The 106,148-nt window shown below is 36.8% G+C and overlaps 4 protein-coding genes across 7 annotated transcripts; 2 read left to right on the forward strand and 2 right to left on the reverse strand.

Moving 5' to 3' along the window:
* Positions 1–28,209: 28,209 nt before the first annotated feature.
* Positions 28,210–48,327, forward strand: LOC149787674 (pantetheinase-like). 2 transcript variants are annotated; one of them, XM_089973874.1, is made up of 3 exons: positions 28,210–28,376; positions 30,479–30,723; positions 47,028–48,327. In XM_089973874.1, the coding sequence occupies exons 2-3, from the start codon at positions 30,517–30,519 to the stop codon at positions 48,294–48,296; spliced, it is 1,476 nt and encodes a 491-aa protein (XP_089830000.1). In that variant the 5' UTR covers positions 28,210–28,376; positions 30,479–30,516; the 3' UTR covers positions 48,297–48,327. The 2 variants fall into 2 exon arrangements, with proteins under 2 accessions (XP_089830000.1, XP_089829999.1); XM_089973873.1 differs by lacking the exon at positions 47,028–48,327 and adding an exon at positions 31,326–34,290 and having other exon boundaries at positions 28,220–28,376.
* Positions 48,328–59,415: 11,088 nt separating this feature from the next.
* Positions 59,416–76,168, forward strand: LOC149787675 (pantetheinase-like). The gene is made up of 2 exons (XM_089975628.1): positions 59,416–59,620; positions 74,744–76,168. The coding sequence occupies exons 1-2, from the start codon at positions 59,426–59,428 to the stop codon at positions 76,010–76,012; spliced, it is 1,464 nt and encodes a 487-aa protein (XP_089831754.1). The 5' UTR covers positions 59,416–59,425; the 3' UTR covers positions 76,013–76,168.
* Positions 67,862–91,064, reverse strand: LOC149787676 (pantetheinase-like). 2 transcript variants are annotated; one of them, XM_089975627.1, is made up of 3 exons: positions 90,940–91,064; positions 87,613–87,875; positions 67,862–69,277 (listed from the first exon to the last, which is right to left on the reverse strand). In XM_089975627.1, the coding sequence occupies exons 2-3, from the start codon at positions 87,829–87,831 to the stop codon at positions 68,012–68,014; spliced, it is 1,485 nt and encodes a 494-aa protein (XP_089831753.1). In that variant the 5' UTR covers positions 87,832–87,875; positions 90,940–91,064; the 3' UTR covers positions 67,862–68,011. The 2 variants fall into 2 exon arrangements, with proteins under 2 accessions (XP_089831753.1, XP_089831751.1); XM_089975625.1 differs by lacking the exon at positions 67,862–69,277 and adding an exon at positions 85,077–86,922.
* Positions 91,065–96,742: 5,678 nt separating this feature from the next.
* On the reverse strand, positions 96,743–100,180 carry LOC149787677 (pantetheinase-like). 2 transcript variants are annotated; one of them, XM_089975630.1, is made up of 3 exons: positions 99,993–100,180; positions 98,842–99,106; positions 96,743–98,251 (listed from the first exon to the last, which is right to left on the reverse strand). In XM_089975630.1, exons 2-3 carry the CDS (start codon positions 99,082–99,084, stop codon positions 96,989–96,991), a joined length of 1,506 nt encoding a protein of 501 aa, XP_089831756.1. In that variant the 5' UTR covers positions 99,085–99,106; positions 99,993–100,180; the 3' UTR covers positions 96,743–96,988. The 2 variants fall into 2 exon arrangements, with proteins under 2 accessions (XP_089831756.1, XP_089831755.1); XM_089975629.1 differs by having other exon boundaries at positions 96,744–98,251; positions 99,924–100,173.
* Positions 100,181–106,148: the final 5,968 nt, after the last annotated feature.

Below are 106,148 nucleotides of genomic sequence, written 5' to 3' on the forward strand. Positions count from 1 at the left end.
TCGCGCAGACTGAAAAAATTGCTTGAAGAACTAAAAAAAACAAAAAAAACTTTTACGAGACCTTCCAACTGATATAGCTGCAGCTCAACCCGGTGAAGAAATACTTGAAGGCATTGAACAAATTCGTACTGAACTCTCGTCTAAACCAATAAAGGAAAATATTGGACTGATTGCAAAATTTAGGGGGGATTTTATTGAAGATATTAGAAATACTAAAAAAGAACAATTGCCTAAAAAAATATTAATTAGTATATTTAATAAACTTAATATCTTAAAATCCGGTTTTGAAGGAGTAACCGACGACAATCTTATTAAGTGGATATATCGCATATATAAAAACAAAAAACAGGCCAGAGATGGTGATTTAGAATACAGAGTTCTTGATGAAGAAATAAAGAGCCTTTATAAAAAGAAAATAGAACAACTAGAATCCCAGCCACCTCTGCAACAAATAGAACAACAACAGTCTCCTTCGCCGGAACTTAGAAAAGAGGAGTTTCTTTAAAAAAGCAAGATCCTTATCTAAGAAAAGCACAACAGAAGGAGCAACTGGCAGTGGTATGGGAATTCCCTGTCCTGATAATATCATCAATGACGTATCGCGGTTAGAAGTTCTCATCGGAGGAGCGCGGGCTGGAAATAACTCACCAGAAATAATTAATGAAGCAGCTGATATCTGTCAGCGATTATTTCGCGGCGGTATCATGGATGCTCACATCTACCGAGAACTTAATGATGAACTCACGGACAGCGATTAGAGAAATAACTAAGTAAATAAACTGATCGTACACAATTCTCATCGTAGACCAGTTATGGTCAGGGTTGTAAATTCACGAGTACCCGTATACAGGATGATTTATGGAAACGGACTTGGTGATGTTGTTCGGGGTTTATTCGCGAGGATGGCTCCTAAAGCAATACCGATCGCAAAATAATTATCAGTGAACGCTATTGATGTTATCAAAAATAAAGCTACTAGCGCTGTTCGTAGCGCTGCCGGTAAAGCATTCCTGGCAATCAAGGACAGACTAGCACGATTAATACGCAAGAAACCTCCACCGGTAAAATTACCAGCCACCGCAGACATGCCCGCAAATGTTAGTAAAGTAATAAATGAAGCCGCAAATCAAAAACTAGCAACGCTGATAAATCCTGAACAAATAAACACAAGTTTGGTGGCAGGAAGTGGTCTTCGTTTTAGACGATAACGTCTATAATAAAATGTTTAAACGGGAATCTGACCCAGCATTCGACATAGAAGAACTGGTCCTTAAAAATGAATCAGTGCGTGATTATCAGTATTATTCTTATGACGCACGAGAACCAAATAAACAAGGACGAATTGAATTGCAAGTTCAGGATACAAGTAGATATTTCCTGCTCGCTGAAGCATTTATTGAAGTAGAAGGAGAAATTATAAAAACAGATGACACAGAATACGGGGATGCGGTTAAAATTGGTTTTGTCAATAACGGAATTATGGCCTTGTTTGATAGTGCTATCTACATGATTGATGGAAAAAATATTGAATCAGTTCAGAAGGATGTCGATGTTGCTACAACAATAATTGGTCTAGCAAGATATTCTGATGATTATACAAGATCAGCTGGTCCATCAATGATGTTTGCCAAGGACGCTTCTAATTATCCTAACAGTGATCAGTTCATTATTAGACGACCAAAAAACCGTGCTGGCCCTGTTCCTGCTGATATCGAAGTGGAAGACATGATTATTAGTGCTGATACAGAATTTAATTTAGGTTTCGCTGCACGTAGACAAATGTTGAAAGGTAATCGTAGAAATTTTTCATGTGCCATTCCGCTGTCGCACATCTTTAGATTTTGCAGAGATGTCAGAAAGGTAATTTTTGGAGCAAAACATACAGTCGTGCTTGTTAGAAAAGCCAACGACAATGATGCTATATGGCGACCTCTAGGTGACGAGGGTAAGATAAACATAACAAAACTATCACTGTGGATGCCAGTAATGACTCCTGCAATTACTGAAGAACAGCGACTGCTTTCTTTTATGGATCAAGGTGGTAAAGTGTTGTTATCGTGGCTTGCAACAACCACATATAGTATTCAAAATGCCAATAACGGTTTATTCACATGGCATATAGCATCACAGCAGGGAGTTTCCGCGCCGCGACATATTTTTATTGCTCTTCAGGATGTTGCACGGGTGGATAATGAAACACGTTCGCATATGATATTTGATCAACTTGGTATCACTGACGTTTCTCTGAGAATAAACGGACATCAAGAACCGTCTGAGAACATACTGTTAAATTTTGGTAATAATCATGTTGCACGTGCATATCAACAATTGACGAAATATCTAGCGTTTGATCTAAATATCGATACTGGTTTGCAAATATCACAATTGGATTTTATATCTCATTATCCAGTCTATTACTTCTCGTTAGAGCATCTTGATTTAACCAGACAGTCTGTCGTTGATATACACTTTCGGGCTACCGTGAATAGAGACCTAGGAGCTATAGCTAATTACAGAGCAATCGCGGTCATTCTCAGCGATAAAGCAATGTTGCTTGAAGGTGCTGGCGGCCGAATGAGATTCGTTGATGCACCAGTGGAAAACTTGTAGACAATTAGATCAATCGCAGAGTTATAAGAAATGTCATACAGTCACGTTAATGTCACTCTGACTCCTGGTCAGGTGAAAAAATTACAATCGAAAAACGCGAGCGCATGTGGGACAACGATAACGCTAAAAAATGATCAAATCGCTAATGGCGGTCCAAACAAACTGTCATTAACTAAAACCCAACTAAAACATTTAAATAAAGCACAGCAGGCGAAAACTGGAACTCAACTTGATTTCTCTCCAGCCGCGGTCAAAGATATAGTTAAAACCGGTGGTATATTTCCTCTTCTCGCGGCAATACCAGCGTTGATAGCCGCTGCTGCCCCAGCTGTTGCTAAAGCCGCCGCGTTAGGATCTGTTGGAACCGCTGCTGGAATGGCAATAAAGAAAGCCACAGGGAAAGGATACAAAAAAGGGGAGATCCGCTCGCGGATCAGGGTTAAGACTTCCAGGAACTCCGGCGTCATGGTATCCAAAAAGGTTTTAAAAAATGCTAGCATTTTCACACCGATGTCAAATTTTGATTTGCTCGATGCTGTTAAACAATTAAATATAAAAAATTTCAGAGGCGTCTTTATGAGAGATCAGTTACCACAACAACCAAATAATCCAGAAACGGGAATTATTAATCTTGATAACAGTGATGGTCCAGGAACTCACTGGGTTGCTTACGCGATCGATCCACGTGGAATTATCTATTTTGATTCGTATGGGTTAGTATCGCCAGTTGAATTTCTAAAATATACAAAAAACATCCCCGCGTCCTTGACAGGGTCAAAAGTGTGGTACTCAACACTGCCAACACAAACACTGACCGATCCTCCGATATGTGGCCATGAAGTATTAAATGTTCTCGATGCGATATCAGCGTCAACCAAATCACCTCACAAAGTCGTGCACGAGTATACCAAGGGTCGATTTAAACAGTTTCCTATCAAATAATGGTTGATATTTACGGAAGATCTCTTCTCGACAGAAAAGTGAAGCGCACCTACGTGGATTTATCAAAATATGCGACCAAAGATGAAATTGATAATCTTTTAAGTCTGACCGGGATAGACCCAGATGAGGTTGTTATTTTTCAGGACCGGCACGGAAAACTAAAAACCAGCGATATCAAATGGCATGAAATAATTCGTAGGGTTATTGGAGCTACTCCGGGTAACATCCCTGTGTTCACTGATAGCGGACAAATCAGAGATTCGCTGATATCAATTGTGGCGCTGCGAGATGATACGCAAAAAGCTGCAGGGGAACGTGTAAAAAAGACCGGTGATACAATGACAGTCTCAGCGGTAACAAAATAACCATGTTAGCGGATCCAACATCGTCGGAAGATGCCGCAAATAAACAATATGTTGACACAGGCACTAGCGCCATTCACGGTAAACTAACCACGTTGCGGGCTGAGTATGATGCTCATGTAAACGCGTTTACAAGACTTCGAAGAAACTTTCAAAAAACCGATGATACCACGGATAAGTTCTTTGGAACTCCTCCCGTCATCGACATAAAACTTTCTGATATCAAGACCAACATTGACATGATCAAACAAACACAGCAAAACATCGTAGCGGGGATTCCTGAGATCGTTAACAAAACCAGTTTGATTAAAGTTCCAACTGGAGTTACTCTCGGGCATATCACCAACATAGTATACACGATATCATCGGGATTCGCAACATGGTCTCGACAAAATAATACTATCAAGCATACAGCAACAGCCACTGGAGTGTATAGACTGTCTGTGTTCAGTGCCGCTAAATTTGAAATCTTTACAACATATCCCTGGAGACATTCCACCGACAAGCATTCCGGGGTTGTGACTATCATATTAAATAGCGGAACCCAAGAAACATTTATACTGGAATCCGCCGACAAGAAATTAACCGCAACATCTTACTGGTGGTGTTTGGAATTTGTAGCTGAAACGCCTCAGTTGGTTACTGTGTAAAATAATAAAATGGCATCGGATGCGCAACAATACAGATATGATCAAGTACGCGAATGGCAGTCAGAGTTAAAAAAATACCATCAACAAATACACAGCAAAGGTAAAAAAATACAAACGGCGTGTAACCGTGTTAGACACAATAGTATATTCGGTATCCGCGATAGTTGCATCTACGGGAGTATTATTATCTATTATCAGCGCTGACACCAGTGACAGCTACAGCTGTGGTCGCAATTAAAGTTTCAACATCAACGACAATTGCAGGAGTTGCAATATTATCGCGAAAAAAATATCCTCGTGTGCGCTAACAAAATTGCACGAATATGAAAAGTTAAACAGCGCGGCCACAAGCACCTACTCGAAATTGTCGTCGTTGATATCATCCAGTCTTGACGATACAACAATATCAGATTCCGAATTCGCGCAAATGGCAAAGATGTACAACGATTATACTCAGAGTACAAAGTGCTTCGATTTGAAACGACAGCAGATAAATAACAACAATGTCAACGGAATTACTTCAGCAGACAGTCGCAAATACAAGCCCGGCGCGAACATCTTTGTTAACAGTAACCTCAACTAAACCAAAATTTAGTATTAATTTTCCAATTGCGATTCCAGTAAGCGAAATCGCGTTAGCACAATTACGAGTATATCACAGTTGGCCCAATATCAGATCAAAATCATTTGGTGGATTACCAGCAAATAATTCGTTTGTGTTTGCATACAAAAATAAACCCGAGGCACACCAGACTGGAACGTCATTGGGTTACCAACCGGGTCTTATCAAATCGAAGAAATCAATGAGGAATTACAACGTCGAATAAAAAATATTACAACAAAGGAATCCAAAATAGCAATAACTGTTCATAAGCCAACGCTGTCTTCCGCGATCGAAATAAACACCCCAGACTACACCGTGGATATCTATAATAGTTCGATCAGAACAGTGTTGGGATGGCTTGAAGTCGCTCCTCCGACGCCACCAATACCACCAACGCCTAAAAAGTCTGACTATGTCACTGACAAACAATCATATCATGAAATTACACCATCGTATAAAATCATCTGGATAATATAAAAAATGCAACGTTGGGTAGCAGAATTGCCTTCTTCAGCAAGGACCATATTCAGTGGTGGTTTATTTATGCACGAGGTCCCCGAGGAGATACTAGCTCCTATCCTATTATCCTAGACGGTATTATTGAAATTTTTAGAGAAATTAAGGAGTTACATAAAACACAACTAAAACGGCTACGGCAGAGCTTCCAAGAGCATCTTTTTGATATAACAAGTTCACGCAGCGAAATTATTACGTGGATTGAAATATTAAATCAGCTTGCCGCCGACATGGAATATTTTAACCAGGGAGTAATTCAGGCAACAATTGATTACACTAATGTCATAAAACGTTATAAACAACAACTTCTAGCCCATTATTCACTGACGGAAGCTATACTGCCAAATTTTAAACTTCCTGGGTATAATGTTCCCGAGTTGAAAAAATCCGTCACCGACTTCATCAATCAGTCCTTCGACGACATACTCTCACAATACAGAAAAACACTACCACCGGCAACTGTTCTCAGACACAACAATAACCCCGAAGGGCAAGGCCGGCATGTATCCCCGGGCATCGTAAACATAACTGAAGTAGTCGCGGTCAATCTTGTGTGTGATGTCATTGATGGCAGTTACAGCACGGACACGACGGTATCAAATCAAACCCAGCAAGGATTTATTCTTTATTCATTTACTCCGAAAGAACCACCTGGATTTCTGATTGTGCAAGAGCCGATCAATCCGGTCTATCTACGATGTCATAATCCGTGGCTGACCAGAATAAATTTCGCGCTGACAGACCAGCGTGGGAATCCTCTTGATTTACGGAATGAAACACTACATATTAGTCTCCTGGTGAAGTCATAGACTTCCAATCGTAAACGATTTTCAATCCTAAAAATCTTCGATTTTCGGGATTTCCAAGTCTAAGGACTTTCAATCACAGAAGACTTCCACAATTTCACAATTAATCAAGCAAGTATTATATAATGTATCATCGCGTGAAATGTTTCATACATGATAAAGAACTTCTTGATAAAGCTGTCAGCGGAGGAAAAGTTACCCCTGAAAAAATAATTGCTGATATATACGGTAATGACGATTTTATACTGACTGATGCACAACTACAAGTATTGATAAAAGATCATGTTGTGATTGCGCATTGCAGTATACATCAAATCCTCGAATATATATGCGTATTTAGATCTTAGATTAGATTTATATAAATCTATATATTTATATAAATCTCAAATATGTACCACCACATAAATGTTTTCGTGTATGACAAACAAGCACTCGAGCAAGCAGTTAGGGCTGCATTTGCACAAGAAGAAATTAACGTTAAATTCATTATTGATGAATGCGGAGACGAAGACTTCTTACTAACACAGCAACAGTTAGATAGACTCAGACGAGAGCATATTATTTCAATTGTATATGACAGAGATCAAATTCTCAATTATGTACACTCCTGCATTAAACCCCACCGACTAAGGAAACTACTATCACGCTGACAAAATCAAGGATAAAATCACCTTGATTTTATCCTTGATTTCATCAAGGAAGTAAAAAAATATATCACTTTTTTACTTTCAGTTTCATTTCCAAGTACTTGATTTCATCAAGGTGAGATATTTACTTCCTCGTCAGCGCTGACTTCGTCAGTCTTGATTTCGTCCTTGATTTCATCATCCTTAACTTCATCATCCTTGACTTTGTCAAGGGACATACAATTTTTTAACTTTCTTACCCGCGTATTTATTATCTTTTTCATTTCATACTCTTGAGCTAATTTCAACCTAATCTTTTCAATTGCACGAGACAATGAAACAAATTCATTTATTTGTGCTTCTTCTACTGTAGCCAGCGATTTATACAAATTATTTTGAATTCTTTTTATGAATCGATACTGAGCAGGAAGAATATAACGCCCTGTGCATTTAGCTTCATGTAGTGATTCAAAATCAGACATAATTGTTTCCGGATTTAGTGATATATTAAATCCGCGTTCTTCTAATTTTTTAATAGCAACAATCACATTATTGATATTTTCGTAATTCATATATATATATATATATATATATATATATATATATATATATATATATATATATATATATATATATATATATATATATAAGAAAAAAAATAGATACCACATGTCCTTGAGTCTCTAGCTTATCAAATGATAGGCTACCAAACTCAAGAGCAGAAACACAACCCCCATATGAGCCCCTAACCTGTCAAATAACAGTCTAGAGAGCCCAGAGTGTGTGTTTGCGAGCGACGAGACATTCCCCATGTGAATCCCTAGCTTACCAAATGATATGCTAGCGGGTTTATATAGGGACAACACAACATATAGTATTTACATAATATTTACATTTGTAAAGCTCCTAAATTGCCACCGCATTTTAGCAAGCTTACAGTAGGACAGCACAACATATAGTATTTACACTATTTACAGTAGTAACTAAGGACGGCACAACATATAGTATTGACACTATTTACAGTAGTAACTAAGGACGGCACACCATATAGTATTTACACTATTTACAGTAAGACGACTTATCCTAACGGAGTCATTTTCTACACTCAACAGCGGGTATACCATCCCCCCCAAAATCAGCCGCTGGATGACGCAAAAAGCATCCGCCATGAGCGGATATGACGAGATGGTATTGATTGCTGTTGAATTTCGAAGACTCCGTCTTCTAATAAGATCGTATCGTATATAAACCGACTGATACTTGGAAGCTCAAAAATAGCTCACTCGGGATTTCGTGCTTGTTTTCTTAAATATAATCGCAGAAAAAATACAGATGAATCATAAAACCGAACAAGTGTAATAAAATAAAGATTTTATCTGTGACAGTTTTTGACGAAGTCACCTTGACTTCGTCACTTTGACGAAGTAAAAGGGAGAGTAATTGGAGACCGTGTTACCTGTACACGGAGTACCATTTATCCGTCTGTAGTGTATATCGTTAACAAATTCTAAGCCGAATTTAAATTCTAAGCCGAATTTGAAAAATACCCGTGAACGCGAAAGTGTTATAGACTAGCTGTAAAAAAAAATAATAATTGTATACCGCTAAGTCGCGCTGGATAAATTTACCTGTAATGACATCTCAAGGAGTGTTGCACAATCACATTGACAAAGGGAGGGAACTAATTGCATGAGATATACTTAACGGAGTTATGTCCCATTAAAAATCCTCGGATTTTAGTGAAGTACATAATGAAAAACAATCCTTTGTCCACATGTTTTTGAGATGGCGGATTTGTATATTTTTTCTGCCACTTCTCGTACTGAAGCCCTACAAATATTAAAATACTTGCCAGCTGAGTTCATTGATTGAAATATTATTTCTTCATTCGTATCTTAGTTTATGCATACAACTTTTTTGGCGCTCTTATTACTACGGCCATTATTACCAGCACTACAATTCTGGCGTTGTGTGACAACTCTCAAATTGGATAAACTATTGTCGGTTGTCACACCGTTGATGTGATCAATTACAAGACCGTCTTCGATCTCCCCCAAGAAACACTCGAACACGAACCTGTGATTATAATAGCTTTTATTCCCAGTGCTGAATCCAAGATAACCAGAATTATTAACAACACCAACTTGTTTTTTAACCTGCAATGTCTGACTATTCCCTCGCGATTCGCTTCATACTTTTTAATGGTTGGATGTTGGATAAATTCTTGGCTCATTTATATAATAATGTATTTGTCTAAATCATAATTTGTCTGAAAACTTATTTAAGTAATCGCGCTCACATTTCAGCGCAACAGCGTTATTTTTTTTTATTGTAATATCGCTTGAGTTCATGGTATCGTTTTCCTCCGCCACTTGCACATAACTGTGTTTTATCCCCGACCCCAACACCACATCGCAGGCATGGTATTGGCCCTAAACTCCCCCCTTCGGACGCTTTGGGAATGTGTCCTGCAGAATTCACCTCTGCAGGATTTATTAAAAGGAATTACGGATCCAACTTGAAGCCACTTGCATTTATTCATGCTATATATAATATTTTCTTATTTAAATATTTGTCTTAAATATAATATGGAGGAATTTGAAAGATTATCTACCATTGGCACCGGGAGATTCGATCTTGACAGACTAATCCCTGACTCGCGAAGACGAGACCTGACTGATCTGTTTGATATTATCAGGAATGCCAAAAAAGAATTTCTCGACGACGGCGCATCTCACGTATGGTCGTCATTTAAAATTATATGCAACATTGACAGAGTCAATATTGATGAAGTCATTGATGCTACAATGAATGATGCACGAGCGAAAACGATTATTGATTACCTCCCCCTTGATGAACATCAAGGCAGTCGGAAATATTTTTTCAGAATAAAATTTATTGTGCAAGCAGATTCCGATTCGTGGATTGTCCGTGACAAACTCGACCCTGTCCTTGCTAGCGGAAAGACCATTCTGTTAAGTAAAGATTCCAAACCAGGAATGCTGACTGGGACTGATAAACCATATTACGCTCGATCATATCCTGTGACCGCGGTCAAATATGGAATCTATCCGATAAAAAAACCAAAAATTGATAAACTCGCCCCGATGAGGACGACTACGTCGTTGACGACTTCGTCAATGACTACGTCATTGGGGCTGAATTATGTAGCCGAGCGAGTAATGGAACATTTTAAAAATGCAATGCGGGGAAACGGTCTGACTGCGTTAAGACAGTCCAAGATAGCAGCGTGGGCCAAGCGGGTCAAACACACAGGAGCGTCAATAAACGATGTCGCCGAGCTAGAAAAAGCATTAAGATTTCCCATAACCGTAACAACGATAACAGGGGAAGTATTATACAAATCGAAATATAATCGATACGGAGCTCCAATAAATATCATTGATCATAACGCTCACGCTTGGACTAACGCAGTTACGATATTTCCGCGGGATCGTGTTGTGAAATATTATCAGGGGAATATATTTGATTTTATTAAACAGATAAGAAAAAACGACCCTGTGTCGATGTGGTTGTTTAAAAGTTCCGAAGATGGCGAGTATGATCAATTTGTAAAACCTAACGGCGACTTATACCTGACGGAATCTCTGCAACAACAAATGAAAAGACTCGCAGAGAAATATGTGAAAATCGAGGATTTTAAAAACACCGAGCAGTTATTAACTAATTGTTTTACAGTTCCGAGTGTTGTCGCCCACGCTGCAAGAGAAAGAAATTCGTGGAGACCAACCCGAAGTGAGTTTCTCTCGGATATACAATTAAGTTGTGTCGAGTATGGACATGGCGGACTGTGGAATACCTGGTATGACCACCGCGAGATGATTTCCGTGGATATGATTGCATGCTATCCGGGAAGCTTTCTCGGGATGGGCGAGTGTAACGAATATTTTAATCGATTTGGACATCCCACGAACTCGATGACACGAGTTGCTATAAACGGTCCTTTACCCGATTTTCCCCTGACAGGATTTGCTCGTGTGACTTCGTTTAAATTTGCCGAAAAGCTTCATCCGTGCTGTTATGTTTGGTTTGGTAGACACTTTAGTGAAAAGCGTTGGGCGCCAATAGTGTTATTGCGATATATGCTTGACAGCCGAATACTGGTCTCGTTGACGGTCAGTGAAGCGATCATATCATATCAACCGCAGACTTTAGTTTGGTTGCCAACACCGGAGGGTATCGGTGTAGATGATGTCATTGAAGAGTATGCACGAGAGAGTCCAAATACTCCCATGGATGTCATTATTAAAGAAGCACCTAAAGTTCTTAAGATTAAACTCAGCAATAGTGAAAAAACAGCAAAAGATTGCGGACGAAGAATAATCGGTAAATTTACTCAAGGTGGTGCATATGATCATAAACTACATCACTCAAGATTGATTATCGATGATGCTGAATTAAATTTTATAATTGCTGATGCCACTGCGAGAAATATATTTTTTTAATCGGGAGGACGCGCGCTTGTCCGACGGGGAGAAGTTGGGCACAATTGTAAGTTATATTAGCGGAGAATCGCCTCAATACACACATTTAAGATCTTCGATGCTGGCTTATGTTTCTATAAATTTGCTATCAGTGATAAATCGATTTCCTGACACTGCAGTTAGAGTTGCAACGGATTCATTTTATATCAGTAGCATATACTCAGAATCACTGACTCGTTTTACATGCAACGATGAATTATGGAGTTCGTGGAGAATAAAAGCGGAGATGTTACATGGATATTGTGAATCCGCTGATGTTACGATTAAGGATGATTATTGTAAATCAGAATTATCAGAAATGTCGAACGCACCATCTGTGTATGATCCAATCACTAGACACAAAACTATTTATTTGAACGGACCAGGCGGGTCCGGTAAGACAACTCGAGCGATTGAATTATTTCGTGGAAAATCTTCGGATATGATTGTGCTAACACCTACACACAGGCTCGCCAGGGAGATGAAACAACGAGGAGTTAATTCTTGCACTTGTCACAGCTTTTTCAAATACAGCGGTGGTGTATGGACTCAAGATCGAATGGGAACAAAATATATTCCTGGGAAAATAATTTGGGATGAGATATGCACAGTGTCGTTAGATATATTAAAATTGTTCCTGGATTGGCTGCTAACAGCGAATACTGCAGTGGCTATGTGCGGCGATCACGGTCAGCCACCACCTTTTGTTGGTCCATCTCCACATGATTGGTTTAAAGATTTTGTTGATTATTATGAAGAAGTGTCTGATGATCATAGAGCACTTGATGCAACGTTGAAGGAATTTAAAACATTAATCAGATTACAACCAAATAAAATTAAATGTGAAATCATGCGCGAGATGATTCCTGAAACTTCAATGAGCGACTTTTGGAAAACATGGAAACCAGACGATTTGATAGTGGCAAGTAGAAAGATAGAGACACACTTCAACAGCAGCTATTTCAATTACAACAAGAAAAGTTTCCAATGTTGCCAGTGCCGTTATGTTATAGACCAGCTGATACGCGGTTACAGAATATAGATGTTGATATTCCTGGGAATTTGACAGAGTCAAGGAAACAGAATTTAGTATTGAATGATATTGTGCTAGTTAACAGTGATGCTGTCAAAGACGCACTAAAAATGAATAAATCCCCGTGGACGCTAGGATGCGCAATGACAATTCATTCATCTCAAGGACTGACTATCAGTGATACAACTGTCTGGATCGTTGATGATCGAATCGAATGGTTAAACTTAGTTTACTTAGCTGTGTCCAGAATCAGAAGAATATCTCAACTACGAAGAATTGTCTTGGAAGAGTCAAACGCTGATAGCGATGAAAACAACAGCGACATAATAAAAAGAAAACTAGCCGGTTACAAACAGAGTGACAAAAAAAAAAATCGCGATTTCGACCTTGATGTTGAATTTATCATGACACTAAAACAACAGCAGAATAATCACTGTGCGAGCTGTAATTGTATAATGTTATAGCAGTATTCGAATAAAAATTCAAGACAATTTACCGTAGATAGAAAAGATAACAGTCGCGGTCATACACGTGATAATGTGATGTTGACCTGTCTTGAATGTAATTGACGTCAGGGTACTGGTGCTAGTTAAGTGATCGGGGTGGTAATTGTGTGTCCTCGGGAATTACTTGTAATTGCTCACGTGTGAATCCACGTTGAGGAGCAGTCGAATCCAGCCTGTAGATTGCTGGTCTACCAGTGGATCTTGTTATGTTAGATATCTTGTGTGTAGTAACACTCCAAATAGGATCAGTCGCTCTCGCTTTACCAACTTCAAGTTCACCTGGTTCATATAAATATCTCACAGTGACATCACCTAATATTGGCTGCGCTGAAGAATCACGTTGTACGGGTATATATTTTTTTGTGATCGCGATGGCAGGTTTCATGTTGGTTGTTCGAGTTATTTCATTATTTAGCGCAGCTATCACATTTGGTAATCTTGCAACCCATTCGCGCGATCTCATATCCTGAATGAATTCCTTCGCGTATTGATATTCAAATAACCGCTCAGCAAGTGTTCAATTAAATCGCTCAACAATTGCCTGATCACGATGAATTTCAGTATGCCCTCGTCTGATGGTAACGTTATGTTGCTTCATCAGCGACGATACTGCACCTTGAAATTCTTTGCCAGGATCAACTTGTAATAGATTTGGCCATCGCAGACCACCTCGTTGATAAATGCGTTCAAAGGCAGAAGCAACCTCAGATGCTGTTTTAGTCGCTAAAGGGCCGCATCTTTGTATCTACTTGTAACATCAACTACAGTTAACGCGTACTTGCATGTGTTTTGACGTCTTCAGATTTTAATAGTATCATGTGGCAGAAATAATATATCGGCTTGGTGAACTTCATTTGGTACACTAACATTAAAATGTGCAGAGTGAATTTGTTTAGGACGCGGTAGATAAATTTGCCATATTGCTTGTTTGGATAACCAATTTTTAGTAGTAACTCGGGTAACTTTTGCTGCTTCAGCGAGTTTACTAATTGCTGCGCTACCTCTCCAATATCCTTTTGGGGAATAATTAATCGACTCCATTATAATTAATTACCAGCACCTAGCGTTAATTTACCTTTCATTGCGGATTTTATTAACCAACTAGCTAACTTTTCTTTGAAAGATTTATCAGTGATGGCATTTAGCGCGTGAATTAATTTCACATCCGCGAGATGGCGCTGTTGCAAATCCTTACTTCGGTAAGCTACAATAGCGTTTATTGGATACTCACCTGGATTGGGCTGATCTAAGGCATCAAGTCTGATATCAAGTCGGGTTCCAGGACCACAGTAATTATATCCTGGAAGATGTTTTTCTCCTGGATATTTAGCCCACGGAGTTCGTGGTAATTTTCCTAACTTGGCTGCAATATCACCTCCTTTTTTTTTACTCGACGGAATAAATTTGAACTTTTTTGTGCCGCAACGTTCACACATGCCTGTAAGCGAATGTCGATTATTTTTTGTTGTAGTGGTTGTTATGTCCGCAGTTGGGGTACGTGTTCTACATTTCACACAATATAAATCCATATTATTTTATAATATATCTAATGGAGATCACTGACTTTTCTGCTACAAAACGACGAGAGCCAATCAAACATAACTCAGTGGTACCAAATTCAATTCGAATGATAATTATAGGCCCATCTGGGAGTGGTAAGACGCAGTTGTTACTTAATTTAATAATGAAGTGGATGAAGTGGGATAAGTTGTATTTGGTAGCTCCATCTGTGGACGATCAGCGATGCTACAGCGTATTAAAAGATTTTAATGAAAGTGTAAAGTCGCTAAACGACGGTGATGATGTTGTTGAATTTATTACTAGTATTGATGAACCACCAAGTATCGATGATATTGATGGGATAATTAACAATTTAGTCGTGTACGACGATGTGATGTTGGACAAACAATCAAACCCTGCCAGGATATTTTCACGCGGCAGACATAAAAACCTGGATGTGATTTATGTGACTCAACGATATACACAAATCCCGAAAGTGATCAGGGACAACTGTAACATTCTTGCGCTGTTCAACGGCGTTGACACACACACGTTTCGAAATATACATCAGACTTGGTGCAGCGGCAATATGGATATAAATAAGTTTAAACATTTCTTTAGTCGTGCTCAGGCAAAACCACATGGATTTGTAACGATAAATTTACATGATCCTCGAACACGGTATCGAGTTGGGTTAGATACAATTTTTAACTAGAGAGCAGCAGAGAAGGGCGACGACAACGGCGACAATGATGACTTCGTCATTGCGTTTACAGCATCAATGCGTTTTATAAAGGACTATTTCAACGTTTGGCAGTTGTAGGCGGCGGCCTCTCTAACTAGAGAGCAGCAGAGAGGGCTGAACAACACCGAGTGTTTTCGCAAGATAGACCCTTGTATTAGCAGAAATACTTGTATAGGTAGATATTTTCATGAGATAACCATTCAAGTCAGCAGAAAAAGCCTATTTTGTCATGTTTACTGACTTGAAGGGTTTATTTTGTGAAAAGAACCGCTCTATCTAAAATGTTCTCGATAGAAGGCTCTGTTAAGCGAAATAGCTTGTGGGATTCGCCCTCTCTGCTGCTAAAACATATTTGAAATGTTTGTTATTTTATAAACTATTCACTTGACTGATTGTCGAAACGTAGGTTGTCAAACGTAACAAACCTTTCGATGTTTCATAGGAAAGGCATTGTCGCATAAATTACAAAAAAAAAAAAAAAAAAAAAAATGTTGGATTTACTACGCACACCATAATGAATGACCGGTAATTGGGAGACAAATTCCAAATTTACTACATATCCAAACAGGCATACAGAGCCTGACAAAGTTTATTATTTTAAAATCTCTGTATATGATAAACTGTCGACATAAATGGTTATTTTTCACACAGGCACATGTCATAAAATGGCATAATAAAAATGTGTTAATTGAGTTAAGGTAGCACGGTCCTACTCACCTGCTTGTGATTGTAACAGGCGTTGACGCGTGTTAATGGAATACAGTAGCACTTCACTTCCATATGCCGTAAATATTATATCAACAGTAAATAATTTCCAGCATTGTAAGTTTTAAAACGTTTCTATCCCTGTACTGTGTGTTTGTGTGTGCGTGTGTGTGTGATTTGGATTTTTAACTCAGCTTTAACAATTTTTCAGTCATGTCGCTACGATGTCTGCAGTGTGGCAGTTTATAGTGATGCCTAGCACTGGGGCATCATGCCAAAGACATGTAGCATGATGTCCCACCTAGTCATATTATCCTGACACCAGGCCGACCAGTCCTAACACTAACCTCTTAATGCTGAGCGCCAAACGAGGCAGCTGTTCGTAACATTTATTTAAGTCTTTGGTATGACTCGACCGGGAATCGAACCCACGACCTTCCGCATCCGAGGCAGACGCTCTAACCAATAGGCCACCTGAGCGGTCTCCTTGTACTGAGTTAAAAAGATATTTAAAAAACATAATGATCATAGACAAAGCAAAAATCTTCTAATCCTGTTATATTTATTGATATAAATTTTGTATCAACACTATGTATTTTCGAATATTGTAAGTAGTTGCCATGTGTTTGCCCGTCGTGATCCTGTCACTTTTTTTCTCCCAACACTAACGTAATTAAATATTTTTTATAAATTGACACGAGGATGTTTCACTGTCAAACAAAAGGAGAAAGAGTAGAATTAATAAATAAGAAAATTCAACATCCATCTGGGAAGATATTTGTATAAACTTACTCTAACCGTAATTAAATATTTTTAGGATGTTACAATATTGTGCAAATAATGATACGAAGAATATGTTTGAGAAAATGCATGACTTAATAATTAACGTAATTCACAATAGTTATATATGTCTTTGCGCGTCTTTGCTGTGTTTAGTAGGATCGATACGTTTTGGGGACGAAGATTATTGAGCGCGACACTGCCCATAGCCAAAGAAACAACGCGATAATAATTGGAGCTGGTGACCGCGAAATTTTTTGCAAAGGGATATACCAAAACAAAATATTAAATCCTTGTTAATATTTGGAGAAAACAAAATATTATCTTGAGAAAAAGAAAAAAGAAAATATTTCATCTAAAAAGACGATCACGGTCTCTCGAGAGAAAAACAAATTTTGCTGGATAAAAAAAACAAAACAACAAAACATTGAAATTGCACCAAGTAACCGACAAGATATCATTCGTAATAATGGTACGTGTACACTTCCCTTGAGACCTATCTGAAGTGTTTATATAATCAATGATACAGAATTGCAATTGCCGGTCGACACATTTAAGGCTTTGTTGGTGTTTTTGTTGTATCTTAAACTTATTATATGGTTATAAAAATCGATTATTATTAATTAAATTTTAAAATATCCAATGCCCCCCTCCTCTTTCTCTCTTTCTCTCTGGACAAAAATATCAAGATAAGGGCGAACATCAATGAAAAGACCAGAATATAGGATTTTCGATTGTTAAATACCATAATGTCTCTGGACCTATGAAGGATGATGGTAAATGATAAGTCAAACAGACCAAAGCAAGAGAGAGAGAGAGAGAGAGAGAGAGAGAGAGAATTTTATGGTCGGTAGTAATGTTAATTAAGACAGAATAATGACTTAGATCAATTTAAAATATATTATAACATTTAATTACCTATTGGAGGTTCGTCATTTCGCTTAGATTCTATTCCACGCTAATATCCATGGGCCTGCACGTTAATGCATTGATAAGCGTTCATTATTCAAGAATGTATGTCTTTGTAGTGACCTACTTTCTTCATAAAAAAACATCTTTCATGTATAAATCATAAGTGTGACTTATATTGATTTAATCAATGTGAATAAAAATAGAAACTCACAAATGTAACCAATCAACTGATCAATATGCAGAGGTGATTGTGTATAGGCACAAAAGGACATTATTTTGTAGTGGACACACTCGGCTGGGATGTGAGTTCATTGACTCGGTCAATACACAGTTGCCCGTAGTCAGTCTAAACTACATTCAAAAGGCAAATGTTTGCATTTGTATGTGATATAAATAAAATATATGCATAGTATATACGCTGTATCCACAGTGTACCATTCGTTGTGCAAGCCTCGTTTCCTTTTAATGAAAAATTTATACATTTCGTGGTATATCGTTGATACAGCGTACATACTATACATATATTCTGCCAATACACCGTTATTCTGGTCATAAATATGTGTCTTTAAATCGTTTATAAATAATCAAAATAAAATATATGATAAAACACAACCTTGCCGTACCTCGGCTGGGCAGTTAAATATTTCTATCAAAGCTATTTGGCGTTTTCACGCAATCGATAACACTTATATATATATATATATATATATATATATATATATATATATATATATATATATATATATATATATATATATATATATATATATATATATATATATATATATATATATCAGTTTTGGTATGATAAGCATTGTACTACTATTGTCGTTTACTAATTAATGATAAGCGAGTTTCTGTCATGTCAATACGGACAAAGGCTTTTTGATAATCAACATAATAATAATAGCAATAATAACCGTATTTGGACTGTTCATCGAACTTTCATATTTGTAAACTCCGCTGTCGGCTGTACGAATGTACACACGACACTCATAACGGTATTGCCCAGAAATAGTTTTTAAATTATCAGATGTCAACCCATCACACTTTGCATGCACCAAACACTTGCACTTCTCACAAATAAAGGAACCAACATCTCACTTAAGTCCCCATACAGCAAAAGGCCAGTTCGTTTTTTGTCTTTTTCGAGCAGAAGCACTAGGCAGTTTAGAATTTAAACTTAAATAAGATGTTTGTTAAGTATAAACAATAAATATTATTTAGAGAGATGTAAAATATATCTGATGAAGCTAACACGGAGTAACTTTTTATATTGATATACCTATATGTACGTGTCCCCTAGTATTAATAGGCATCATTTGGCATGTTGCATGCTTTTAATTGGTTACTTATTCAAAGATATACAGGTGTAACATTTTGGGGGTTTACTTTTTCAAGTTAGGAATAATAACATTACTTTCTGTGATGACTTTGCATGATTTTGTCTGCCATTTTATGACATTGTGTACCTGTGTGAAAAATAGTAATTTCTGTCGACAATTTATGATATATATATTAAAAACATTTTGGTGACGATTTTGTCAGGATTTGTGTGCCTTTTTATACTTTGTCAAACATCGACACACTTGTTGAGCTTGCCAACATCTGTTTGATAACTCAATAGACGTACTTTAACATACGGCATTTTATTTCCATAGTTTATCCAAGTAACTCATAAAAATACAAAACATTTAAGATATGATTTTGTCTGACTATGTTATTATGCAAATTAATTAATCTCGCAATTCGCGGTCTATTAATGGGGTACATGTATAACCCTAGTCTTTCGGTTTGTTTGACTTATTCATCAATCTGATATTGCAACATAAACACACTTTCTAAATATGACTTTTCTGGCTTTGTGTACCTTTGTTATATTGTGTTGAATATAGACAAAAGTAGAGATAAAAATTGATAACTCGTTATTGCAAATATTGGAAAACTGCATTTTCTGTCCATAATCAGTCAACATAACAACTTGTAAAAAAAACCACAGACATTTCCAATATGATTGTGTCAAGACTTTATCAATACTTTAATCGTTGTTCGAATTTGAACTCTGTCGCCCAGTTTTCGATAATTATTTGGGCATAATTATTTTGAAAACTAGTCCTACGGTTTGGTTAATTTATTCATCAATATAATTAACAATATAAATACACTTTTTTAATTTGACTTTTCATGGCGTTCTGAGGCTTTGTGTGGCTTTGTGAGGCTTTGTGTGGCTTTCTCAGGTTTAGCAGTATTTAGTAGGACTGCCGCAAATACAAGCAACGACTGACAAAAGACACGCCAAGACAGCAAAGACGGCACAATGGCGTTTTTTACTGTCAATACTGGAAGCTATTGAATGTTGATATAAAAAAATAAAACTTAAACACATGAAAATTATAAATGTTTGTAGGGTCTATGCGTTGATCGCTCTTTTTTCTCTTTTTTTGAATGCCCGTATTCTCTTAGTCCGCTAAATCAGACCCCCATCTATGATGATAGTAATGGACGAAACGAGTCATTATCGGTGTGGGGCTGATTTTTCGGCCAAATTTGCACTCTGCGTTAAAATTAATGTTGAAAAATATTCAACAATGTCTTTTTCATGAAAATGGAATCTTCTTATCATTACTTTTAACATATTTTTTCTTATTTAATAACGACGCTTAGCGTTCCTCCTGAAGACATTTTTTATGCACATGTTAGAAGTGGGGAAAAAAGCGCACAAAGCTGCATAAAGACGTTTTAAAACTTTACCTAACTGGAAAAACTTATGTTACTGGTACACGTTTTATCTAAAGAAATATATATATATATATATATATATATATATATATATATATATATATATATATATATATATATATATATATATATATATATATATATATATATATATATGTATATGTATATATATATATATATATATATATATATATATATATATATATATATATATATATATATATATATATATATATATATGATCTATGTGCTGATATTTACTGATCTTTATAATATTTTCTATCAAGAATTTTTTTTTCATTATGTCATATGGAAAGGGAATTTCCGTCACATTTAAGCGTTATTTCTACTCTCTCTCTCTCTCTCATTTTTATTGATCATGAAAACTCCTCAGGTAAATTTCTAAATTATTTAATTATTTTAAGTATTGAGAGAAGGAATACAATATGCAATGAAAGCACAGTTACACGCAAGTACAGAATTAAAACAACACAACGTCACGCAAAAGACAGGATAACGAGACACACAAATAGTGTAAAGAAGGTATAGTTGATTAAAATATTTGTGAAATATTGGGATGTTGGTAATATTTATTATAAATAATTCTTAATGACCGACTGGAAGGATTATGTCCATTCCAGTGGTGTTGACCTTATCAGCAGCACAACTGGTACAAGAGCACTCACAGCATGGGAACCAATCAACGACAGACTTATCAGAAAAGCATTCGACTCCCAGTACTGCAAACTCACCATCTTGCAGTGCATTGCCACAAGAAATAAGGCAGAGGAGGAAGACAAGGAAGACTGATATGAACGGCTACAACTAGCAGTTTCAAAGTTCCACAACATGACATGGTCTTGATAATGGGAAATATGAATACCAAGGTAGGAACAGACAATACAAACAACGAGGAGGTTATTGGGCAACATGGCAGCGGAATCACCAAAAGCAATGGTGTATTTCTGCCTCAACAACAACTGTGTAATAGGCGACACTGTCTTTCCGCACAAAGGCATCCAAAAACTAACTTGGACGTCCCCCATGGGCATACTGTCAACCAGTAAAAAGTGGCGCAGATCTCTCCAAGATGTTAAGGTCCATGGCAATCATTACCTTTTGATAACCAAGGTAAATCTGAAATTACGGATAACACGTACCGCACAGTAACAGCAAAAAGTGTTTGACAACAGCAAGCTATGCTTACAAGAGATAAAACGAGATTTTACCATTGAGCTTAGAAATAGTTTTATAATGCATTAGCCAGTGAAGATGGGGAACATCATATTACAGTTGAAAGTACATGGACTAACATAAAAGATACATACTCTGAAGCAGCAAAGAAAACCATTGATTATCGAAAGTAAAAGGAAAAGAGATTCTAAAATCAGAGGCTTGGAAGAAAATAGATGAAAGAAGAAAGGCCAAAGACAAACTGCTGAGCGCTATATCACCAAGGTTGATAGAAGGAGCACATAATGATTTTGAATTGAAGGATAAAGAGTGAAAAGAAAACGCCTGGAAGGATAAAATAACCTTGTTGAGGAATTGGCAAATGAGGTAAAACAAAGAGCAGCAAAGGGTGAACTGAAGATGGTATATGAGATTACAAAACAGCAAGGATCGAACCACTCCATACCAGTTTAAGATAAAGAGGGAAGAGTGATAGCAACGCAAAGGTAGCAGGCTGTGAGAGGGTCTAGCACTTCGAAGAAGTACTAAACCAGTCGGAGCTCGATAAGCCAACATACACACCACCATCAGATGACATTAATGGTATCGATATCAGTCCACCTACTCAAGTAGAGGTCTAAGCAGCCATCAAGCTGAGTTAAATAAAAGCTGATATAAACACAGCTGCAAATTTGCTGACTGACCTCTTTAGAAAGATATGGGAAAATTATGTAATCCCACAGGACTGGTGAAAAGGCGTCATTGTCAAGCTACAAAAAGGTGACCTCAGCAATGCGAACACTGGCGAGGGATAACACTCCTTTCCATCCCCAGCAAAGTCTTCTGCATAGTTCTTCTCCAAAGGATTGACACCGCCATGGATGACCAACTCAAAAAGGAACAAGCAGGGTTCCGCAAAGGAAGAAGATGCATATATTAGATATTTGCTCTAATTTCATTGAACAGTGTCAAGAATGGAATGTCCCCTTTTACGTAAGCTTCATTGAATTCAAGAAGGCATTTGACCGTGTTCACTGCGAGAGTCTGAGATGGACACCAGTTGGTAAGCATAAACGTGGACGGCCATGATAACTTGGCGAAGGACAGTGATGACCGAATTGAAAAGGGATGGGACTTTCGTTGGGCGAGGCACAATCCATTGCTACCGACCTAAATAGCGGAAAGTAGTTGCAGCCTAATGTCCCAGACGGGATGATAAGGACTAACTAACTTAATGACCAACTGGCCACGTAGGTAAAAACGGCCAGGGTTGAGTAATGATCATGTGCAGTTTGTTCAAAACATTGTCTATTATGTTTTGTACAATGGGATGCTGGCAAGAAACAAGTGCACGCTTCATGCACTCTTCTGACTGGCAATAACTTAGGTCTAGTTCGGGTAATTTTAATTATTCCTTACACGTACAGTAAGTGCACTTTGGGATGCTGATGAAGGCAGTTCTCAGGCTGCAGGAGATAAGTCATATATATGTCGTTTATAATAATAATAATAATGTGTGTGTGATTTGGATTTTTAACGTAGCTTTAACAATTTTTCAGTCATACCGCTACGATATCTGCAGTGTGGCAGTTTATAGTGATGTCTAGCACTGGCGCATCATGCCACAGACAGGTAGCATGATGTCCCACCCAATCACATTATCCTGACACCAGGCCGACCAGTCCTAACACTAACACTTAATGCTGAGCGCCAAGCGAGGCAGCTGTTAGTACCAATTTTATAAGTCTTTGGTATGACTCGGCCGGGGATCGAACTCACGACCTTCCGCATCCGAGGCGGACGCTCTAAATAATAATAATAATAATAATAATAATAATAACTGTTAGGTGGGATCAGCAAATAAACATAGGTAGTAATACAAATCAAAATATAATAACTCACATAACATTGACACAGTTTTAATACACACTTAAAATACAGAATCCCCGTAGTTTTTAAAAAGCTGATAATCAACTGGTAAATTAAAATTGTAAATGAATTTGCTAATAAAAACAACGCTTTGTTGGCCGTAATGACTACATTTTTGTAGGATTGGTTAAAGTGCCCTTTTTCGAAAGAGCAAACCCATATATAATCATCTACCGTGTCTATTTTCTTATTATCAAACATGAAATTATGTCTTTTTTGTACCCTTACCAAAAACTATATTTTTGTCTTTGCAATATTGACAGTCAGTTTCAATGTTTTACAATAATCAGAAAACGATTAACCATATTTTCCGTGTCATTTTCAAAGACAATATATATTCCAAAATAATCGTAACAATTATCGAATATTTGTGTCGCGCGACTCCGCAGAAAATAATTTATAAATTAAAGTAAATTTTCTCGTGATATACTATAGTTTGTTTTCATATTTATAAATGATATTGCAGGTATATCGTTTGCAAGCGACGCCAAATATGGCACGTTAAGACAATTGCAACGATATTACACTTGCTGCAATGTTGCGTGTGTGGTTTGGATTTTTAAGGTAGCATTAACGTTCATTCATATCGCTACGATGTTTGCAGTGTGGCAGTTTAAAGTGATGTCTAGCACTGGGGCATCATGACCCAGACATGTCCCATTCAGACACATAATCCTGACACCAGGCCGACCAGTCGTAACACTAAACTCTTAATGCTGAGCGCCAAGCGAGGCAACTGATAGTACCATGTTTTATAATTTTTGGGTGTGACTTGGCCTGGGTCCCATCATTGGGTGGGCCCCCGAGTGGCCGAGTGGTCTAAAGCGCTCTCCGTTACGGATCACTGCCATCTCACCTTTGTCTGCGTGGGTTCGAGTCTCGGATTCAGCCAAGACACGTCCGTTAGAACTTCAGCTAGGCGGCTGGGTAATGTTCGAGGAATTTCCACACAAAGAAAAATACTTATATTTTGGGGATATCCTCCATCTTCAATACTGTTATTAGAAATTCTGTTGAACATGACCAAGCAGTGACAACAAGGGGTCAACAACTCTATTACGAATAATATACAGAAGCATGGAATATTTTGTTGCCTCCCTTTACCTTTAACATCAAATCACTACGGTATTACAGGAATACGACACATATGTAACCATCAGTTTAATATGTACAAAGCCATCCCTTTACTGATTTCAAAGAATAAACAATAAACTATGCATGGCATTTGTATTCAATACCCGCAGCATATGGATCAATATTGCTGTGAAATAGGGCGTGGTTCTCGTGCCCTGTGGTCAATGTCCGCAGCAAATGGATCAAAATCATTATGAAACGGGGCGAGTTAGCGTGTCCTGTATCACTGGACAACAAATTTTTTACAAAAGTCATGTTACTGAAATAAAATTAGTCAATTCTTATCAATTTTTATGTGCTGAACACGAATATGACAGTCAAATTGCAAAATTGGCTCTAGTTTTTTTGTAATCTGCAAGAAATTAATGTTTACATAACGAAATGCATTCCAATAGTAAAAGGTCAACTGTAATAGCCTACCTATAAAAAATCAAGTCATTGACTACATCTTAGATTTCTTCGCCTGTCTCTTGTACAGCTGTTCGGGAGCATCTCTGAGGAGTGTCCAGCAGTAGTCAGCCAGCATTGTAGTGGACCATTTTCCCTGGTATCTTTGTTCCATTGTTGCGATATCTTGATGAAAACGTTCGCCGTGTTCATCACTAACAATACCACAGTTGCTAGGAAAGAAATCCAAATGGGAATGAAGGAAGTGAATCTTTAGAGACATATTGCAGCCAAGTTTCTTATACTTCATCAACATGTCTTCTACTAGTTCCTTATAGTTTTCTGCCCTAACATTTCCGAGGAAGTTTGTAGAAACTAGGCGAAAAGCATTCCATGCTTGTTTCGCGTCACCTTCCAGCAAGTTGTTGAACCGGTCATCTTTGAAAAGCTCTCGAATCTGAGGACCCACAAAAACTCCCTCTTTAATCTTTGCTTCGCTGAGTCGAGGGAATTTTTCATGCAGGTATCGGAATGCTGGCAAAGTCCGGTCAATGGCTTTCACGAAGTTCTTCATCAAACCTAGTTTGATGTGAAGGGGTGGTAGCAAGATTTTCTGAGCCTCAACCAGAGCTGGGTGTTGGATATTCTTCTCTCCAATGGCTACATTCTGCCTGTGAGTCCATTCCTTCCTCATGTAGTGCATTTCCCTTGCTCGGCTATCCCACTCGCATAAGAAACACATGTATTTTGTATATCCTTGCTGCAGTCCCATTAAAAGGGCAACTACCTTCAAATCACCACAGAGGTGCCAGCTGTACTTGTTATACTCAATGGAATTCAGTAGCTGCCTTAAGCTATCGTATGTCTCTTTCATGTGGACAGCATACGCTACTGGAATAGATGGAAGAATGTTTCCATTGTGCAAAAGCACAGCCTTGAGACTCAGTTTCGAAGAGTCCACAAATAGTCTCCATTCTTGTGGGTCATGAGTGATTTTTAAAGCATTCATGAGGCCCTCAATATCGGAACAGAATATCAGATTACTTTCCTTTCTGAAGAAAGGCTCCAATTGCTGGTGGCGCTTTCGATATGCAGTAATTGTGACATCTTCTTCTAGAAGATTCCATTGTTGGAGTCTTGATCCTAGCAATTCTGCCTTGTTCTTTGATAAGTCCAAATCACGAATCAGGTCATTTAGTTCTTCCTGTGTTATTCTGTGTGGGGTTGATGATGCACCACAGTGAAAATCTGGATCACTGCATGCTGATGGACCAGGAGAAGAACAGGTCGACTCACCTTTGTCTTCGTCAGATGAATCAAGAGAATATTCTGCTGGAGGTTCTGGAATAGGAAGTCCCTCACCATGTGGAACTGGTCTCAATGCAGACGGAGTGTTTGGGTAGACTATTCTCGACTTCTTTCGCTTCGTTATTCCGCCGGAAAGAGGAGGAACCAAGCAGAAGTAACAGTCATTTAGGTGGTTGCTTGGCTCTCTCCACACCATTGGGACTGCAAACGGCATTGATGACCTTTTGCAATTCAACCACTGTGAAAGCTGTGTTGTACATGTAGCACAGCATATATGCGGAGCCCAAGGCTTGTCTTGGTCACCAACCTTGCATCCGAAGTAAAGATGATATGCCTTCTTCACTTGAGAATTGATAATTTTCTTCTGGTTGGCAAATGTCACTTCCCCACAAATATAGCAAAAATTGTCCGCGGTATTAACACACTTTCGAGGCATTACTGTTCTTTATTGTACGTAAATGGATAAAATAATAAGTTTTATGTAACAGAAGCTTGAACTGTCTCGCACAACGTCTAAAATATTTTAAATGCTGAACCTATCTGATTGGGCTTTATATAGTACACTGCTTACGTCAGCTTCAGCAGCCGCCTGGCATTAGTATAATAGGCCTACACATGTATAGTACACTGCTGACGTCAACTTACTTCAGCAGCCGCATGGCATTAGTATTGCATTGCATCAGAAAATGATGCAATCAACTGTGGATGATGTGAGCATGATGGTATTATGCAATGTTACATCATTATTCCGGATGTTGCTGCAGTCCTACTGGAGAAATTTACACAGTGAAACATAGAAAATGAGGTATATGAATATCTTCAAAACGAGAGCCAATACAAATTTTTCACGGTTATATTCGTGTTCGGCACACCAAAATACTACTGATTAGGGCCTTTTCAAGTCAGTAATGATTTCACTGTTGACCAGTGTATTCAATGCCCGCAGCATATGGTTGTTGTTGTTGTTTTTGTAGGGCTTAACGCCAATTTGCAGCACAAGATAGGCTAGACATGGCGGCCAGTATAAATGGTGGAGGAAGAACCCTGGAAAATCCCGGGAAGAACTACCGACCCACGAGAAGCTACTAACATGCTTTCGCACGTACCCACATTAGCCAAGCCTGAAACTCGAACCCATGCAGACAGCGGTGAGAGCAGTGATCGGGAACGGTGAGCGCTTTAGACCACTCGGTCACTGCCCTCCTCCCCCCCCCCCCGCAGAATATGGAACAATATCATTGTGAAATGGGGCATGTCACCGTGCCCTGTATTCAATGCCCGCAGAGTACAGATCAATATCATTGTGAAATGGGTCGTGCTACCCGTGGTCTGTACTCAGTGCCCTGTATTCAGTGCCAGCAGCGTATGAATCAATATCAGTGTTTAGGGCGCGTTACTGTGCTCGGTATTCAATAAACGCATCAACCTGAGGGTTCATTCAAACTTATATAATTGATTTTTTGGGGTCTGTCATATTCATTGAGTACTTGTACAACAATCATCTATGTTTAACGACATTCTTCGGCTAAATAAATTTAAACTTTAAATCTTTCTTATATAACAAACTTATTTTGCTTTCGAAATTATATATATCTGAGTTTACATTCAAGTTGAAGAGTTTTGTTTTTATTCTGTACCATGGATCTATCCAGTGCAGATCTCATATCATCGTGAGAACGAAAACCTTATTTAGATAACCCTGACCTGAAGATAGCGTTATGTGCATATCTGACCTATCTGTGAAACCAGTACACCCACTGATACCAGATTGTCAATAGATCTACGTTCTCGGTTTGTATCAGAATTTAAGAGCTTACTTGCTGCCTGTGCTTTGTCCTCTGTGCTACCTTCCAGTTTTGTCAGTGAATGGCATCAGCTAAGTGATATCTCTTCTAGCCTTGTGGTTATTGTGTGACATCGATACGGTAGGAATATATATATATATATATATATATATATATATATATATATATATATATATATATATATATATATATATATGCTCATTTAATAAATATGTTTACATGTATTATTACGATAGTGTGTAAAAAACCAAATAGCAAAGGGAAAAGATTATTCCTCCACCCCTAAACTATATGCCAGTGAATGCTGAGCGGAACAGAGACCGTGCCATCTCTCAACAACTATCAGTCTGCATATTTTATGTGTGACTTGAATGACTGCTGCTTTTCAAACGTATTTAATCAGTTTTCATTCGGTTTTTATCAGAATTTAAGAGTTTATATATATATATATATATATATATATATATATATATATATATATATATATATATATGTGTGTGTGTGTGTGTGTGTGTGTGTGTGTGTATGTGTGTGTGTTATTACTATAGTATCTTTTAATATAAACCCCAAAAGTTTTCCATAGAGCAATGGGGAAAGATATTTCTCCATCTCTATACTATATGTCCGTGAATGGAGAGTGGAACAGAGACCGTGTCATCTCTAAGCCACTATCAGTCAACATATTTGGTGTCTACGACCTGGATGTCTGCTGCTTTTGGAACGTACATAATCAGTTGTCGTCTATCAAAGGTGGCTGTTTTTCCGGGTACTTGGGATTCCTCCACATCAGTGACCACATAAGGGCACTTTTGCATAAGTTGTTCTAATTTATTCTTCAATCGACATAAAATGAGTATCTGCGTAAGTAATACAAACCAATAGAAAGAAAAGAAAAATGTGCCGTGCTAATACTTAATATGTTCATAATATACGTTGCACATTTTGATCACGGCAGAGGTTTCTACACTAACCCTAAGTGTCATCCAGGTGAAATAATGCTTCAGAAAGAAAAGAAAAAACAAGTTATTGTAATGCTGATATTTTGGTACGTTACATACTTTTCACAAAATATTGCTTACGTTAAAAAATTTGAGGCAAATAATTACTTTGAATAGAACATGTTTTTCAAAATGGCTGCCTTCGATATGAAGCAAAGTTTCACAGTTGGAGCATCAAGTGTTCGTTTCGGCTAATTTTCTAGTTTTCAAACGCTGATCAATTGCTGCGATTTGCTCAGATATAAAGCAACTGCCAAAAATACCGAATGTTTTCTTCATGCTCGTGACGTTGATTGGCAAGATGGAATAAAGGCCATACTCTACTCTTTGATAAAATATAACCGGGAATGATGAGTATGGTATGTTGTATCATTTCTTGGAAACACAAATTACTTTCTATAGGCTTTAATGGAGACGAAAATCTATTTATTTATGTATTTATTTATTTATTTATTTATTAGTCTGAGAGAAAATATTGAATAAAATTCGTAAATTTTTGATGTCCACTTGTAAACCATATGATGCAATATTCCAGAGAGCCACGATAGAGTTAACAGAATTCAAAGAGTGAGACTGTACTGTTCTCGACCGCTTTTTACTGGTCCTTAATGGTATTTCCTAAAGATGACACTTTCCCTCTCTGTTTATTTGTGAGTGATAAAAGTTAGCAACTTCATTAGTCATTAGTCTAAGACGACGAGCAGTGACTTTGCCAAAGGGAAACGGAAAACTCAAGTTTCCGTGATTTTTGACATTATTGTAAAAATACCATAACTCATTCACGTGATTTTGACGACTAAGTCAAGGTCAAGATTTGAAAAGTTTGTGGTATTTGCACTTTTATTCGAAGTGTGGTCTTTTCAAATAATAAAACACTAGGTCCCAAGACATTTGAAGAGACCATTTCTCGTCACACACACACACACACACCTATCTATCTAATATATATATATATATATATATATATATATATATATATATATATATATATATATATATATATATATATATATCAACAGGCTGTTCAGCAAAGCACGTAAGAATAAAGCCGATGGTTTTTGACATTATTGCAAAAATTCGCTCACGTGTTTTTGATGTCTGGCTAAGTCAAGCTCAAGAATTATTATGTTTGTGATATTCGCACGTTATTCGATGTGCTATCTTTTATATATATATATATATATATATATATATATATATATATATATATATATATATCAACAGGCCGTTCAGCAAAGCACGTAAGAATAAAGCCGATCAACATGAAGCTTGCAGTCTTTTGTTTTCTCCTTCTCGGAGCCTCAAAGACGTTTGTTCACTCACTCGACTCATTTCGGGCGGCTGTCTATGAACATAACGTAACCTTTCCTGCTGACAGAACAAAGATATTGCCACGGGATGAAGCTCTCCAAGTGATGAAGAAAAATCTCGTCGTGTATGCCCAACAAGCGGAACAGGCTTCTGATAGGGTAACATTATCTTATGTTTTAAATTTTACATTTTGAAATTATAATCACACATATCAATAAGAAGATATACCAAAAATTGAAGGGATTTAAAACCAATCTAAACATTTCAAAATGAGGATTGCATCTGTGGCACGTAAATGACTTTGTAATATGCTAGAAGAGACAACTGGGTCCAACATTTTTTGCTGAAGACCAAGAGTATCATGACCGATCGAAATTTGTCTCTCTTTGGCTAGATATAAAAAATCACCATATGTCTAATTATTTTTAAAATACTTTACATCCTGAAGGAAATCTTCCAAAATGGTAATGGCATTTTCGGCCAGTTTCTTCAATACCATTCTTTTTCGTTAAAAGCAAATCTCAGATATACAGAATCGCGCTGTACTTTAGAAAATTCGTTTCGAAATTTTGTTACTGACGGCGTCATTGTACATTCTATATAAAACACAATCATGCACGCTATTCTAAGTGTATTAATTACATCTTTCCTTCGTCTGACGTGCAAACTGATATCCTAGCCTGGTACCCTAACTTTTATTCCACTGTTACATCATCCCATATATGATTGTAATTATTATTCAAGTCGATCTCTCTACCAGGAAGCCCGGATCATTGTGTTCCCGGAGTACGGGCTGTACGGACTGGGTTGGACAAGGCAAACAATTGCCCCTTATCTTGAATATATTCCTGACCCAAAGAGTCAAACGTGGAACCCTTGTGACAAGCCTGCACCATATAACTCGACGGAAGTGCAGCATATGCTTAGTTGTATGGCGAAAGATAACTCCTTATACATTGTTGCCAATATGGGTGCCCGCCAGCCTTGTACAATTTCGGACCCCAAATGTCCTGTTGATCACCAGTATCAATACAGCGCTAATGTCGTGTACGGACCAAATGGTGACTTTTTGGCGAGGTATTTCAAATTCAACTTATTTTCCGACGAAAAGCAGTTCGACAGACCAGAGCAAGTAGACTTGACTACATTTGATACTCCTTTTGGTCGATTTGGAACGTTCTCTTCCCTCGATATAATGTACCATGACCCTGCCATAACTCTCATTGAGAAGATGAATATCACTAATATTGCCTACCCAACAGCATGGGTTGATGAGCTACCGCTTCTGTCGGCCATCGAGTTTCACTCCGCATTTGCAGAAGGAATGCAGATCAACCTTCTTGCCGCCAACCTCCATTTACCTTGTGCTGCTTACCATGGAAGTGGACTGTACTGGCCCACAGGTACCTCCATCGATGCGGTATATTACTACAACGATTCCTTAGCGAGCAATGGTTCTTTGGTTGTGGGGACATTTCAACAGTTTATCTTTGCTGCGTCAAATGATACACGTACTAAAGCTTTGGATGCTTTTTCTGTTAAGAGTGAAGAAATTGGTAGCAAAACAGTTAGTGTGAAAATCAACGGTGACCTGTTCACGGCCATTCTATCACGAGATTCCTATGGCAAATTGCATGTTTGTCAAGGTAGCCTCTGCTGTGATGCACTTTTTGAAGGGGAATTCTCGTCAGAGCTTTATGCGTTCGGTGCCTTTGATGGCATACATACAGAAGGAGATCGGTATTATCTTCAGGCCTGCGTCTTCATCAAATGTGCCAACAACACCCCAGAGAGCTGTGGCTCTCCCACAAAAGTGTCTAGTAGTTACATGTCCAAAATGTCGTTCTCTGGAAACTTTACCACTAAATATGTGTTCCCTGAAGTGCTGATCACAGAAAACGGAGTTCTAGGGTTGGTGACAAGATATTGGTTATACCAAAATTCTGTGATAATTGACGTCGGGCTTTATGGATCGCCACTATCGATTTCCATATTTGGTAGAGATTATTCGCATGACAATTTGAATTAAGGATATTCTCATAATATTATATAGAAAAGTTTACCATATGGTTGGCAAAACTTAATCCAGAAATTATTTTACTTTTCTGATGATTGTTTGACTTGTGCATAATCTGTCTCTCTGTCTCTGTCTATCTGTCTCTCTCGTTAATCCTTGCCCTCTCTCTGTCATTTTCATTCTACTTGTTCTATCTCGCTTCTCTGTCATGGTCATTTTCATTATACTCTTTCTACTTCTCTTTCGATTATGTTAAGTTTTCTCTGTGCTCACTCCTCGTACACGATGCGTAAGGAAACGGCAATTCTTCAATGAAACCCCTTTCTGGGACAAGGAGTGGAGATTAAATTTTGAGAAACCTACCATTATAAAACACGTACACACACTCATTTACTTCATCGAAAGAACCGTTTTGATTTTGTTGAATATATCTTTAATTACATAATTCAATTGCACGAAATGACAAACACACCAACAAGCTTCCACTTCCTTATCTTAGAATTCAGCAACTCAGTACGAATTATTATAGTAATCCACTGTTTACAAGGCTCCATCTTCCTCACAGATGTTATATTATGGAAACTTTAATCTATGCAAATTCTAGCATTGTCACTGCACAAAGGATCACACCATTCTAAGTCACGATTTGTTTCCTTGATACTGTCAGTTGTGGCAGTTATCGTTGCGAGTTAGAAAGACACTGGTGCCATGAATACATAGATATATCACGAGAATGATCTATACTGTCAGAAAAAGTGACGAAATGGGGGTATTAATAGAATCTATATTAAGATTTGGACCGAGACAAGGAAATACCAGTCAAAGGGTATATTATTTGTCTCCCCACGAGGCTATGCCGAGTGGGGGAGACAAATAACATGATTTTTTTTGGACTTGGTGCAAGCACCGACATAGGCTATTTTTCTCACTCACTTTTTTCTAAAAAAATCAAGGTAGTTTGCAAATTCAAAACACTGTATTAATCCGGTACTATTATTGCTTCTCACTCTATATAAACGTCATCAGGTTTTGTACTCTTTTATGAAAATCTTAATAATTATTAAAGGTAAGTAAAATCTAGCTATATATGCCACTCTTAGAAAAGGAAAACAATCAATAAAAAAGTTATAATTGTTACGTTTTTGAAGTAGTGCGCAATGAGCGCCTCCATCCACGTGTTTTTTTCTTCTTCTTCTTCAAATACATGTACTGCTTATAAAGACCAGTATGTTAATGAAGGCAATGGGGGTGACCTGTCGACCCTAAGTACACACGTTCTACGCAAGTGAAAATAGAAACACAAAATCATTTGTTATTATTACTGTATTATCACATATAATAAATGGATGTCATATGAAACTGACAATAAATAATTAACGTGTTTTATACGGTTAAGTTTTAACTTTCGTCAGTTCTAATTTAGAAAACATTTTATGGTATGTTAAGGTACGATACTGTGCAGTACAATACGCCTACAGGGTACAGTTTTAACGAAGATTGTAGTGACATCAGTAAATTTCTAATTCATGTCTTTCTTTGAAATTCATATTTTTTGCCCTGGAAATATGAGAAGTGTTGCTATCACTGGTGCATTTATTTGCTACATGGAAATCTTTTTGTGGAATATCGTGTAGACTGATGAATGAGCCTCTCGGGTTGGAAAGTAAAGGAGTTTACATTTGCAATCGCATTATTATTGAAATGGGGAGTATTGTGGGTGTTCGCCTAAGTTAGAAGAAAAACCAGTTTGATATAACACATTTCTGGTTTGTGTGTGTTTGTGAAAATGTTTTTGTTTTTTTTTTTTTTTTTTTTTAATAGATAAAAATATTGTTATCAAAGTTGGAGAGACTTTAAGTTGCTTTATGAGTGATTTCTTTTTTTATTATATATCTGTTGTTGTTGTTGTTTGATTTTATAACATATCCGTCAGTCACAGCAGAAGATATCAAAGGCATCTTTCAAAAGGTCGTTCCTAGCGCATAGACACCATGACAACAGGCGTGAGAAAACCAGAACGAGATATAAAAAAGTAAAGTTAGCAAAACAGACGGATTTCTCTTTCGCATGGGTGAGAAAGTTTCTTCAGAGAAGTACACATTCAAATTGCTGTCGAGTGACGTAGAGAATCAGCGTCACTGCCTGCGGAGAACGTTTGACCCAATTGTTAGATTTCTTTTGCGCTTTCATTCCATTCATTTTTTCACTGAATTTTGGCTAGAATAGACTTAAAATCTATATTTTCTGTTACCTTTGCAAATACTTTTAAAAGTGGGTAAATAACGATCCCGCCTTTATTCATGAAAACGGATGATTTCAACTTGTAGCGGCAGTGGCGTTTCGACAAAAGCGACAGCACCACAAGGAGAGCAGTTTCGCACATTTTGGGATCTTTTGAATAATATTTCCTACAGTGTTTTAACGTTGGGATAACACTCACGTATTTGAAGTTTAAAGGGCATTTGTTTTGTCGCTAATATAAATTTTACTGGTTATGCGTGAACTCAGTTTGCGATAATATATATATATATATATATATATATATATATATATATATATATATATATATATATATATATATATATATATATATATATATATATATTTATATATTGCTGCTCTTAGTACATGACTGTATCTATATTGTGGATAATGTTTTTGTTTATGGCTGTAAATTGCAATGATCATCGATAATCAAGATATTAGATAGGTAAGTTTTGAACACGTGTATAAATTCTGTCTTAAGATATCAAGAGTGTAAGATTGCAGAGGATCTATAAATAGGTGTTTCCGGTCAATGACAATATATTAACAATAGGCCTGTTTACAAGTTTGGCGTTATTTCCCATTGGATAGGTTATTCATGTGGGTGCTTAGAAGAATTACACGTTTTTTCATTGGATGGGTCGGTAAGGCGGGTTCTCTAACGACGTGGGCTATTGCAAAATGTCGCGCAGTAAGTAGGAGAAAATTGTGATTTAAGAAGGTATACGTATATATAAGGATCAATCAATTAATTCCTATTTCAGATTCCAATTCTGGATTCCTATTTCATATGTTCATTTGTTAATATCAGTCTGCCGAGGTGTTTATATATAATTTGAGAGGAGACATTTGTTTTTATTATTTATTGGAAGTACACAGTGCTCATTGAACTAAAATATTATTCTGGAACTGTTGCGAATTCAGGAAAAGTATTTCTCGACAATGCCATTGTGATATATCAGCACTGTTGGCTGATCAGTAGACTAGAGAATCTGGAAATCATTCAGAATATTCGATTCCATACGACCTGTGATAGAACTTTTGGAATTTTATTTGGAGTTAGTTCACCATATTGTAAATTCTTCTTAACTTTTCATTTTATCATTCTCATAATTAAATTATTCGGTTACTTGGTTTACGTTCCTTTAATCGTAAGAGTAGGATGATACGGAATCAGAAAAAGCAATTTCGTATTCTTAATTCTAGAAAATAACGGTACATTCTGAAGTTTTATCCAGTAAAAAATGATACGTATATAGGAACTAGAGGATATCTAGGATTTTTGAGTAGATATAAGGAAATATTTCCTGAATTAAGTACAAATACCGTATCGTCACGATCCTTTTTTATATATATATGCCGTGCCGATTTGATTAACGATTGAATTACTTCATCGGTAAGAGTTCTGAAATTTTACAATAGTTTTAAGAAAGCGACATTTTACAAACTTAGCTCATAATATAATGCTTCAAATTGTGTATTTTGTCAAAAGTAATAACTTTTTCATGCCAAAATAAATTTTAAAACAAAAAAGCTAACACAATTTTGGGGCAGATTAATACAATAAATACTATTTCGGAGTGGGCTATTGTAGAAGCATCATAGAGCGGTTGTATCCAACAGATTTCAGAGCGTAACATCTTTATAATTTTAATGATTGTAAGTTTATTGGTAAGGATGCTGTTTCTTTATATATTGTTTATTTCTGTATTCAACATAAATGATGAGGCCGATTAACTGACGCTTCCTTATATTTCGATTGTCACTTTTGTCAATTCCCGATTTCTCCACCGTTTTAAACCATGATCGTGATCGTCACGAGACTTACTACGTAAGCAATTTTATTGCCATGTTTATTAAATACCATTTCCTACTAACACACACACACACACACACACACACACACACATATATATATATATATATATATATATATATATATATATATATATATATATATATATTATATATATATATATATCTTGTGCTGAAAATGGCGTTATTAAACCCTACAACAACTACAACAACAACTACAATATGACAAGTGTACGATACTCTTTTGTCCAACAGTATAACAGGTATTTGATAGTTTAATCTTTGGGTATCACAGAATATCGAATAGAAAGTCATGTAAATTTAATCACTCACATTTGCATGAATCATTTGACAAGTACTTATATAAAAAGGTAATACTGCAAGGCCTCTTTTGGATGGTTGGAGTCTGTTTTCGGCATGTCTTACAGAAAGACACACATTATCATGGCTTTATGGTTATACATTACACCGGCAGACGTCCACTCATTTTTTTTTTTTTTTTTTGGGGGGGGGGGTAAATTTGGCTTTTCGGGTAGGCAATTGAATATGACGTTACCTTCTGCAGACTGGTGTCAGAAACGTGAACTTATATAATCAATATAAAAATAAAAGGGCAGCTGTTCATGATCTTTACATCATCTAATTCTGCTACTGACCTGATTTCACTAATTTTCCCTACAAATTAATTAATATAATTAATTTAACGTATTGACAAGAGTTTCGTCCGTTCGCTGTTAACTACCGATACTCCCTTTGCCAGTATGTAAATAAGAAACGCTGTTGCACCACAATTGCAAATGTACAACAGGAGTATATACTACGCACCGTCGATATTGAAAGTTACTGGGCACGTATCTTCGTTACCCCATATTGTCTCGTTATCTTATTTGTCACGCTCCGAATTGTCTGCATGTTGTTATCGAAGTATTTATTGTATTCCTTGTACATGTTTCTGTTTGTTCTCAATTTCCTCTGTTTTCACATTTTGTATACCGTTGACATTGCATTAAATTTTTTTTAAACAAAAAACAAAAAAGCAAACAAACAAAACGAAATAAAACAAATAAAAAGAAAAAAACAACAACAAACAATCGCATGGAATTCAAACTTCAAGAAACAAAATCTTCTACATCTTCCACAATCTTTTTGTCATTCAGTACGAGATGATTGAGATCAATTAATATTTTTGGGTGAGTTTTTCACAACGTAATTGCAAAGACATTTTAAAATTCAAGACGAAGTCAGGATGCTTTGTTATGCTGGTATTTCAGGATTTTTCTTTCTTGATGTTTAGATGGAATCAAGTTTTAAAAATCGATTCAAGTGCACAGTTCTTAAACAAAATCAAATATATATATATATATATATATATATATATATATATATATATATATATATATATATATATATATATATATATATATATATATATAATAACAATAATAATAATATTAATGAGGACTTTGTATAGCGCCTAATCTTTAGAAGCTCTAAGCGCTTTACAACTTTAAAACAACATCTATAAGATAAGAAACATAATAATATTATTACAAAAACAAACAACATGAAATTAGAAAAACATTAAAAAATAAAATTAAAAAAAACATTAAAATAAACATGCTGAGAATATTTCAGGTAGGAAACATTATTAGGTCTTTATGTTTATTCTTATCGATTGGCTATTTGGCTGGAACAGCAGAGGAATTATTTGAATAGCTGAGGATTATTAGAATAATAAATGCTGGGATTAGTATCGAGACATGGAAAAGCATATTACTACAGCTTGTAGAAGATGTGCTGAGATTAGCACATATGCAAGGAAAATCCCGTCATATCTCTATTTATTAGTACCTGCACAAGGAAAACACATTATATCTCTTTTTATTCACAAAGGTACACAAGGAAAAACACATTATATCTCTTTTTATCACAAAGGTACACAAGGAAAAACACATCATATCTCTTTTTATTCACAAAGGTACACAAGGAAAATCACATTATATCTCTTTTTATCACAAAGGTACACAAGGAAAAACACATTGTATCTCTTTTTATCACAAAGGTACACAAGGAAAACACATTATATCTCTTTTTATCACAAAGTTACACAAGGAAAAACACATTATATCTCATTTTGTCACAAAGGTACACAAGGACAAGCACATTATATCTTTTGTAGAAGATGTGTTAGGATTAGTACCGAGACAAGGAAAGATAATGTATTCTGGCAAGCAATTAAAACTCGTGGAACACTTGGTTCATCATCGTCTCCAATACAACTCTTTTGCTAAACAGAGCGTTAGCTTAAGCTAAAACGGAAAGGAAAGGAAAGAACACACACCACTGTTGTTTCTTTTACAAACTATTTTTATAACTCGATGATTTATAAATTAACCTTTCACTATGGAAATTATGAATGCTATAACATTAATCATTATCATTCGTTTGGGACAGCAATGAAAATGATAATCCAACGACACAGCTTTTAGAAACGATATCAAATATTTAAAGATAGTTCGCTGCCAGATGCTATAGAAACCAAAGGGTCGTGGGTCAATTTTTATGGAAAACACCGAAATCGTTAAAACTCTTTCACAACCATCTGTCATGCAAAGACGGAGACCAATATATTTCCACAGTATTAAGAAATGTGATTTAGGCGAAGGTACACGGAATCATATCATTATCGCATATTACATGGAATAGATATGGTCTCATGACATGGACTAAAATATGGACAAAGCAAGGTCAGACTATAAACTAAACACTACTTCTCGACCTGGCATATCGAGACCTTGTTCTCATTTACAATTATACCAGACCACAATTCCTGCTGAACAGAAATTCGTATTAATTTGAAGTTTTCACCAGAAGACTTATTATTATGTCTAGTATGTATTAGGTTGTTGTTGTTGTATGGTTTAACGCCATTTTTCAGCACATGATAGGCTATACATGGCGGCCAGTATTAATGGTGGAGGAAGAACCCGGAAAAACCCGAAAAGAACCACCGACCCACGAGAAGCTACCGGCAAGCTTTCTCACACATCCACATTAGCCGAATCCGAGACTCGAACTCAGTATGTATTAGGTAAAATTGGTGTCAGTCGGACTGACAATATGGTCAACATGGTGGCCATATTTAAATTCTTTTTACCGATACTTCTGAACAGGTAAACCGCGGTAGCTCAGCTGTTAGATTATCTAACTCGTAATATAAGGGTCGCGGGTATGATACCTGCCCAGGTCTGCTTGGGTCGGCAGCATCGGTATGTCTTTTAGAAAGGCTCTTTCCGTACATATCATGGGCAATATACCACATATAATGTGAAATGTGCGGTTAAACCAACCAAAACAAAATCTTTTAGTCAGAAAGCCATACAAACGTTGGATTTTAGCAAAGAACTGCTGATGATGACCAGTTGGTCATTATGCCGATCTGACCTCCAGTATGGTCTCCATATTGGCCAGTTTGAAATCTTGTTATCGCAACTCTACCTAGATAACAGTCATCTTCAAAATATGTCTATCGCTACTCCTCCTGAATGAACGGTAATATTGACGTGGTGTTTTCGCCAACAAATCTTTTAATGATGTTTAATTTGTTCTACATGAAAATGATGCCAATTTTACACCGACCCACAACGACGAATATGAAAGTCTTTTTTATCATCAGTGAATCTCAGGCAGGTTCAACACACCAAGGTTAAAAGGAAGAAACGGTCTTATCTCGGATTCTTGGACATTTATTTTCGGCCAATGGAACATCAGTTTCTTCGAAGAGCTCTTGTTACAATGATTGTTCACTGGTATCTAAAGAGACTATTGCAATATATTTCTCTAGTCTCACTTTTGATGGCAAAATTTAATAAAAAATATCAAAATCAATTATGTTTCTCTGCTTTCAAATATAGAAAATGCATCTTTACGTTCCACCTTTTCTCTCTTTATTCCTCCTTTTCATCTTATTCTCTCTCTTCATCTTTATGATTCGACTCTCGGCAGACTCTATCATGTACTGTGTGCAAGTGAATCAGCAAATTATCATTAAATATAACGCATATTTTGTACATGTGAATACAGGATAATGTATAACATTTTAGCACTGTTAAATTTCTTAAAATCATATACAAGTCACACTAAAATGTCGGTCTGCTAAATTTGGAGGATGAGAATGTAAAATCATTTCGCACATAAAACATTATCTGATTTGTTTTGGGACTTAACTCATCTATTTCGTTTACAGAAGGGCGGTGGAAATAACTGTTTACATAGGAGTTGTCGGTATATCTTGTACAAGTCACACTAAAATGTCAGTCTGCTAAATTTGGAGGATGAGAATGTAAAATCATTGTCGCACATAAAACATTATCTGATTTGTTTTGGGACTTAAATCATCTATTTCGTTTACAGAAGGGCGGTGGAAATAACTGTTCACATAGGAGTTGTCGGTATATCTTGTACATCTACGTAATCTGAGACATGAATAGGAATAGTAACGGAATCCTCTGCCAACTTAACACCATGTACTCACTTTCACGGATTCCCAGTTGGCATTTGACGTATTGCTTACCTTTGTCTGCTGTAGTATCGCTTATATTAATGTTGCAGCACATATATGAAATGAACTGATTAAGTAATTACTAAATAAAGTCTATTTCCATTAAACCTTTTAGTTTCACATTTCATTCTGACACACAGTACATTTTTTCCTTTTCTCCCTCGATTGTTTAAAAAACAACGCAGTTTATATTATTTCAGAGTATCGCGGTTTATGTTCGGCTGTTTAGGCGCTTTCGAAGCATTTTTATGCCCTATTCTCCTTCTCCTCCTCCCTATTGTATGCACTTAAATTATTGTTATGCTACATTCACAATAAACAATTGTTTTAGAATATTTACACAGAGTACCGGTGAGTAAATAGTTTTAATAAAGCTTGAATGTAAATATTATTGCTAATTATGACAAAGACCAAACAATCAAGAATAATATATTATGTCTCATTTAACAATACTAATTCTTTAAAATGAAGCTTCGATATAACTCCCACATAATATCCATTTTTTTTATCTGCAAAAATAAATCTGTGTTCTTGTGCACACAAGCATACTAAAGAAGAATCTTAAGAACTAATGTTTCAGACGCTTCCATATTAAGTAGACGAACCTGTAGATTTTCTGTTTAATGTTTGTTAATCAAAGCTGTATTTGTAACAGACAAGTTAGGAAATCCTTGTTTCATGGTGTGAAAGATCTGCATATTAAAGCAAACTGGATTTGGGAAGCGTATGACACGTGCTTGATGTATATGGAGCTATGAGCTTTGAGCATCCTGTTACGTTCTAGCTGTCGCGCGAAGAATCACGACTGTAAAGCGATGTTGATAACGGTCCTTCACCCATCCCACTTCTATCAAAGTCTCACCATTACATCCCCAGCCCTGTGTCGCTAGCCCTGGGATTCCATGTTGACGAGTAAGGACTTCTGGAGACGCATACGTTGACGTGCAATTTCCCTTCAGTACCATTTATGACATGTAACTCGAAGACTTCTTTGTCGGAGACCCACAACTTTCTTTGGAGGCTTTGGCACATTCGATTAATACACAAGCTTGCAAATAGAATGTTTCCTCTCTTGTGTGCATGCCGTCAAAAGCACCGAAAACATAAAGTTGTCTGGTTGAAAATCCTCCTTCATATTCCAAAATACAACATAAATCAAGCTGACAAACATTAAGAAGGCCGTAAGAACTTTGCAGGACAATAGCTGTATAACGGTCACCATTTATTATGGATTCAATGGTCTCTCTCCGATATAGTCTATTAGCAACGTACGAGGATCTACTCTGTTGTTTCATGATGCTATGAGACTGCAGACAAGATGGAGTCAGAGTATCCACATCCAAATATCTTTTGCTAGATAGAGAGTACTTTTAATAATAGGCAGTGCCTAGAGCGGTCTCCCATGTACAGTATAACCCACTACCATGATATCCGACGTTAGGTAGATGAAGGTTGGCCACCAGAAAATTAGTATGTATACCCATTGCAAAAGCGGAGTGAAACTCGATGGTCGAGAGAAGAGGCAACTCATCAACCCAGGCCGTTGGGAAGGCAATGTTTGTAATGTTCATTTTCTTTATAAAAAGAGATCGCAGGATCATGATACATTATATCCAAGGAGGAAAGTGTTCCAAAGCAACCAAATGATGAATGTGCTGCTTTATATGATTTAACCACAAAGGTGAAGGAAAACATCGCTCATACAAAATAGAAACATCAGAAAGAATACAACTGTAATAGAATCTCCCCCGACCTAAAAGTAAACCATTACCCTGATTTTTTAAAATAGGTTTACACAAGGGTAAGGGAGTGTTTATAGATACTTTTATCAGTAAAGCAGCGTTCGTGCCGAATAACTTCCAATGGTAGTGAGCATGGCACGCAAATGACATCGCTTTTGATGGTAAAGGAGTGGCAAATACGTACTGTGTCGCTGACGTCGCAGAGTATGACATCGCTCTGATCGCAAGTCATATAATCGTACTCAAGTTCATTATTGAACTTGAAGTCTTAGTGTGCAAGTGACTCGCTGTGTTGAATCATTAGTCATATTCATAGTCGGCGTTTGTACTAGCAATTATTTGTTTGTCAAGAAGGTTTCCTCTTTCCAAACTTCAGCTGAGCGTGTCCGTACGATAAAGTGTTGTGGTCGTCCACATCTTTGGTGCACATTTGTTGCACATTTATACTGGTCCTATTTGCCACACTTATTTGTTTGTGCATATTGTTATGTTTGTGTATGTCTTTATTGTACCCCCACAAAAATTAAACTTAAAACACTTACCCCTCCTCTTGTGATGGTATGTGTGAGAGTGTATATTAGTGTGTCTATAAGCCTCTTACCCTTGTATGATTGTATAGTAGTGTTTATGTAAGTATATGCTGTGTGTTTAAACACTCCTAACCGTTTCGTTGGATAGTATAGGTGTATGTTGGATTGTAATAAAACAATGGGAACTGGAGAGTAGGTGTGTGTGTGTGTGTGTGTGTTTGACTAGGAATACAAAATATGTTGCTGAAATGTAGATGCATGTTTGGATTGTAATCAAAAAGTGGGTGTTGCAAAGTATTTATGGTGTGTTGGCTTGGAACAAAACGCGGGTGATGGATAGTAGTGGGTTTGTTTGAAGATACAGTATTTAACATTACCATTCCCGTTTGTCCCTGTACACGTTTTGACCACATTATCCCTTTTGATCCCATTCTCACTTTTGACCCCATAAATACTTTTGTCCCTATAAACACCATACTACCAACTCCACGTTAAATCTATGGATGATTTTAACAACCATCTAACAATCAAGTGATATTTCCATACAAACTTTTAGGCGATTTTACATAGGATTTCCACTTGTAGTGTCATCTAATGTAAACTTACGGTGTAAGACCTCCAAGTGCAACATATTATTATTCATAACGGTGCAGGATAAAAAACAACAGCAAACGGAATAAAGCTTCATCTTGAACGTAGTTGTTAGTTAGTTTTGTACAGGTGCATTGTGACTCGCCTGATAATAAATAAGGAAAAGAAAAAGGAACTACTAGACTAATTTTAACAATTACCACTTAAAATACATGCTAAATCAGCCATGGCATTAATTTGATAATAACAGAGGAAACCTTGTCAAGAAACAAGGAGGAAAAAAATTACTCGCTGTCTGCTAGATATAATAAATAATTTTAGAGGTTATTTATGAACCTTGCTTAGACCTGACCAAGTTGGCTGCCTATGTGTGACTCTAGGAAAGGACGTATACGCTAATTGCAAAGTAATGCTTATTCCTTATTTAAGATACGGTGGCTCAGCGGTTAGAGTACCGGAATCTCAGTCAATGGTTTGTTGTTTGGCGAGAGTGTCGGAGTTAAGTCTTGTCCAGATCAGTATAATAAGACAAACAGATTTGAAAAGATAAACAATCTCTAACATCATGCAGAGCCATAACCTTTTCCTTTAATAAGTATTGAAGAACTGCGGTAAAAATCGGACACAATTTTTCCTATTTGATGTTGTCGATAGCGATAAGATCACCATCATGCTCCCGATCATCATGATGATCATCAACATACAAAAATTTGCACGTAACAAGTATCATGCATGGATTTTCGCTTTCAATATTTCATTGATTTTCCTGAGAAATTTCCTAAAATTACTCATTGAAAGTGTCATCCAGTCACAATCAATTGATGTCGTCAGGAATTGATTATATAAAAGGTTTTCTCTTTACAGTTAAATAATCAGTTCTTCCTTTGTTTAGTAGAAAGGAATTTCGCAAAATATGGTCGTAATTTTATCGATATCCCGCAACAGTTTTGTCCGCATTCGTGTCTGCATAAATTATTCAACGCCATTGGATGCATTTAGATTCGTTACAAATGTTGAACAGTAAAGGTACGAATTCCGTTGTCAATGCGAGCACATTGTATCTTAAACAGAAGCAAGGCGCCATCCAGCGCCATATGCTTATTGCATCATAAGTAAAAGCTGAACTCAGAGATGCCAAAGGTTTAATCTGGTTTTCTTTAAGCAGCTTTATTCCTCCAAATGAAATGAAACATAACCTATTCGATTAAGACTAGCAATTGTACGCAGGTACGAAAAGTTCTTTCCTGAAAAACAAATGTAAATAGGGTGTCAGCTCCTTTTACCACTGAAACGTTCAGTATGTGTTAACTGTTTCGAAAGGGGTGGGTGATTTTTAACAAAGTCATTTAGGCACAAAGAATGGTAGAATCAGAATCGAAGCGTACATAAAATATTGCTTGAATCAAATTGTTGTAAGACAATGCACATTGGAAAGTATAAAAAGAGTAGGGTGTCCGTATCAAATATTCCGTTACAATTGATGATAAAACAAGACAAACACCGACAGGAAACGAACCATAAATGAGACAAACATTCGGAGGATGGAAGTACTCAGCGGATGACTTAATTCTTTAAAGACAACATCACGGACCTTTTTGTGCATAATTTAGCATAGATAACACAATTTCAAATAAAAATTAAGTATGTCCTATACCTACACGGCACAGTTGATATCGTATACAAACACGATTATACTGTTTCATTGAAATCAGTGATATCAATCGGTATATCGATATACAGTATTATGAAGATACATGTTGGGTAGATTCAAAATTTGTTCTCAGATTATATTAAAGATCTGAGATAATTTTTTGGACATTCTTTTTACTGTTAAAGGTGTCGATATTCTCTTTTACAGCCAGTAAATCAATGTTTACATTCATCGATGACATAATGCCGATGTCTGGCATCGTAGAATGACACTGAATGTGTTACGTTTCACTTTTGAGGCTGAAGGAAAAAGACAACTGACATGAACAAAACGGACAATTTTCTAAATCATCCCTCATAGTGTTATTTAAATTTGGTTTATTTTGGATGGTATACAAAGTTATACATTGTAACAAGGTTGTCGCGTACTTGTCCTTTTTTTGCCTTGGATGCAATACTCGATCTCTACATGTCATCTTTAAATATATGATGTGAAGCGTTTGGCCATGATTGATGGATCCAAGATACTTCGACCATGTTCTTTTGACGATAAGCATTTCTATATTTTTAGTTATAAGCAGTCGAGTGAAGGGGATATACCAAATACAGAAATGCTGTGATCAAGAAAAGCAGATGTGTATTCGTTATCCCTTTTCTCCTGTGAGGCTTGGTCTATATTCCAAGACTTTAGTTCCTCTAGAATCTTTCTGAAGTGCTGTGTATGAGTATCCGACCTTCTTTCATGCAAATAAAATTAGCTTTCCAGCTTTTAAGCTCATTTAATGTTACGTGATGACGAGCATCAAGTTATGATGAAGAACATACACGTGTTTGCCAGTCAAGTTGAGCGAGCTTTTAAGATAGCTTTGAAATGTACGTCTTTGTCTTTTTTAGTAAGAAAGGAAGGTGCCAGACAAACCGTTGTGACTAAAATATATTTTGTTAGGAACCTAATACAATCTTGAAACTCTTTCGTCAAAGTTTTGATTTATATTGAATTGGTTTTCGTTATCAGTTTCTTTAGCGTCAAAAATAACAAGATTGTTTGAAATGAAAGGACTAAATTTGTGTGAAAAATAAAATCTTTTCTAGTTGGGCTCCTCTGTGCTGTTCATTAACATTTCTCGCATATAACCGGGAATATAAAGAAAGTCGCATACATCATTTAGGAATATGTGGCATTAATTTCAAATCATAAAAATACAACTTTCAAAATATTCATCAATTTATGGAAAGACAGATGATATACCAAATACATGAACATATAGATGTAATGTTTAATTCTTTTCAGGGAGCGAGGATTATAGTATTCCCTGAGTACGGTCTATATGGTTTGGGCTGGACAAGGCAAACCATAGCCCCTTATTTAGAGTACATCCCTGATCCTAATACGCAAAAGTGGAATCCATGCGACAAGCCTGCTTTGTACATTTCAACAGAAGTCCAGCACACTCTTAGCTGTATTGCAAAACACAGTTCCATATATTTAGTTGCTAACATGGGTGCACGCCTCCCTTGTATGAAGTCCAGCTCCAAATGTCCTGTTGATCATCAGTATCAATACAGTGCTAACGTCGTGTACGGACCAGATGGGGAATTCTTGGCCAGATACTTCAAGTACAACCTGTATATAGAGGAAAAGCATTTTGACAAGCCACAGAAAGTGGATTTGACCACGTTTGAAACACCGTTTGGCCGATTTGGGACATTCTCTTCCCTTGACATATTGTATTACGATCCTGCCATCTCTCTGATTGAGAAGATGAACATTACAAATATTGCTTACCCCACAGCCTGGTCTGATGAATTGCCTCTTCTGTCAGCCATTGAGGTGCACTCTGCTTTTGCCGTGGGTATGGCTTCCAATTTTCTGTCCGCTAACTTACATTTACCTACTACAGGATATCATGGCAGTGGTTTGTACTGGCCCTGCTATACCTCAGTTTGTGCTTCCTACTACTACAACGACTCTCTGACAAGCAGTGGGTATTTGGTTGTAGATACTGTGAAAGCATGTGGTCCTTCCCTGGATTCTATCACAAGGAAACCAAGTGGGTCAACGAGTAGGTCCAAATACGATAGTCCAAATAATCGCGATACGTTTGAAGCCACCATAAACGGAGATCGTTTTACAGCCATTACCCTTGCAAGTTCTTTTGGTATTTTTAACGTCTGTCAGCACGAATTATGCTGTAATTTGATATATGAAGGAGATATCGCACCCGGTGAGCTTTTCGCTCTAGGTGCTTTTGACGGCATGCACACAAAAGAGGAAAATTACTACTTACAAGCTTGTGTGTTCATCAAATGTGTCAATAGTTCGAAGGAGAGTTGCGGTGTTTCAACAAAAGAGTCTTTGAGCGACATATCAAAAATGACGTTATTTGGAAATTTCACCTCAAAATATGTGTTTCCAGAAGTTCTTACTAGTCAGAATGGAGTGCCAGGATTGGCACCATATTTATTTAGTTACCTTGGATCATTGGTTATAGATGTGGGTCTGAACGGAGGACCGTTATCAATATCGCTATTAAGCTTTGATTATTTGCGTGATGTTTGAGGAATACAGGATATACTACGAATGTAGGTAATGCCAACCGTTCCCACGTCTTATTTGCTCACATGTTTGCTGAATGTTTACTCATTTGTGCCTTTTATTTTTGGATCATTTGAAAAAATATAAATAAGTAAGAAATGCAGAAAAATCTAGATTTGACACAAACACAATTTAAAGTTACTTAACGCATGGAAAAAGAAATAGATAATACAGAAAACTTCTGTTCTATGTATTAGAGTGGCAATACCGAGGTTAACCCACTTCTTATCAATTTCTTGGTGTATCATTGGATGAATTAGGTCAAGTGTAAACTGTATGAATCCCGTATATCCTTTGCGTAAGTTCCTGTCCCTCGTACTTTTGCTATATCAGAATTTATGAGAAATGTACTTCTCTATTTTTCCTTCTTTACAAAGGCAAAAAAAACACTTCAAAGATCTTATAGCGTGGGGAAATCTGGATAAAAGGTGGCAACAAAGACGACACGATCAAATCATCATGCTGCTAATACCTTCCGGAAATATCTTGCCCAAAGAAAAACAAACATTGATCTTAAAACATTTGTTGAGACTCACTAATAAACTACGAGCATTGTTTTTATCGCTATTATTTCAGTTAGAAGCAAAATAATTTCGGTGGGATAAGTTCATTATATAGTTTGTTAGTAACCGTATACGACATTTACGGGCTAGGTGTGAAATTCATATTGGACCGTTATCATTATCACTATTTTCGTAAGCGCCACGTTCATTATGAATTGCACACTGTCCCAACTGACCTCATATACGGTCACTAAGAAACTGGACAACTACTGATATTCCAAAAAAGAACGTATTAGTATGCTTCTGAAAGATCGATAGAAATGATTTAGAAATGCACTTATTTGAATATTTGAAGAAGGGAAACAATGTCAATTTATTTAGTCGACGTAGTAAAGATGCTGCGATTTTTCAATATCCTCTATCTGGCAGAATGTTTTGTATTCAGCAGACCTCTGTTTTATAGACGAACAAACAAAAAACGATAGAGTGACCTCCAAAGTCTTCGTTGCGCCTTAATTGGTTTGTTAGGTACAAGTATTGCACCAAGCGCAAAGACACTTACAGAAATTATTTGAACTAGTAAATATTTGTAGAGTTTTAATTTCTTAAAACCTTAACCATTGGTTACTTTTAAAAATTATGCTGCATCTGTTCCACAAATCTATCCGGCTTAAACTACACATTTCTTAAATTAGTCACTTTAACTTTTTGGAAGATAGAAATCATTTCTTTTCTCTTGACTGCGTACACCTGGTGCAAATGTTCTTTAAAACATAAAATACTAAGATACTTCGGCACGTAATTATTTAAGCTCTTTTCAGTAAGGTCGAAGATCATATTAAGATTAATGCTGAAGAGAAAATAAAAGCGTATCCAGCACTTGTTAAATTTTTTCTCAGGGTAAGATAGTAGAAGGGATTATAAACAGGGGTTGATACAAATAACACACAAAATTCTACGCATGGAGTTTCAGAGCTATCATAGTTACAATCTAGATCGATACAGCGTTGCATGGTCCATTTGATGACCAAGTTACTCAGTTGAAAAAAGGATCATAGACACACAAAATGTTGTTTTGAAAGAACTGAAGGCATTTACATGAACATCAACAAAAATTGCCCATCATCAATAGACATAGGTTTGGCAGAATGGGCTAAGAACAAAACATCTTGTATCAGTGCAAAAGGCCGGATAACTGGAGTTTTTTTATGATATCGAGTAAATTTTGTAAGCGCCCCACAATGACATTATAAATGCAGACACGCAAACGTTTTAGCAATAAAGGCTTTTGTTTCGATAAATGCCTCGTGTAAATGGAAGAAATGAGTAATTTGCAAACCAGTTTGATATATCTGTTAGGGTCTCTAAAATAGTTGTTAATAGGTACATTTGATGAATTGGGATATAAAAAAAGAAACCACATTGACAGGCTGACCATTTTCCTGGTAGAAAACATTCATTTAAACGGGCAGTCAAAATTTATCAAGCCTTGTCTCTTCTCAAAGAGAAAAGCTCAAAATCCCTAAGTCCATTTGTAAATATGACTCAGCTGTCTCAGACACGGGAATCATTGAATGAGCACTAACGGTTATGTAACATGGTTGCCTGTACCATTGCATTTGTGATTGAAGTTGGTTTAGTCATTAAATTAAATTTTCTGCATTAATGTAGCATATCATTTGTCATTCATTGTGACGACTTCGAATGAATATTGGTTGAAACACCGAGGAACGATAAAAATACAATACAATTTAGTTATACACACTAAAAACTTCGAAACATATACCATTTGTTTACTGTATGTACATCAAGCGAAAGGACACAAATTAAAATTCAGACATTTACAGAGGTGCTGATTACAGACAGGTCTTCCTTTTACCAATGCTCAGGAAAATATTTGAGACTTAAATGGAATTAAATTAAATCGAAGAGTGCAAAACTTATAATCTTCACTGAACAAAACAAAAGTATCAATACAACAAACATTTGCTATGTTTGTGCAAGACGAATTCGTGGCTTTACAATTTGCAAAAATGTAAACTTAGCATGACTGTATAGAACACCTGCTCATAACGAGTGTAACATCAATTCTAGATACGCAAAATTCATATCACTTTTTATTCACCTTGTTAGTGATGACGAACGTATGTACAGGTTTTAATGGTCACTTCTAACTGAATATATTAATCGATATCCACAGGCACAATCTCAAACAATAGAACTGCTCCGTAATGAGATTACGTCACTGAAAACTACTCAAAGCGTGTTGATGAAAGAAAATGAAACTCTCCACACCATCACCGAGCAACTTAGAGTTAAGCTGATGAAATCTTTGAGTAAACCCATGTCTTATGCGGATGTCGTTCGCACGAATAGTCCAGCTGTAAGTAACCTATCATGTAGTCCCAATGGATGTGGTGATAGCTCTCCATCAGTTGCTGCTCAGAACAAGATTCATGTGTCTAACTGTTCATCTTCCGTCTTGATCGACTCTGACAAAACTGGTTGCGATACACACTGCCGCCTATCATGTGAATCTCAGAACAGAACTGCAGTGTCCAACTGTTTGTCTCCCGTGTTGGTTGAGGCTGACGACTCTACACCAGGTACAACGGCAGTGGAGTCACGAACCGGTGTAACGGCCCAAACAACTATGGAAAAGAGTGGGGTCAGTGCTCTGCAAACTCTGGTTTCAAAAAGTTCGGATATAATTTCACAGACTTTCGTTAGAAGACATATCGCCCCCTTCGATGGAAATATCCCACAGATTTATAAAGCCAGTGTTCATCCTGATGTGACAAATGTTGTACGCACACCCATTCAGAATCAAAATAAACTGTTAACTTCGACTTCGACCAGGATAGAGAACGCTACGCATCCGATTACTAGCAACAGTAATGTGAAAGGTATAGACTTGAAAACCCCTCCTAGCAAGATACCTACCGTTATTGGGGGTCAGGTAGAAAGACCTAGATCATTTGGTAAATCAGGTTTAGAAATAGGTTCAGAGAGTATTGTTGGACATGAGGATGTTGATGACAAAAATGAGAATGTTGTATTTGAAGGTGTAGTTAGACGTAGAACAAGGCGCTTTTATGTGGGTGGCATTGGCGTCAAATCTACTGCTGAAGGCCTCGGTAAATTCTTGAAAGAATACGATATAGATCCGTTATCCATAAAGTTTATCCACAGTAGACGTAATTGTCTATCGGCCAAGCTGACTGTATATAATTCAGACTGCGACACTGTTGAAAATGATGTAACATGGCCAAAAGGTGTTTATGTAAGAAGGTGGTATGGGAATCAATCTTGGCGAGACAGGTTTAGCAATCGCGATCAGGAGGCAAATGAAGGTGCAGGATGCGATATTCTGTGACTAGGGTGACAGTTAATTGTTCATAAATTTGCCATTATGTTCTGTCGTAAGTTAATGTGTTTTGTCATCTTTGTCATTTTAGTCCTGCTTTCACGATGCATAAGTATTAATATGCCTATATTGCAAGTTAATATGAATCTTAATATACTGACCTGGAATGTTAGAGGAATTATGTCCTCTGCTCTTAGCTTTAGTGCAATGCTGGATAAATATAATGTTGACGTAGCTTGCGTAACTGAACATAAACTATTACAGCACATACTTCCATTTTGCGATACTATTCGTTCTGATTATAAATGCACTGCTAAGGCAGAGGATATTTCCTCTAATTGTATGTTAATAAAATGTGGTAAAGGAGGAGTTGCAATCTTCTGCAAAACTTCTCTCATGAGATATGCTAACTTTATAGATGAAGTTAATAGTGACAGAGTTGTTGGCATAGAATTCAAATTTCCTGATATGCAAAATGTATATATTTTTTGTGTATATATGCCGACCCTATTATATGGCATAGATTGTTACAAAGCGCAAATTGAGTTGATTCAAAATCTCTATGATCAGTACTCACAGCTGGGGGACGTGTATTTTACTGGTGATTTCAATGCAGTAGCTGAACCAGCCACTTTCAGAGATTACAAAGATAGAGTATTTCATGAGTTCTTGCGATATAATAATCTAGTGAGTGCTGGACATTTAATAATATGCACTGGTTCCCGCTATACGTTCACCCCAGCAAGAACGATGATTGATCATTTTGTACTGTCGGATCAATGCATAGGTAGATTACGAAGTGTGCACATTGTTTCAGATCACGAAGAGCACGCGATATCTGACCACCTCCCTATCCTTACTTCCCTTCGTACAGTGACCTGTGGGAGAGACTTCAGACAGTCTATGAAGAGAAACAACATAGCCTGGAATAAATTAAACGCTGATATCTTGAAAAACTATCAATCTGAGCTGGACCTTCGCCTGAAAACTTTAGATATAGATACTATTTCGGACAATGTTGATAGCTTTTACCAGCACATTGTTAATGCAATACAGCAGTCAAGCGACATCGCGCTTCCAAAGTCTAAATTCAATTATCATGCCAAACCATATTGGTCAAATGAACTCAAAGAAGCACATAAACTTCAAAGACAAGCTAGGTATACTTGGATAAATGAGGGAAGACCGAGGGGTAGTCAATTTAATTCTTACAGAGAATATAAAGATAAGAAGAGAGACTTTAGAAACGTTCAAAAACTGGCTGTGGAAAAATATATGGGGGAGGTGTATGAAGAAATTGAAAAAGCACATGAATGCGATGTAAGACACTTTTGGAAAATGATCAACATTAAGAGAGGGAACAATACAAATTTTTGTCAGGAACTATCAACTGATGGAGTTTGTGTCCGTGATGATGATTCCATTGCAAATGGCTTTGCTAGATACTATGAGGACATTCACACGCCGAATTTAAACCATAGTTTTGACGGAAACTTTTATGAATTTATAGAGAGAGAATTAAATCGGGGTCTACAGGACGAAGTAAGCCATATCGAGGCCTTACAGACCAGTATCAGTTTAAATGAAGTAAGAGAAATCATTAAAGGTCTAAAGAAATCAAAAGCATCGGGCCATGATCAAATTTGCAATGAACATTTGATCTATGGCAGCGACTACCTCATCGAGTGTATGACAATTTTATTTACTCGGATGATTGATCAATCTTACATACCTGTAGATTGCAAAAAAGGGTTAGTAATACCACTGTACAAAGGTAACAGAAAATCAAAGAACTCCCTCGAAAGTTACAGGCCTGTTACTTTACTGCCTGTTATCTACAAAACCTTTGAGAAAATTATTCATGAACGTTTGGTAACTTGGCTCAAAGATACTAATTCTAGTATACCCAGTTCACAACAACATGGTTACCAAAAAGGTTTAGGCTGCACAACAGCGAGTTTTGTGCTGTTGCAATCAGTACAATATAATGTAAACATGGGTTTTTGCTGCTTTTCTTGATACAAAAAAGGCATTTGATACCGTGTGGCACGAAGGACTGCTTTTTAAATTATTCACGTTGGGAATTACGGGTAAATCCCTTTTGATATTTTTTAACATGTATACAAATTTACAGAGTAAAGTTCTTGTAAATGGGCAATTTTCAGATTGGTTCTCAATTGGCCAAGGAGTGAGACAAGGGGGTGTTTTGTCAACCTTGATGTACACAATATTTATAAATGACTTGCTGCTACAGTTAGAAAATAGTGGATTTGGAGCAAAGATTGGATCCTTAGCTGTGGGAAATCCAACCCTAGCTGATGATATTTCACTTTTGGCTATATATCCTAGCAATCTACAAAAGCTGTTAGATATAGCATACGACTACAGTAATAAGTGGCGATTCGAGCTTAGTATTACAAAGTCATACATTATCATTTTCGGACCCCAATACAAGAATTTTATCAATATGAAATGGTATCTTGGCCCGTCATGTTTGACGGTCACCGATTCGGCAACACACCTGGGTCACCGGATTAACTCAAAGCTGACGTCGCATGACGCAATACTCGATGCATGCAAGAAAGGGAAAAAATCTTTTCACGGTCTGTTTGGTATTGGCATTAAACCGAATGGTTTAAATCCTTTGGTTGCTGCAAATGTAATTAAAAAGGTAATTTTCCCTTCAATGTTTTATGGAAGTGAATTATGGTGTAACATTTCAAAAAGTGACCTCGCTTTATTGGATAAAACTCTGAGGTATTTTGCCAAACATTTACAAGGTTTTCCAATACATACAAGATCAGACATTGCCCTGGGAATGCTAGGATGGACATCAGCGCAGTCCGAAATTGATAGAAGAAAATTGATGTTTTTACACAGATTGTGTTTGATGCCTAACAATGTACATACTAAACGTGTGTTTAACGTTGCGTTATTTCACTTCATTCTGAGCGGATGCATGTCAAGCTGCGGGTTAATTTCAAATTTATATTATACCTCAAAGAAGTTTGACTTGCTCGGGTATCTAACTGATTATTTACATCATTCTGAAATTCCAGATAAACATAATTGGAAAGAAATTGTAAGGTCAAAAATTGTTGGTCTTGAAAATAGCCTCTGGAGAGTTCGTATGTCTAATCAAGCAGATTTTGATAGATTCTCTTCGATACACGAATACTTACGACCTGCCTCAGTGTGGCAGTCGGCTAAAACTAGACAACACACTAAGGTATTTACATATGTAGCTAAACTATGGGCTGCTGTTCCACAAACACAGCTTGATATGTGTATTAGATGTGGGAATGTTTATACAGACTTGATACTTCACTGTTGTGTTAGTTGTCCTTATATGTCGAACTTTCGAAATTCTTTTCTGGGATTTCCTTACTGATAAATTTCCCCTGAGCCTGCACATTACGTTATTTAATGCAGAAGATGAGCTGCAACTACAATATCTTTTAGGTAAAAGGTTACCATCAGGAGTAATCGACAAAGAAAACTCCAAGCTATTCGTCCTGTATGCAGCATACTTTGTCATGCAGTGTGCAGCTATCTTCTGTAAATAAGGTACTGAAACTTGCAACTTATGAGTTGACGAACACTTTGTTGATTGATATTGTGTAAGAATTTGTATTCCAATATAGAATATTTTTTTTTTTTTTTTTTTTTTTTTTTTTTTTTTATATTTATTGATTGTATTCAGATGATTTATTCTTATATCATGTAATCTTCCATGGAAGGAAATAAAGATGATGATGATGATGATGATGACACTACTACGTTGAAAAAGATACATTGTAGCTATGCTACATATTTGAAACGTTTCACAGCGTCTCTGTCAAAATTACAAGCAAGATCCAGCTCTTGACAATAACATTCCTAGCTTAGCACGCGATAGATGTGTCACGATTTTAGGCGCTGTACCAGGTTGCCCAAATTATGTTGTTCATGTATAAAACAGCGATAAATAGAAGAAATCGATAGTAGAAGGCGTTTAAACAATCCCAGGAGATCTAATATTTCACTGAATGACCAGAATCTTGATGCATGTTTTAATCAACCGACAATAAACACATCCTCAGGCGACCTTTTCACACTGTAGTGTTCTGCACGCAATATTGCCTTACATAGTGACTGAGTGATGTTATATTTAAAGCCAATATTAAGTATCATGCAGCCTGAGAAGATTGAAAACCATAGTAAAATGTCATGTATATTTTTGTTTAATTATATCTTTATTTTTTGGTACTTCGTTTATGTTTTTCTTTCAATCGACTGATTGAGGAAACGGGTTGACACCTTGCATAAGTTTCAGTCAAATAATGTTGGGGATTTCCTTAAGATGTAAAAAAAAATATAAATAGGTATTTTCCGTTTGTAAAAAAATCTTATTAATAATTTATAATTCGTATGCAAAAGAATATTGTAAAGACTTTATAATCCGTGTTAAAAGAAACTTAAAGGTAATTTATAATTGTACGTTAGAGAAATTTATAAACACTTTATAATCCGTATAAACATAAAGCTGAAAGAAAGTGAGGATTACATAAATTTGTTTCTAAGCCAAAATTCTTATCATCCCCCTGATTGAAAACATGTTCTGATTGTCCAACGATATGCAAAAGACAATCGATTATCTTTTTAAATAAATATTGTAAAGTTTAGAATTTTAAAATAAAATAAAAGTCCATGATCGAGAACAGGTCGGGTAGAACTTTAGCTCAATAGTGGTGTAATTTGCGACGGATTTCCGCACAAAGAAAATTATGTATATTAGTGGGATATAATACATCATCTATACTCCTATCTGTTATTATTTGTAACGTCATAAATATTGCCAGCAAACTGTTAACAGCCATAACTATCTCTCAGTGTTTCCAGAAGCGTCTTTTCTTTCCTCTCTTTGCATGCCGCATCAATTGCACCAAAGCATTACAGGAGTGCGAGACGTTGCAAGTTGATTTATTAGTTTGCCATGTGTAAAGCCGTCACCTTCCTGAATTTTGTTTTGTACCATGGAATACATTTCAAAGAACAAAGAACAAACATTAATCTTTGCTTGATATTTGTATTTAATGCCTGCAGAATATGGATCAATATCATTGTGAATGAGCGTGTTACCGTGCCCTGTATTCAGAGTCATGTATTCAATGCCCACAACATATGGATAAATACCGTTGTGAAAAGGGGATGGGGTGCTACCATGCCATGTATTTCATAAACTCCTCAGCCTGAGTGTTCACTCAAATTTCAATAATGTTTGTTGGAGTCTGTTAGATTCATTAAATTTTTGTACCATAATGATCTGAGTTTAATAGCATTCTTCGGGTAAATAAATTGTAACTTTGAAATCTTTTGTATATAAAACAACTCTACTATCGAAATGATGTTTGAGCGTGCATTAAAATCGAACAGTTTTGTTTTAATATGGGACCATGTTCCATCCAGTGGAGATCTCACATCATCTTGAGAACGAAAAACGTATTTAGATATCCCTGACCTGAAGACATCGTCATGGCGACTATCGTACCTTTCTGTGAAGCCAGTACACCCACTGATAACCGGATTTTCAATAAATCTACGTTCTCGGTTTGTATAAGAATTTAAGAGCTTACTTGCTGTTGATGCTTCTGTCCTCTGTGCTACCTTCCAGTTTTTTGAGTGAATGGAATCAGCTAAGTTATTTCTCTTCTAGTCTTGTGCTTCTTGTGTGACATCGATACGGTAGGAATATATATTCATTTAAGAAATATGTTTACATGCTTTATTACGATAGTGTGTGGAAAACCATATAGCAAAGGGAAACGATTTTTCCTCCACCCCTAAACCATATGCCAGTGAATGCTGAGTAGAACAGAGACCGTGCGATCTCTAAACAACTATAAGTCTGCATATTTGATGTGTGACTTGAATGTCTGCTGCTTTTCAAACGCATTTAATCAGTTGTCGCTCATTTTAGGTGGTTGTTTATCCGGATACTCGGGATTCCTCCACATCAATGACAACATATGGGCACTCTGACATAAGTTGTTCTGATTTATGCTTTAATCGACGTAAAATAAATATGTGCATAAGAAAAAAACTCAAGAGAAACAACAAGTAAAACGTGCCATGCTGATACTTAATACGATCAAAATATGTTTTGCACGTTTTGATCACGGCAGACGTTTCTACATTAACCCTAAATGTTACCCAGGTGAAATAATGCTTGAAACAGAAAAAATCCAAGTTATGTCAATGCTGATATTGTGGTACGCTACGTAATTTGCAAATATATTGCTTACAGTAAAATTAGAGGCAAACAATTACTTCGAATCGAACATGTTTCTCAAAATGGCTGCCTCCGATATGATGCAAAATTTTGGATGTTAGAACATTAGGTAGCAGGTTTTTTTTTTTCCCGGCTAATTTTCTTGTCTGAGCGGTTCTAATTTTTTCAAACACCGACCAATTGCTGCGATTTACTGAGAAATAAAGCATCTGCCAAAAACTACCGAAGGTTTCTTTATGCTCGTGACGTTTGATTGACAAGATCGAGTAAAGGCCACATTCTACTCTGATATAAAATATAACAGGGAAGAATGAGTATGGTGTGTTGTATGTAGTAGCATTTCTTCGAAACAAAAAGACCCTCTCAAGGCTTTCGTGGAGGCGAATATTAATTAATTGGTCCGAGAGAAAATTAATTAGTTCTTAAATTTGCAATTTCCACTTGTAAACCGTATGATGCAATATTCCAGAGAGTTACTGTGGGATCACAAGAAGTGAGCCTGTACTGTTCTCGGCTAATTTTAACTGGTCCTTAATGCCATATCCTGTCACTTTCCCACTCTGTACATTTGTGAGTGAAACAAGCTGGTAACTAACTGGACATTAGTCTAAGTGGACGAGCAGTGACGTAGTCAAAGGGAAAACAGAAAGCTCATGTTTCCTTGGTTATTGACATTATCGCATAACACCTTAAATTCGCTCACGTATTTTTGATGCCTGGCTAAGTCAAGGTCAAGAATTATAATGTTTGTGATAGTTGCATGTTATTCGATGTGCTGTCTTTTCGATATATATATGAGTTTACATTCTGAAGGAAATCTTCCAAAATGTTCTTGACATTATATATATATATATATATATATATATATATATATATATATATATATATATATATATATATATATATATCAACAGGCCGTTCAGCAAATCACGAAAGAATAAAGCCGATCAACATGAAACTTGCAGTCTTTTGTTTTCTCCTTCTTGGAGCCTCAAAAACGTTTGTTCACTCACTCGACTCATTTCGGGCGGCTGTCTATGAACATAACGTAACCTTTCCTGCTGACATAAATATATTGCCACGGGATGAAGAGCTCCAAGTTATGAAGAAAAATCTGGTCGTGTATGCGGAACAGGCATCTGATGTGGTAACATATCTTATATGTTTAATTTTACCCACTGAAATTATAATCACACATACCGATAGGGAGATATACCAAAAATACAAAGATACAAAAGCAATCTAAATATTTCAAATTGAGGATTGCATCTGTGGGGCGTAAATAACTTTTCCATGTACTTGAATAAACAACTGGATTCAACAGTCATTGCTAAAGAGCTAAACTATCATGAACGAATGAAATTTGACTCTCTTTGGGCTTTTCTAGGCCCAGAAAATGTCTAGATATAAAAGGTATCTATGTGTTTAATTATTGTTAAATGACTTTACATTCTGAAGGAAATCTTCCAAAATGTTCTTGACATTACAAAACACAATGCACATATCATGCACACTATTCTAAGTGAACTTTAATTGTATTAGTTGCAACATCTTTCCTTCGTCTGACGTGTTAAAAATATCATAGCCTGGTACCCTGATTTGTATTCCACTCCTACCTCTTCTCTTATATGATTGTAATTATTATTCAAGTCGCTCTCTCTGCCAGGACGCCAAGATCATTATGTTTCCAGAGTACGGACTGCGCTGGACAACGCTAACCATTGCCCCTTATCTTGAATATATTCCTGACCCAAATTGTCAAACGTGGAATCCTTGTGACAAGCCTGCACCATATAACTCTACGGATGTCCAGCGCATGCTAAGTTGTATGGAGAAATAAAACTCTTTGTATATTGTAACTAACATGGGTGCCCGCCAGCTTTGTACAGTTTCGGACCCCAAATGTCCTGTCGATCATCAATATCAAATACAGCTCTTATGTTGTGTACGGACCAAATGGTGACTTTTTGACGAGGTATTTCAAATTCAACTTATTTTCCGACGAAAAGCAGTTTAACAAACCAGAGCAAGTAGACTTGACTACATTTGATACTCCTTTTGGTCAATTTGGAACGTTCTCTTCCCTCGATATAATGTACCATGACCCTGCCATAACTCTCATTGAGAAGATGAATATCACTAACATTGCCTTCCCAACAACATGGGTTGATTAGCTACCGCTTCTGTCGGCCGTCGAGTTTCACTCCACATTTGCAGAAGGAATGCAGATCAACCTTCTTGTCGCCAACCTCCATTTACCTTGTGCTGTTTACCATGTAAGTGGACTATACTGGCCCACAGGTACCTCCATCGATGGGGTATATAGCTACAACGATTTCGTGGTGAGCAATGGTTCTTTGGTTATGGGGACATTTAAACAGTTTATCTTTCCTGCGTCAAATGATACACGTACTAAATCTTTGGATGCTTTTTCTGTTAAGAGTGAGGGAATTCGTAACAAAGTAGTTACAGTGTAAATCCACGGTGAGCTGTTCACGGCCATTCTGTTACGAGATTCCTATGGCAAATTGCATATTTGTCAAGGTAGTCTATGCTGTGATGCAGTTTTCGATGTTGAATTCTCTTCAGAGCTATATGCTTTCGGAGCCTTTGATTGCATACATACAGAAGCAGATCGGTATTATCTTTACATCTGCACCTTCATCAACTGTGCCAGCAACACCCCAGAGAGCTGTGGCTCTCCCACAAAAGTGTCTTGTAGTTACATGTCCAAAATGTCGTTCTCTGGAAACTTTACCGCTAAATACGTGTTCCCTAAAGTGCTGATCACAGAAAACGGAGTTCTAGGGTTGGTGACAAGATATTGGTTATACCAAAATGCTGTGATAATTGACGTCGGGCTTTATGGATCGCCACTATCAATTTCCATATTTCGTAGAGATTATTCGCATGACAATTTGAATTAAGGATATTCTCATAATATTAAATATAAAAGTTTACCATATGGTTGGTAAAACTTAATCCAGAAATTATTTGACTTTTCCTGATGTTTATTGGACTTGTACATAAGCTCTCTCTCTTTTTGTCTCTCTCTGTCTGCCTGTCTCTCTCTCTAGTTGATCATTGCCCTCTCTCTGTCATTTAGAGAACTGTGGCTCTCGCACAAAAGTGTCTAGTAGTTACATATAAAAATATCTCTCTTTGAAAACTTTACCAGTAAATACGTGTTCCCTGAAGTGCTGATAGCAGAAAACGGAGTTTTTGGGTTGGTGACAAGATATTGGTTATACCAAAATGCTGTGATAAATGACATCGGGTTGTATGGGGCGCACTATCAATTTCCATATTTGGTAGAGATTATTCGCGTAATAATTAAAATTATGGATTGTCTCATCAAATTATGTATAAAATTTTACCATGAGGTTGACGAAACGTCGTCCAGAATTAATTTGACTTTTCCCGATGTTATAAATTTAAATAGAAATTGTTCATAATCCCTCTCTCTCTCTCTCTCTCTCTCTCTCTCTCTCTCTCTCTATATATATATATATATATATATATAATTTTCTTACCGTTTTTCTGGGATATTCGGACATTTTTCATTCTGGAATAATGGAATTCAAAGGCATGTGATTCACGTATGCAGTCTCTATTACTTATATTTCTTTCTGCAGAGAATTAACTTAACCTTTCTTACTCAGTACTCGTACATACTTGTTCATAAGCCCTATGATATAAATACGACGCGTAAAGAAACGCCAAGTTGTCGATGAATCCCTTTGTGCGACAAGGACTGGGGATTAAATTTTAAGAAATCTACCATCGTAAAACACCCGTACACGCACTCCTTTACTTCATGGATATAACCGTTTGTCTGTTGGATACTTCTTTAATTACATCATTCACCTGCAAGAAAAGACAAAAACACCACCAAGTATCCAGTTCCTTACCTAGAAATTCACCAGCTGAATAGGAATTATTGTAATAATCCATTGTTTACAGAGCTCCATATTCTTCACAGATGGGATATTATGGTTTTAATCTATACAAATTCTAGCGATGTTATTGCAAAACGAACATAACAGTATTCGTCACAATTTGTGTCCTTAACAGTGCCATGTGTAGATGTTATCGTTGCGACGTAGGAAAACGCTGGTGCCTAGCTTAGCCTCGTTTTAAATTCGCGGACCTAGTGTCCCACGAATACATAGAAATATCATCACAATGTTCTATATTGTCAGTATTAGTGACGTCATGGATATTTGTGTCATTTTCATTGAAAAAGTACATGCTCAGTCTGCTCACGAGTGATGTAGGGAAACAACGTCACTGCCAGCAAAGAACATTTGATACCTAGGTTTGGCTACTTTTGTGTGGTCGTTCCATTCACATTTTGCGTCAGTGTTTGGCAAGAATAGATGAAAAATTAGAAATAACAGTGCTAAAGCTGCTGGCCAAAGAATTAAGAAATATATTTTAAGTTGCATTTTGCGAATTCTTTCAACTTATATCATATAGTGGCAATGGTAGTTTGGGAAAATGTGATATTGCCAATATGAGAGCTGTTTCTCACATTTTGTTTAAGCCATTGTGGATAACAATTCAAAAAGTGTTTTAAAGTTGGGATAATACTCCTGTGTTTGAAGTTTTAAGGGCCGTCGTTTTGTGACTAATATCAATATATCCAAAAATTTACCTGTGATGCTTCAACTCAATTTGCGAATCCGGATTAGGAATAGCTGTAAAGCCTCGAGTCAGGAACATGATTTTTAAATTCTGTCGTTATGTGACCTTGGAAGAAGATCAAATTCATATTCTAATGATACTTTAGTAATATGCCTTTCGGTTTTCAGATATTTTCATAAAAGCTCTAACATAACTGAAGAGAAATTCGTTAACATTTTAATTTTTCTAATGCGAACTTCATTCTAAATGATAAACCGAGCTATATTAATCAGCTGGTATGCGTATGAAATTTACAGGCTGAAGATGGAAGCCCATGAAACAAATTTTGCCAATATTTACTACCTGGACTGTCAGTAACACGAATTCTTCAAAGCGTGTTTGTATCCGATCAATATATGTAATCTAAAGTCACTGTGTAGTTGTAAACTTTTGTATCACGGAAGATTTCGCCAGATGAATGACTCAGAACGTTTCTCCGAGGTCAGGTTGATATCGGATGACCTGTTTCTGAGGGACCATTGTGAAAGGCTCCGATTGTGATTTGCTATCTGAATGACATGATTATTTAGACAGTTATTTACAGATTTGTTCTAGAGAATGTTAGTTAGTTCCTTCTACATGCCAAGTAAGAATACGACACATTTGTTCACGCTTTTATTGGGACCAGGACAATATGGGGAAAAAGTAGCTTCAGCCACATTTGAGAGTATGCACTATACATATTTATATCTTTTTGTAACTCTTCGACTGTATCCATATTGTGTGTCATTTTTGTTTAGTGCTGTAAATTGTAATGATCATCTACAATCGAGATATTAGATAGCTAATTTTTGTACACCGGTATACATTCTATTTTAAGATATCAAGAGTATAAGGTTGCATAGGATCTATAAATACGTTTTTACGATAAATAAAAAATATATTGATAACAGGCCTGTTTGCAAGCTTGGAGTTATTTTCCATTGAATAGGTCGTTGAGGTAGATTCTTAGAAGAATTAAAATATTTCTTTTTGACTTTTTCATGAGAAATTAAAATTCCAAACAAAGAGCTGCTAACACTTTTTTGTGGGGGTCGGGGCAGATTAATATAATAAATACTGTTTTGGGGTGGGGAATTGTAGAAGCATCACAGAGCGGTTGTATCCAACAGATTTCAGAGCGTAACATCTTTATGATTTTAATAATTGTAAGTTTATTTGTAAGGACGCTGTTTCTTTATATCTTGTTTATTTCTGTATTCAGCATAAATGATATAGCCGAGTAACTGACGCTTACCTATATTTTGATTGTCACTTAATTTTGGTTTGGAATCAACACTCATCAAACCCCGATTTCTCCACCGTTTTAAACCATGATTATGTTTGTCACGAGACATACTACGTAACCGTGTTTATTCAAGACCATTTCCTAAAAATATATACTTTTTGTCATAAAATATAGCAAGTATACGATACTCTTTTGTCCTACAATATAACATGTATATCATATTCTAGTCTTTGGGTATTACAGTCACGTTGTGGGGAAAATTTACTGATGCATCATGCTTCACGTATACCCATATCTTATAGTTAATTCGTAGTTAAGAACACATTGGATAATGTCCATACGTATTATGTAACATTACGACTATAGACCCGATTCTGGACACAAGAAACGGCATGTCTGTTGTTTATTCATTACACAAAGACCCGTACGTCGTAAATTAAAAGGAAATTGTACCACCAGGCTGACCAGATAGAAACTCCTCTGTTCGTTTTTCAATCAGTAAGTGATGTCACGACCGGCTTGGAAGCAATTTCCGGCTTTTTATGGGACCGGAAACCCGAGATAACAAGTGCTAAATTACCCAGGACCGTTTTCAAAGAGACCAGACCGTATACAATCAAAACTGAGAGATTCAGATCTCGGGAGGAGTCTCAATAAGCAGCCGCTCATGTTCAGACTAAATCTATTTTTCACTCAGTACACGTGCGAACCTCGCCAGGGATGGATCATAGAGAAATTAAGAATCATTAGACTGCACTCCGAGTTGTGCTCTCGTTAAACAGCGGTAAAGGAATTCAATTGAAATTCTATGTTTTGATTTGCGAACAAAGCTTTCTTGAGATTATATCTTCGCCCGTATTAGTCTCAGTTTCATAACCAGGGGTTGTAAGATTTATACATTATTATGCAATTTTAATTTATTATAAATGGAATCTTCCATGTACATATAGTTGAATTATCAATATATCGTAACTTAGCATATAGCGAATTAGTGACATGCAAGGCTGACGTACGTAGATTGTTCGACAGGAATCGAAGTGGATTGTGTCATTTACTATGTTGCATCGTAATGCTAACTGAATTTGTTAGAATATTGTGTTAGAACTTGTACTTGCTTTATCAGTATATATATATATATATATATATATAGTTAATTGTGCAGACACTGTTGGACTTATGTAATCATAATTAGGTTATTATATATTTGTATGTGTCTTTTATAACTCATAGGGTAGGAGATGCTTATGATTGCTATTGATGATGATATTTACTATATCGAGAAATTAAGAATTAGGGATGTTTATGCATGATTTAGAACTCGCTGACATTATTATTATTATTATTATTATTAAAGAACGAAGCGTGTATGAAATATTTAGATTTGAATGCGTGAATCGACATGTTAATTTACTCACCATTATTCTGATGAAAGGTTTGTGAGAGTGTGGTTAATTCTCCTAAGATAAGATTAATGAGACAAGATTATAGTTCCCTACCACTAGATTTCAACAGTATTAATAAATGCTACTGAACGAAGATGATGTATGATAGGTACACGGAATGATACAATTATCGCATAGTACATGTAATTTATATGGTCACATGACACAGACTAAAAGGTCGAACGCCAAGAGTATAAAATAAATATCATTATACATTCTCGAGCTGGCATATCGAGACCTAGTTCTCATTTACAATCATACCATACACCTATCTTCAAATCAATGTTAACAGTATGGTGCTATATTTGAGTTATCTCGTACTCGTTGAGGTTTAGTTGTCAATACATACATACATACATACATACATACATACATACATACACAAGGCGATCTAATGAATATCATTATATATATATATATATATATATATATATATATATATATATATATATATATATATATATATATATATATATATATATATATATATATATATATATATATATTCATTAGATCGCATTGGCTGTCACGAATTTGGACTAGCCAGTTAATAACATAGACGTTATTATTCTTATTATTAAATAACTTCATCGCTATTCCTCCTGAACAGAAAGTCATATTAATTTGGTGTCAATTACACATCGAACCACAACGATGAATATGAAAATCTTTTTTTCCTCAATGAATATCAGACAGGTTCAAGATTCCTAGGTTAAAAAGAAGAAATGGTCTTATATCGGATTCTTGGACATTTCGTTTCAGCCAATAGAACATCAGTTTCTTCGAAGAACTCCTGTTACAATGATTGTTCACTGGTATCGAAAGAGACTGTTCCAATATTTTTTCTCTAGTCTCACTTTTGATGGCAAAATTTGATAAAAAAAAATAATATCCAAATCAATAATGCTTCTCTGCTTTCAAATATAGAAAATGCATCTTTAAGTTGCGCCTTTTCTCTCTCTCCTTTTCCTTTTCTCTCTCTCTCAAAATGGTTCGACTATCAACATTATCATATACTGTGTACAAGAGAATTATCTACTGTGTGCAAGAAAATCAACACAGTATCGTTAAATATAGGGCCGTTTTTGTACATGTGAATACAGGGTAATGGATAGCATTCTAGCACATGTAAAAGTACTTAAAATCATATACAAATAACACTAAAATGTCTGTCTGGAAAATTTGGAGGATGAGAATGTAAAATCATTGTCGCACATAAAACATTATCAGATATTTGGAACTTAAATCAACTATTTCATTTGCAGAAGGGCAGTTGAAATAACTGTTCACATAGTAGTTGTCGTTATGTCTTGTATATCTACGTAATCTGAGACATGCATAATAAAAGTAATAGAAGGGATCATCCTCTGCCAATTCAGCATCATTTACTCGCTTTAACGGATCCTCATTTGCCTTTGACGTAACGCTTCCCTTTGTGAAACGTAGTCCCACTAAGGTTTCATGTTGCAGCGCATATATTGATATGCTGATAAAGCAGTTACTAATCAAGTCCTTTACAATGAAATCTTTCAGTTTTCCCCTTCATTCTGACATACAATACATTTTCTTCTGTTTTTTCCCCCTCAGTTGCTTGAAGAAAAAAAAACAACGCGGTTTATATTAATTCAGAGTACCGCCGTTTATGTTCGGCTGGTGAGGCGCTTTCGATGTTGTTTTATTCTTCTCCTCCTTGTTATTTTACGTGCTTCTATTACCTTTGATGCGACATCCACAATAAACAACTTTTTGGATAGTAACACAGAGTAAGCAAATAGTTTTAATAAAGCTTGAATGCAAATATTATGCTAATTATAACAAGGATCAAACAATCAAGAATACTATTTTGTGTCTCACTTGACGATACTAATTCTTTAAAATTAAGCTTCCATATAACCCCCTCATAATATCCATATTTACAAAACTAAGTTTGTGTTCTTGTAAATACAAGGATGCTACACAAGAATCTTAAGAACTAATCTGATGCATTTAAGGCTTAAGGCTTCAAAATAAAATAGAAAAACCTGTATTTTGGGTAATTAAAACTTTATTTGTAGCAGATAAATTATGAAATCTTGGTTTCGTCGTATGTAAGATCTGCATATTCGAGTAAACTGGATTAGGGAAGCGTATGACACGTGGTTGATGTGTATGGAGCTATGAGCTATGGTCATCCTGTTACACCCTAGTTGTCGCGCGAATAATCACGACTCAAAAGCGATATTGATAACGGTCCTCCGCCCGATCCCACTTCTATGACTAAGGTCTCAAGATCATAACCCCATCCTTGTGTCACTAACCCTGGGATTCCATCTTGACTAGTAAGGACTTCCGGAAATGCATATTTTGACGTGAAATTTCCCTTTAATACCATTTTTGAAATGTAACTCGAAGACTTCTTTGTCGGAGACCCACAACTTTCTTTGGAGGTTTTGGCACATTCGATTAATACACAAGCTTGCAAATAGAATGTTTCCTCTCTTGTGTGCATGCCGTCAAAAGCACCGAAAACATAAAGTTCTCTAGCTGAAAATCCTCCTTCATATTCCAATATACAACATAAATCATGCTGACAAACATTAAGAAGGCCGTAAGAACTTTGCAGGACAATAGCTGTATAACGGTCACCATTTATTGTGGCTTCAAAGGTCTCTCTCGGATCTTGTCTATTATTAATAGACGAGGATCTACTCTGTTGTTTTATGATGCTATGAGACGGCAGAAAAGATGGAGTCAGAGTATCTACAACCAACGATCCTTTGCTAGTTAGTGAGTCGTTATAGTAATAGGTAGCGCCTAGAGCGGTCTCCCATGTCCAGTATAACCCACTACCATGATATCCTGTGTTAGGTAGATGAAGGTTGGCCACCAGAAAATTAGTATGCATACCCATTGCAAAAGCGGAGTGAAACTCGATGGCCGAGAGAAGAGGCAACTCGTCAACCCAGGCCGTTGGGAAGGCAATGTTTGTAATGTTCATTTTCTTGATAAGAGTGACCGCAGGATCATGATACATTATATCCAAGGAGGAAAATGTTCCAAAGCGACCAAAGGGTGTCTCAAATGTGGTAAGGTCCACTGTCACTGGTTTATCAAAGTGCTTTTCCTCTAAATAAAGGTTGTACTTGAAATACCTTGCTAAGAAGTCACCATTTGGTCCGTACACAACGTTAGCACTGTACTGATACTGATTGTCGGCGGGGCATTTGGGTTCGGATTTATTACAAGGCTTGCAGGCACCCATGTTGGCAACTACAAAAACGGAGCTATGTTTTGCCATACAGCTGAGCATGTTCTGAACTTCTGTAGAGTTGTACAAGTATGGCTTGTCACAAGGATTCCATTGCTGTACGTTTGGATCAGGAATGTATTCCAGGTATGGAGCAATAGTCTGCCTGGTCCAGCCCAGTCCGTATAGACCATACTCAGGGAAGACTATGATCCTCGTTCCCTGAAAAACCAGAAAAATATACACTAAAACGAAGCAAAGAAGCTATTTTGTGAAGAATGCAATTTGCATATAATAATAAAATCACGATTAAAAGTTGTGTAACATATTCTTCATAAAGTATGCATCACAATTGTGAGCTACTGAGGTTAGATCACCATTCATAGCATTCAACAGATGTAGAAACACGCAACTATGCCTGTTGCTTAGAGAAAACGTTGTCTTCCCTATGTATTAGATACAAGTCTAAAATTCTTTTGAATAACGGATAGTTTTATTTATGAATTTATGAACCAGTTGATTTTTATGTACTTATATAATATTTAGACTCTCTCTCTCTCTCTCTCTCTCTCTCTCTCTCTCTCTCTCTATATATATATATATATGCCTGGCTCGAAGTTTTGATTATGACTGAGCGCTTAATTGTGTGACATTATCTGTTATTTTTTATTTTTGGCTAGGAAGATTACGTCATTCTCGTGTAAAGCGGCTCGAAATAAAATCCAAGGATTTAATACATATATGAATGTAAGCCATGACAGTATTAATATGTAGCACTTGGGTGGTTTAACAGGATTTAACCTTACGTCGTACGTTTATATTAGATGACACTTGGACGTTAAGAATAAATCTTATGTTAGAATTGTCAATATGTTTACAATGCAAATGTCACTTTTTGGTTAAGAGAAAATACAATGTTAAACATGTCCATAGTTTTAACATGGAGAAGATATTATGGGGTGTAAGTATTTTTAGGGTCAAAATAATTTTTAGGTAAAAAATGGTTATGGGACAAACAGGAATGGTAATATTAATTTTGTTATCCACAATCTGCACAAACTCTACCATCCAGCACCTGCATTTTGACTACAATCCAAACACAAAACATATGCTATCCAGCACCCACTTTCTAATTCCTATACAAACATAAACCCTGCAATCCAACAAATGCTTTTGACTACCATCCTTAAACATACCCCAGCAATATAGCACCCGCTTTTTATTATAAACTAAAAAAATCTGTACTATTCAACGGAGTGTTTATACAGAAACCCTGTTGTTAAATAAACACAAACATTCTATCACACAAGGGTGAGATGTGTCTGTAGACACACCACTATACCCTCTCACTGTCAGTATCACAAGAGAAGAGGTAAAGAGTTTTAAGTTGTTTTAGACAAAGACATACGCAAACACTCAAACACAGATACAAACAGAACTGTTTGGCAAATGTGATTAGTATCTCTCTTTTCTAAATCTGGTTGGCCCTAAAATGGGCTGCTGAATTTACCATTCCTCCCCCAGCAGTTGTCGCACCTTCTGGGTCTGACACTGCAGGCTGCACATCTATGATTCCATTTGCGATACGACGTTTTCGTGTAGACCATGATTATCAGCATAACTCGTTGGCCTTCTTCACCCAGTCTTCGTTCTCTGGCATCAAGTTTGTACGGCCCAAGAAGAGAAACGTTTCCTGGATCTTTATCCAGTTGGAATTCTAGTCACTTGGAAGTCGCAGTTCTTTCTCTGACATTCTTTTTCTTCTTCTTTAATGCCTTCTTGATCTTTTCTACCTCTTCATTGATGACCTCGCTCTTAAGGGTCTTTGCAGTCTTTAAAGAGGTAATTTCCCTCTTCAGGTGATGCTTGTGACGATGGATGGACAGTTCTTTCACCCGTTCAAGATGTGTTCGTCTCTGTCCAATAGGCCCATGACAGTGCGTAAGTTCCCCACGTTTCAATGCTGGCTAGCCATTAGTCTTGTACACAGGATCAACAATGAATGGCACAACTGATGATTTTAAATAAATGTCGTGTGGGACTAGTTGGCCGTGTATGATGGATACTCGTGTGGGCATTATTCGCTAATCGGTTGTTAAGTGCCTGGCGTAGAGGAAACACACAAAGGACCATGTGAGAGGCACCCTGACGTTGCTTGTGGACTCCAATTGGTCCATGGTTGAATTTTGATTTTAGCTGCCAAATGTGAAAACATATTTTTTTTATATATCTTGCATTCCTATCTAGATTATGCGATTGATTCTGAAGTAAAACTCGCTACCCATATAGTGATTAATAAGACAAGCAATTGTATTTTCTGTACAAGGAGTGAGTTATTTACTTTATCCTAAATTTATAAGCATATCCAACTGTGGTTTATTTTATTGCTTTAATAATGTAAGACGATGTCTTGGGAAGTCAGGTACCGCATTGTGCAGTATGGCCTTGATGGTCTGGGTGTAGGATCACTTTATACTGTGTAAGTTTTATAAATGTGGTCAGTGAATTCTATATCTATGGTGTTCACCCCTTGGAGTTCTCACTGTGTGCCGTCACCAGAAAAAGAAGTGACATATATGTTTTTAAAGAGTATTATTTATATAGTAGTTTAGAAGTGCATGCAAACATATAATGCAGAATAGAATAATATAATGTACAGCGCAAATGGTGAATGTGCTGCTTTGTATGATTTAACAAAGAATAATAATATAATAGAAATCGCGCGAACCTAAAAGAAACTATTATTCCAATTATAAAACATATGTTTACAAAAGGGTAAGGGAGTGTTTATAGACACATTTTCTACTCACATAAACACACGTTTTAGAAGGGAAGGGTTTTAAGTCTTAGTTATTTTGGGAGACAAATACAATCAGAAACAGGCACAAAGCATAAATTTGGCAAATAATTACCTGACTCTGTACGGGCTCTTTATAAACGTGTCCTCGCAGCTCAGTAGGCAAAGTACGAATGTTTTGTTCTAGAGTATCCATGTGGTTATTAATCATGCTCCACTAACGGAGAGTAGTAACATCATGTGGTATCGAAAGTGGTTTGCGGTGCATGTATGAGATTAGTCACATAATCGCACTTGAGTTTATTGTCGAACTTGAAGTTTTGAGTGTGCCCATGACTTGCATGCTATGTTGAATCGTTGATCATCTTTATAGGCCGGCCTTTGTGCTAGCAATTACTTGCTTGGCATGAACTGTTCCTCTTTTTCATACATCAGCTGAGCGTGTCCGTACGGTAAAGTATTGTGTTCGTACACATTTTTGGTACAAAAATGAGATATTTTTTTAAAGGTTGACTGACAATTTGGTGGTTTATAAATAAACACCCAGATCTCTAGAACAGAGAGATACTGTTCATATTTGCAAACGTATGTGTTTATGTTTCTTATGTTTGTATATTTCTTTATCTTTCCCGACAAAAATTAAAACCTGAAACCATCACCACTCCTCTTGTGATAGCATGTGTGAGAGAATATTGTGGTATGTCTATAAACTCTTCTTTCTTTGGTGTGATTGTATGGATGTTATTTATGTTAGCATAAGCTGTGTATATAAACACTCCTATCATTTTTGTTGGATAGTAGTGGTGTATGTTGGATTGTAATAAAACAGTGGGTACTGAAGAGTAGGTGCGTGTTTCAGGGTGGCGATAGAGAAAACGTTGCTGAAATGTAGATGGATGTTTGGATTGTAATCAAGAAGAGGCTAATGCGTAGTATATATGGTGTGTTGAGCGGGTGATGGATAGTAGTGCGTTTGATGGAAGATACAATTTTAACATTACCATTCCCGTTTGTCCCTATAAAAAATTTGATGAACTCATTATAATTTTTAACCACACCAATACTTTTGACTCTATAAACACCTTTGGCCCCATACTACAATCCCCATGTTTAAGCCTATGGACATTTGTAACAACCTCATAACCAGCAAGTGATATTTCCATTTAAACCTTTAGGCCATTTTACATAGGATGCATAGGATTTCCCCTTGAAGTGTCGTCTAATAAAGACGAACGACGTAATGTTACTTACGGTCAGACCCCCAAGTGCCACATATTACTACTCAGAACGGTGCAAGAGCATGATACAAAGGGAATAGATCTTCACCTTGAATGTAGTTCTTATTTAGTTTGTACAGCTGCATTGTGACTCGTCTGGTAATAAATAAGTAAAATAAAAAATAACTATTTTCGGAAGAACGTGGTCGATGAACCTTGAATAAGTCGGATAAGTCAGTATCACAACTACTAGAATAATTTAACAATTACTACTCGTAATACATGCTAAATGCATAATTGTAATTGACATATAAAGAGGAAACGGTGTCAAGAAGCAAGAGGAAAAAGTACTTGATGGCTGCTGTACATAAATGATTTTAGCGTTTTTTTCTTCTTCTGAACCTTGCCTAGACCAGACCAAGTTGGATGTGGGACTCGAAGAAAGGACATATACTCTAATTACATTATAATGCTTAATGCTTATTTAAGATAATGTGACTCAGCTGTTAGCGTACCGGAATCTCAATCAATGGATTGGGGAGGATGTCGGGGTCAAGTCTTGCCCGGAGCAGTCCGAGCTGACTGCCTTTGTTTGACTCCAGCAAAGGGCTTTTTTTATATAGGCAATAGTATTGCGTGTGCTGATGTGCCGAAATCCGAAAACGTTATCGGAGCAATATCGTTTTTAGATGTCTGTGTATTTAGTTAATAACTAGACAAGTTTAGTGCAACTGCGCACGTACATGGTATGAATGTTTTGATTAGCAGGCATACATTTTGAGGGTTGTTCTGAAGACCGTAAATAATGTAGAAATAAAATTATACCCTTTTGGCAAAATATCTTAATAACCATTCTTTTGAACTGGCACACGGACATGAATTAATATGGATGAACATTTCAGAAGACTATTTATTCAGGACAGGACATGTAACTGACATTATTGATATGATATACTTATACTGTTACTATCCAGATTTTTTTGAACGGGTAATGTGTTATCGCTGGTAACTAGTTTTTTTTAAAAACCTTGAATCGTCTACTAGTTTTGTATCCCGTACAAAGCGTGCTTTTATTGTCAGATATTTTGCAATTTTCCTTATGTTTTTTTTTATATCATGGGATCATATGACTTCATACAGAAATCTTTCCTATTTGTTTCAAACCAGCCACTAAGGTGGTAGATTGATATTGTTTTGCTCTTGCCCATCCGTCCAACCATCATTCCCTACATCACATCTATTTGATAATATTAAGGCCCTGTAACTGGGTGTCCTTATTCCATTAACACATTTCATGTACTGTAGCTGAGTGTCCTTATTCCATTAACACATTTCAGATACTGAAGCTTGGTGTTCTTATTTCATGAACACATTTCAGGTACTGTAACTGGGTGACCTTATTCCATGAACACATTTCTAGTCCACATTTAAATACAGAGGAGCATAGCGACCATAAGTTGTTTGAGAGGAGTTTTTGAGGAATCTCATTTGTACGGCGTCAAAATTTTGTCTAATTGTTATCAGCCATGAAGCCCCCATCGGACCTGTCGGGACACACTGTAACTAGTAATTTGCATATATAAACACAACTTTCAAATTATTCATCAATTTATGGAAAGACAGATGATATATCAAATACATGAACGTAAAGATGTAATGTTTAATTCTTTTCAGGGAGCGAGGATTATAGTATTCCCTGAATACGGTCTATATGGTCTGGGCTGGACAAGGCAAACCATAGCCCCTTATCTAGAGTACGTCCCTGGTCCTAATACGCAAAAGTGGAATCCATGTGACAAGCCTGCTTTGTACATTTCAACAGAAGTCCAGCACACTCTTAGCTGTATTGCAAAACACAGTTCCATATATTTAGTTGCTAACATGGGTGCACGCCTCCCTTGTATAAAGTCCAGCTCCAAATGTCCTGTTGATCATCAGTATCAATACAGTGCTAACGTCGTGTACGGACCAGATGGGGACTTCTTGGCCAGATACTTCAAGTACAACCTGTATTTAGAGGAAAAGCATTTTGACAAGCCACAGAAAGTGGATTTGACCACGTTTGAAACACCGTTTGGCCGATTTGGGACATTCTCTTCCCTTGACATACTGTATTACGATCCTGCCATCTCTCTGATTGAGAAGATGAACATTACAAACATTGCTTTCCCCACAGCCTGGTCTGATGAATTGCCTCTTCTGTCAGCCATTGAGTTCCACTCTGCTTTTGCCGTGGGTATGGCTTCCAATTTTCTGTCCGCTAACTTACATATACCTACCACAGGATATCATGGCAGTGGTTTGTACTGGCCCTGGGATACCTCAGTTTGTGCTTCCTACTACTACAACGACTCTCTGACAAGCAGTGGGTATTTGGTTGTAGATACTGTGAAAGCATGTGGTCCTTCCCTGGATTCTATCACAAGGAAATCAAGTGTGTCAACGAGTAGGTTCAAATACGATAGTCCAAATAATCGCGATACGTTTGAAGCCACCATAAACGGAGATCGTTTTACAGCTATTACCCTTACAAGTTCTATTGGTGCTTTTAAAGTCTGTCAGCACGATTTATGCTGTAATTTGGAATATGAAGGAAAGTTTGCACCCGGTGAGCTCTTCGCTCTCGGCGCTTTTGACGGCATGCACACAAAAGGGGAACGGTACTACTTACAAGCTTGTGTGTTCATCAAATGTGTCAATATTTCGAAGGAAAGTTGTGGTGTTTCAACAAAGGAGTCTTTGAGCTACATCTCGAAAATGTCGTTCTTTGGGACTTTCACCTCGAAATATGTGCTTCCGGAAATTATAACTAGTCAGAATGGAGTTCCAGGATTAGAGCCACAAATGTGGAGTTATGGCGGATCGTTGGTCATAGATGTGGGTCTGAACGGAGGACCGTTATCAATATCGCTATTAAGCATTGATTATTTGCGTGCTGTTTGAGATATAGAACACTGAACTTTGAATATACGTAATCCTCATTATCCACATGTTCTAACTGTTCCCACATCTTATTTGGTGAAACGTTTTGTTGAGCGTTTATATAATTGTGCCTCTTAGTTTTGGATTGTCGAAAACAAAATATTCTCTGACTTAAAAAAAAACAACACAGAATCTACATTTGAATAAAAATAATGCAAAATTAATCGACGCATGGAAAAGAAAAAATAAACACAGACAATGCAAAAAGCTGTGTTGCAATATTTCTTACACCAATGTATTTATGCCTGAAGAAGACTCAGTCATTCAAGTAAAACGTTCAATTTTAACGTAAAGTGTCGTTGGTATGTTCGCTAAACATACCGAGAAACGCAAAGCACACTCAAACACAAATTTAGTTGAACACATTCAGAAACATTTAAACACATACTATTTTTTTACTGCATGTACATCAGCCAATGCACAAAAAGTACAAGTCAATCATTTACAGAGATACTGATACTATAAAGGTCTTTTCTACCATTGCTCTTGAAAATCTTGAGACTTAAATGCAATGAATTAAGATCGAAGAGTGCAGAACCTATTATCTTCACTGAAGAAGACAAAAACAAGTGTAACAGACATTTGGCGTATTCGTTCAAGTCACATTGATGTCTTTAAACTTTGCAAGCATGACCAATTGACTTGACAGTATAGAGCAGGCGTTGACTCCTACCGGTATATACTTTAACTGTACTGTACTGCATGCAATATTGACTTGCATAGTGATTTGAGTGATGATATAATTAGAGCCATTAGTAACTACCATGCAGCTTCGGAACATCTCACTCACTCATGCGCAAGATTCATGCATCCCTTGGATTTTCTGAACGCCGGCTACTAATTGTATATTTATAATTTTAAAAACAGTTAATGATTAAAAGTATAAAAGAGGGTGTTTAAGTATGATCCCTATCAGGTCCAGCCAGAAACCATTTCTAGATAACGAAGATAATTAAAATATTTAGGCTAAATACGATGAGTTCCAACTAAACTTTTCACAATGAAAGCAACGACTAATATATTGTACAAGGCAATGTCCGAAGAGCTGCATGCGAACAACGTTAGGTAAAATAAATAATCATAAAATTAAATCGTTGAGACAATCGCGTTAAACATCTCTAATACCAATAAGACTTGGTAACTTTTAGAAGCTGATTGGAGATTCGTAAAGACTTTCCTGATCATTCCAAAGAATACCACTTAGTTCCTGAAAATGTTCCAGATAAGAATGATTTATCTCCTTTGCCACAACATTTCACCGAAGAGAAAACGACTATAAAGTCAACTCTACGACAATTCATATACACTTTAGGAAAGAAAATAAATACGTCACTTGTTATAGAATTTGAACATTAATGTGCGGTTCAGAACAAAAGTTGAAAAAATACGTATAGTTGATTAATTTGATGATTTCCTTGGATTAAGTAAGACTAATTAGGATAAGAGTTAATCACTAACTTGAGACAGAAGGCAGGCAACGATGTCGACAAAGACGTTTGAAATTGAACAACCCAGTACAATCAAATGGACAATTTTAGGAAAATAAGAACTGGATCACTATGCACAGACGAAAGAATTGTGGAAAACACAAACAGTTGGATTAAAGAAAATTAATTATTGCTGAACAAGGTTAGTTGCCTGTCCCAGGATGGGAATTTAAAAAAAGTATAAAGAGAAATAAAAAAATGTGATGAGCTAGTTCAAAAGAAAGTTCAAAGATAAAAAAGGGTATTACAAATTTGGATGCTACAGCTAATTTCGAATTCGAGACCTCTTGTTTGGCAAGCGTTACACAGAGAGTAAGACAAATGTGGATGTACAGCATTCGTTTGGCCAGCACGAAGAACAAACACAATAGTCAAACATCTAAGGTGGCTTTTTACTGCACATCTTTAAAATTGCTAGTTGGCTTAAGATTAAAGTTATACGCGTTTGAAATAGATCCGGGGGTCAAAGGTTTACAATGGAATCAGAAAGTGTGCTGTAAAACAAAGTAGAAAGGATTTTTAATAAGTATCAAAAGATGTACCTACTAAGATCACACAGTTACGTCATACCTGTTGATATCTTGCAGCAACGATATGCCAGTTGATATCGTACCATTACGATATACCTGTTGATATCATACCATCACTATATACCTGTTGATATCATACCATCACGATATGTGTAGTACAAAAATGAATGTGTCATTGTCGTTTCATGATGATAGACATTTTCTATATGATTATTTAAATAAGTTGCCTGTGTCATTTAAATACAACTCTTCCACATACTAGATGCATTTGTTTTCTCAAGATGTCCTGGGCTGGTATCAGCCAGATTAGAAATGTGAATGGTATAACCAAGCATCAATTGCAACTGGTGTTAACGGATTTTGAAACTTTAAAGGACAGAAGCACACGTAGAGCTATGAAAAAGTACCGAGAGACTGCAAAGTTACAAAATAGCGTATCACACCTTCATCAATTATACATGAAAATGTTATACATTAAAAAATAAAGGATGTTAAATCCTATTGCACCAAGTAGGAGAGTTCTAGACCTGAAAGAGTTATGTAATAAATAGAAATGAATCCATCGAAGGAATTCTATGTCCCGTAAAGACAAAACGTACATTCACCCCAAAATGACAAAAAAAAAAAAACAAAAAAAAAAAAAAGAAAAGAAAGGCAAACTAATGAAGACTATACAGTTATGTAACAAATAAAAATGGAACCACCGCAGGAATTCTATGTCCCGTAGAAACAAAACGGACCTTCACCCCAAAATGACCGAAAAGCCAACAAAAAAATTACAAATAAATGCAAAGGCAATCTAATGAAAACTCTGCGACAGAAAAAGCACAATCTTAACATACAGATGGGAATTCATTTAATCTACACATGAAATATCTAAACAATAAACAAACAAAATCCCACTGATTTTTACTCGATGATAATGAAAGCCAAATTAAAATTTTCCAATAAATGTCTGAGTTAAGGTTGTGAATGACAGAAAATTAGTTACGTTCGAGAATGAAACTTTTTTGCACTTATCTCGTGGTGCAACTTAAAATCACCTTATTGATGAAGTACCAAACATTTTTGTCATAAACAGAGTTAGGATATCTTAGGGTAAACTCGATAAATTCAAGGAAGAATTAAAACTCAACCAACAGCATCTTGGGAATAGTTTATATTTCGACTAAATCAATGTTAAAAAGGTAGCAGAAAAACGTATCCCCTAGATACAGTTAAGGGACCAACGAACGAGAGACAGTAAAGACGTTTCAAAGGGTACATCAAACAATAAGTACAGGAAAATAAATAATCACTATAACGAAAGTAAATCTAAAAAGATTCCTTCACTAGTCGGGAGTTTCGTATGGTTCATCCATCATTTAAAACTGGTTTATCTCTCTTGATAAGCCTTAGTACAGAGCAGCAATGGCCTGAAGCTAAGCATCCAACGGCTTAAGTAGGTCTCTTTTCAGTTTTACATTGCCCTACTGTATGTATGTATGTATGTATGTATGCATGTATGTATGTACACTCTTGTTCCTCTGTAAAGAATGTATGGGACACGATCCGTATGAAAAATTGAGAGGGAAAACAATTATTTTCGACATCTGAAATTAAACAATATCAATTTTAATTTCAAACATGACATAGAAAATATACTTGCTGACATTTTCTGTAAAAATTCCTCATTGTCTTATTATTCAGAAGCCTTCCGAAGACTAAAAAGTCAAAAAGCAAAGACATGGTTGAAATATAAATCCGATAACTCAGACAGCTATAATGAACCATTTCCACTATTGGAGCTTATTGAAGCTTTGAACAAGGCTCATGATAGATCTGCTGGGCCTGACGAAATATATTACTAGTTTTTGAAACACCTACCAGAACCATCTTTAATAGCTCTTTTGGAAATCTTCAACATATATAGATCACTGGTAATGTACAAAAAATCTGGAAAGAAGCCACAGTAATACCAATTCCCAAACCTGGTAAAGATAGCACAGATCCTACCATCTATCGTCTCATTGCTCTGACGAGCGTTGTGTGGAAAACAATGGAATGAATGATTAATTTCTCGGCTTGTTTGGTACTTGGAAACTTAATTTAATATCTCCTTTTCAAAGTTGCGTTCAATATGGCAGTAGCACAAATGATCACCTGGTTAGACTGGAAACATTTATTTGCGATGCTTTTTATCAAGAAAGCACTTTTAGTGGATGTTTTCTTAGATTTGAGAAGGTTTATAACACAACATGGAAGTATGAAATAATGAATTACCTGCACGATCTGGGTCTAACTTTCATATCTAACTTTCTCTCAAAGAGGAATTCATTGTATGAATTGGTTCCACCCTCTTTGGTATGTACAAGCAAGAGATGGGTGTACTCAGTACAGTTTGTATCTGTAACGCTTTTCAAAATCAAAATTAATATCGTTACCAAGTGTGTGGCTCCTGGCTTGGATTGCTCCTTAAAAGTTGATGATTTCCTAATATGGTATCGATCAAAGCAAATGCATACCATTGAAAAACAATTACAAGAAAATATAAGCAGGAATCATAACTGGGCCAGTGCCAACGATTTAAAAGTCTCAAAATCAAAAACAGCATGAATGCATTTCTGTCAGTTACGAAGACATCATGATGAACCTAAACTCACCCTGGACGGAACACCAATACCAGTTGTTTAGGAATCAAAGTTTTTGGGTATTATCTTCGACCAAAAACTGACCTTTATTCCACACATAAAGAACTTCAAAGCTAAATGCTTGCAATCTCTAGATTTACTTACAGTATTAGCGGACACTTACTGGAGTGCTGATATAAAAGTCATCCTCAACTTTTATAGAACTTGTATTCGCTCCAAACTGGACTATGGTTGCGTTGTTTATGGTTCAGCCCGAAAGTCATACCTAAAGATGCTTGACCCAATGCACCAGCAAGGGATAAAACTCGCTAAAGTAGCATTTAGGACATCCCCATATGTAAGCCTGCTCGTTCAAGCGAACGAGCCACCTTTGTGACACCGTAGAGAAATACTTTCGATACAGTCTCAAATTAAGATCAAACCCTCTGAACCCCGCTTTTTCGAATGTATTTCAACTCCAATACAAAACATTATACCAAAATAAACTAAATGCCATCCCTTCCTTTGACACTAGAATATCATCCAGCCTTGACAATACAAATACTGATCGTTTTAAAATCTAAAAGACGTCCATCTCCAAAACACCTCCCTGGCTACTTAACCAACCAAAAGTACTTTTTGCGCTACACGATGGAAAAATCTGACACAAATCCTTCCATCTTCCACAACGCTTATGAAGAACTCCTCGCTAAATTTAATAACTATACAAGAATTTACACTGATGGAAAAGGCTGGTGCAGCTTCGTTCATGGAAATCGCACAACAAACGTTCGCTTACCAAATGGTAAATCGATTTTTTCAGCCGAAATCAGAGCAATAGACCTTGCTCTGAAATATATCGAAAGCAAACGTATTTTAAACTGCATCAACTTCTCGGACTCACTATCAGTACTTGAGTCATTATACAATAGAAAATTGGAAAACTCATTACTGACCAATATTCTCATCAAACATACCGAGCTGTGTTCCTCCCACAATGTAGTATACTGTTTGTTACCCAGCCATATCGGTATTAAAGGTAATAAGAAAGCAGATCGCGCTGTTAAAATGGCCCTATCTCAACAACCATCTGATTTAAAATACCATACACTGACTTTAAACCTAGTATCAAAAAGTCTTTACGCCTTAAGTGTCGGCATCATGGAATGATGCAGTGAATAACAAACTCCATGCGACCAAGCGCCTTCCCATGAAGAATTGGCTCCGTCACACAGAACCAACGATAGGGACGAGGTAGTAGTTGCAAGAATTAGAATTGGTCATATTTATATAACCCACGCCTACATGCTACAAGGCGAAGATCCACCTGAGTACATATTTTGAAATGAGCCATTCACTCTTAAGCACTTTATGATATATTGTTTAGATCCCCAACGTGCGCGCCATCATTGCTACAATGTTCATCACATGAAGGAACCTTCTGATACAATAAACGTCTCTTGCATTTTAAAATTCCTGAAAGAAGTAAACATTTATTTTAAGATATAACTTGTATACTATCACTGAGCATTTTTATGTAATGTATATACCTTCTTTCATACAAAGTACCTTTTCATCTAAATATTTATTGACACATACCATTTACATTGCCCGTTGATCGAGAAGCTTTATATATTACCCTCGCCAACTCGTTTTGATTTTAACTGTTTGATTTTATTATCGCTGGTCGATTATCTATCTTTAATCGACTATAAATAACATTACATACAACATTTTCGATGGCGGTATATAGCCGTACAGTGCTGGTGCACATTAAAGGATCAATCAATCAATCAATTAAATTTCTCTACTCAGGAAGCTTAATGAGGCCACTTTTGAACCTTCTTTCTTTCAATGTCACTTTGCATTGATGTTGCTTACATTGTGTTTTAGGATGCCAAATTCTACTGCACTATAAACTAAAGTTTCAAGAATTATTAAAGGTGGTTGTTGCTATAGACTTGTCTGAATTGAGCAAGGACTATTTGAGTAGTTCAGGTTCATAGCCTTTATAAGAATAATTCTTAGTAAATTTTGCAAGTGTCATTGCGCAGATGCAAACCTGGTTGAATAGAAACAAAGCGGTGAAGACGTAATGATGGCATTATTGGTCAGTCGGTAGTGTTTTCATCTTTTATGAAAGAGAGGTCCTTCTATCGAGTTTCTAAGCAACTTAATTTTTAATACCAATTCATTGTTTGGTAATGTAAACAAAGCAGTTAGAAAAGTTCTAAATGTTGTTTTTGACAGATGTTTCGCTAAATTCGGCAATAGTAATTTAATTCTCAATAAATTAAATTCCAGTTTGTGTAACAGAGGATTAAAATGAAGGTGCTGAAACATCTTTCAAATTTGTCTAAATTGTGTGTTTCTAGCTCATTCTAAAATTTGAAACATTTGCCTCAAACACTTAAATATGGTTTAGACTTCACCACACTACTGTATGAATCGAATATCATGTTTGCACTTTAAATATATGTTGTGTTTATTCTAATTTGCCATACTACTGTATGAATCGAATATCATGTTTGCACTTTAAATATATGTTGCGTTTATTCTAATTTACCACACTACTGTATGAATCGAATATCATGTTTGCACTTTAAATATATGTTGTGTTTCTTCTAATTTGCCATACTACTGTATGAATCGAATATCATGTTTGCACTTTAAATATATGTTGCGTTTATTCTAATTTACCACACTACTGTATGAATCGAATATCATGTTTGCACTTTAAATATATGTTGTGTTTCTTCTAATTTACCATACTACTGTATGAATCGAATATCATGTTTGCACTTTAAATATATGTTGTGTTTCTTCTAATTTACCATACTACTGTATGAATCGAATATCATGTTTGCACTTTAAATATATGTTGTGTTTCTTCTAATTTACCATACTACTGTATGAATCGAATATCATGTTTGCACTTTAAATATATGTTGTGTTTCTTCTAATTTACCATACTACTGTATGAATCGAATATCATGTTTGCACTTTAAATATATGTTGTGTTTCTTCTAATTTACCATACTACTGTATGAATCGAATATCATGTTTGCACTTTAAATATATGTTGTGTTTATTCTAATTTACCATACTACTGTATGAATCGAATATCATGTTGGCACTTTAAATATATGTTGTGTTTATTCTAATTTACCATACTACTGTATGAATCGAATATCATGTTTGCACTTTAAATATATGTTGTGTTTATTCTAATTTACCATACTACTGTATGAATCGAATATCATGTTGGCACTTTAAATATATGTTGTGTTTATTCTAATTTACCATACTACTGTATGAATCGAATATCATGTTGGCACTTTAAATATATGTTGTGTTTATTCTAATTTACCATACTACTGTATGAATCGAATATCATGTTTGCACTTTAAATATATGTTGTGTTTCTTCTAATTTACAAGTATGTACTGATTCGGTTTAGTAAAGATGCTCAGTTTCAAACGTCCTATGTAGATGAAAAGTTCCGACCCAAAAAAATGTATTTGAGTTCTCTGGTAATCCATTACGCTATCTTATCAGATCATCAATCGATACTTTAACAATAGATGTTATATGTAATGCATATTTTGTGTGTGCAATATGCAAGCTTTTCACGGGTATTAAAATTGCTATTATGAAAACTGAAAATCTATTATTAAATAACAGAATTTAGTAGTATATGTAAATACCTTTGTCATAAAAATGAAATCTATGAAAGGAATATATATTTATGAAATGTCGTGAAAGACGTGTGTCTGCAATTCGAGACAAATCAAAAGTAATGTTCATTTGTTCTGACATTTTAATCTTGCTGTCAGAGGAATATGTACCGCTGTTGAGTAATGCATTTAATTCTTGAGTTTTAATTATTTGTTCGAACATAGCAATTACCAAAGAATATATAGCATAGAAAATGTTTCGGTACTGAGAAATAATCCAAACAGAGGAAATTTTAAATTATTGGCGAAGTTTTCTTTTAGAATAGAACAGTTTTCAGAAATTGGTGGCAGTCTTCCTGAACAATCATGACACTTTTATGCCATTCTATTAGATTATAGATAAAAGAATAATAACCATCAAATGTAAACGAAATGTTTTAAACATAGGTTAGATAATTAGCAAGCAGTTAAAATAAATTTGCTTCTGAACGCCGGTCAAAATCAAAATGTGTCTAGACTTTCCAAGATCGACAAGTCTAGTGACCACGGCATATGATTGATAACGACAAGATAGTGAAGTGCGGAACACTTACTGACATTTGCTTAGTTAAGATGAATGTAATAAAAGATGTTTTCTTCAACAGATAAAATCTCTAAACTGAATGCAAATTTACCAGTCACATCTTTTTTTATGTGCTACCATTACCTAGCACCTTATCAAATCTTTGGTGATTATCTGTTCATTTTCTATTCCACTGAATATGATGACGAACAGTATAAGCTAAACCAGGGGTCGGCAACCTATTTTACATAGCGTGCCACTTTTTTTCGAGATTAATTACAAAATGTACGAGCGAGCGCCACGAATGTGAGAGTAACACTGTTAAAATTGAGATATTTGGTTGCCCTTCGCGTGCCACACAAAATCTCCTGACGTGCCACCTTATGGCACACGTGCTGTAGGTTGCCCACACCTGATATAATATTGTGTGAGAAATCAGAATATCATTGCTTCATGTGTACTGCTTACTTGCGGTGAATATGGTTTTTAACGCTCTTTCCGTTTTCAGCCATTCATAAGCATAACATGTAACTCTTGTGTGCTAAAATTGCATCTTATTTTAAAAGAATTATAACAGAGCGAGAATCCATTAGTCACTAAAACTGCCAAAAGCACATGAATTAATGTGAGTTTGCTCTCTATTTATTAGCACCAAAATTTGTTTTCGGTAGAGTAGATTGGAATTTTCGAAACATAATTTAACCAAGTTCATCACGTGAATAGTCTCTGCCAAATATTGATATTGATAGCGTAGCTCCATTGAGCCCTGCGTCTATAATTATTCCGTCCATATAGTACCAAATGTTTGTGACTAATTCTGGAACTCCATTAGATGTGGTTAGAACCTCAGGGAACACGTAGTTAGTTGTGAAATTTCCAGAGAACGCCATTTTATCCATATAACTGGAAGACACCTTTGTTGGGGATCCACAGCTTTCCAGTGTGTTATTGGCACATTTGATGAAGACACAAGCTTGAAGATAGTACCTCTCTCCTTCTGTATGTATCCCATCAAATGCACCGAAAGCGTAAAGCTCATCGGGGGCTATACCTGTTTCAACCGTTGCACTGCAACATAACTTGCCGTTACAGACTTCAAGCTGGTATAAAGGTTCTTGCAAAAGCACTGCTGTATAAACATCACCATTGATTTTAATTTCGTGTGTTTTGTTGTTGCTACCCCTATCATACACTGGAGATCTAGTTGTAAATTTCAGCTCCGTGGATGGAAGAAGCGCACTGAATGTATTAGTAAATCTTTTACTTGGTGTAGGAACCATAAATGTTGGTAATGTCCCAACAACCAAGGAACCATTGCTGATCACGGAATCGTTGTAGTAATATGCGGCATCAATAGATGTACCAGTAGACCAGTATAAGCCACTTCCATGGCAACCAGCAGCAGGAATATGAAGGTTGGCAGCAAGAAGGCTGGTGTGAGTTCCTTCTGCAAAAGCTGAATGAAATTCAATTGCCGAGAGAAGCGGTAGGTCATCCACCCATGCTGTTGGGTAGGCTATGTTGGTGATGTTCATCTTTTCAATGAGAGCTATGGCGGGGTCATGGTACATTATATCTAGAGAAGAGAACGTACCAAATCGACCAAACGGAGTGTCAAACATACTCAACTCAACTTCGTTAGGTTTATCTAAATAATTCTCGTTGACATATAAATTGAATTTGAAATATCTTGCCAAGAAGTCACCGCTGGGACCGTACACAACATTTGCACTATATTGATACTGATGATCATGGGGGCATTTCGGGTCCAAATTTGTACAAGGCTGACGGGCACCCATGTTGGCAACAATGTATATCGAGTTATGTTTTGCCATACAGCTAAGCATGTGCTGGACCTCTGTAGAGTTGTACACCGAAGGCTTGTAACAAGGATTCCACATTTCAAACTTAGGGTCAGGGATATACTCCAGGTAAGGCGCTACGGTTTGTCTTGTCCATCCCAGTCCATACAACCCGTACTCTGGGAAGACTATGATCCTGGCTCCCTGAGGGAAAGAATGAGATACCCGTGAATGAAAGATCCTTCGATCGTAATATTTGACATTTTTTAATAATGACGGATCATAGTAGATAAATCCTGTTAAATGTCTGTCATGCTTTTTTTTCTTTCAGAGAATGAATAAAGTCTACAAAAGAAATATACACTGCCTTAAAATATATGGTTAAGATGTCGGGAACAAGAATATGTGGATCTAGTTAAGGATCTACAATTTATGTTTTTACCACGAGGCAATTAGTTGGGCACATGCCCATTGACTTTTTGGCATTTCCTCCAGCGTTTCAGCGCCATGGCAGAAAGATTAATTGTTTGATTGATTAACAATCAAGGCTACATCAAGACAAAATGTAGCTTTACACCGAGGCAACTGGAGTAGTGCCGTTCTATTGGAATACAAAGGCGCCCGATTTGGCTTGGTTTTGTGCCTCCAAAGAGATAAAGGATCCTGTTCAATTGGCTCTAGGTTCAATTGACCTAATTTCGTGTGTGAGCCGTAAACAGTTTCACCCTGCAATAATTTCATAATGTTGAACTTTAATAATATGGCCAAATCGTACATTGAATGCTGACTGATTTCATGCATGCAGCAACAGTGATACGTTTGGATATTTGTTTACATTCAGACGTACGCAAAGGAGAAACGACAGATAACAATATGATATGCATTCGTACTCACATTCAAAGAGGCTAACTCTGTCTGTTGCTTGTACACCATTAGATTTTTCATCATCACTTTGAGCGCATCGTCACGTGACAGTATCTTTGTTCTGTCAGCGGGAAAGATAACAGCATGCTCATACACAGCAGCTCTGAACGAATCAAGGGAGTGAACCAGCATCTCAGAAGAAATATCATGATACCCAAGAATTAGGAAACAAAGGACAGCAAACTTCATTTCATTGGATTACTCTCTCTGTGGTGAACAGCTTGTTGACTCGTCTTATTTAAATGACAAACAAGACGTTGCATAAAAATTCATCCACGGAAAAAGTAGTAGATTAAAAAGATAACGATAACAAAGAGTAAAGCTGTTTGATACAGTGACTAGATGAAAATGGGGAAAAAATGTAAGATTCCTGTTGCAGTCTTAAGAAATGTGTTTTAAGATAATATTATGTAATATAAATTTTGTTCCTGGGTAGTAAGTGTTATTTCGTAAATGCTTATGCCTAAAAAGTATAGAAAATGGCTATTATTCCCCACTAACTTTGCATTTGTGACCAGGACAATGATATTGTGAAATTTACCTATTTTCAATGAGAAAACTGGCGAACTTGTCTGTTCGTTCACATGAAATCAGAAAAAAAACAACATACGAATCAACATTAACACGTATTTATACTTAAGTAATACAAAAATAACCAAAAGATTTAGAAGACAGTAGTTTTTCGAGATTTACGATGATACTGTAAATCACTTTCACGAATCAGCCCCCAAATGTAGTCTCCAGTCATGTTCTCTTTAAACCGTCCTTGGTAGCTCGCCTTACATCTCCGAGTACTCTCCCATGTTCCCTTGAATTTATCAAAATGAGCATCAGGGATGTGTACTTTGAGGGACATCATCCAGCCCATTGTGCCGTAGTTCATCACCAGAGTCTCAACCAGCTCCACATATTTGTCGGCCTTGTGATTGCTCAGGAAGCCCTGAAACACTGAGACAAAGCTGTTCCAAGCCGATTTCTCCTTACTAGTGAACTTCTTGGGGAATTCATTGCACTCCAGGATCTTTATCTGTTGTCCGACCAAGATACCGGCTTCGAACTTTGCCTCAGACAGCTTAGGGAAGAAGTCTTGAAGGTACTTGAAAGCTGCCTACTATTTATCTAGAGCTCTGACAAATTGTTTCATAAGGCCCAATTTAACGTGCAGTAGTGGCATCATCACCTTCCGTGGATCTACCAGCGGCCCCCACGAACTTTGGCCGCTGTCGTCAGTCCCGCCTGTTGTAGTGCGCCTTAGTGTCCCTGCTGTCCCAAAGGCAAAGATGGCATGAAAACTTGGTAAAACCGCCTTGGAGATCCATAAGGAATGCTACCATTTTGAAGTCTCCGATGACCTCCCAACCGTACTCATCATACTTCAATGCTCCCAGCAAGGTCTTGATAGTGTTGTAATCCTCTTTGAGATGCACCGAGTGAGCCAGGAAAAAATCCAAGCACTTGTCCCTACGGCTTTTAGGATCTTGGATGAGTTGTCAATGAAGAGGCGCCGATCATTCTGGTTACAGACGAATCCGATTGCCTCGAACAGACTGGTCACATGTGGCAGAAGCAAAGCCCATTTTGACGGGTGAAGAAGCTGGAAAAAACTTGCTGACGCTTCATTTGATCTGTGACTTTCACACTTTCATCCAATAAGTTCCACTGCTTGAGCCTAGAGGTCAAAAGCTAGGCACTGGACTTGGTGAGACCAAGATCTCTGATCAAGTCGTTGAGGTCTCTTTGGTTGGGGTAGTATGGGTTTCTCTCCTCAGTTCCACCTCTGAAATTGTCATTTTGGATCTACAACGTCTTCCTTGCTCTCTGCCTTGCCGATCTCGTCGAAAGACGGCTGCTCTCTCTCCGGAGGAGGTGCGAGTACGGGGAGCTTAGGACATTCTGACACCGAGGCGATGGATGAAGGATTGTTCGGATTCGTGATCGGAGGTACATTCTTGCCAGTCCGACGTTTGGAAGGGTCCACCATGCAGAAGTAGCAGTTGCTTGAGTGGTCAGTTATATCCCGCCAAATTATTGGGATAGCGAACTTCATGGCTCTATTTTACCTACAAAAATACATTTATTTCACTCATGACTAATGTGTAAGTGATTCTCGCAACATTTTTTATATATATTTTTTCAATAACAATGAAAATTGTAGAACATTTTAAAATTAAAAACTCTTACAATTTAAAATTTTTTAGCTAATTTTATAGCATAAAATTTCAATCAATAATTGTTTATCTTACCTTCCAGAGTTCTTTATTGCAGTGCTCGCAGGTGAAATAAGGTGCCCAGGGTTTGTCTTTATCCCCGACAGCATGCTGAAATATGCCTTGTATGCCTCACACATCTTAGCATATACTTCCACGGAGTACTTTTTCGCTCTTGTCTTAATAAATTGGCCGCAGACAGCGAAATGCGTCTGCCGGATGCATGCAGCCTCTTGATTCCATCTCAGAAAATGCAGATATGTATCCACGTAGGCAGCTGGAACTAAACTGAACTGGTGGGCTTAATGCCCTTGTATTTATACTACTATTTATATTGCTGGAAAGTTCTAGAATGTTCTAGAAGTTACTCCAAGTTTACTCAGCACTTAATGTATCTGGAATGTTCTGGAAGATAGGTAAATTTCAAAATATTACTGTCCTGTTCACAAAAGCAAAGTTTGTGGGGAATGATAGCCATTTTCTATACTTTTGAGGCATAAGCAATTCGGAAATAACACTACCCAGGAACAAAAAAATAATTTAAAAAATTGCTACACGGTGTAAATAGCCTTGATCTTTTCTGAGTTCTAATAATTAATAGTCTCATGCTTAGGAACGAACGAACGAACGAACGAACGATAGATAGATAGACAGACTGATACATAGAAGGTACATAGGTACGTATGTAGGTATGTAGGTAGACGGATAGATAGATATATAGATATATACAAAGATATGTATGCATATAGAAAGCAAAAGAAAGGAGAATACCAAAGAACAAGTACAGTAAAACTAGTTTTTTAAACATTGACCGAAATGCATGAAAAAAAAAAAAACCACAGCAAAAACTTCAAAACTAAATAAGTGTACGATATCTGCTAATTGTTTAAATATTTCTCAATCATTTTCATGATTTAACACTCCAACTATTATAGAGTGGAATTTATAAAACCGACATCTTAAGCATAAGACAGGGTGTAGTCTTTTGTATAAGAAAAAAGATGTCATGCATGTGAGGTTTTAAAATACACAAAAACCTCTGTCAGGCTGAGATAAAAATAAAACACGGTGACACGAAAAAGATACTTACCTTTGAACAGCTCGACAAAACTACTTTGCGATGTGCCTTGCGTACTATACCAAAGATATCGCTAGTAATTATACCATTCCAAGGTCAAACATGTCATCTTGGCATGGGCGAGATGTAGGTTATCACTCATCCAGACGTCGTCGTCAGCAATGATTATGGGCTTACTTAAAGATTTTCCGTATGGTCTAAAGTACCAATCCATGGGAGGTAAAGCTTCCATGTAAATATTGCACTTTATGGCATCTACCTTCCTTGTGATCCTCATGCAATATTAAGACCATATTATAATACTGGTTCTATTGTTTGGAGAGGATTTATTTTTATTAAAGTTTCTCAGTGTGGCTTTACGACTTGAACACTTGAACGACTTAATATTGCTAAGTGTCACCGAATTCTGCTAAACCCTGATAATGACTGTACAGAAAATTTACTGAATGGAATCATTATCAAATTCACTTGGTTGTGAGACCGGATACAGTTTCATTCAAATCAAGAAGAAATTTGGTAAAGGAAAATATATTCGGCTCTTTTCTATTCCTGTCTTTTGACAGGAATAGAAAATTAGATGAACTTTCTCTTACTGTATACGGAATGCATTAGCAAGAAAAATCCACTATTAATTTTCGAGAATCAATAAATGGGCTGTCTTAAAAGTATGGAACAGACAAATATTTCCCCATTTATATCCAGGTACGCCCCTGAGATATAAAACCAAGAAAACCAATAAGCATGCCCCCTTTATGGTAACTCTCTACCCCGATTCGCCAAACCTACAATGGATATTTCGGAAGCATTGGGGTCGTATTAATTTGTCATAAAGTCTGAAGTGTCTATGTCAAGAATTTCCTATGGTTGTGTACAAACAATGCCACATTTTCAGGCGCATAACACTGCAAAGACAGGCGTTGCCTAATTTGTAAACATATTCTCGAGAAATGATTATTCAGAAGTCTGACAACAGGAGTTAGCTAAACAGCTAATCAGAAGTTAGGTTAAACCTACTTGGCATAGTGATACCTGTTTGTTAAGTTGGGGGACTGTGGGTGACGGCCCCGTCATCGCCAATAGTGCCCATGCATGAGGTGTACGTGGCAGAGGGTAGAATCGTGGTCCTTCGAAAGACATCCCACCATTACAAAATAACGTCATATTGGTTAAAAATGGGCATCATTGGGGAAAATTGCAAGTAGCGACAAGGAGCTTGTGGGTATTTCACGGTGTCTGCCACCGAGAAATTTATTTGAGGGATACAACATTTTTTTTCAGAATGTTGACAATGAGTTTTCAGATGAAGATGGTGTGCAAAGTGTCACCAAATGTGTTGGAGAGGGAGACACCAATTACATTGCCGCTGAATTGATAAATCTAAGCCAAGTGAGAAAGACTGAGGGAGGAAGATTCAAGGCATGGTCAGAAATGCCCCAACTGTCGCAGAAAACATTATCAGACTGTTGAATTAGGCACTTCAGTTGGTGCCTACCTGGTTACTTTAATGAAACTGGAATATTTGCACCAAGAAACGATACTCATAATACTTACAACACAGATATAGACAGATGATTCCGGGGCAGTAACGACAGCTACATCATCTGATATTCAGACGAGTTTGCTAACTGCCACAAAGTGCTGAATTCTGGGCGCAACAATTGTAAACCCATCTGCTTTGACTGTGACGCAAGTTTAGAATTACATCTTGTTGCGATGTCATAGGAACTTTTTCATTACTAGGGCACATGCAGGAAATTGTATGTTTGTTTAAATTTTAAATTCTCGCCGCTGCTTAAAAAGAAAATAAAGAGAGAAAAACAGAATATTGTGTGTAATTTTTTGTTAAAAAGTATTCGAATTATTAAAAATCTAGTCTGCCTGTTAGAAAGAGACAGAATCTTCGTTTTGTAAAACGTGTGCTTGAATTATCATCTTCAAGCTCAACGCACCAACGATTTCTTGTAATGTAAACGAACAGAGTCTGAAAGGTTCGAAAGGATTATAGCTAGTTTTAGTTAATTTCGAGAGACGATATCTGACGCAGAAAGAGTGGGAGTATTTGTGATCCCTGGAGAGAAAAAAAAATGACACGTTTGTAGATTGGGTACTATTTTTTTGTATATGAAGGAAAATACCGTACTACACAGTGGGAAAAGAGCCCAGTCTGCAACCAAGAGGAGAGAGAGAGAGAGAGAGAGAGAGAGAGAGAGAGAGAGAGAGAGAGCAGGAAGAAAAATAAATACGGAAACATCTACCTATCAACAACAATGATTTGGAAAGACCGGAAGCACCAGGTGATGCTTTCATGCTTGTAATTTGAATACGATATTCACTCGATTCTTTGATGAAATTTGTTTCATCACAATAAAAGAATGACTAATTGAATTTCGCATAATTTTGAAGCTCTATATTTTACATAAAGGGAGCTCGTGTCATTCTATTCTTTATCTCTGCTCAGATCTCCGTTATTCTATCCCTTAATTTTACATTTTATTTTATTGCTTACTCGGTGCGGGTAATATTATTTTTTAATGCCAAAACATTCACTCGTTCTAGTATCTGTGCTTGATCATGCTTGTGTCAGTGGAGAGTTTTATTCCCAAAGTGTTACCAAAGTTGTGGAACGCTGCCGAATCACCCGCCCACGCACCGGTCAGCGATGTATCCATCTACTCCGCAACACACCGGCGCGTAAATCCGCCGTGGTGACAGACTTTCTGAAGGAGCACAACACCCAATCTTTGCCACATCCTCCAGACAGCCATCAGTGAACTCTAAGTGATTCGTTGAAGGACAGACAATTTCACAGTCGACATGCGGATGGAAATGCAGGTTTACAGCGTTTGAGTAGCATATCCAAAAGTGAATACAAAATACATATTTGACGAGTTTAGTAGAAAATTTTTATTGTTCCGAGTGGCGAAGCCAAAAAGGACAAACAAAAATGTTTCCACTTTAATAGTGAAATCTTTCCTCATATTCATTTATAATGATATTTATTATTCCTTTTATTATTTATTTTTTAGTCAAAAACCGTGGATCTGCATGGATTTCCTCCCTCCATTCTATGCCAATGCCATCAACAACTGCAAACTACAGCAATGAAAAGATGACCTTTCACAGTATAGCTCGTACATTATGTTTTCATACCACAATAACGATATTTTTATTTGTTGTTTTCACTTCTTGCTCGGATTGATTGCTGGGTGGGGTACTGTAGGAATATCACACAGCGCCATATATATCAGACTTCGTACAGTAACAGATTTAAATAAAGGGTTTAAATGATTGTATGTCTACCTATAAGGATTTCGTTTTTTTCCTTTTCTAAAGTCAAACGTGGGTTGTGTGGCCTTGGCAGACATGCAGACTTGTGTCGGCTACAGACGCTGCACCTAAGGGGTATTAGTATATATTTTTATTCAACCGTTTTTCCCTAAAACTTTAACCATCTGACATAGAGTACACGATACTGTATGGATAACGCTGAATATAGAGTAGAAAACGGTCATGTAAGTTCAGTTACTGACAATTTAGGATCCTGTGGAAATCTATTTTAAAACAAGTTAATATTTGAAGTCTACTTTTTGTTGTTTTGGAGTTCGTTTTTAGGCATTTTTAGATGGCACACTCTCATTGATGACCTACATGTATCTCATACACAAGAGTACCTATAGTCTATTCATTTTAAGATCGGTTCATCCTCATGGAGAGAGATGAATGGAAAGAGACGTCGCAGAAGAAGAAAACTGTCGAAGGATATACAAATCTGAATAACATTCATAAGGCTGGATATATTTCGTAAATGTTAAAGAAAAGTAGTTCCAAAATTGATATCGCCACTGTGACGATAAAAGTGGTATTACCACGACAGCGATATTAATTTTCTCTCACTGATACGTTTCTTTATCTCATTATGAAATATATAACAAAAATGGCGTTTAATACTCAGAGAAAAATGTGTAGCCGTGCACAGAGTACTCTGAGGTATGCACGTACCGTTCATAAATAAATAACTTTATTGTTCAGTCCACTAATATTCAGTACTTTTTAAATACCCCTCGTATAATAGTGAAAATGAATGTTATTTGAAGGATACCACCGAATAATATAATTTAATAAATGTCAGAATGATAAGATCGCTGAAACAAAGATACGTATATTTACGATGCCTCGATTAAATCATTATTCAGTCATGCAATTTTTTCTTGAAATTGTCTATTGATCTTCCCAGTACTGTTTTCTTAATAGTGATCATTTTTTAAAATAAATACCTTGTAGAAACTGCTGTTTGATGAATTTAATATTTTATGGGAATGGGCATATCTCTTTCTGCGTTCTTACAAAAACGGTAAACAGTCTACCATGAAAATGTCTGCATTAGTTTTGCTTATATTCCAAACGATGCTCACACGGAAGTCTCATGTTATATTCTAGTATCTCAAATGCACATCTGTGGATCAGTCGCAGAACTATTTTGCTTTACGTAAACTATTTTGTTTTATGTATGTGTTGACATTAACACATTAACCCATGGAGGTTTTCGTCATTTTCGCCTGAAAATCGAGCAGGAAACACAATTTAAAAACTATTTCTGAATAGATCCGAAAACACAAAATCCCCGGTGATCTTTCAATAACATACTGCCTAGTTGTGTTAGAAACATCGTTTTTCATTGGGTATTTGGTTCGCGCATGAGCAGAAAGGTAAAAGTTGGAGTTCTTTTTTTTCTTTTTTTTTTTTGCTAAAAGGAGCGATTATTTTTGTATCGAGACCACTCTTTATTCCAAATGCCGATCTTATCCTACTTTTTGCAAAGGCTCATCTGTCTGTTTGCAGTTCATACCGGTTCGCCTTAGAGCTGAGACCAAAAAGTCTAAAATCCGGACACAAAATCGGATTCCGACCACGGGCGAATTTCGGGTATAAAATAAAGTCGGGTCCAGAAAATGAGTTTTTTTTAAAATCTGTGTTTCGTAGTGCAACTAGATATTCTAGATTATTTGGTATCATTGTAGAGCTACATCTGTCTACCTTTCGACAACACCATCCACTTTAGTGTATCATGCATGACCATGACGCTACAGAACTCGGCAGTAGGCTACTACCTCCTGCCACGTTAACTCGTCGCTAGGTGTTAATGTGTTAAAGGTAACTAAGATAAAATTTTCTTGGAAAAAAACAAAAACTTTCTGTCGTGATGCAAAAGTACAATCAAGGTTTTGTGTCCCTTTTAATTGGCTCAAGAACGACACATATAATAGGTAATTATAGGTAAGTATACCTTAAAAATAGTTTCAGCTGGAAACGGAGACCGTAAGTTAGTGTGAAACACATATACCAAGTAATTAGATGAAATTATATAATGCAGTAAAAATTATGAGCGGGAACAATGTTGTTACCGACGAACATATGGTTTTATGGCTTTAACGCCATTTTCAGCACATACATGACGGCCGGTATATCTGGTGGAGTGGAATACTTCATTCACTTGCCATCTTCTTACATATCGCATGTTCAAAGTAGTTGTGTGTTAATCCCTTTGTAATAATTTGTAGTAAACTGGGCTTAGGCTATTTTGTGTACACTACTTCCTGACGTACAAATTTATACTGTAAATCTCTCTGTACACTTGTTGGCGTGGGCAAGGTTAACAGATGCCTCCATTTTGTGCTTTGAATTTTCATTACATACCTGTAAGTGATGCATAGCCTCAACTATTCGTCAGTATGAATTAGACATCTGTATCACTGACAAGCATCATTACAATTCTCTGAGACGGTAAACTTTAATTAAAAGAATCAAATAAAGTATTTTTAATAAGAATGCAGTGCTTATAAATCAGAAATCAAAGTCTATATTTTGCTAGCAGTGAATAAGATCATGCTAAACTTCTACTATATCGACTTGATATTTGTCAATCAGGTCTTCATGAAAAAGAATCTGATGTCCGACATGACCAAGAATTTTCTTGAACTGGTGAGTATTTCATGAACCTATTAAAAATAGCAAAAACTGTATTATGTGAGGTATGCATGGACAACAATTCTCAAAATACAATCTACTCCAGGTCATCACGTGAATAATCTCTACCGATTAGTGATATTGATAGTGTAGCTCCATCGAGTCCTGCATCTATGATCAAATCGCCCATATAGTACCAAATTTTTGTCATTAATCCTGGAACTCCGTTCTCTGTAGTCAGGACTTCAGGGAACACGTATTTTGTGGTGAAATTTCCAGAGAAAGCCATTTTGCCCATATAACTGGAAGACACCTTTGTTGGGGATCCACAGCTTTCCAGTGTGTTATTGGCACATTTGATGAAGACACAAGCTTGAAGATAGTACCTCTCACCTTCTGTATGCATCCCATCAAATGCACCGAAAGCGTAAAGCTCGCCTGGCTCTAAATATGTTTCATAAAATCCACTACAACATAGTTCGCCTTGACAGATATAAAGTTGACCATGGGGAACTTTCACGAGGACAGCGCTGTAAATATCACCGTTGATCTTAATATCGTAAGTTGTATTATTGGTAAAGGTATCATACATTGCTGATAGACGCTTAATTTTTATCCCTGTTGTTCTAGAAAATAAAGGACTGAGTGTCTGTACGACTAAGGAACCACTGCTTGATAATGAATCGTTGTAGTAGTATGCCGCATCGATAGCTGTCCCTAACGACCAGTACAGTCCACTTCCATGGTAACCAGCAGACGGTAAATGGAGGTTGGCGGCAAGAAGGTTGATCTGCATTCCTTCTGCAAATGCGGAGTGAAACTCGATGGCCGACAGAAGCGGTAGCTCATCAACCCATGCTGCTGGGAAGGCAATATTAGTGATATTCATCTTCTCAATGAGAGTTATGGCAGGGTCATGGTACATTATATCGAGGGAAGAGAACGTTCCAAATCGACCAAAAGGAGTATCAAATGTAGTCAAGTCTACTTGTTCTGGTTTGTCGAACTGCTTTTCGTCGGAATATAAGTTGAATTTGAAATACCTCGCCAAAAAGTCCCCATTTGCTCCGTACACGACATTAGCGCTGTATTGATACTGATGATCAACAGGACATTTGGGGTCCAAAATTGTACAAGGTTGGCGGGCACCCGTGTTGGCAACAATGTATAAAGAATTATTTTTCGCTATACAGCTAAGCATATGCTGGACCTCTGTGGAGTTATACACCGATGGCTCATTACAAGGGTTCCATATTTCAGCCTTTGGGTCAGGGATGTACTCCAGGAAAGGCGCTATGGTTTGTCTTGTCCATCCCAGTCCATATAGACCATATTCCGGGAAGACTATAATCAGTGCTTCCTGTGTTGAAGAATAATATATATGCATATAGATAATTAAGATATTGTTTCACTGCATTACTAATAATTTTCTGTATTCAGTGACTGTCATAAATCTGCGCTTTAAAAAAAAATCTTTGCATTCAGCTATGAAAGAGAACAATACTTATGTGCGGCACATTATAAGTTCCGTCCCTTGTTTATCAGTCCTTATTGTAGATAAATAGTTTTTGTGCTGAAACCACTTGATCTTTGACTTTTTCACCCTGAAATCGACAGTATTCTTTCACCTAAATGAAAGTCGTCACAAAGTTTGGTAACTGTACATGATAGAAAATAGTGATAGTGCAAGAAACAATTTGTTTTTCTCCTGTAATCACAGAGACTATCAACTTTTAAGTTTTTGACCCCGAAAACAACAGGGTTCTTCCTTACCCCACGTGCAAACTATCTATAAAATTTGGTAAATGTAGATGGCAGAAAACTCGAGTTACTGTGCAGAAACGAAATCTGTAACAGACAGATCGACGATTAGATGGATGTCATAAATATGCACCACCTTATGACAGGCGTGCAAACATGAATACTATTATGAAATACCATTGTACGTACTTTCGAGGAAGCCAACGCTGCCTGCTTGCTGTACACCATCAGATTTTTCATCATCACTTTAAGAGCTTCGTCACGTGACAATATTTTCGTCCTGTCGGCAGGAAAGATCACGTCATGTTCATACACTGCTGCACGGAAAGAATCGAGGGAATGGACCACCATCTCAGTATTCAAATCATGACCTCCGAAGATGAGAAAGTAAATTAAAACAAGCTTCATTTTGACAGGGTTCCTGTCTGGCATGCTGAACTTGTCGACGACGCGCCTGATTCAAAATCAAAACCATATATAATTACTGAAGAAACAAGCACATTTTTGTAACTACTAACATCGTACAATGACCTCCCCCCGCCACAACCACCAACAAGCAGGAAAGAAATTAGCAAGTAGCTTTATGGATGTTTTAATTATGGGAAGTCATCAAACATATCCATGAATACTCAAGATTATTAGATAACTGAATAGATCAACTAGTCACTGCTATATATATATATATATATATATATATATATATATATATATATATATATAGAGAGAGAGAGAGAGAGAGAGAGAGAGAGAGAGAGAGAGAGAAAGAGTTGTTGTAGGGTTTAACGCCATTTTTCAGCACACGATACACTATACGTGGCGGCCAGTATTTAATGGTGGAGGAAGAAACCGGGAAATCTCCAGAAAGAACCACCGACCCTCGAGCAGCTACCGGCAAGCTTTTTCACATACCCACGTTGGCCGAATCCGAGACTCAAACCCACGCAGCCAGAGGCGAGATGGCAGTGATCCGTAACGGTGAGGGGTTTAGACCACTCGAGGCCCCGAGAGAGAGAGAGAGAGAGAGAGAGAGAGAGAAGTACATTTACACGAGTTCAATAAAGAGCAAGGGCACAATATAAAATAATGTACGTTATAGGTACTTTACTAATTAGCTGTAATAATGAGAATTGTTTTTGATCGCATGATTTGGATTTGAAACACTCCCCACTTTAATTTAGCACCACAACTCGAACAGAAATAAAGTGTAATAGTAAGATATTATAAACAAAGACGACTGTTAAAGATGTCTATCATACACAAAAGGCACTTACGTCTGCAGTATAGTGTACGCGAAAATGCTAGATGGAGGCAATGTATGTACAGATGCACAATAAATGTACCAGATATCTATGAATGCACTGCTTTGATGACACTACATCTTGACATGCAATGTATTCTGGCCGGAGACGTCATTGAAAATGATACCGTATCAAGGTCAGTCATATTAACTGCGTCTAAAGTTTGCTGATACCACGATAGGACTGATTTTGTACAGCTGAATAAAGACCGATTACGTTCGTAATGGGTCGATCTTCTTAGTTCGTGATGCACGACGTTGACCTTTAAATCTATTTAACGCAGCACAGGGGAAACATTATTAATGGAAACAATCAAGAAATGTTGGAAGGTGGTCTTGACTCGTTCTTCTGAACTCTGGCTCACTTCTTCTTTTCACAATTAAGTATGACAGATGGGCATAATTTTAACTTTTTAACGGTTTTGACTTCCGTCAAAGGTCAGAGATAGTCAATGAGTTGCACGCTTAATTTCTGTTCTTACTACACACTATCAGACTGGGTCGTGATTTTGCGCATTCTATTCGTCACGAATATTGTTCGATGTCAGCATGCTTCTATTCTGGATTAAATCATTATTCACTAATGTACGTTTTTTCTTGAATTTGCCTATTTATCTTCCCAGTACTGTTTTGTTAATAGTGACCATTTTTTAAACAAATAAACTACAGAGACTTTTCATGGAAGAATTTAATATTTTATGGAAATGGACTCTTACTGCGTTCTTAAAAAAAAAGGGTAAACAATCTACCATGAAAACGTCTTCATTAGTTTTGCCTTTATTCCAAATGATGCTCACGTCCTGACCTAAAAGAGAAGTCTCGCGTTGTATTCGAGTATCTGAAACAAATATACATTTGTGGATCAGTCACAAAACTATTTTGTTATATGTAAGTAATGACTTTAAAGGTAATTAAAATAAGCTTTTCTTGGAAAAACCTTTACGTCGTGATGCCAAAGTGCAATCACGATTTGTTCCTCTTTGATAGCTTAAGAACGGCACAAATAATAGGTAAATATACTTTAAAAATAGTTACAGTTGGAAATCGAGACAGCCTACACTAGTATAAAACACATATAACAAGTAATTCGATGAAATTATATAATGCGATGTAAAACGTATTGGCGGAAACAATGTTGCTACAGACGAACATATGGTAATGTGGATTTAACGCCATTTTTAGCACATCCTTGGCAGCCAGTAGATCCGGTTGAAAGTGGCATTTCATGCACTTGCCATCTTCTCACGTAACGCATGTCTATAGTAGTTGTGTGGTAATCCATTTTTAATAATTTAAAGCAAAACTGGGCTTAACGTGAGCAACATGAGAGTCGCTACAATTTGTTTGGAAAAGTATTCGTTAAATCGAGAAGATTGACAAAATGTTTAGAAGGGATAAGGTCCGACTTCACTACCTTGATTAGTCGCTGAGGAGGAGGAGGACGTTTGAATAGGGGTATGACGCAATGCAACGCCTTGGTAAAAGTTCAACAGCTTACGTTGAGGCCGAATGAAAAGGGCGCACATTAGCTAAACCGGCTCATGGTATGCGAAGCGATACTATTTGCGTGATGCAGTATGAATCGGTACATGAAATTACGCTTCGGACAAGTCAAGGCTGTCTCATCGTCGCGTCGCACTCGAAAGTCTGGGCAGAAATAAATTGATTGAGTCTGCAAAAGGTCTATTCGCGTATCAACTTGACGTTGTGTTGGATTTCGTAACGAAGAAAATTTTGCATTGGAAATGAGCTCCATTTCCTTCTATAGAACGCCCACCTTCATGCGATCGTTACAAAGGGAGAAGACAAAAGTGGAGGTGCCGCATGAACGAGATCAAGGGACCCGTCGATAAGCTTGAATCATTCAACTGTTGTCCGGGATTAGGTTCATCCATGTCTTAGGAAAAAGAAAGATTCTGAAGGGAGGAACGGCGAGTCACAGAAGGCTGGTGACAGACATGTGGCATGATAATCTTTGTTGCAACGCCACCATCCATGCCTGCCTGCCAAAGCTAGGGTGATATTACCACCTATAATTCGCTCGGACACGAAACAATTCTGTTGTTACCGATACCCTGCCCCGCTAACTCTCTAACAAGTCTCCTCTCTGGAATGCTCCCTGATGGGGTCGTGCAGAGATAGGGACTTGCATTGGTCGCTGAAAGGGGAACTCTAGTGCCGGTTCCTTTCTAACCACCTCAACTCACCCCAGAACAGAAGTAGAGAGAGAGAGAGAGAGAGAAAGAGAGGGGGGGGGGGGGGTCGGTGGGATGGGGTGCAGGTTCGCCGCATGATGTGATTTGAGAGAAAAATGCAAGCGTGCGTCCCTTTCAATCGAATCAATATTACAAGAGGCCATAGAGGCTTTATCATCTTACGACGAGCCACCGTAATGAAAACCATTGCTTTACGGCCTACCAAATCCTAGACATGGTCTCTTGCAGCCTTTTAGGTCAGACGAGAGAGGGAGGTCGAATGAGGTGGACGTCGACACAACATTTCCAACTTTGACGTGGTGTTAAACACGTGTCTGTCCACTCTATAACATAGTGGAGCAGATATCTTCAAGTCGGTAATGTATCTGTCCAGACTAGGTACGATGAATAATACGCATCAGCACGCGATTTGCACCAGTGAGGTGAGAAAGTTGTGGGCAAATGACTCACGAAAAAGATGGTTCTGGAGTTACCGGGGTCGCAAATTTTATCCAAGATTCCAAGATTCTCCGGGTAATATTCGCAAACTTTGACGATTGTGGCAAGATTCTGAATGTCATCATTGTGTACATTCGCAGAGGCCTTTATTTTATAAGCCGATTGCTTGCGGGTGGAGGAGGGCATTCCAACAGAGGTAAAATCATATATATATATATATATATATATATATATATATATATATATATATATATATATATATATATATATATGATCGCTGCCTTAATGCTAAATTTAGTCCATTCAATGTCATTGGAATGTTCAGGCATCTCCATCTCACCACCCTCATATAACATACTGTAGGGGAATGATGACTTATCGTCAGCATATGAATCATTCTCCCTGTCGGCTATGCCATCAGCGGCAGTCACATCATTTCAGCGCCAAAAATGGTGCGGCTGTGGAAAGCCGGTCCAGCGCATATGGTTTGGCTTAGTTGAACTCCAGTGTAATGCCAGTTCGACATATAACACAGATGGTCGGTCTAACAGGGTCATCGGCTAACTAGTCGGCTGTGTTTAGTGCTGGGCGTAAGACGCTATCGCTCTCGGTATTGTCGAAACGTGGTCAGCTGGTTCGCCATTCACAGAGCATGACCTCTAAAGCTACACATGGGTTTTGCAGACGGCTGGGGCGGTTGGTCGGTAGCAGGGACTGGTGCAGATGATACATGATTTGCATTTCCGTTTGGCCGGCAAAGTCGAATGATAATCAAGCATGTCCGGCTTCAATATTACAAAATCCATGAACGGGCAGGGACAGGGACTTATACCCAATGGGATACAAATGTCAAATTCGCTTGTGAAGATCTTCAACAATAATGTCTGTTATAAATGATGAATCATTCACAATTCCTTAACTTGACTGAAATTGCTTGTCGTGGAGGCAATTGTCTATGTGGTTGCAATCGCCTGCAACCGCCCTTCCCCCACAAAACTCATTAAAGATTGTGAATGGGGTGAAGACTTAAAATTTCATGCTCAGATGAGCGTATGCGTATTAGTTTTTCTTGGCCCTTTGCTGCCTTTGTATGATGTTCGACTAGACATGCTGTTTTCTTGTACTTTATTGCCATCTCTGTATTGAAAGAGAAAAGCAAACTAGTATACACAAGAAATATTTTTAAAAATGTTGAAATAAAGACAAACTCATATTACTGAGATGACCTAAGAAGTGCAATAAATTTAAGCATAACAGCGCACAACAATTTAAATGGAAATTTTTTGGTTATGGTTCAAAATCACATGGGCAATAATGAACAATATACAAAATATTAAAAAAAATGCAAATAAATTCGACGAAATCACGCAAATGTAAATTATTACGTTTTGACTTACTGAAAAGAAATTGTAAAATTAAGTAAATATTTAAATGGATTCCAGGAGGCACTGTTTACAGTTGTAAACTAAAGTTGAAGCTGCTTGTATCCGAGATATCTAGCCACAGAGGAAATAAAGGGGAGTTAGCCTGTAAGTGTTGCTTTCCTTCATCTATGTTATAGAGACCGAAATAGGTTTCTCATCTTTTAAGGAAGGCTAGATTCAGTAGTAGCTAACAGTAATCCTGGTGTTAATATTATAATATAATGTATTTGAAGGAGAATTAATAAATACCATGACAACATGCTAAAAACCAAATCTGGTTAAATTTTATCTAAAACTATCAAGATTTAATATATATTCTAATTGTTAGTGGCTCCTATTATACTGCAAGGAAAATCAACAAAAATTTTAAATATCTGGTACCAAGGTCCCTTGCAAAATTGGTTCACATATGTTTGGTAATAGAAGCAATTAATGAACCATAGGAAATCTTGTTCTACATACTTCTGGTAATGCAGAGGTAATTATTTTTCTAAGAAGCATTCAAAGTTTTGGTAAAGGGAATATCTGGTCTCAAAACCTGTTATCACTATATTATTCATTGTTAAATTCAAAGCTGCTGCTCTGATTTTCAAATGTTTGACAAGTTAGATAATCAAAATAATTTTAATTATCACAGTACTGTGTCCATTGGCTCAATTCAGTTGATCCAATTAAAAAGTGAATTATACCCCCTTCCTTTTCCCGTAACGTCTCTTCAGCACATTTTCATACGTGTTTATGTTCATCGTATTGCTTCCATAGTTTTGTGTCAACAAAAGTTTTGCATGCATATATTCATTAAGATGGATATTCATTAAAACAAACAATTATACAAATGACTTCTATACTGTATAATTAGTAAATCAGTTTTTCCCTTTAAAAAGGTCCACTCTGCCCAATCAGGAACCTGTATACGTCAGTGACTGATTAAGAAAAAAAGAAATTGAGAAGCAGGTAAGTTCATTTACAAATGGAAAATATCAACATACTGTATAAGCCATATTGTGTGGTTTTATTATTCGTGCAGGTTTAACACCATTTTCAGCACATGCTAGGCTATATATGGCAGCCAGTATAACTGGTAGAGGAAGAACTTGGGTAAACCCCGCTAAGAACCATCAATTATGAGGAAGCTGCTGGCAAGCTTTCTCACATAGTGAAACTTTGGTTAAGCCCAAGACTCAAACTGAAAGATGGCAGTGAATGGTACTGTGTGAATTTTGTTTTATGAGCAGGCCCACAACCTATGATGCTGAATTGCATTTCACAAACCTGGTAACAGAAGATTAATTGCATGTGTCATTGGACATAGATCATTTGTCTTACCAAACATTTTTCACAGCATGTGAGAGTTTCAAGATTTTAATATTTGTGGGTATAAGTTGCTAATTATTTACACATCTGTTATTAAAAGAAATCATGTGTATCAGAAAATATATGATAGAAAATGCAGCAGGCTCATTTATTCACATTTTGACTTCATGTACTCACAGATGCACTCTCTCTTTCTCTCTCTCTCTCTCTAACACACACACATTAAGATTGGGCAAATTCAATAGCCTTGCAGCTCACATGTTTATAACCAGACATTATGGTTACATGGTATAAATGCAGCATCAAACAGAAGAAAATGAACAAACTATGTTGAAACAATTAAAGGCTGATTTGTACCCAGCTAGTGAATCAGTTTGTAGTTTCCCTTTAATTGGAAAAAAAAAACCTGATTGCTTATTAGAGTAATTATTTAAAAAAAAAATTACAATAACAGCATGCTCCCTTCCAAAACTGTCCAAGGTTTTGTAAGTGAGTACAGGTATTTGCTATATCTGACAATGGTTAATTTAAAGGATGGAGCATTATTAGAAAGCTACTTCCCATTTAGTCAAAATTGTTCTGACAATTTATCAGAAACCATTTCTGCATTTAATTCTGTTTAAAGGAACAGTGGTCATAGTTAACAACTAATCAGTATCCATCTCTGATACTTAAACTCTCTTATACAAGCAAGCTCAAGGAGAAATTTTAGAAGTCACATCATTCCTATCAGCAGCTATGATGGATGGTAAACAACTTCACTCATGTAAAATTGAAAAAATATTATCATAATTTGTAGTGCCTTGT

The sequence above is a fragment of the Sinohyriopsis cumingii genome, chromosome 11 (genome assembly GCF_028554795.1).
Source record: "Sinohyriopsis cumingii isolate HCF-2022 chromosome 11, ASM2855479v2, whole genome shotgun sequence".
In the NCBI taxonomy this organism is placed as follows: Eukaryota; Metazoa; Mollusca; class Bivalvia; order Unionida; family Unionidae; genus Sinohyriopsis; species Sinohyriopsis cumingii.

What these genes read in the sequence shown, in the direction of transcription:
- LOC149787674 (XM_089973874.1), top strand. Translation starts at nt 30,517, where the DNA reads ATGAAGCTTGCAGTCTTTTGTTTTCTCCTTCTCGGAGCCTCAAAGACG. An exon ending in CGGAACAGGCTTCTGATAGG is followed by an intron (nt 30,724 to 47,027) that starts GTAACATTATCT and finishes AATTCTTTTCAG; the next exon opens with GGAGCGAGGATTATAGTATT.
- LOC149787675 (XM_089975628.1), top strand. Translation starts at nt 59,426, where the DNA reads ATGAAACTTGCAGTCTTTTGTTTTCTCCTTCTTGGAGCCTCAAAAACG. An exon ending in CGGAACAGGCATCTGATGTG is followed by an intron (nt 59,621 to 74,743) that starts GTAACATATCTT and finishes AATTCTTTTCAG; the next exon opens with GGAGCGAGGATTATAGTATT.
- LOC149787676 (XM_089975625.1), bottom strand. Translation starts at nt 87,831, where the DNA reads ATGAAGTTTGCTGTCCTTTGTTTCCTAATTCTTGGGTATCATGATATT. An exon ending in CAGAGTTAGCCTCTTTGAAT is followed by an intron (nt 86,923 to 87,612) that starts GTGAGTACGAAT and finishes TCTTTCCCTCAG; the next exon opens with GGAGCCAGGATCATAGTCTT.
- LOC149787677 (XM_089975630.1), bottom strand. Translation starts at nt 99,084, where the DNA reads ATGCCAGACAGGAACCCTGTCAAAATGAAGCTTGTTTTAATTTACTTT. An exon ending in CAGCGTTGGCTTCCTCGAAA is followed by an intron (nt 98,252 to 98,841) that starts GTACGTACAATG and finishes TCTTCAACACAG; the next exon opens with GAAGCACTGATTATAGTCTT.